Source organism: Camelus dromedarius, unplaced genomic scaffold (assembly GCF_036321535.1).
Source record: "Camelus dromedarius isolate mCamDro1 unplaced genomic scaffold, mCamDro1.pat HAP1_SCAFFOLD_114, whole genome shotgun sequence".
Classification (NCBI taxonomy): Eukaryota; Metazoa; Chordata; class Mammalia; order Artiodactyla; family Camelidae; genus Camelus; species Camelus dromedarius.
This window is the reverse complement of record NW_026989787.1, coordinates 3,784,941-3,929,119: the sequence shown is the minus strand read 5'-3', so window position 1 is coordinate 3,929,119 and position 144,179 is coordinate 3,784,941.

Genomic DNA, 144,179 nt, shown 5'->3' with positions numbered 1-144,179 from the left:
CTACGGCGACTTTTACTGTTCACTTCACTAACTGACTTATAAGAGTTACCTATACTGTCTAGAAAACCTGAGGCCTAATATATATTCAAGTTCAGTCAAAGAATCCCCTCACTTACCACACTCCCTTCACCACAAAAAGACGTACCCCAGAATTTTCTGAATCTAGGGGAACGTCATCATTTCTTTGTGTGAGTAATTTATTTAATTTCTATATATTATACTCGAGAGTATTTGACCATTGAGGATTTCAGTGTTGTGCACAGAGTGTGAAGTTGTAGGAAAACTTGTTCTAGGAGGGGCTTGCTCTTCTCCTATTGGCTTCATTGCAGCTCAAGTTCTGATCCTCTGAGATGGATGCCTGACTGGATGGGAGGGAATGTCAAGTGCTTGATAGGTATTCCCAACACCAGGTAAATGATTACCAGGACTTCATGCACTGTGGTCTGTGTGATTTTTGAATGCCCCTTGGGATGTGTGGATTCTCACCACCTCTTTGAAGACCATGGGCGGTTTTATCAAATCTGACATCTCTTCTCTTTTAGACGTCAGGAATATTGGGCCACTTCTTGGATGACAGGATAGAGTACATTCTTCAAGTTCACATTGACCCTCCACAGGTTTCTGCTAGGATCAGCCAGGCTGAACATGTCTCATCAATGTCTTCTGAGCCTGGTATTCTGTAAAGAAGTCTCCATGCCACTATTCTCCATTGTAGCAGAACAAGTCTCATCAATGTGTTCGCATCTCCCCTCAATCTGTGCAGCCAGCTTTTCTGCAGGCTTCTCTTCGTGTCTCCCATAAAGTTGACTTCTACATTACTGAGCAAGTCTGAATGTTCCTCGGAGCCTCACCAGTATGCTGATGACGGGCAGATCTTCCACTGTCTGACTTTCCAGTTCCTAGAAACTGACCTGTGATCTAAGCTCATTGGGCAGGAACATTATCTCGAACTTAAAGAGCTCCCCATACAATAGACCTAAGCCAAGCTCCACGGAGGGTGTCAGCCCCTACATGACTCTGATCCACCCACAGAGCTCTGCCGAGTTACCTTGGATCCAGCAGCCACAACAAGCCTTTTGGAAAACAGCAAATTTCCACCTGGTATCCAACCGGTAACTGTCATCCACAAAGGTTGCAACATCTTTTCAGTGTTGGGGGAGGGACTGCATCAGACGAGAGTTTCCTAAGTTAAAAATGATTCTCTCCATTAGCATCTCATGGTCCTTTTTTTCGACCCTCTTTCCTTTAGTTCAGTTGTCTATACAAATTCAGATGGAAGTGTGTATATTTTATGTTTATATTTCCAAACGTCTTTTATCTTTCTAACATTTAACAGTTCACAAAGGCCCAACTATAGAAATCTAATGTTAGTGTAATAGACATTCACCCAGAATACATATCCGTCTGTTACATTTCTGCTGAAACTCCTACACTCTCAAGACATGGATCCATTTGTTTCATTGGGGATGAAATCCCTTGAAATGAAACCCATCCCTATGTACACATTACTGTCTGACTATTTTGCTCTTATTAGATTTTTGTAGAACTACTTGTCTTTGTTATGGGCGTATGCCATTTATTCTCCATGTAGGGATGGATATCACATTCATTCTTTCCGTTAGGTTAGTGTCAATATATATAAAAGAATATGAATCTATTTTATACATAATAGGCATTTGGGTTTGGTCAAAATATGCTCTAATGAATGAACATTTTTCAATCTTTTTGCTCGCATCTGTTTTCTGAATACATGTGTGTTGAGTACATGCAAGGAGCAATAACAGTTCGGTGCATGCTGAATGATGCTTGACAACCCTTTGAGTATTTTCTTTTGAATTATCATGGTTCCGTTGCATATATGTCAGCCAAATGTACTCTTTGGTTTTTGTTTGATATTTTGATTGTTTGCTTGTTGTTTGTTTTGCAAACACATTAGTCCATGCATCTCTCCATTTGCATTAAACAGAGAGTCACATAAGATGATTCTGTTAGTATAGTGCTGAAATTCACCTATGTTTTCCTGCTTCCCTCTCCCAACTTTAGGGATTTTTTTGTCCTGCTTGCCTTCTACTTGTTTACTCTCTACAACTCATGGCTCTTCATGCATTTCCATTGATGTTTTTTTTATTTCAATTTCATGTTGCTAATTTAATCTTCAGGGTAGAATTCTCAATCTTTGTTAAAGGATATGTTTTGAACTGTTGAATTTTATTCAGTTTTGCCAGTCTGTGAAATTGTCCACATGTGCCATTATCAGATATGGCGTTCTTGTGGCATAGGCTACTCTAGAATGAATCTTTTTCTCATTCAGGTTCCGATGTATGTCCTGGAACTCCTTCCTGTCCTGCAATATTTATATCAAGTTATCAGCTGAAACACTTCCGGAGTTTCTGTTGTGACTACTTTTCTATTCAGGGTAGAATTCTCAGTCTTTCTTTTAGGATAAGTTTTTAAATGCTGAATTCTTTTACATTTGCCGATCTGTGAAATTGCCAAGCTCTGTCGTTAATGGTAATGGCTGTCTTGAGGCATAGGCTACCGTATAATGCAGCTTTGTCTCATTCATGATTTGGTCTTTGTCTTGGAAATGCTTCCTGTACTGTGATATTTCTGTCTAGGTATCAGCTGCAACACCTGTGGGGGTTCTGTTGTCACTGAGTTGCTGTACTCTTCGTGCATCGAAAATTACAGAGTTGATCATGGACTTTGATGATTTGAATGAAAAGAAAGCTGCTTGTAAGCCTATTGGGATTCCAAATTATTTGGATGCTGTTTGCTCCTGTTTTCGTATAGGAGATTGTTTGTTGGCTTTCAGCAAATTTCAGTCTGATTTTTCTCCAAATACCTATACAGGGTTTCATTTTTATATCGATGTTTTCCCTATGGGGCTCTTATGATTTCTAGTCTTTCATGCTTTGTCTTACCCCAGGTTTCAACAGCAATACTGCATTGGTTTTCACTTGTTTTTCTATGTCATCTTCTCATACAGGGATTTCATTTCCCTTGTGTTCACGGATATTCACGAGTCCCTCTGCATTATCTAGTCTGCTTAGGGCTGAATTTTGCCCTGCTATTATCTCATACATTGAGTATTCTGATTTTATTTGGCTCGTCTCAATGATTCTCTTCCCCATTTCTGGTATTGTGCCTTTTGTGGTTCTGAGACACTGGTTTATTTCAGTGTTTCTCTCACCTCGGTTTTCAATACATGCTCTGATAATGTTTCATAATCTAGTTGTTTGAAAGCTTTTTCTTGGACCTTCAAACTCTTTGAAACAGAAAATGGTACTTCCTGTTTATTATACTATACTTCTTTATCTCTACTGGTCTAGTACTATCAGGTAACTAATGTAGATTTGTAGGGCTTAATAAAGTGAAAATTTTAGTCTCTTTGGTGTAGGCAATTCCATGATATTTCTGTGAGGACAAATTTTCCTGCACATTGATTCCATGTCGATTTCCTGTGTGTGTTGTCCTGTATATCTCTAAATGCTGGTGTTGCCTTTGATGTGATCAACGCACCATACCCTCATCGTTTAGAACAATCTCATTTTTATTACACTTATGTCACATTTCTGAAAGTTAAGAGGACCCTACCCCTTGTGGAAACGGAGCATCTAAATATATTCAGCTTTGCAGGCTGTTGTATGTCATTTTGAAGTGTATTCAAAAGGGCACATTGACAGTGCCCTTGTCCTTTCTACTTCCATAAGAAAGTTCCAATCTTACCAGTTCTTCCCAGAGCTTCTCTATCCACAGAAAAACCTGTGGAAACATATCTTTGGATGCCATGCATCAGGGCCTGCTGCCATTATTGCTCACACTGCCTAGGTGTCCGCAGGGCTCTGCAATGTCAAGGCCATCCAAAATTTAGCATCTGCTTTTGGGGGATAACGCTGAAGGAAATGCTTCATCTTCTCACGCTGCGGACCTAGACAAATGCTCTTTGTTCTCTCATCCTTGTGGCTTGGGACCACGAAAGGAAACCCAGCTGTGCCGCATCCTCTGCCTCATACCAAACCCTAATCCCAGTCCAGGCTATGACTTTAGCTGATCCAAAGGTTTGGAAACAGATATCAATCCCAAGGCCCCCTGGATTCCTCAGACCAGATGCATGATTTCTCTGATTTAGCCACCACGTGCTCTTTTGGCAAAATGCCAAATTGGTCCCTGGTCCTGCAGATGCAGTGCATGTGGCCATGGGACATTTCGACAAAGTCAACTTTGTACACTGGAGTGGTAGCTTTCACTTTGAGGTTCAAGTTCATTTTTCTCTCTTTTTAGGGCCAAACTCAATCCACAGCACACTCCAGATCGGTGAGACAAAGCATGTGTCAAAATCCATAGTCCTATACTTCATTTTACGCAGCCACTGCTAGCTCAAATTAGGCTGCTCGTTTCTTGGCCTCAGAATCAATTTTGGGGACAATTTGTGCTGATTTATTTCAGTTCTGTCAACTTAGCATCTGCTGTGCACTCTTCTAACACTCAGCGCATCGCTTTGAATCCCATGTGTCCGGTCCTCTTAAGAGTGTGCGTCCAATTGAAACAGACTTTCACCTTTGCTGCTCCATTACCAGAGGTCATCTACTGCACTGATTTCCATTCTCTACTTTGCTTCACTTCCGTCCACTTTATCTAAGGCATCATACTGTCTTTGGAATTAAGGGACCACTCTTTGGCAAGTTTCATTAACCAAGGTCTTGGTGAGTGAAATTTTAATATTCTGTGTAATTGGGAGCGAGTTAGTGTACGATGCACTGTTACACTGCCACCTTGGCATCAATAAATCAACACTTTCCATATATAACTCGCCGAAAAGGGATTCATTTTTATCTCTTTTTTCTATAGAGTCATGATGTTATGTGTTTGTCCAAAGACTCCATTTTTGTCATTCTGTTGATACCTCAGTTGCAGACTTTCAATAGTGTAATACAATTGATTTACATATTTTGGGATTTATATGAAAATGAAGTTAGTTTTTGAAACATACTAAATCTACTTACAATCCACACTTGTCAAATTCAGGTACCATTTTGTCAGCTCTAAGGAAAATCTGGAGAGGTAAAATGCAAAATACCACTCGAAAATGATGAAGGGAACAGGTAAACTCTTTAATTTTGATGCCTCCAACACCAACTGGAACCATGAAATTAACATTGTAAGCATGAAATTACCCCCAAACTTGGTTTCCCTTGTGCATATGGTGCACTTTCCACTGAATGACTCATACTGGCAAATGTTGTCATTTCAAGCAATAACATTCCTCTCCAGGAAATCACAAGGAATCTAAAGCAAGACATTTATATGTAGGCTTGGTACAAAAAGGAAGTAGGGGCACTAGAGCAATGAGAAACCTGCTGCAGCTTTGCTAGTCTATTGAGAACCAGGTGCTATTTTATAAACCATAAGAACGCTTTAACTTCCGATTATGTTGGGTAAAGAAGTTTAACACAACGAAGTCTGCACCCACATGACATAGAGCACCCTGGCTTGAATGATAGGAAAAGACTGTCCATATAAAAAAAAAAAATGTCCTTACATGTCTACGGCGACTTTTACTGTTCACTTCACTAACTGACTTATAAGAGTTACCTATACTGTCTAGAAAACCTGAGGCCTAATATATATTCAAGTTCAGTCAAAGAATCCCCTCACTTACCACACTCCCTTCACCACAAAAAGACGTACCCCAGAATTTTCTGAATCTAGGGGAACGTCATCATTTCTTTGTGTGAGTAATTTATTTAATTTCTATATATTATACTCGAGAGTATTTGACCATTGAGGATTTCAGTGTTGTGCACAGAGTGTGAAGTTGTAGGAAAACTTGTTCTAGGAGGGGCTTGCTCTTCTCCTATTGGCTTCATTGCAGCTCAAGTTCTGATCCTCTGAGATGGATGCCTGACTGGATGGGAGGGAATGTCAAGTGCTTGATAGGTATTCCCAACACCAGGTAAATGATTACCAGGACTTCATGCACTGTGGTCTGTGTGATTTTTGAATGCCCCTTGGGATGTGTGGATTCTCACCACCTCTTTGAAGACCATGGGCGGTTTTATCAAATCTGACATCTCTTCTCTTTTAGACGTCAGGAATATTGGGCCACTTCTTGGATGACAGGATAGAGTACATTCTTCAAGTTCACATTGACCCTCCACAGGTTTCTGCTAGGATCAGCCAGGCTGAACATGTCTCATCAATGTCTTCTGAGCCTGGTATTCTGTAAAGAAGTCTCCATGCCACTATTCTCCATTGTAGCAGAACAAGTCTCATCAATGTGTTCGCATCTCCCCTCAATCTGTGCAGCCAGCTTTTCTGCAGGCTTCTCTTCGTGTCTCCCATAAAGTTGACTTCTACATTACTGAGCAAGTCTGAATGTTCCTCGGAGCCTCACCAGTATGCTGATGACGGGCAGATCTTCCACTGTCTGACTTTCCAGTTCCTAGAAACTGACCTGTGATCTAAGCTCATTGGGCAGGAACATTATCTCGAACTTAAAGAGCTCCCCATACAATAGACCTAAGCCAAGCTCCACGGAGGGTGTCAGCCCCTACATGACTCTGATCCACCCACAGAGCTCTGCCGAGTTACCTTGGATCCAGCAGCCACAACAAGCCTTTTGGAAAACAGCAAATTTCCACCTGGTATCCAACCGGTAACTGTCATCCACAAAGGTTGCAACATCTTTTCAGTGTTGGGGGAGGGACTGCATCAGACGAGAGTTTCCTAAGTTAAAAATGATTCTCTCCATTAGCATCTCATGGTCCTTTTTTTCGACCCTCTTTCCTTTAGTTCAGTTGTCTATACAAATTCAGATGGAAGTGTGTATATTTTATGTTTATATTTCCAAACGTCTTTTATCTTTCTAACATTTAACAGTTCACAAAGGCCCAACTATAGAAATCTAATGTTAGTGTAATAGACATTCACCCAGAATACATATCCGTCTGTTACATTTCTGCTGAAACTCCTACACTCTCAAGACATGGATCCATTTGTTTCATTGGGGATGAAATCCCTTGAAATGAAACCCATCCCTATGTACACATTACTGTCTGACTATTTTGCTCTTATTAGATTTTTGTAGAACTACTTGTCTTTGTTATGGGCGTATGCCATTTATTCTCCATGTAGGGATGGATATCACATTCATTCTTTCCGTTAGGTTAGTGTCAATATATATAAAAGAATATGAATCTATTTTATACATAATAGGCATTTGGGTTTGGTCAAAATATGCTCTAATGAATGAACATTTTTCAATCTTTTTGCTCGCATCTGTTTTCTGAATACATGTGTGTTGAGTACATGCAAGGAGCAATAACAGTTCGGTGCATGCTGAATGATGCTTGACAACCCTTTGAGTATTTTCTTTTGAATTATCATGGTTCCGTTGCATATATGTCAGCCAAATGTACTCTTTGGTTTTTGTTTGATATTTTGATTGTTTGCTTGTTGTTTGTTTTGCAAACACATTAGTCCATGCATCTCTCCATTTGCATTAAACAGAGAGTCACATAAGATGATTCTGTTAGTATAGTGCTGAAATTCACCTATGTTTTCCTGCTTCCCTCTCCCAACTTTAGGGATTTTTTTGTCCTGCTTGCCTTCTACTTGTTTACTCTCTACAACTCATGGCTCTTCATGCATTTCCATTGATGTTTTTTTTATTTCAATTTCATGTTGCTAATTTAATCTTCAGGGTAGAATTCTCAATCTTTGTTAAAGGATATGTTTTGAACTGTTGAATTTTATTCAGTTTTGCCAGTCTGTGAAATTGTCCACATGTGCCATTATCAGATATGGCGTTCTTGTGGCATAGGCTACTCTAGAATGAATCTTTTTCTCATTCAGGTTCCGATGTATGTCCTGGAACTCCTTCCTGTCCTGCAATATTTATATCAAGTTATCAGCTGAAACACTTCCGGAGTTTCTGTTGTGACTACTTTTCTATTCAGGGTAGAATTCTCAGTCTTTCTTTTAGGATAAGTTTTTAAATGCTGAATTCTTTTACATTTGCCGATCTGTGAAATTGCCAAGCTCTGTCGTTAATGGTAATGGCTGTCTTGAGGCATAGGCTACCGTATAATGCAGCTTTGTCTCATTCATGATTTGGTCTTTGTCTTGGAAATGCTTCCTGTACTGTGATATTTCTGTCTAGGTATCAGCTGCAACACCTGTGGGGGTTCTGTTGTCACTGAGTTGCTGTACTCTTCGTGCATCGAAAATTACAGAGTTGATCATGGACTTTGATGATTTGAATGAAAAGAAAGCTGCTTGTAAGCCTATTGGGATTCCAAATTATTTGGATGCTGTTTGCTCCTGTTTTCGTATAGGAGATTGTTTGTTGGCTTTCAGCAAATTTCAGTCTGATTTTTCTCCAAATACCTATACAGGGTTTCATTTTTATATCGATGTTTTCCCTATGGGGCTCTTATGATTTCTAGTCTTTCATGCTTTGTCTTACCCCAGGTTTCAACAGCAATACTGCATTGGTTTTCACTTGTTTTTCTATGTCATCTTCTCATACAGGGATTTCATTTCCCTTGTGTTCACGGATATTCACGAGTCCCTCTGCATTATCTAGTCTGCTTAGGGCTGAATTTTGCCCTGCTATTATCTCATACATTGAGTATTCTGATTTTATTTGGCTCGTCTCAATGATTCTCTTCCCCATTTCTGGTATTGTGCCTTTTGTGGTTCTGAGACACTGGTTTATTTCAGTGTTTCTCTCACCTCGGTTTTCAATACATGCTCTGATAATGTTTCATAATCTAGTTGTTTGAAAGCTTTTTCTTGGACCTTCAAACTCTTTGAAACAGAAAATGGTACTTCCTGTTTATTATACTATACTTCTTTATCTCTACTGGTCTAGTACTATCAGGTAACTAATGTAGATTTGTAGGGCTTAATAAAGTGAAAATTTTAGTCTCTTTGGTGTAGGCAATTCCATGATATTTCTGTGAGGACAAATTTTCCTGCACATTGATTTCATGTCGATTTCCTGTGTGTGTTGTCCTGTATATCTCTAAATGCTGGTGTTGCCTTTGATGTGATCAACGCACCATACCCTCATCGTTTAGAACAATCTCATTTTTATTACACTTATGTCACATTTCTGAAAGTTAAGAGGACCCTACCCCTTGTGGAAACGGAGCATCTAAATATATTCAGCTTTGCAGGCTGTTGTATGTCATTTTGAAGTGTATTCAAAAGGGCACATTGACAGTGCCCTTGTCCTTTCTACTTCCATAAGAAAGTTCCAATCTTACCAGTTCTTCCCAGAGCTTCTCTATCCACAGAAAAACCTGTGGAAACATATCTTTGGATGCCATGCATCAGGGCCTGCTGCCATTATTGCTCACACTGCCTAGGTGTCCGCAGGGCTCTGCAATGTCAAGGCCATCCAAAATTTAGCATCTGCTTTTGGGGGATAACGCTGAAGGAAATGCTTCATCTTCTCACGCTGCGGACCTAGACAAATGCTCTTTGTTCTCTCATCCTTGTGGCTTGGGACCACGAAAGGAAACCCAGCTGTGCCGCATCCTCTGCCTCATACCAAACCCTAATCCCAGTCCAGGCTATGACTTTAGCTGATCCAAAGGTTTGGAAACAGATATCAATCCCAAGGCCCCCTGGATTCCTCAGACCAGATACATGATTTCTCTGATTTAGCCACCACGTGCTCTTTTGGCAAAATGCCAAATTGGTCCCTGGTCCTGCAGATGCAGTGCATGTGGCCATGGGACATTTCGACAAAGTCAACTTTGTACACTGGAGTGGTAGCTTTCACTTTGAGGTTCAAGTTCATTTTTCTCTCTTTTTAGGGCCAAACTCAATCCACAGCACACTCCAGATCGGTGAGACAAAGCATGTGTCAAAATCCATAGTCCTATACTTCATTTTACGCAGCCACTGCTAGCTCAAATTAGGCTGCTCGTTTCTTGGCCTCAGAATCAATTTTGGGGACAATTTGTGCTGATTTATTTCAGTTCTGTCAACTTAGCATCTGCTGTGCACTCTTCTAACACTCAGCGCATCGCTTTGAATCCCATGTGTCCGGTCCTCTTAAGAGTGTGCGTCCAATTGAAACAGACTTTCACCTTTGCTGCTCCATTACCAGAGGTCATCTACTGCACTGATTTCCATTCTCTACTTTGCTTCACTTCCGTCCACTTTATCTAAGGCATCATACTGTCTTTGGAATTAAGGGACCACTCTTTGGCAAGTCTCCTGAACCACGGGCTTGGTGAGTGGATGTTTAAAATTCTGTGTAATTGGGAGCGAGTTAGCGTATGATGCACTGGTACACTGCCACCTGGGCATCAATAAATCAACACTTTCCATATAAAACTCGCCGTAATGGGATTCTTGTTTATCTCTTTTTTCTATGCATTCATGATGTTATGTGTTTGTCCGAAGACTCCATTTTTGTCATTGATTTGATACCTCAGTTGCAGCCTTTCAATAGTGTAATACAATTGATTTACATATTTTGGGATTTATATGAAAATGAAGTTAGTTTTTAAAACATACTAAATCTAATTCCAATCCACACTTGTCAAATTCAGGTACCATTTTGTCAGCTCTAAGGGAAAACTAGACAGATAAAATGTAAAATACCACTCGAAAATGATGAAGGGGACAGGTAAACTCTTTAATTTTGATGCCTCCAACACCAAAAGGAACCATGAAATAATTATTGTAAGCATGAAATTACCCCCACACTAGGTTTCCCTTGTGCATGTGGTGCCCTTTCCACCCAATGAAACATACTGACCAATGTTGTCATTTCAAGCAGTAACATTTCTTTCCAGGAAAACACAAGGAATCTGAAACAAGATATTTATATGTAGGCTTGGTTCACAAAGGAACTAGGGGCATTAGAGCAATGAGAAACCTGCTGCAGCTTTGCTAGTCTATTGAGAACCAGGTGCTCTTCTATCAACCATGAGAACGCTTAAACTTCCGATCATGTTGGGTAAAGCAGTTTAACACAACCAAGTCTGCACCCACATGACATACAGCACCCGGGCTTGAATGAAGGGAAAAGACAGTCCACATAAAAATAAAATGTCCTTACATGTCTATGGCGACTTTTACTGTTCACTTCACAAACTGACTTATAATAGTTATCTATACTGTCTAGAAAACCAGAGGCCTAATACATATTCAAGTTCAGTCAAAGAATCCCCTCACTTACCACACTCCCTTCAGCCCAAAGAAGACGTAACCCCAGAATTTGCTGAATCTAGGGGAACGTCATCATTTTTTGTGTGAGCTATTTACTAAAATTCTATCTATTATAGTGGAGAGTATTTGACCATTGAGGATTTCAGTGTTGTGCACAGAGTGTGAAGTTGTAGGAAAACTGGTTCTAGGATGGGCTTGCTCTTCTCCTATTGGCTTCATTGCAGCTCAATTTCTGATCCTCTGAAATGGATGTCTGACTGAATGGGAGGGAAGGGCAAGTGATTGATAGGTATTCCCAACCCTGTGTAAATGCATACAAGGAATTCATGCCCTGTGGTCTGTGTGATTTTTAAATGCCCCTTGGGACGTGTGGATTCTCACGACCTCTTTCAAGACCATGGGTGGTTTTATCAACTCTGACATCTCTTCTCTTTTAGACGTCAGGAATATTGGGCCACTTCTTGGAGCAGAGAATAGAGTACCTTCTTCAAGTTCACGTTGACCCTCCACAGGTTTCTGCTAAGATCAAACAGGCTCAACATGTCTCATGAATATCTTCTGAGCCTGGTATTCTGTAAAGAAGTCTCCATGCCACTATTCTCCATTGTAGCAGAACAAGTCTCATCAATGTGTTCGCATCTCCCCTCAATCTGTGCAGCCAGCTTTTCTGCAGGCTTCTCTTCGTGTCTCCCATAAAGTTGACTTCTACATTACTGAGCAAGTCTGAAAGTTCCTCGGAGCCTCACCAGTATGCTGATGACAGGCAGATCTTCCACTGTCTGACTTTTCAGTTCCTAGAAACTGACCTGTGATCTAAGCTCATTGGGCAGCAACATTACCTCGAACTTAAAGAGCTCCCCATACAATAGACCTAAGCCAAGCTCCACGGAGGGTGTCAGCCCCTACATGACTCTGATCCACCCACAGAGGTCTGCCGAGTTACCTTGGATCCAGCAGCCACAACAAGCCTCGTGGAACACACTACCATTCCACCTGGAATCCAACCGGTAACTGCCATCCACAAAGGTTGCAGCAACTTTACAGTGTTGGGGGAGGGACTGCATCAGACGTGAGTTTCCTAAGTTAAAAGTGATTCTCACCATTAGCATCTCATGGTCCTTTTTTTCGACCCTCTTTTCTTTAGTTCAGAACTCTATACACAATAAAGAGGGAAGTGTGTGCAAGTTATGTTTATTTTTCCACAAGTCTTTAACCTTTCTAACATTTAACAGTTCACAAAGACCGCACTATAGAAATCTAATGTTTGTGTAATAGCCATTCACCCAGAATACATATCCGTCTGTTGCTTTTCTGCTGAAACTCCCACACTCTCAAGACATGGATCCATTTGTTTCATGGGGGCTGAAAATCCTAGAAATGAAGCCCATCCCAATGTACGCATTACTGTCTGCCTTTTTTGCTCTTAGTACAGTTTTGTAGAACTACTTGTCTTTGTTATGGGTGTATGCCATTTATTCTCCATGTAGGGCTGAATATCACATTCATTCTTTCTGTTGGAATTAGACTCAATCTATATAAAGGAATATGAATCTATTTTATACAAAATAGGCATTTGGGTTTGGTCAGGATATGCTCTTATGAGTGAACATTTTTCAATCTTTTTGCTCGCATCTGTTTTCTGAATACATGTGTGTTGAGTACATGCAAGGAGCAATACTGGGTCAGTGCGTGCTGAATGATACTTGACACCCCTTTGAGTATTTTCTTTTGAATTATCATGGTTCCTTTGCACATATGTCAGCCAAATGTACTCTTTGGTTTTTGTTTGATATTTTGATTGTTTGCTTGTTGTTTGTTTTGCAAACACATTTGTCCATGCATCTCTCCATTTGCATTAAACAGAGAGTCACATAAGATGATTCTGTTAGTATAGTGCTGAAATTCACCTATGTTTTCCTGCTTCCCTCTCCCAAATTTAGGGATTTGTTGTCCTCCTTGCCTTCAACTTGTTTACTCTCTAAACTCATGGCTCTTCATGCATTTCCATTGATGTGTTTCTTATTTCCATTTCATGTTGCTACTTTTCTCTTCAGTGTATAATTCTCAATCTTTGTTTAAAGATAAGTTTGAACTGTTGAATTCTATTAAGTTTTGCCAGTCTGTGAAATTGTCCACATGTGCCATTATCAGATATGGCGTTCTTGTGGCATAGGCTACTCTAGAATGAATCATTTTCTCATTCAGGTTCCGATGTATGTCCTGGAACTCCTTCTTGTCCTGCAATATTTATATCAAGTTATCAGCTGAAACACTTCCGGAGTTTCTGTTGTGACTACTTTTCTATTCAGGGTAGAATTCTCAGTCTTTCTTTTAGGATAAGTTTTTAAATGCTGAATTCTTTTACACTTTGCCGATCTGTGAAATTGCCAAGCTCTGTCGTTAATGGTAATGGCTGTCTTGAGGCATAGGCTACCGTATAATGCAGCTTTGTCTCATTCATGATTTGGTCTTTGTCTTGGAAATGCTTCCTGTACTGTGATATTTCTGTCTAGGTATCAGCTGCAACACCTGTGGGGGTTCTGTTGTCACTGAGTTGCTGTACTCTTCGTGCATCGAAAATTACAGAGTTGATCATGGACTTTGATGATTTGAATGAAAAGAAAGCTGCTTGTAAGCCTATTGGGATTCCAAATTATTTGGATGCTGTTTGCTCCTGTTTTCGTATAGGAGATTGTTTGTTGGCTTTCAGCAAATTTCAGTCTGATTTTTCTCCAAATACCTATACAGGGTTTCATTTTTATATCGATGTTTTCCCTATGGGGCTCTTATGATTTCTAGTCTTTCATGCTTTGTCTTACCCCAGGTTTCAACAGCAATACTGCATTGGTTTTCTCTTGTTTTTCTATGTCATCTTCTCATACAGGGATTTCATTTCCCTTGTGTTCACGGATATTCACGAGTCCCTCTGCATTATCTAGTCTGCTTAGGGCTGAATTTTGCCCTGCTATTATCTCATACATTGAGTATTCTGATTTTATTTGGCTCGTCTCAATGATTCTCTTCCCCATTTCTGGTATTGTGCCTTTTGTGGTTCTGAGACACTGGTTTATTTCAGTGTTTCTATCACCTCGGTTTTCAATACATGCTCAGATAATGTTTCATAATCTAGTTGTTTGAAAGATTTTTCTTGGACCTTCAAACTCTTTGAAACAGAAAATGGTACTTCCTGTTTCTTATACTATACTTCTTTATCTCTACTTGTCTAGTAATATCAGGTATCATTTGTAGAATTGTAGGGCTTGATAAAGTGAAAATTTTAGTCTCTTTGGTGTAGGCAATTCCATGATATTTCTGTGAGGACAAATTTTCCTGCACATTGATTCCATGTCGATTTCCTGTGTGTGTTGTCCTGTATATCTCTAAATGCTGGTGTTGCCTTTGATGTGATCAACGCACCATACCCTCATCGTTTAGAACAATCTCATTTTTATTACACTTATGTCACATTTCTGAAAGTTAAGAGGACCCTACCCCTTGTGGAAACGGAGCATCTAAATATATTCAGCTTTGCAGGCTGTTGTATGTCATTTTGAAGTGTATTCAAAAGGGCACATTGACAGTGCCCTTGTCCTTTCTACTTCCATAAGAAAGTTCCAATCTTACCAGTTCTTCCCAGAGCTTCTCTATCCACAGAAAAACCTGTGGAAACATATCTTTGGATGCCATGCATCAGGGCCTGCTGCCATTATTGCTCACACTGCCTAGGTGTCCGCAGGGCTCTGCAATGTCAAGGCCATCCAAAATTTAGCATCTGCTTTTGGGGGATAACGCTGAAGGAAATGCTTCATCTTCTCACGCTGCGGACCTAGACAAATGCTCTTTGTTCTCTCATCCTTGTGGCTTGGGACCACGAAAGGAAACCCAGCTGTGCCGCATCCTCTGCCTCATACCAAACCCTAATCCCAGTCCAGGCTATGACTTTAGCTGATCCAAAGGTTTGGAAACAGATATCAATCCCAAGGCCCCCTGGATTCCTCAGACCAGATGCATGATTTCTCTGATTTAGCCACCACGTGCTCTTTTGGCAAAATGCCAAATTGGTCCCTGGTCCTGCAGATGCAGTGCATGTGGCCATGTGACATTTCGACAAAGTCAACTTTGTACACTGGAGTGGTAGCTTTCACTTTGAGGTTCAAGTTCATTTTTCTCTCTTTTTAGGGCCAAACTCAATCCACAGCACACTCCAGATCGGTGAGACAAAGCATGTGTCAAAATCCATAGTCCTATACTTCATTTTACGCAGCCACTGCTAGCTCAAATTAGGCTGCTCGTTTCTTGGCCTCAGAATCAATTTTGGGGACAATTTGTGCTGATTTATTTCAGTTCTGTCAACTTAGCATCTGCTGTGCACTCTTCTAACACTCAGCGCATCGCTTTGAATCCCATGTGTCCGGTCCTCTTAAGAGTGTGCGTCCAATTGAAACAGACTTTCACCTTTGCTGCTCCATTACCAGAGGTCATCTACTGCACTGATTTCCATTCTCTACTTTGCTTCACTTCCGTCCATTTTATCTAAGGCATCATACTGTCTTTGGAATTAAGGGACCACTCTTTGGCAAGTCTCCTGAACCAAGGGCTTGGTGAGTGGATGTTTAAAATTCTGTGTAATTGGGAGCGAGTTAGCGTATGATGCACTGGTACACTGCCACCTGGGCATCAATAAATCAACACTTTCCATATAAAACTCGCCGAAATGGGATTCTTGTTTATCTCTTTATTCTATGCATTCATGATGTTATGTGTTTGTCCGAAGACTCCATTTTTGTCATTGATTTGATACCTCAGTTGCAGCCTTTCAATAGTTTAATACAATTGATTTACATATTTTGGGATTTATATGAAAATGAAGTTAGTTTTTGAAACATACTAAATCTAATTCCAATCCACACTTGTCAAATTCAGGTACCATTTTGTCAGCTCTAAGGGAAAACTAGACAGATAAAATGTAAAATACCACTCGAAAATGATGAAGGGGACAGGTAAACTCTTTAATTTTGATGCCTCCAAAACGAACAGGAATCATGAAATAATTATTGTAAGTATGAAATTACCCCCACACTAGGTTTCCCTTGTGCATGTGGTGCCCTTTCCACCCAATGAAACATACTGACCAATGTTGTCATTTCAAGCAGTAACATTTCTCTCCAGGAAAACACAAGGTGTCTGAAACAAGATATTTATATGTAGGCTTGGTTCACAAAGGAACTAGGGGCATTAGAGCAATGAGAAACCTGCTGCAGCTTTGCTAGTCTATTGAGAACCAGGTGCTCTTCTATCAACAATGAGAACGCTTAAACGTCCGATCATGTTGGGTAAAGCAGTTTAACACAACCAAGTCTGCACCCACATGACATACAGCACCCGGGCTTGAATGAAGGGAAAAGACAGTCCACATAAAAATAAAATGTCCTTACATGTCTATGGCGACTTTTACTGTTCACTTCACAAACTGACTTATAATAGTTATCTATACTGTCTAGAAAACCAGAGGCCTAATACATATTCAAGTTCAGTCAAAGAATCCCCTCACTTACCACACTCCCTTCAGCCCAAAGAAGGCGTAACCCCAGAATTTGCTGAATCTAGGGGAACGTCATCATTTTTTGTGTGAGCTATTTACTAAAATTCTATCTATTATAGTGGAGAGTATTTGACCATTGAGGATTTCAGTGTTGTGCACAGAGTGTGAAGTTGTAGGAAAACTGGTTCTAGGATGGGCTTGCTCTTCTCCTATTGGCTTCATTGCAGCTCAATTTCTGATCCTCTGAAATGGATGTCTGACTGAATGGGAGGGAAGGGCAAGTGATTGATAGGTATTCCCAACCCTGTGTAAATGCATACAAGGAATTCATGCCCTGTGGTCTGTGTGATTATTAAATGCCCCTTGGGACGTGTGGATTCTCACGACCTCTTTCAAGACCATGGGTGGTTTTATCAACTCTGACATCTCTTCTCTTTTAGACGTCAGGAATATTGGGCCACTTCTTGGAGCAGAGAATAGAGTACCTTCTTCAAATTCACGTTGACCCTCCACAGATTTCTGCTAAGATCAACCAGGCTCAACATGTCTCAGGAATATCTTCTGAGCCTGGTATTCTGTAAAGAAGTCTCCATGCCACTATTCTCCATTGTAGCAGAACAAGTCTCATCAATGTGTTCGCATCTCCCCTCAATCTGTGCAGCCAGCTTTTCTGCAGGCTTCTCTTCGTGTCTCCCATAAAGTTGACTTCTACATTACTGAGCAAGTCTGAAAGTTCCTCGGAGCCTCACCAGTATGCTGATGACAGGCAGATCTTCCACTGTCTGACTTTTCAGTTCCTAGAAACTGACCTGTGATCTAAGCTCATTGGGCAGCAACATTACCTCGAACTTAAAGAGCTCCCCATACAATAGACCTAAGCCAAGCTCCACGGAGGGTGTCAGCCCCTACATGACTCTGATCCACCCACAGAGGTCTGCCGAGTTACCTTGGATCCAGCAGCCACAACAAGCCTCGTGGAACACACTACCATTCCACCTGGAATCCAACCGGTAACTGCCATCCACAAAGGTTGCAGCAACTTTACAGTGTTGGGGGAGGGACTGCATCAGACGTGAGTTTCCTAAGTTAAAAGTGATTCTCACCATTAGCATCTCATGGTCCTTTTTTTCGACCCTCTTTTCTTTAGTTCAGATCTCTATACACAATACAGAGGGAAGTGTGTGCAAGTTATGTTTATTTTTCCACAAGTCTTTAACCTTTCTAACATTTAACAGTTCACAAAGACCGCACTATAGAAATCTAATGTTTGTGTAATAGCCATTCACCCAGAATACATATCCGTCTGTTGCTTTTCTGCTGAAACACCCACACTCTCAAGACATGGATCCATTTGTTTCATGGGGGCTGAAAATCCTAGAAATGAAGCCCATCCCAATGTACGCATTACTGTCTGCCTTTTTTGCTCTTAGTACAGTTTTGTAGAACTACTTGTCTTTGTTATGGGTGTATGCCATTTATTCTCCATGTAGGGCTGAATATCACATTCATTCTTTCTGTTGGAATTAGACTCAATCTATATAAAGGAATATGAATCTATTTTATACAAAATAGGCATTTGGGTTTGGTCAGGATATGCTCTTATGAATGAACATTTTTCAACCTTTTTGCTCGCATCTGTTTTCTGAATACATGTGTGTTGAGTACATGCAAGGAGCAATACTGGGTCAGTGCGTGCTGAATGATACTTGACACCCCTTTGAGTATTTTCTTTTGAATTATCATGGTTCCTTTGCACATATGTCAGCCAAATGTACTCTTTGGTTTTTGTTTGATATTTTGATTGTTTGCTTGTTGTTTGTTTTGCAAACACATTTGTCCATGCATCTCTCCATTTGCATTAAACAGAGAGTCACATAAGATGATTCTGTTAGTATAGTGCTGAAATTCACCTATGTTTTCCTGCTTCCCTCTCCCAAATTTAGGGATTTGTTGTCCTCCTTGCCTTCGACTTGTTTACTCTCTAAACTCATGGCTCTTCATGCATTTCCATTGATGTGTTTCTTATTTCCATTTCATGTTGCTACTTTTCTCTTCAGTGTATAATTCTCAATCTTTGTTTAAAGATAAGTTTGAACTGTTGAATTCTATTAAGTTTTGCCAGTCTGTGAAATTGTCCACATGTGCCATTATCAGATATGGCGTTCTTGTGGCATAGGCTACTCTAGAATGAATCATTTTCTCATTCAGGTTCCGATGTATGTCCTGGAACTCCTTCTTGTCCTGCAATATTTATATCAAGTTATCAGCTGAAACACTTCCGGATTTTCTGTTGTGACTACTTTTCTATTCAGGGTAGAATTCTCAGTCTTTCTTTTAGGATAAGTTTTTAAATGCTGAATTCTTTTACACTTTGCCGATCTGTGAAATTGCCAAGCTCTGTCGTTAATGGTAATGGCTGTCTTGAGGCATAGGCTACCGTATAATGCAGCTTTGTCTCATTCATGATTTGGTCTTTGTCTTGGAAATGCTTCCTGTACTGTGATATTTCTGTCTAGGTATCAGCTGCAACACCTGTGGGGGTTCTGTTGTCACTGAGTTGCTGTACTCTTCGTGCATCGAAAATTACAGAGTTGATCATGGACTTTGATGATTTGAATGAAAAGAAAGCTGCTTGTAAGCCTATTGGGATTCCAAATTATTTGGATGCTGTTTGCTCCTGTTTTCGTATAGGAGATTGTTTGTTGGCTTTCAGCAAATTTCAGTCTGATTTTTCTCCAAATACCTATACAGGGTTTCATTTTTATATCGATGTTTTCCCTATGGGGCTCTTATGATTTCTAGTCTTTCATGCTTTGTCTTACCCCAGGTTTCAACAGCAATATTGCATTGGTTTTCTCTTGTTTTTCTATGTCATCTTCTCATACAGGGATTTCATTTCCCTTGTGTTCACGGATTTTCACGAGTCCCTCTGCATTATCTAGTCTGCTTAGGGCTGAATTTTGCCCTGCTATTATCTCATACATTGAGTATTCTGATTTTATTTGGCTCGTCTCAATGATTCTCTTCCCCATTTCTGGTATTGTGCCTTTTGTGGATCTGAGACAATGGTTTATTTCAGTGTTTCTATCACCTCGGTTTTCAATACATGCTCTGATAATGTTTCATAATCTAGTTGTTTGAAAGATTTTCCTTGGACCTTCAAACTCTTTGAAACAGAAAATGGTACTTCCTGTTTCTTATACTATACTTCTTTATCTCTACTTGTCTAGTAATATCAGGTATCATTTGTAGAATTTTAGGGCTTGATAAAGTGAAAATTTTAGTCTCTTTGGTGTAGGCAATTCCATGATATTTCTGTGAGGACAAATTTTCCTGCACATTGATTCCATGTCGATTTCCTGTGTGTGTTGTCCTGTATATCTCTAAATGCTGGTGTTGCCTTTGATGTGATCAACGCACCATACCCTCATCGTTTAGAACAATCTCATTTTTATTACACTTATGTCACATTTCTGAAAGTTAAGAGGACCCTACCCCTTGTGGAAACGGAGCATCTAAATATATTCAGCTTTGCAGGCTGTTGTATGTCATTTTGAAGTGTATTCAAAAGGGCACATTGACAGTGCCCTTGTCCTTTCTACTTCCATAAGAAAGTTCCAATCTTACCAGTTCTTCCCAGAGCTTCTCTATCCACAGAAAAACCTGTGGAAACATATCTTTGGATGCCATGCATCAGGGCCTGCTGCCATTATTGCTCACACTGCCTAGGTGTCCGCAGGGCTCTGCAATGTCAAGGCCATCCAAAATTTAGCATCTGCTTTTGGGGGATAACGCTGAAGGGAATGCTTCATCTTTTCACACTGCGGACCTAGACAAATGCTCTTTGTTCTCTCATCCTTGTGGCTTGGGACCACGAAAGGAAACCCAGCTGTGCCGCATCCTCTGCCTCATACCAAACCCTAATCCCAGTCCAGGCTATGACTTTAGCTGATCCAAAGGTTTGGAAACAGATATCAATCCCAAGGCCCCCTGGATTCCTCAGACCAGATGCATGATTTCTCTGATTTAGCCACCACGTGCTCTTTTGGCAAAATGCCAAATTGGTCCCTGGTCCTGCAGATGCAGTGCATGTGGCCATGTGACATTTCGACAAAGTCAACTTTGTACACTGGAGTGGTAGCTTTCACTTTGAGGTTCAAGTTCATTTTTCTCTCTTTTTAGGGCCAAACTCAATCCACAGCACACTCCAGATCGGTGAGACAAAGCATGTGTCAAAATCCATAGTCCTATACTTCATTTTACGCAGCCACTGCTAGCTCAAATTAGGCTGCTCGTTTCTTGGCCTCAGAATCAATTTTGGGGACAATTTGTGCTGATTTATTTCAGTTCTGTCAACTTAGCATCTGCTGTGCACTCTTCTAACACTCAGCGCATCGCTTTGAATCCCATGTGTCCGGTCCTCTTAAGAGTGTGCGTCCAATTGAAACAGACTTTCACCTTTGCTGCTCCATTACCAGAGGTCATGTACTGCACTGATTTCCATTCTCTACTTTGCTTCACTTCCGTCCATTTTATCTAAGGCATCATACTGTCTTTGGAATTAAGGGACCACTCTTTGGCAAGTCTCCTGAACCAAGGGCTTGGTGAGTGGATGTTTAAAATTCTGTGTAATTGGGAGCGAGTTAGCGTATGATGCACTGGTACACTGCCACCTGGGCATCAATAAATCAACACTTTCCATATAAAACTCGCCGAAATGGGATTCTTGTTTATCTCTTTATTCTATGCATTCATGATGTTATGTGTTTGTCCGAAGACTCCATTTTTGTCATTGATTTGATACCTCAGTTGCAGCCTTTCAATAGTGTAATACAATTGATTTACATATTTTGGGATTTATATGAAAATGAAGTTAGTTTTTGAAACATACTAAATCTAATTCCAATCCACACTTGTCAAATTCAGGTACCATTTTGTCAGCTCTAAGGGAAAACTAGACAGATAAAATGTAAAATACCACTCGAAAATGATGAAGGGGACAGGTAAACTCTTTAATTTTGATGCCTCCAACACCAACAGGAATCATGAAATAATTATTGTAAGTATGAAATTACCCCCACACTAGGTTTCCCTTGTGCATGTGGTGCCCTTTCCACCCAATGACACATACTGACCAATGTTGTCATTTCAAGCAGTAACATTTCTCTCCAGGAAAACACAAGGTGTCTGAAACAAGATATTTATATGTAGGCTTGGTTCACAAAGGAACTAGGGGCATTAGAGCAATGAGAAACCTGCTGCAGCTTTGCTAGTCTATTGAGAACCAGGTGCTCTTCTATCAACAATGAGAACGCTTAAACGTCCGATCATGTTGGGTAAAGCAGTTTAACACAACCAAGTCTGCACCCACATGACATACAGCACCCGGGCTTGAATGAAGGGAAAAGACAGTCCACATAAATATAAAATGTCCTTACATGTCTATGGCGACTTTTACTGTTCACTTCACAAACTGACTTATAATAGTTATCTATACTGTCTAGAAAACCAGAGGCCTAATACATATTCAAGTTCAGTCAAAGAATCCCCTCACTTACCACACTCCCTTCAGCCCAAAGAAGGCGTAACCCCAGAATTTGCTGAATCTAGGGGAACGTCATCATTTTTTGTGTGAGCTATTTACTAAAATTCTATCTATTATAGTGGAGAGTATTTGACCATTGAGGATTTCAGTGTTGTGCACAGAGTGTGAAGTTGTAGGAAAACTGGTTCTAGGATGGGCTTGCTCTTCTCCTATTGGCTTCATTGCAGCTCAATTTCTGATCCTCTGAAATGGATGTCTGACTGAATGGGAGGGAAGGGCCAGTGATTGATAGGTATTCCCAACCCTGTGTAAATGCATACAAGGAATTCATGCCCTGTGGTCTGTGTGATTTTTAAATGCCCCTTGGGACGTGTGGATTCTCACGACCTCTTTCAAGACCATGGGTGGTTTTATCAACTCTGACATCTCTTCTCTTTTAGACGTCAGGAATATTGGGCCACTTCTTGGAGCAGAGAATAGAGTACCTTCTTCAAGTTCACGTTGACCCTCCACAGGTTTCTGCTAAGATCAAACAGGCTCAACATGTCTCATGAATATCTTCTGAGCCTGGTATTCTGTAAAGAAGTCTCCATGCCACTATTCTCCATTGTAGCAGAACAAGTCTCATCAATGTGTTCGCATCTCCCCTCAATCTGTGCAGCCAGCTTTTCTGCAGGCTTCTCTTCGTGTCTCCCATAAAGTTGACTTCTACATTACTGAGCAAGTCTGAAAGTTCCTCGGAGCCTCACCAGTATGCTGATGACAGGCAGATCTTCCACTGTCTGACTTTTCAGTTCCTAGAAACTGACCTGTGATCTAAGCTCATTGGGCAGCAACATTACCTCGAACTTAAAGAGCTCCCCATACAATAGACCTAAGCCAAGCTCCACGGAGGGTGTCAGCCCCTACATGACTCTGATCCACCCACAGAGGTCTGCCGAGTTACCTTGGATCCAGCAGCCACAACAAGCCTCGTGGAACACACTACCATACCACCTGGAATCCAACCGGTAACTGCCATCCACAAAGGTTGCAGCAACTTTACAGTGTTGGGGGAGGGACTGCATCAGACGTGAGTTTCCTAAGTTAAAAGTGATTCTCACCATTAGCATCTCATGGTCCTTTTTTTCGACCCTCTTTTCTTTAGTTCAGATCTCTATACACAATACAGAGGGAAGTGTGTGCAAGTTATGTTTATTTTTCCACAAGTCTTTAACCTTTCTAACATTTAACAGTTCACAAAGACCGCACTATAGAAATCTAATGTTTGTGTAATAGCCATTCACCCAGAATACATATCCGTCTGTTGCTTTTCTGCTGAAACACCCACACTCTCAAGACATGGATCCATTTGTTTCATGGGGGCTGAAAATCCTAGAAATGAAGCCCATCCCAATGTACGCATTACTGTCTGCCTTTTTTGCTCTTAGTACAGTTTTGTAGAACTACTTGTCTTTGTTATGGGTGTATGCCATTTATTCTCCATGTAGGGCTGAATATCACATTCATTCTTTCTGTTGGAATTAGACTCAACCTATATAAAGGAATATGAATCTATTTTATACAAAATAGGCATTTGGGTTTGGTCAGGATATGCTCTTATGAATGAACATTTTTCAATCTTTTTGCTCGCATCTGTTTTCTGAATACATGTGTGTTGAGTATATGCAAGGAGCAATACTGGGTCAGTGCGTGCTGAATGATACTTGACACCCCTTTGAGTATTTTCTTTTGAATTATCATGGTTCCTTTGCACATATGTCAGCCAAATGTACTCTTTGGTTTTTGTTTGATATTTTGATTGTTTGCTTGTTGTTTGTTTTGCAAACACATTTGTCCATGCATCTCTCCATTTGCATTAAACAGAGAGTCACATAAGATGATTCTGTTAGTATAATGCTGAAATTCACCTATGTTTTCCTGCTTCCCTCTCCCAAATTTAGGGATTTGTTGTCCTCCTTGCCTTCGACTTGTTTACTCTCTAAACTCATGGCTCTTCATGCATTTCCATTGATGTGTTTCTTATTTCCATTTCATGTTGCTACTTTTCTCTTCAGTGTATAATTCTCAATCTTTGTTTAAAGATAAGTTTGAACTGTTGAATTCTATTAAGTTTTGCCAGTCTGTGAAATTGTCCACATGTGCCATTATCAGATATGGCGTTCTTGTGGCATAGGCTACTCTAGAATGAATCATTTTCTCATTCAGGTTCCGATGTATGTCCTGGAACTCCTTCTTGTCCTGCAATATTTATATCAAGTTATCAGCTGAAACACTTCCGGAGTTTCTGTTGTGACTACTTTTCTATTCAGGGTAGAATTCTCAGTCTTTCTTTTAGGATAAGTTTTTAAATGCTGAATTCTTTTACACTTTGCCGATCTGTGAAATTGCCAAGCTCTGTCGTTAATGGTAATGGCTGTCTTGAGGCATAGGCTACCGTATAATGCAGCTTTGTCTCATTCATGATTTGGTCTTTGTCTTGGAAATGCTTCCTGTACTGTGATATTTCTGTCTAGGTATCAGCTGCAACACCTGTGGGGGTTCTGTTGTCACTGAGTTGCTGTACTCTTCGTGCATCGAAAATTACAGAGTTGATCATGGACTTTGATGATTTGAATGAAAAGAAAGCTGCTTGTAAGCCTATTGGGATTCCAAATTATTTGGATGCTGTTTGCTCCTGTTTTCGTATAGGAGATTGTTTGTTGGCTTTCAGCAAATTTCAGTCTGATTTTTCTCCAAATACCTATACAGGGTTTCATTTTTATATCGATGTTTTCCCTATGGGGCTCTTATGATTTCTAGTCTTTCATGCTTTGTCTTACCCCAGGTTTCAACAGCAATATTGCATTGGTTTTCACTTGTTTTTCTATGTCAACTTCTCATACAGGGATTTCATTTCCCTTGTGTTCACGGATATTCACGAGTCCCTCTGCATTATCTAGTCTGCTTAGGGCTGAATTTTGCCCTGCTATTATCTCATACATTGAGTATTCTGATTTTATTTGGCTCGTCTCAATGATTCTCTTCCCCATTTCTGGTATTGTGCCTTTTGTGGTTCTGAGACACTGGTTTATTTCAGTGTTTCTATCACCTCGGTTTTCAATACATGCTCTGATAATGTTTCATAATCTAGTTGTTTGAAAGATTTTTCTTGGACCTTCAAACTCTTTGAAACAGAAAATGGTACTTCCTGTTTCTTATACTATACTTCTTTATCTCTACTTGTCTAGTACTATCAGGTATCTAATGTAGAATTGTAGGGCTTGATAAAGTGAAAATTTTAGTCTCTTTGGTGTAGGCAATTCCATGATATTTCTGTGAGGACAAATTTTCCTGCACATTGATTCCATGTCGATTTCCTGTGTGTGTTGTCCTGTATATCTCTAAATGCTGGTGTTGCCTTTGATGTGATCAATGCAACATACCCTCATCGTTTAGAACAATCTCATTTTTATTACACTTATGTCATATTTCTGAAAGTTAAGAGGACCCTACCCCTTGTGGAAACGGAGCATCTAAATATATTCAGCTTTGCAGGCTGTTGTATGTCATTTTGAAGTGTATTCAAAAGGGCACATTGACAGTGCCCTTGTCCTTTCTACTTCCATAAGAAAGTTCCAATCTTACCAGTTCTTCCCAGAGCTTCTCTATCCACAGAAAAACCTGTGGAAACATATCTTTGGATGCCATGCATCAGGGCCTGCTGCCATTATTGCTCACACTGCCTAGGTGTCCGCAGGGCTCTGCAATGTCAAGGCCATCCAAAATTTAGCATCTGCTTTTGGGGGATAACGCTGAAGGAAATGCTTCATCTTCTCACGCTGCGGACCTAGACAAATGCTCTTTGTTCTCTCATCCTTGTGGCTTGGGACCACGAAAGGAAACCCAGCTGTGCCGCATCCTCTGCCTCATACCAAACCCTAATCCCAGTCCAGGCTATGACTTTAGCTGATCCAAAGGTTTGGAAACAGATATCAATCCCAAGGCCCCCTGGATTCCTCAGACCAGATGCATGATTTCTCTGATTTAGCCACCACGTGCTCTTTTGGCAAAATGCCAAATTGGTCCCTGGTCCTGCAGATGCAGTGCATGTGGCCATGTGACATTTCGACAAAGTCAACTTTGTACACTGGAGTGGTAGCTTTCACTTTGAGGTTCAAGTTCATTTTTCTCTCTTTTTAGGGCCAAACTCAATCCACAGCACACTCCAGATCGGTGAGACAAAGCATGTGTCATAATCCATAGTCCTATACTTCATTTTACGCAGCCACTGCTAGCTCAAATTAGGCTGCTCGTTTCTTGGCCTCAGAATCAATTTTGGGGACAATTTGTGCTGATTTATTTCAGTTCTGTCAACTTAGCATCTGCTGTGCACTCTTCTAACACTCAGCGCATCGCTTTGAATCCCATGTGTCCGGTCCTCTTAAGAGTGTGCGTCCAATTGAAACAGACTTTCACCTTTGCTGCTCCATTACCAGAGGTCATGTACTGCACTGATTTCCATTCTCTACTTTGCTTCACTTCCGTCCACTTTACCTAAGGCATCATACTGTCTTTGGAATTAAGGGACCACTCTTTGGCAAGTCTCCTGAACCAAGGGCTTGGTGAGTGGATGTTTAAAATTCTGTGTAATTGGGAGCGAGTTAGCGTATGATGCACTGGTACACTGCCACCTGGGCATCAATAAATCAACACTTTCCATATAAAACTCGCCGAAATGGGATTCTTGTTTATCTCTTTATTCTATGCATTCATGATGTTATGTGTTTGTCCGAAGACTCCATTTTTGTCATTGATTTGATACCTCAGTTGCAGCCTTTCAATAGTGTAATACAATTGATTTACATATTTTGGGATTTATATGAAAATGAAGTTAGTTTTTGAAACATATTAAATCTACTTACAATCCACACTTGTCAAATTCAGGTACCATTTTGTCAGCTCTAAGGGAAAACTAGACAGATAAAATGAAAAATACCACTCGAAATTGATGAAGGGGACAGGTAAACTCTTTAATTTTGATGCCTCCAACACCAACAGGAACCATGAAATAATTATTGTAAGTATGAAATTACCCCCACACTAGGTTTCCCTTGTGCATGTGGTGCCCTTTCCACCCAATGAAACATACTGACCAATGTTGTCATTTCAAGCAGTAACATTTCTTTCCAGGAAAACACAAGGAATCTGAAACAAGATATTTATATGTAGGCTTGGTTCACAAAGGAAGTAGGGGCATTAGAGCAGTGAGAAACCTGCTGCAGCTTTGCTAGTCTATTGAGAACCAGGTGCTCTTCTATCAACCATGAGAACGCTTAAACTTCCGATCATGTTGGGTAAACAGTTTAACACAACCAAGTCTGCACCCACATGACATACAGCACCCGGGCTTGAATGAATGGAAAAGACGGTCCACATAAAAATAAAATGTCCTTACATGTCTATGGCGACTTTTACTGTTCACTTCACTAACTGACTTATAACAGTTACCAATACTGGCTACAAAACCAGAGGCCTAATACATATTCAAGTTCAGTCAAAGTATCCCCTCACTTACCACACTCCCTTCACCCCAAAGAAGATGTAACCCCAGAATTTGCTGAATCTAGGGTAACGTCATCATTTTTTGTGTGAGCTATTTACTAAAATTCTATCTATTATAGTGGAGAGTATTTGACCATTGAGGATTTCAGTGTTGTGCACAGAGTGTGAAGTTGTAGGAAAACTGGTTCTAGGATGGGCTTGCTCTTCTCCTATTGGCTTCATTGCAGCTCAAGTTCTGATCCTCTGAAATGGATGCCTGACTGAATGGGAGGGAAGGGCAAGTGCTTAATAGGTATTCCCAACCCTGGGTAAATGCTTACCAGGACATCATGCCCTGTGGTCTGTGTGAATTTTATATGCCCCTTTGGACGTGTGGATTCTCATGACCTCTTTAAAGACCATGGGTGATTTTATCAACTCTGACATCTCTTCTCTTTTAGACGTCAGGAATATTGGGCCACTTCTTGGAGCAGAGAATAGAGTACCTTCTTCAAGTTCACGTTGACCCTCCACAGGTTTCTGCTAGGATCAGCCAGGCTCAACATGTCTCATGAATGTCTTCTGAGCCTGGTATTCTGTAAAGAAGTCTCCATGCCACTATTCTCTATTGTAGCAGAACAAGTCTCATCAATGTGTTCGCATCTCCCCTCAATCTGTGCAGCCAGCTTTTCTGCAGGCTTCTCTTCGTGTCTCCCATAAAGTTGACTTCTACATTACTGAGCAAGTCTGAAAGTTTCTCGGAGCCTCACCAGTATGCTGGTGACAGGCAGATCTTCCACTGTCTGTCTTTTCATTTCCTAGAAACTGACCTGTGATCTAAGCTCATTGGGCAGCTACATTATCTCGAACTTAAAGAGCTCCCCATACAATAGACCTAAGCCAAGCTCCACAGAGGGTGTCAGCCCCTACATGACTCTGATCCACCCACAGAGGTCTGCCGAGTTACCTTGGATCCAGCAGCCACAACAAGCCTCGTGGAACACACAAGCATTCCACCTGGAATCCAACCGGTAACTGCCATCCACAAAGGTTGCAGCATCTTTTCAGTGTTGGGGGAGGGACTGCATCAGACGAGAGTTTCCTAAGTTAAAAGTGATTCTCTCCATTAGCATCTCATGGTCCTTTTTTTCAACCCTCTTTTCTTTAGTTCAGATCTCTATACACAATACAGTGTGAAGTGTGTGCATGTTATGTTTAGTTTTCCACAAGTCTTTAACCTTTCTAACATTTAACAGTTCACAAAGACCGCAGTATAGAAATCTAATGTTTGTGTAATAGCCATTCACCCAGAATACATATCCGTCTGTTGCTTTTCTGCTAAAAGACAAACACTCTCAAGACATGGATCCATTTGTTTCATGGGGGCTGAGAATCCTAGAAATGAAGCCCATCCCAATGTACGCATTACTGTCTGTCTTTATTGCTCTTAGTAAAATTTTGTAGAACTAATTGTCTTTGTTAAGAGCGTATGCCATTTAATTTCCATGTAGGGATAAATATCACATTCATTCTTTCTGTTGGAATTAGACTCAATCTATATAAAGGAATATGAATCGATTTTATACAAAATAGGCATTTGGTTTTGGTCACGATATGCTCTTATGAATGAACATTTTTAAATCTTTTTGCTCGCATCTGTTTTTTGAATACAAGTGTGTTGATTACATGCAAGCAGCTATACTGTGCAAGCTGAATGATACTTGACACCCCTTTGAGTATTTTCTTTTGAATTATCATGGTTCCTTTGCATATATATCAGCCAACAGTACTGTTTGGTGTTTGTTTGTTTGTTTGATATTTTGATTGTTTGCTTTTGTTTGTTTTTGAAACACATTAGGCCATGCATCTCTCCATTTTCTTTAAACAGAGATTCGTATAAATTTTTCAGTTAGTATAGTGCTGAAAATCTCCTATGTTTTCCTTCTTCCCTCTCCCATCTTTAGGGTTTTTATGTCCTGCTTTACTTCTTCTTGTTTATTCTCTGCAACTCATGACTCTTCTTGCCTTTCCAATGACGTTTTTCTTATTTCTATTTCATCTTGCTACTTTACTATTCAGGGTAGAATTCTAAATATTTCTTTTAGGGTTAGTTTTGAACTGCTGAATTCTTTTAAATTTTGCTGATCTGGGAAATTGCCTAGTTCTGCTGTTTTTAAAGATGGCGGTCTTGTGGCTTATGCTGCTCTAAATTGCAGCTTTTTCTCATTCAGGTTTTGGACTATTTACTGGCTCTCTTTCCTTTCCTGCAATAGTCCTGTCAAAATATCAGCTGAAACCCATCTGTAGATTCTGTTGTGACTAAGTTGCTTTCCTCTAGGTTCATTTAAAATATCTGGGTCGATCATGAACTTTAATTATTTGAATGATATAACAGCTTCTTGTATGTCTATTTGTATTCCAGATAATTTAGATGCTGTTTGCTTCTGGTTTCTTATAGATGATTGTTTCTTGGCTTTTAGTAATTTTCTGACTGGTTTTTCTACAAATTAATTTCCAGAATTTTTTTTTTTTATATATCTTGCTTTACACTCTGGGACTCTTATGAGTCGTAGTCTTTCATGCTTTGTCTTACCCCAGGGTTCAACAGCAATATTTGCATTGGTTTTCACTTGCTTTTCTATGTCATCTTCTAATAGATGTATTTCTGTTCCCCTGTGTTCACAGTCATTCACGAGCCCCTCTGCATTATTTAGTCTGCTTAGGACTGACTTTAGCCCTGCTATTATCTAATCCATTGAGTTTTCTGATTTTATTTGGCTCCTCTTTAGAGGTTCTCCTCCCCTTTTCTGTATTCTTCCTTTTGTGATTCTGAGACACTGTTGTTCTTCAGTATTTCCCTCACCTCCGTTTTCAATAATTGCTCTGGTAGTGTTTCACAGTCTAGATGTTTGAAAGCTTTTTTGGGGGCCTTCAATTTCTTTTTAACTGAAAATGGTACTTCCTGTTTATTTTACTATACTTCTTTATCTCTACTTGTCAAGTACTGTCAGGTATCTAAGTAGACTTCTAGGGCTTTGTTAAGTGAAAATTTCAGTCTCTTGGTTGTACGCAATTCCATGATATTTCTTTGAGGACAATTTTTCCTAGACTTTGATGCCATGTAGTTTTCCTTGTGTAATATCTGGTATATATATAATTGCTGGTGATGCCTTTGTTGTGATGAACACACCATACTCTCATCGTTCAGTATAACCTCATTTTTATTATGCTTACATCACTGTTCTGAAAGTCTACAGGATCCTTGCTCTAGTGGAAACGTAGCATCTAAATGTTTTCAGCTCTGCAGGCTGTTGTATGTCATTTTTGAGTGTTTCCAAAACAGCATCGTGTCAGTGCACTTGTCCTTTCTATTTCCATAGGAATGTCCCAATGTTAACAATTCTTCCCAGAGCTTCTCTCTCTGCAGATAAACCTGTGGAAACATATCTAAGGATGTCATGCATCAGGGCCTTCTGCCATTATCACGCAGCCCCACCTAGTTTTCCTCGGTGCCGTATAATGTCATGCCATTCAAAATGTGGTTTCTGCTTTTGGGAGATAATGGTGAAGGAAATGCTTCATCTTCTCACACTGTGGAATAGACCACTATTCTTTGTTCACTCATCCTTGTGGCTTTGGACCATGAAGGGAACCACAGAGCTGTCCCGCATCCTCTGCCTCATACCAAACTCTAATCCCAGACCAGGCTATGAATGTAGCTGATCCTAAGGCTTTTGAAACTGATTTCATCCCCAAGGCCCCCTGGATATCTCAGACAAGATGCATGATTTCTCTGATTGATCCCCACATGTGCTCTATTGGCAAATTGCCAAATTGGTCCCTGGGCCTGCAGATGCAGTGGATGTGGCCATGGGATATTTCAAAAAACTCAACTTTGCCCGCCAGTGTGGTTGCATTCTTATTGGGGTCTAAGGTCAGTTTCCTCTCTTGATAGGGCCAACCACCATCCAAAACACACTCCAGATCGCTGACACTCAGTGTGTGCCATGATCCATAGACCAATATCTCATTTTCCTCAGCCACTGCTAGCTCAAATTTGGCAGCTCAGATCTTGGTCTCAGAATCAATTGGGATAATTTGTGCTGTTTCTTTCAGTTCTGTCAGCCAAACATGTGCTGTGCACTCTACTAACACTTAGCGCATCCCTTTCAACCCCATGTGTGCTGTCAACTTCAGATTGTGCATCCAAGTAAAACAGAGTTTCACCTTTGCTGCTCCATCATGAGTTCAGGTCCTGCACTGATTTTTCTTCTCTACTTTCCCTTCTCCTCCTTCCAGGTTTTCTGAGGCCTCATTCTGTCTTTGGTTGTTAGAGACCACTCTTCAGCATTTGGCCTGGACCATGGGCTGGGTGAGTGGATGCTTATATTGCTGTGTTCATTGGGAGCGAGTGAGCATAAGTTGCACTGGTACTCTGCCAACTGGGCTTTGATAAATCGACACATTCCATATATATCTCACAAAAATTTGATTCTTGTTTGTCTCTTTGTTTTATACTGCCCTGGTGGGAGGGATTGCCCGAAGACACCAGCTTTCATATTGTGTTGATTCCTCAGTTGCAGTCTTTCAAAAGCTTAATAGAATTTATTTACATATTTTGGGATTTATATGAAAATGAAGTTAGGTTTTGAAACATACTAAATCTACTTACAAGCCAGACTTGTCAAATTCAGGTACAATTTTTTCAGCCCTAAGGGAAAAATAGACAGATAGAATGTAATATAGCAGTCTAAAATGATGAAGGGGACAGGTCAACTTTTTACTGTTGATGCCCCCAACACCAACAGGAACAATGAAATATGTATTGGAACCATGAATTAACACCCACCCTGGGTTTCCCTTGAGAATGTGGTGCCCTTTCTCCCCAGTGATACATAAAGGCAATTGTTGCCATTTCAAGGGGTAACATTTCTCTCAAGGAAATCTCAAGGAAATAAAAACAGCATATTTAAATGTAGGCTTGGTGCCAAAAGCAACTAGAGACATATCTATGAGAAAACTACTGAAGATTTTCTAGGCTACTGAGAATCATGTGCTCTTCTATCAACAATGAGAACACATAATCTTCCAATCATGTTGGGTAAAGCAACTTAACCCAACCATGTCTGCACACCCCATGATATACTGCACCCGGGGCTTCAGTCAAGGGAAAAGTCGGTCCACATAACATGTGTCTTTACATGTTTATGGCGACTTATACTGATATCTTCACAAACTGCCTTACAATAGTTACCTATAATGTCTTAAAAAACTGAGGCCTAATATATAAGTTCAGTCAAATATTCCCCTCATTTACCACACTCCCTTCACACCAAAGAAGACATAACCCCAGCATTTGCTAAATCTAGGGGAAGGTCATCATTTCTTTGTGTGAGCTAAGTATTCCATTCCTGTCTATTTTAGTCGAGACTATTTGACCCTAGAAGATTTCACTGTTGTGCACAGACTGTGAAGGAGGAGGAACTCTGATTCTAGTAGGGGCTTGCCCTTTTCCTACTTCTTTCGTTGCAGCTCAGGTGCTGATCATTTGAAATGGATGCCTGAGTGGAGGGGAGGGAAGAGCAAGTGCTTGATAGATAGGCCCAAACCTGGGAAAAGGCTTACCAGGCCTTGGTGCATTGTGGTCTGAATGGTTTGTAAATGCCCCTTGGGACGTGTGGATTCTCATGACTTCTTCCAAGAACATGAGTGGTTTGAACATCTCTGCCATCTCTTCTGTTTTATACATCAGGAATCTTGGACCCGTTCTTGCAGCAGTGAATTGAGTACCTTCCTCAAGTGCATGTTGACCCTCCACAGGTTTCTTACATTATCAGCAACGCTCAATATGTCTCATGAAAGCCTTTCAAGCCTGGTATTATCTACAGAAGTCTCCATGTCAGTATTCTCCATTGTAGCAGAACAACTCTTATCAGTGTATTCGCATCTCACCTCAGTCTGTGCAGCCAGCTTTTCTGCTGGCTTCTCTTCATGTCTTACATAAAGTCGACTTCTACAGGACGGGGCAGTCCTGAAATTACCTCAGAGCCTCAACAGTAAGCTGATGACTGGCAGATCTCCCACTGTCTGCCCTTTCAGGTATGGAAACTGACCCATGAACTCAGGCCATGGTCAGAAGCAGTATCTCTAACTTACACAGCTTCCCGTACAGGAGACCTAAGCCAAGCTCCACAGAGGTCGGCAGCCCCTCCATGACACTGATCCACCCACAGAGCTCTGCCCAGTTACCTTGGCTCCACCAGCCACAACAAGCCTCTTGGAACACACCAACATTCCACCTGGAATCCAACCGGTAACTGCCATCCCCAATGTTGGCTGCATCTTGTCAGTGTTGGGGAAGGGGCTGCATCAGTCGAGAGGTTCCTAAGGTTAATGTGATTCTCTCCATTAGTGTCTGATTGTCCTTTTTTTCCTTCCCTCTTTCCTTTTGTACAGATCTCTATACAAATTACAAACGGAGGGTTATGAGTCCATGTTAGTTTTATGGTTTCTCACTTCTTTAATCTTTCTAACAGTTAACAGTACACAGAGACCCACTATAGTAATCTTATGTTTGTGTAATATCCATTCACCCAGAATACATATCCGTCTTTTGCTTTTCTGCTGAAACACCCACACTCTCAGAACATGGATCCATTTGTTTCATGGTGGCTGAATTTCCTAGATATGAGGCTAATCCCAGTGTACACTTTACTTCCTGTCTCTTTTGCTCTTAGTACAGTTTTCTAGAGCTATTTGTCTTTGTTATACGTGTATGCCATGTATTCTCTACGTAGGTTTGAATAAGACATTCATTCATCCTTTTGGAAGACCCGTAAGCCTATATCAAGGACTATGAAACCATTTTATTTAAAGTAAGCATTTGGGTTAAGTCACTCTGTGCTTTTATGAATCAATATTTATGAATATTAAGGCACGCATCTGTTTTCTGATTACAAGTGTGTTGAGTACATGCAAGCAGCGATACTGTGTTGATGCGTGCTTAATGATCCTTGACATCACTTTCAGTGTTTTATTTTGAATTATCATGGTTCCTTTGGATATATGTCAGCCAATCGTACTCTTTGGTGTTTGTTTTTTTGTTTGATTGTTTGTTTGTTTCTTTACTTTCTTTTTCCTTTGATTCATCATTTGTGTAAAGAAATGCAAGTGATTTTTAACATTAATTTTTAACCTGCTAACTTGCTAAATTCTTCAATCAGCTCTAGTCGTTTTGTGTGGAACTTTTATGGTTTTCTATATATAGTATCATGTCATCTGCATATAGTGACACTTTTACCTCTTCTTTTCCAATTTAGACCCCTTTTACTTCTCTTTCTTGCCTGATTGCTGTGGCCAGGGTTTCCAAGACTATGTTGAATTGGAGTGGTGTTATTGGGCATCCTTGTCCTGTCCCAGATTTTAGTGGGAAGGTTTTGAGTTTTTCACTGTTGAGTGCTATGCTGGCTGTAGGTTTGTCATATATAGCTTTTATGATGTTGAAATATTTTCCCTTAATACCCACTTTGGTGAGAATTTTTATCATAAATTGGTTTTGAATTTTATCAAAATCTTTTCTCCATCTATTGAGGTGATCATATGGTTTTTGTCCTTTCTCTTGTTGATGTGAAGTATTACATTGATTTATTTGCATATGTTGAACCATCCTTGTGTCCCTGGGATGAACCCCTCTTGAGCATGTTGTATAATCTTTTTTATGTGCTGTTGGAGTCTATTTGCTAGTATTTTGGTAAGGACATTTTCATCTGTGTTCATCAGTGATATTGGTCTGTAATTCTCTTTTTTGTTGGTGTCTTTGCCTGCTTTTGTTATAAGAGTGATGGTGGCTTCATAGAATGAGTTTGGGAATATTCCTTCTTTTCAAACTTCTGGAAGAGTTTGAGAAGGACTTGTATGAGTTCTTTGTATGTGTGGTAGAATTCCCTGGTGAAGCTGTCCAGTCATGGACTTTTATTTGTAGGGAGGTTTTTTTATTGTTAATTCGATTTCATTCCTTGTGATCGGTTTGTTCAAGTGGTCAGTTTTTTCTTGATTCAGTCTTGGTGGACTGTATGTTTCCAGAAACTTGTCCATCTCCTCTAGGTTATCCATTATTTTCCATGTAGTTTTTCATGATATTCTCATATGATATTCTGTATTTCTTTGTTATTTGTTGTAATTTCTCCATTTTCCTTTCTTATTTTGCTTATTTGTGCTCTCTCTTTTTTCTTCTTTGTGAGTTTGGCCAGAGGTTTGTCGATTTTATTTACTCTTTCAAAAAACTAGCTTTTGGTTTGACTGATTATTCTCTTTATTTTTTTTTAATCTCTAATTTATTTATTTCCTCCCTGATCTTTATTATTTCCTTCCTTCTGCTGAATTTTGGGTGTTTTTGCTCTTCTGTTCCTAGTTCTTTTAGCTGGTGGGTTACATTGTTTGATATTGTTCTTCTTTTTTGAGGAAGGCCTGTATCACCCTAAACTTTCCTCTTAGCACTGCTTTTGCTGCATCCCATAAGTTTTGTGTGTTTGTGTTTTCATTTTCATTTGTCTCAAGGTATTCTTTAATTTCAACTTTGATTTCATCATTGACCCATTGGTTTTTTAATAGCATGTTGTTTAATCTCTATGCTTTCCTTTTTTTCTCCTTTGTTTCTCTGTAGTTGATTTCTAGTTTCAATGGCATTATGGTCAGTAAAGATGCTTGAGATAATTTCTATCTTCTTAAAATTGTTGAGGCTTCTTTTGTGACCAAGTGCATGATCAATCCTAGAAAATGTTCCACGCACACTTGAAAAGAATGTATATCCTATTTTGGGGGGTTGTAATGTTCTGAAAATATCCACTAAATCTAATTTTTCTATTGTATCATTTAATTTCTCTGTTGCCTTATTTATTTTCTGTCTGGAAGATCTACCTAGTGATCTTAATGTGTTGTTAAAATTTCTGACAATGATTGTATTCCCATCAATTTCCCCCTTTATCTCTGTTAGTAGTTGTTTTATGTACTTAGGTGCTCATGTTGGGTGCATATATATTAATGATTGTAATATACTCATCTTTTATTGCTCCTTTAATCATTATAAAATGTCTTTATTTATCTTTCTTTATGACCCTTGTTTTAAAGTCTATTTTGACTGAAATCAGTACTGTTACACCTGCTTTTCTGACATTTCCATTTGCATGGAATATCCTTTTCCCTCCATTCACTCTCAATCTATATGTGTCCTTCTTCCTAAAGTGTGTCTCTTGTATGCAGTGTACAGAAGTTTCCTGCTTTATTATCCAGTCTGCCACTCTGTCTTTTGACTGGAGCATTTAGTCCATTAACATTTACAGTAATTAATGATAGATGAGTGTTTATTGCTATTTTGAACTTATTTTTGCAGTTGATTTGGTATTTCTTCTTTGTTCCTTTCTTCATCCTTTTGTGGTATGGTAATTTTCCTTTGGATTATCTTGGATTGTATTTAGTTTTTGTGACTCACTTGTAAGTTTTTGGCTTGTGGTTTCACTTTTTTTAAGTCTGTTAACCAATTACTGTAACTGTGTGTACTAAACAGATAGTAATGTAATGTCAAACCCATCCTACCGAGAACAAAACATTAAAAAAAAAAAAAGAAAGAAAAAAATATTCTATATTTTCTTGTTTCCCTCTCCCACTCAATGGTTTAGATGTCTTCTTTTACCATTTCATGGTTATTCTATTTGTAATTCATGGTAGTTATCACCTTTCCATTTATGAGTTCTCATTTCTGTAGCATCCTGCTTCTTTTCTATTTAGAGTAGACCTTTCAATATTTCTTTTAGCAAGGCTTTAGTGTTGCTAAAGTCTTTTAGTTTTTGCTTCTCTGTGAAATTCTTTATCTCCCCTTCTATTCTAAAGGATAGCCTTGCTGGAGAAAGTATCCTTGGCTGCTTTTTTTTTTTTTTTTCATTCTGGACTTTGAATATATCTTGCCACTCCCTTCTGGCCTGTAGTGTTTCTGTAGAGAAATCAGCTGAGAGTCTTCTCTTGTAACTCACTCTTTTTTTTCTCTTGCTGCCTTTAGGATCATTTCTTTATCCTTCAGTCTGCCCATCTTGATTATGATATGTCTTGGTGTGGTTCTCTTTGGGCTCTTCCTGTTTGGGAACCTCTGAGCCTCCTGTACTTGGGTGTCTGATTCCTTCTTTAGGTTTGGGAAGTTTTAAGTCATGATTTCTTTAAATACCTTTCCCATCCCCTTTGTTTTTTCTTCCCCTTCTGGAACCCATATTATGCATAGATTGGCATGCTTTATATTATCCCATAGGTTCCTTATATTGTTTTCATTTTTATTTGTTTATCTCTCATCTGTTCTGATTGGGTGCTTTCTGTTGTCCTGTCTTCTAGGTCACTTATTCGTTCCTCTGCATTATCTAGCCTGCTTTGTATAGGCTTTAGGTGAGATCTCACTTCAGCCAATGAATTTACCAATTCTACTTGGCTCTTCTTTATAGCTTCTATTTTGTTTTTGGCATATTTTATGTCTCTAAACACTATCTCTTTTAGTTCCTTCAGTAATTTGATACTTCTTTTTTGAAATCTTGATGTAGTAGGCCATCAATGCCTATTTTATTGACCGTAATTTCAGGGGATTTCTCTTGCTCTTTTAATTGGGAGTGCTTCCTCTGCTTCTTCATGCTGCTCATATCTCTCTGGCACTGTGGCTTAAGGAGTATCAGTTATCTATTGTGGTCCTTAAAGGATGTTTATTTATTTATCTATCTAAAGCCTATGTGGGAATAAAACTTAAAAACGAGAGAGAGAGAGAATTTTAAAAGAATGGAGGAAAAGAAGGTTTGAAAACAGTGTATCATAAATAATAGAAGAGCAAGTTGAAGCAGAATAGGAATCGAGTTGAGATGTCTTTTAATAATGTTAATAAAAAGAAGAAAAAATCAAAACACAATATTTGAAACATGTGAATAATAATAACAGATCAAAACCAAGAGAATTAAAAATGAAATGAGAACTGTAAACATATAGAAATGTTTAAAAAGTAAAGGTTAAAAAGGTAATAGAAAATAAAACAGATATAAAAAGATTTAAAAAACAAAGATGTGTTCTCCTAAAGACTGCGCTCTTAATGGTTTTATTGAGAGGTCTTTGTGTCTTTGCCCTGTTTCACGAACTCAGCTTGCTCTGTTGATACCCTCGTCTGTGCTGCTCACAGTGTCTGTCGGCAAGAAGATCGCGCCCCTCCAGCACTGGATCAGATGCTGCTCTCCTTTGTGGTGAGCGGGTGGGTCACTCCCCCTCCAGATGCCGCAGTCAGTGCTGTGCCACTTGCTCCATAGGTGGGCTCAGCTTCAAGAATAACAACTTTATGGAGATATAATTCACATGCCATAAAATGCAACCTTTGAAAGTGTGCATTAGGGTTTTAAGTACATTTCAGTGTTGTGTAGCCATCACCCCCAAAAGGAAGCAGTACCCTTTTGTAAGTCACTCCCTAACCTTCCTTTCTCTTAGCCCCCAGCAGCCACCACTCTACTTTCTGCCTCTATGGATTTGCCTGTTCTGTGCATTTCATATAAGTAGAACCATACAGTATGCTGCCTTTTTTGATTGTTGTCTTTCATTTAGTGTGACGTTGTCAAGGCTCATCCATGGTGTAGCATATATAAGTACCCAAATTCCTTTTTGTGTTCAAATAATTTGCCATTTTTATAAATACACCACATTGCTTATCCATCCATCTGTTGATGATGAATAATTCTGCTGTAAATGCTCATGGACAAGTTTTTGTGTGAACACATATTTTCAGTTCTCTTGAGGATATATCAAAAAATGGAATTGCTGGGATGTATTCTACTTTTAACATTTTGAGGAATTGCTAAAGTAGTTTTTAAAGTGACTGCACCATTTTATATTTCCAGTAGTAATGTATGAGGAGTCCAGTTTCTCCACATCCTCATCAACACTTTTTATTACCGGGTTTATACATACATATTTATATATCATTTATCATATATCATATATATTTGTCACCCTAGTTGGTATGAAGTGGCATGACATTGTGCTTTTGATTTCTGTTTCCCTAATGCCTACTGATGTTGAACATCTTTTTATGTGCTTATTTCCCATTCGATTGTCTTCTTTGGAGAAACATCTATTCAAATTCTTTGCCCATTTTAATTGTATTTGTCTTTGTATTGTCACGTTTTAAGTCTTTGTCTATTCTGGATAAATGTCCCTTATCATATTGGAAATATTTTCACCCATTCTGTGGATTGTCTTCTTACTTTCTTGATGAAGTCCTTTGAAGCACAGAAGTTTTTAATTTTACAGAAGTCCAGTTTACTTGATTTTTTTTCTTTTGTTGTTTGTGCTTTTGGTGTCATATCTTAGAAGTATTTGTAATCCAATGTCCTGAAGATTTTCTCATTGTTCATTTTGTAAAAGTTTTATAGTATCATTTCTGTGATTTATTTTGAGTTAATTTTCATAAATGGTGTTAAGATAAAAGTTCAGTTTTCTTTCTTTCCAGGTGTATGTTCAGGTGTCCCAGCATCATTTTTGTAAAGATTATTTTTCCCCATTGGATTGTCATGGCACCTTTGTCAAAAATTAACTGGCTACGTGTAAGAGTTTGTTTATGGACTCTCAGTTCTTTTCTCTCAATCTATTTGTCTGTCCTTTATGCAAGTACCACACTGTATGGATTACAGTTTTTTAGTGAGTTTTGAATGTGGAAAATTCAAAACTTTGTTCTTTTTCAAGATTTTTTTGACCATTCTGGGTATCTTGCATTTCCATATTAGTTTTAGGATCAGCTTGTTCATTTCTGCCAAAAAGCCAGAGTTGCATTGAATCTATAGGTCATTTTGAGGACAATTGCCATCCTAACAATAAGGCTTCTGATCCATGAACACAGAAGAGCTTTCCATTAATTTTAGGTCATTTTTAACTTCTATCAGTAGTATTTTAGTTTTCAATATACAAGTTTCAGTCATTTTTCTCTATTCCACATATTTTTCTTAATATTCCTAAGTATTTTATTCTTTTGGATGCTATTGTAAATGAAAATGTTTCCTTCATTTTATTTTTAGATTATTCACTGCTGTTGTATAGAAATATGATTACTTTTTTATATATTGATTTGTGTCTTACAATTTTGGTCAGACTGGGTTATTAATTCTAATAAGTTTTTTTTTCTTTTCTCTCTCTCTCTTTTTCTTTGTGGATTCCTTGGGATTTCAATATATAATATCATGTCATGAGGAATCGAAATAGTTTTATTTCTTTCTTTCTAATCTAGAGGCTTTATTTTCTTTGTCTGGCTGCTTTGACTAGAACCTCTAGTACAATGTTGATTTTGGGAGGAAATAATTCAGTCTTTCACCATTATGTATGATCTTTGCTCCAGGATTTTCATAGATGTTGTCTGTCAATTTTAGGAAGTTCTCTTCTATTCCTAGTTTTTATCCATTATTCTAATAATATGGCATATTACATGAATTGACTTTTGTACGTTGAACTGCCTTTGCATACCTGGATACATCCCACTTAATTGTGGCCTATTTTATATGTTACTGGATTGGATTTGCTTGTATTCTGTTGAGGATTTTTGCCTTTATATTCATAAGAGACAGTATTTAGTTTCTTGTGATGCCTTTGTCTGGTTTTGGTATCAGTGTGATACTAGTCTCATTGAATGAATTGGGAAGTGTGCCCACCACTTTTTTTTAGACGAGTTTGTGAAGCATTGTTTATTTTTCTTTTTGTTTGTTTATTTGTTTGTTTTTTCTTTAAGTAGTTGATGGAATTAACCAGCAAAGCCATAGGGGCCTAGCATTTCCTTGTGGGAATGTTTTGGATTACTCTTTCAGTCACTACTTATTGTAGGATTATTTGAGTTTTCTATTTCTCCTTGAATTAGCTTCAGTCATTTATTTCCTTCTAGGAATTTATCCATTTCATCTAGATTATCTCATTTATTGGCTATATAATTATTCATGGTATTCCCTTATATTCCTTGTTATATTTGTAAGGGCAGTAGTGACATCCTTCCTTTCATTTCTTTTTAGTAATTTGAATCTTCTCTATTTTTTTCTTCAGTACTAGTTAAACTTTGTCAATTTTGCTGATCTTTTCAAAGAACCAACTTTTCTTCTTGTTGGTTATTCTCTGTTGTTCATCAATTCTCTATTCCATTTATTTCTGCCTTTAGTATTTTCATTAGAATGTTTAATTCATTTACATTAATGTAATTTCTTATCAGGTTGAAGTTACCTCTGCTATCTGCTTTCTATATGTCTTTTTTTTCCCCATTCCTCTATTACTACATATTTTTGGTAAAAGGAGGCATTTTCCAGTGTGCCATTTTAATTTGTTGTTTTATCTTTTTCTTCTCCTTCTCCTCCTCCTACTCCTCCTCCTTCTCCTCCATTGCCCTGGAGATTATAATTAACATCTTGTTTTAAAGCAATCTAGTTCACATGAATGCCAACTTAATTTCAATAGTACACAAAAACTTGGCTTTGGTATCAATCTTTTCCTTCCCCCTCCTCATGCTGTCACTGTCATACAAATTACACATTTATGCATTTATAAGCCCATCTACACAGTTTCATAAGTATTGTTTTATGCAGTTGTCTTTTACATCAAATAGAAGAAAACACTTACATGTAATACTATATTTATACTGTTTTATTTTTTTTTTTACTCATGTAGTTACCTCTACTAGTGCTCTTTATTTTTCAGGTGAGTGTCCTTTCATTTACACCTGCTGGACTATCCTTAGTATTTCTTGTAGGGCAGGCCTGCAAGCAATGAATTCTTTCAGATTTTGTTTTTGTAGGAGGGTCTTAATGTCTCCTTTAATTTTTTTGAAGAATCACTTTGCTGGCTATAAAATACTTGGTGACAGTCTTTTCCTTTTATCACTTTGACAATACCATCCCACTGCCTTCTGGTCTCCATGGTTTTTGATGAGAAATCAACTGTCTTACTGAGGAGCCTTTGTATATGTTGAGCCACTTTTCTCTTTCTGCTGTCAAGGTTCTTTGTTTTTGTCTTTTGACACACTGAGTCTGATGTGCCTATTTTTGATGTCTCTATGTTTATACCACGTGGAAGTTGTTGAGCTGCTGGGATGTACATATTAATGTTTTCATCAAATTTGGGAAGTTTACAGCCATTATTCTTTATATAAACTTTCTAAACCTTTTTTTCTCTCCTTCCATCTAGTGCTCTCATTATGTGTTTATTGGTATTGTTGATGGTGTCCCACCTATCTCTGACACAGTGTTCTTTTTTTTTAATTCCTTTTTCTTTCTGCTCCACAGACTGGATAATCTCAGTAGTTTTAAATTAACTGACTTTTTCTTCAACAAGTTCATATCTACAAAGAAATGTCTTATTGAATTTTTCATTTTAGTCATTATATTTGTATCTCTAGAATTTCTAGTTGGTTTTTAATATAAATTTTACCTATTGATATTCTCTGTACAATGAGATGTTCACATAATTTAATTCTTTAGGCATGGTTTCTGTTAGCTCTTTGAATATATGTGTAATTGCTTATTTATGTCTTTGTCTGGTAAGTCCAGTGTCTGGGTTTCCTCAGGGAGTTTCTATTGACTACTTTTTCCCCTGTGTTATGGCCAAATTTTTCTGTTTCTTTGTACATCTTGTAATTTTCTGTTGAAAACTGGACATTTAAAATATTACAATGTGGCAGATCTGAAAGCCAGATTTTCCTCATCTCCAGGGTTTATCGTTGCTTCCATTGTCATTGCTGCTGCAGCTATTTATTTAGTTACTTTTCTGAACAAATTCTGTAAAATCTGTTTTGTTTATCATGCATGGCCATGAGATCAGTGTGTGTGCAGAAAGCCTAGTTGTCATCACTGTAATAATGATTGGACAGTGATTTCTTTCAATGCCTGGAGACAATAGTTTGAGCTGTTGCCAGGTGGCTGTGTGTCTACATGCTTAGGGATGCCCTCAGCACCAGCAGGCAGTCTGCAGCTCTTCCAAAGCCTTTAGTTCTTGCTTATGCAGAACCTCAATTTCAGCCAGAGTTGAAGGTTTAAGATTTTCTCAGATCTTTCCTTGCCATGTGCCACACATGTGTACGGCATTCTACAATTCTCAGAATTTTTTTGGAGATTTTTAACAGTACCTCCACCCCCAGAATACCTCATTACACAATTTTGCCTTCTAAGTTTCCTAGTCAACATCTAGTTAGCCTCTACTGGTACCACTGCCTCAGGCAGTTGTAATGTTAAATACTCACTGCTGATTGTTTTCCACACACACTCTGGGGACAGGCTGTTTGCACAGCATGAGTTTGAGATAGGTCAAATAGTGACAGCTCTCTGGGGACGGATTTTTTGGGTAACTTCAAATCACTTCTGCCCCTACATTGATTGTGAGACTGTTGCTTTTAAAGGCCACCATTTAGGTGAGGATACGGGGATGGGGGTAGATCAAGTTACAATGCCACAAAACTCACTATCTTTATGGAGATTTAGCTGGTTTTTTCCCTCAAATAAACACTCCCTGGACTGCTGGAAGCCTTTGTTTAATTTCCAGAGTTCTGCAGAGGTTAATTTTGACAAATTTTGCCATTGTCATTGCTTCATAGAGGAGTAAGATTTCCAAGATTTTTACTCAGATATTCTAGAAGTGTATCCCATGTGCATTTGTTTTTAACTGAATTACTTGCAAGAATAACTAATTCTACAGCTCCAGCCCCATTCACATAAGAGTCCTTCTGCATGGCTTCTCCTACAGGGAGCAGTGTGCAATCTGTTGTCAGTTTATTTTTTTCTTATTAAAGTGTAGAGTTTTTAAAATATGCTCATGAATAGCCTTTTGTCATTTTTACATGATAAAAAACTTCCACTATTCTGTGGCTATTTTTTTCCGTCTCTTTCCGTTGCTTTAATGAAGTTCTCACTTTTAAGGATTTTCAGTATAGCAATATGTGGATGCTGATCACATGGGTGAGACATTTAACTACTGTCTAAACCTCAGTCTTTGCTCTGATTCACTGTCTAGAACATCTGAACACATCTACTAAACCCCATACACCAATGGATGCTGAGAGCCCTAATTAAAAAAATGCTTTTTAAGTAAAGCAAAAAATATTAACTTTGACACTAGAAAAGACAAATCTCAAATTTCCTAGCTGATCTTGCTTTCTGTGATCATTAGCTACATCATGTTTATAGAGCTGACAGTTATATTGAGCTACTGATTTTATTTCATTGGATTTTAGAATGCAGAACACATTTCAGGCCCACTTATAGCACCATATGTGTATCTTTAAGGATATGTACATATGATGATATCTTTATTTAAGTACCTTATTTTATTTTAAGTACCTACTGCTGTGAACCACATTAATGAAAGCTTGGAACTGCAGAACTGAAATTTTTCATAACACTATCATCCTGTAGCATCTCTTTTGCAATTAGATGTTGTGTGGTAGAGAATTTTTCTGCTCCCTAGAAATGATCAATGTTGAAGGGGGAAAAAAAACCCTCCTCTAATAAATATCATCCAAATCACACACTTATCTGAAGAATGGCCACCATTTTAGTCCACACCAATCCATCTACTCATACTGACTCAGATTCCTCAACACAGACAATCCACCACTGAAGTCAGGGTCCTCAGCACACGTTCTATCCCCTCCCTATTCCTTGTTCTTTCTGACCTACTTTTGTCCAACGTGTCCTGCCAGGCCATTTGCAGCCTGACTGCAGTTTTTAATTTTTACCTTTGCGTTCCAGGCTGCGCCTAGTGACTTCCAGAGAAACGCCAAACACCTGGCTCATCAGGAGGGGTGGGGAGGATTTCAGGAAGCTGTTACCCTAACTCACTTGCAGATCAGTGAGTGGCTGTTGTGACCATTACTTCTATATCTCTGCCATGCCGGCAGCATCCACCCCAGCAAAATAATGTAGCTCCTCCAACCACCTCTGCCTCTATTCATCTGGGTTTCTGCTTTTAGTGACACTCAGATGCTGCTGATGGGCATTATATATATATATATTTTTTAATTGAAGTATAGTCAGTTACAATGTGTCAATTTCTAACATACAGCACAATGTTCCAGTCATTCATATACACATATATATGTATGAATTCCTTTTCATATTCTTTTTCATTAAAGTTATTACAAGATATTAAATATAGTTCCTTGTGCTATACAGAAGAAATTTAGTTTTTTTAGCTACTTTTATATATAGTAGTTGATATTTTCAAATCTCAATCTCTGATGGGCATTTTTAAAGCCACATCTGGAACTCTTGCTGCAGAAGAGTCTGAGAAATATATTTTAAACCTCATAGCCTTTTGGTTAGGAATTTGGAATAAAGACAGGGCTGGCTTACCTAACTTGTCTGCCTTTGTGAGTAAAGAGGTCTGGAGTTTCAAGGCCCAATTAAATATCACAGCCCTTCAGTAGCAAGCTCTTAAAGCAACCAAAATGCTCCCATCTACCAGAGCATGACATGCCCTTAGACACTGCTGAACATAACCACCAATGCTGTCTAAGTCATCGTCTTCACCTGGTACACACTTTCTTTAGATGTCTAACATCCTGATTAACAGGGCAAGCTGGTTTGGATTCCCAAGGTCACAGGCAGACTTCTGCCTGACTTTGGTATATGTATGTTCATTGAAGAGTCCTCTCTCAGATCAGCTAGAGCTGTCTAGTGTGTGGTTTGCCAGAGAATGTGGGTGCAGTGCTCCCCACCAGAATCCTACCAGTTGTTTTACTGCAGGAAGAGAGAGAGCAAAAGAGACAGAACAGGAATTTCTTGTCCAACCTCAAAGTCACCCCCACCCAGGGCTTTTGCTCTGGGACAAAAAGAAGTACAAGTCAGCAGTGATGTGGTCCCAGTGTACTCCAAAATGGTGTGGTTGTACTGGGCTATCTTTGTCTTTCATGGACCCTGCAAAGTTCTCGGCTTTGTGAAATGGGGAACTAAGGAACTCCAACCCATGCCTGTAACTCCCAGGGTTTGCACCCTTATGGGTTTTGAGGATTTGCTGGCAACTCATTCTTTTGCACCAGGTCATTTCTTGGTTACATGGCAGTCCTGTGACTTCCTTATCAGAAGTGCTCCTTAAGTTCGGGATTTAGTGAAAGATACCATTTTACCCTGTAAGTTCATGTTCAGGGAGGAGGAGGAAGACAGCACAGATCAGAATAGCTGTTTTGCTTTTTTTTGTTATTGTTTTCATAAGCCGTCTCCTGTTGTCGAATAGACACTGAGCAAATGAATGACTGTTACACTCCCATTTGAAGGATGAGGAAAATGACATTCATGGAGAGGAGGAAAATTTCCTGAGGTTCCAAAGACAAAAAGGGATGAGCACAGAATAAGATCCCTGCAAATTTCTTGGCTGTCATCAGCCTTTAAGTCAGTGACAGAGTGCCGTGTGTAGTAGTAAATTCGTAGCATGCTTTTAGAAGGGTGTAGATGTTCTTGTTTTTGTTGATACAATCACCCTGTGTTGTCTGGGACACTGAAAAAGGTAATTGGGTTAGAAAATTATGGTTTCTCATCCTTGGTCCTTCCTCACCCTTACAGATATGGACCCTTCATCTGTAGCAGGAATAAGACAGCCCCAGCCTTACCATCTCATGAGATCAGTACTCATTCATTTCATTCCTGCCCACCAGTAGGTGGTAAAGCACAGCATGATTTTCATGTCCTGCTTCACTGATTCTTGTGAAATTAGGTGTTTGAATATAGAAACTCATGAAAGGAAGCTGCTTTTTTTTAATATAAAGTGCAGTAATTTTCTTAGCAGAGAAGGAAATTGAGGATTTTCTTCATTGAAAATCAATGGAGATTTCAAGAGCATCTGTATTTTTGATGTGTAGATGAAAATGACAAAATCTAGAGGGATTACAGAAACACAAGGAAGATACCAAAAGTGTCTTTAAAGAGCTTTTCTAAGACTGGGATTATAAAGAGACTGTTAGTTGACAGAGACCCTCTTCTCACCCATAGTCCCTCTCCTTAGGTTGGAAAGGGCCAGCGTTTCCCCTGTGTGCAGTCCTGGTGCTTCAAGTGATTTGTGGGGTAGGGCGGTGCACATGGTGCTTCCTTCAGTTTGTCCATCCTAAGTAACCCCTAGCAGTCAAGGTGTGAGTGTGTTGCAACCTCATGAACCAGCTGCCATGCTCTCTGGGGTGTGTGCTCATCTAAGCTCATCCAGGCTCAGGTGGTGGCAGAGTTGAGAGTGGTGGCAAGAGGTCAGCCATGAGTAGCCGGGAGCAACTGGAGTCAGCTGGGACCCAAGAGGCTAGGAGTTGCAGGTGGAATTCCCAGGACTTCCCACAGCTCATTCAATCAGTTAATACTTCTCCAGCACCTGTGATATGCTTGTGCTTCCATTGTGAACAGAACCAAATCCCTGTCCTCATGAAGGTGAAATTCTAGTGGACATGAGAATGATACATGCAGAAGCAGATCCAGGTCAGGACACATGAGTGCTGTCTATTTTGGAGTGCACAATGTGAGATCCTTTGGGAAGGAATGTATGATACAGGAAAATGGGGGGGAGAGGATGGCCGTATCCCAGGTCTTATTTGGATCCCTGTGATGCACCTTGCCATGTGTGGGTCCTTGGTTTGCACAGGAACAAATTCAAGAGAGACACAGTTCAGTAAAAGTAGATATATTCAGAGAGATATATACTCTATAGACAGTCTGGGCTGTTTCAGAAGGCAAGAGAAAGGCCATGAAGCATGGGAGTTGGGTGCTCCAGTTTAAAGTAAATGTAGATACACACTCCACAGACAGAGTGTGGGCTGTCTCCCTCAGCAGAGAGAGCAGCCACGAGGTGTGGGGTTAGTTTTTATGCACTCAGTATCTTCATATGCTAATAAGTGGGAGGAATATTCCAACCGCTTTGGAGAAGGTGTTAGGATTCCCAGAAATTGGGCCACCACTGACCTTTTGACCTTTTATGGTCAGCCTTGAACCTGTCCTGGCACCTGTGGGAGTGCCATTTAGCATCCTGCTGTATTTCGGTGAGTGTGTTTTGAAGCTCAAAATCTAGTGGGAGTTGACTTTTCCACCGTCTTGGTGCTAATGGCTGTGGCATTCTTTTAATGGCTCTGCCCAGCCCCCTTCCCTTCTGTCTCATGAAGGATCTCTGGACTGATTGCACAATTGCAGAGCAGGGGACAGAGTGGAAATAATTTCATAAGTAGAAGGTGAAGGCAGCATTGGCAGTAGAATTCTCAAGTCAATTATAAAGTAAGGGTCTTCTTTTTGCTGGGGGTATCTTGTGTCACATTAGGGAGATGTGAGCCTTGGGGACATCAGTGTGTCGGTGGCTCACTGTGTATACTGTTTTGCTTCTTACATGGCCTGAGGGCAGTTGTCTTATAGGTGACACATTCACTCAAGCAGGGGTCTCTTTGGGGATTTTCTGCATGTGAGGCTAACATGGGTCACATTGGGAGAAGGACCAGCCAGTCACAGCTTGGTCCACAGTCACCTAGTGCCCTCAAGGCTTTCATCCCGTGGATGTGTCACCTCCCCCTGGATGGGGACAAGGGCACAAGTGGTGGGGCAACTTCTCAGTGGTGGAGGCATTGCTCTCCAGACACAACACTCAACAGCATGGACCCCTGGTTTTGGCCACAGTCTTGGCTGGATGAGGCTTTTGGGTAGCTGATCTCATGAGATGTGGGTGCCATGCTTCCATTCTCACCAAGAGCTCTACTTTTGAAGGTTCTGGTCAGAAAGCCACAAATACTCCCTAGCCCATAAACAAAGAACAGTCTCTTTCACTCAGGGAAGGGCACATAGAAGGAGAACAGATCATCCAAAGAGCAGGAGAGGCCAAATCAGTCCTGCCATCAGGGGTCTGACAGACAAGCCAGCTCAGTTCCTCTTACTAGTTGTTTACTTGGAGGATCTCGGATATTTGGGTGACCTGCAGGTGTCAAGAAATAGTACACGAGGGCTTTGTAGATTTTCTGGTCCAGTGTTAACTCACCCCATTGTAGCTGTCGTGCAAGGAAACAAAACTTGGTGGACAACAGGCCATGGCATCTGCTCTCTGGTGGAGCCAGGAGATTACAATGTTAAGTACAACTGTGGGGGCATCATTTCTATGTTGAGAGGCCAGATGGCCTTACATATCTCTCATGCTGGATTTCTAAGTTGCAGAGGGAAACTAGATTCCATCCAGCTCTCCAGCCAAAGAGGAGACCAGAATTGGCCTCCCCCACAAACTGTGAGCTCTTTGCCTCCACTGACAGCAGCATCTATAGCAAAAATCTGGGCTGACACCAGCGTTTCCGTGTAAACATCCGAGTAGCAACAGCAATGGCCTTGTGAGGATTGGTGTGCCCAAGGAAGCAGTGTGTGGGATGGAGGGAGGAGTGCCGAGATCAGACACCAGGCCAGCAGGCAGGCAGTGACGACATCTGTGCAGTGCAGGTGCCATGGAACTGAGCCAAAGGGAGGCGGGTTTTGGAGCAGGGAGCCTGGGCAGTGATGTGTTGTTCATAAGAAGATCCTGGGCTCTGGATCCAAGAAGTCATTGGCTTGATTCCTGACCCCAACCCTCATCTTGGGCAAGTGTTTGAAGCTTTCTGTGCCTCTGTTTCTTGGTGTCCCAAATGGGGACAATAGTAGCAATTACCTCTGAGAGTCAGGAGGGCATTTATAGATGTCATTTCATTACTCTCACAGCAGCCCACAAGCACGGTTCTAGGTCCCCCATTTTACACGTGGCAGATGGGTAGCTTTTTAATCAGTAATCACGCAGTTAAGAATGGTCAGAGCCGGCATTTGAATTTGATCCCTGTGTCCAGATTATTTCTATTCTCACTCTGTATTACTGGAAATCTAGTAAAGTCGGAACAAACACTGCTGGGAAGTGGGTGCTTGAAATATGTTTGTCGTCTTCGCCATTGGGAAGTGTTGAGTTCATGTTCCTCACAGCCCGTCCGAGGCACCCTGTGTCTCTGGCTGCCCCTGGTGGGGTCTGCAGGGACCTGGGCAGCTTCTCCTTGATCTCTACCCCAAGGTTCTCTGCTCTCTACAGGTTGAGTCTCAACCCTGACTGCCCAGTAGGGCTAATGTCTAAAAACAAAAAAAGGTGGGGAGGGTACAGCTCAGTGGTAGAGCCCATGCTTAGCATGCAAGAGGTCCTGGGTTCAATTCCCTGTACCTCCATTAAAATAAATAAATCTAACTACCTCCCAAAAAAGGAAACACGTATTTAAAAAACAATAAACAGTACAAAGTCCCCACTCCAGGCTGGGGAACACTATTTTTTAAAGGCTCCCAGATGCTTCCCATGTGCAGGAGGGTGAGAGCTACCCCGCCACACCTCTTCTCTTGAGCTTGTCCACTCACACCCATTATCCTCTTGAAACAGGAAAACTACTTGGCTCAGCCTAGAACTTTCTCCTGATTTCTAGACTTTGATTTGCCTACTGGACATCTCTCCTGGAGCCCACAGGCACCCACCCAGAACTGAATCAGTTGTCTCCTCTCATGGCTTGCCCCTCTTCCTGCCCTTCTTATTTCAGGGTATGGCACTATAATTTAAGACACTGCCAAAGCAAGAAAGCTGCCCGGCATCTTTGACCTCTTCCATCACACCTGTGGCCAATCCGTCCAACTGCTTAAATGTTTTCTTCTCTCTCCTCCTGGCGGGGCCTCAGCAGGCCTTCACATGAACCTGCGAATAGGTCCCCCTGCCTCTATCTTGTCTCTTTCTTGATCACTTTGCATGTCTCCTCTACTTTGGAGGCACACATAGTCCTTTGTGATGTGCACCTGTGATCTCTCCACCTGGTTGCCTCACCTGCTTCCCACACCCTGTGCTCACTTCTAGACTATTTGGAGTTCCTGGAAGGGACCTGGCTCTCTTTGGCCTCCCACCTTTGCATGTGCAGCTCCCCAGGGAGAAATTGCCTTAACATTATACCTTCACCTGATCACTTCTAGGGCATCTCAGAACTCACCACAGTGGTTCCCTCCTCTGGGAAAGCCTTGGCTACAGTTCTGGCTCTCTGCCCTGAGCACCCTCTGCTGACTCTTATCCAAGCCCTCTTAACACGCCTCCTCAGCCTTCATTTCATGATGACTTCTGTGCACCTAGGAGCTCCCGGAAGCAGGGACTGTGTCTCTTTTCTCTTTATTCTCAGGGCATGGTAGAGACTCAGGTATAATGGTGGAGGGAACAGTGGTTATTCTGAAATTTCTCTGTAGTTGGGGCCTAGGGGTAACAGTCTGGTTGGAAGAAGGGCTTAGGTGATTTACCCTGAAGCCACATTTTCAATTAACATTTCATGTTGTTTTTGTCTACTATTTGAAGTGTTGAGTCTTAAAACAGAATGACGATTTCTAAAAATTACTTTACCGAAGATTGAGGAAAATGGCAGTTTTCCATATTTAAGAATATTATTTAAATTTTGTGTGACTGGGGTTGTGGAATAGAAATGCAGGGGCTACTAAAGCATTCTCATCCCCTTCCCTACCCTCAGGTCCTTCGGACAGAAGAGACAGAGGGAAGTGAGGAGAAGACTTGGAGGGTGGACCATGCACTGCTTTTAAATTATGACAGTTACTTTTGCTTTTTTTAACTTTCTTTTGTAATGGAGGTACTGGGGTTTGAACCCAGGACCTTGTACATGCTTAGCACGTGCTCTACCACTGAGCTATACCCACCCTTCCCCCCGATATTTGTGTTTTTAGTGGGCATAATGTGCTTGTAGCAGGTTCTTTAGCATCAGACACAGTCACCTGCCTCTGACCATCACATTAATACCTTTCCCCTGAGCTAGAGAGCTAGATATTCTGTTTTCACAAGTTCAATAAATTATCTACATTTTCCTTTTTCTTAAAAGAAAGGCATTAACTCATGTTTCTCTTTAGTATCGCCTATAAATAAAATGTGATTTTATTATCATTTACCAAAGTGTTAAATGTAATAAATATTAAGTACAGATTTCTGAAGCATCAGTCTTCACTGAAGATCCACATTCTGCTGTTCTCTCTCTGTGTTAGTCACCATACTTCTGGAGTTCTGGAAGCGGCGCCAGGCAGAACTTGAGTACAAATGGGACAGGGTTGAGCAGGAAGAACAAGTCTGGTCAGAATAGGAGGTGTGGTGTCCCCACTTGGGGATAGATGAGATTACCCAGGAAAAGCAGGCGCTGATTAGATGCACTTTAGTCTGTTTACTTTTGGAGTTGTCCGCCTTGGCTGCATGTTGGAATCACCAGGGGACCTTAAAAAATGTTGGTGCTTGCATTCCATCACTGCAAACTCCGATGGTACTTAGTGGCCTGGGGTGCATTCTGGCATAGGGAAGTTTTTAAAGCTCCTCTGGTTATTCTAATGTGCAGCCAAGGTGAAGGAGCACTGCCTGGAATGGTGGACACAGAAGAGAAGTGTGGTCCTTCCTTCATAATAACAGTAAAAAGGGGGAAAAAGAAAAGGCTGGTAATTGTATAAGAAAAGAGGCATTGAATTGTATCCTTTCATAACACCAATAAAAAAAATGCAAAATATAAATTAGCTGCTATGACATAGATGTAGAAAGAAAGACACATTGGTTTTTATAGTTGACTCCCATTTTTTCACATGTGCCTTCATTATTGTGGCCTCCTTTTCATCATAGACTAGGTGCCCTTTTGCTTGAACTAAGTCCTGGTCACTGCTCCCCCTTCTTTTTGGGATGTGCACAAAGCAGCGTGGCTCTCATCCTAAAGTCAGAGAAAGGGTAGAAGAAGCAGGGAAACATTTGTTGAGGTGCCATCAGTGTTTGTGCACTGAGCTAGGCATTTATATAATTGGAAACGTAAATTTATTGCTGCCACTCCTGCTGCAAAATTAAAAAAAATAAAACTATATATCTTTGTATCAACCTTCCAGAGCTATGAAATGATGATTTTTTGAGTCATTTGTATTATTGCTTCTTTCCATCAGCTGAGATAATTTAGAGCTGATGGTACTTGCAGTCAGCAGCAGCAGGACAGCAGGTTGTGAGCATGAATAACTCTTGGAAATAAAATGCTTTTACTAGGAGCATCTGAAAATGTCTCCAACTATAGATTTTATAAATTGAATCACAGATCTACAGAACGTTGGCACTGAAAAGGTCTGGAGGGAGCAGGTCAAACTCCTCTTTTTATAAATGGAAAAAAATGAGGTTCAGCTACCAATAGAAAGTGACATTTGCCTTTTAAAATGTAATAAGCTTCTAATAATCCCCATTATGAATAGGTCCCATTGTTTACAACTGAAGATGGCGGTCAAAGCCTATGTTTGTGAAAGACTGTAAATTCAGAGATGAAAGATGAAACTTAGACAAAATTAGATGTTCATAATGTTTTTGAGTCCTGAAAAACAAAAACGTATCATATTGGCAGAATACAAAAAATACTGAAGAAAAGTTTTTTGGTCATTTAAACTGCCAATTTTAAATTTAAAATTGCCAACTAATAAGTTTAAATTTTCATTGGAACATGCTTGTTGAAAAATTGAAGATGAAGATTCATTTCACTTTATCATTCTTAATTATTTAAAAAAATTTTTAATTTTTTTTTAGTTTTTTAATTGAAGGGTTTTATATTAATTGCGAATGCATGCTCCATTTTTTAGAGAGGCCAGCATTGTGGTAGTGAGATCTTGGGAATGAAGTTGCCTAAATTCATATTTGAGCACAGCAGCTTGCTTCCTGAGTGATCTTGGACAACTTAACTTCTCTGTGCCATAGTTTCCTATAAAATAAGAATAGGAGAGTTCCTCATGACTGTGGTAAGGACGGGTCGAATTAATGTACAGAATCTATTTGGAAGACTTCCTGGCACAGAGGAGGGGCCATGTACTTAGTTACAGGTATTATTATACTCCTGCTGCTTTTATAATCCAGGTAAACCTTGAGTCTTACTGATATCATCTCTAAAAACCATCTAAATATAAACTCTAAAATGGAAACTCTAAAACTTCATAGTTGTAGCTAATTAACACACAAAGCCCAACCAAGAAACACACAGTGGAGACCAGTTAGCTGCAGACACCTGTGAAACTTTCTGTCCTGCATGGACTCTAATCTGTCACTTCCGTCAATTCTGAAATCTAAGGCAAGCTCAGGAATAGAGCTTTACAGCTTGGCCTCGTCAGGTACCCAGACCCCTAAGCTCAGACCATGGCAGGGAAACAGTTTGCTGTTCACATGTGCATTTTCAAAAAATAATATTAAATTGAACACTGTACGTATTTTGTTGTGTGTTTGACATCATTAACAGAAAAGAAAAGAAAAGAAAAAAAAAAGGAAAAAAACCCATGCAGTTAAAAAATAAGGAGGCTATGTCTGAAAATTATTTTTTTTTTTAAATTATGCTTAGGATTTAGTGACCAGTTAGGAGAAAAATCATTTCATTGGTGTAATCCCTTGATTGACTAAACATTTTTTTAATTAGGAAGAAGAGCGTGTTCCTTTTACCACCTGGGGAAAGTGTATACATATAACCCTTTGTGCAAGTGCTCTTTTTCTGGGTAAGAATCTGCCACAGACTTCTTAAAATCTAATGTGAAATGCTGAGGAAACTGAAAGTCAAGATGGGGAATATATAGTCTCATAGAGAAAACTGTTTCCAGAGAACACCTCAGCCAATGCAGGGCTCCAATCTGGAGGTTCCAGAGTCTCTTCTGCTCACAGTGCTTCCCCCAGTTCTTTTCAACTCATTTGTTCAAATCAGATCAGTGCTTTAGGATTCTCCAGGTTCTGATTAAGAGACCAGATGGAGGCATTAAGAATTCTAAAATTTTCCAAGAGTAACAACCAAGGTAAAATGTCTAAGAATAGCCTAACAAAAGGATAGTAGGAACTGTCAAAAAAAATTAAATAAATAAAAACTACTGAAAGACATAAAAGAAGCTTTAATCACATGATTCTAGATTAAAAGATCATATCTCCAAAATATCAGAAGTTATAAAATTGATTTGTGGTTTATTGTGAATAAAATCTTATTACTAATATAATAATTAATAAGACAATAAGAGTTTTACTAGCTCAAGAATAGCCAGATTAGAAAATAGGACAGGAAGTCCAGATATGGTTTCTGATATCAATAATAATTTAATATATGAGATGGAAGGCATTACAAATCAGGGAGATAAATAAAGGTTATTCAATAAATGGAACATATGATAGCTACTTGAGGGGAAAAGAAAAGATTGAAATAAAACAGTGAACCATATATTGTGAGAAATTCCAGAAATATTTAAAAAAGTAACACAATTAGAAAAAAAACTAGAAATAAATTTGAATATACAACCTCTAGATGAGCAGTAAGTTTCAGAGGAAAATATATAAAGATTTCCATGCATCAGAAGCATCCTAATTTTAAACAAAACACCAGAGGATGTTATTTGTTTACAAATCCGACAAGGGGCTAATTCCTTCAATACACAGAGAGTTCAGATCACTTCAAACGTAACACCAAAAAATCTCAGGAGCGTAGAAGGCAGAGAACATGAACACATATTCACAAAGGAAAAAATAGATGTCACACTCCAATAGTAATTCAGTCAGTGCACATCAGAATGAAATAGTTTTCCACCTCTCAAGTGACACAGCTCTGTTTATGGGGATGAAGAGCCAGTGATCACCAATCCCATGCCTAGGCTACTGGATAGTTTTTGTGAAGTATGGTTGATTTACAATGCTGTGTTATTTTCCGGTTTACTCCTCCAGCCTTCTTAGAGAGCAGTCTGGCAGTTCATATCAAGAGTCAAAAATATTCATATGCTTTAATCCACTAATTCAGCTTTGAAAAACTTTAATAAGGAAGTATTTTAAAATGGCAGGGAAACGTCAATATGGATGAAAGTCACAGACATACTTTTATATGTATATATATATATAAAATCTCAGCCAAAATATTCTTCCAACACTTCACATAGTAGAATATTTTGCAGTCATGAAAAAGTGTGTCCATGAATATATTTTATGACATGTCAAAGTGTTATGCTTATGATAGGCTTGAGAATAAAATTAATATATAAAATGATTTTTAATATACAAACAATGCACAGATCTGAAGGAATTATGTCTATAGGTAGAAGCATTTTTCTTATTTTATTTTTTATTCATTTTCAGAGTTGTATTCTTTTGATTGTAGGTGACAAAATCAATCTCCAATGTGTTTAAACAACAACCAAAAAATGGGGATGCATGGGATTTATTGGTTCCTGTAAATGAAAACCTCAGGTCTGAGGTCTGGCTTCAGTCAAGGAGAGATACTGTAGCCCAGATGATATCAAGGGCTTCTTTTGTCCTGTCTTCATTCTGTGTCCAAGGATGTCTCAGCATGCTGCTTCTAGGCACTCAGCATCACAGATCACACATCCATCCAAGCCAAGAGAGGTCTCTTTTGGCAGCTTCCTCTCTTGATAGAGGAAGCTCATCATTCACATGGGCACCAGCACGTATCTCCTCACATAACAGTGACTTTTACTGTGTTATTTGCCAATTCTCAAATCATGTGTGAGACCAATAGAATGAGGGGTATTATTTGTCTTAAACCAACTGAGATCTACCTCTGGTGCTTCAGAAAGATTGTGTCAATCAATCTTAAATCACAGGACTAAAGATAGAAGGGAAGTTATTTATCCTAAAGCAAAATCTGGGTCCTCTTCTAAGACTTGGGACAGCTCCAGGACAGCAGTTCTGTCCACTACTGAGTACTTTCAAATTTTCATTAATGAGCAAATATTAAAGTTATGATCAGAAAAGATGATAAGTAAGAAGAAACTTGAGGAAGGAGAATGGAAAGCTTTCCTGTTTCTTAAGAAATATTGAACCCATTAAGTTCTTGGAAGAAAAATGGAAATGTGTCAAGTTTGTATAAGTTCTGAAATGAATTAGAATTGATTTCACAGTCCATGTAGGAGGCAGTGCTATACGGTTAGTGTGTCTTTGGGCTCTTTGAGTATTTCAGTTCTTTCACTTAATAGTTGTTTCATTTGGGGCAAATTGCATCATCTCCACGTGGATCTGTTTCCTCATCTGTAAAAGAGATATAATATTACCTTTCCCACAGGGTGGTTGTGAGGATTTAGAAAAATAGATCTGTGCTGAAGCAATAGTAAGCATTTAAAGAATTTAACTATTTTGATTACTTAATACATAATTAAAAAATTTATTATGCAGACTTTTTAAAAATGCATACTATTTAAATGGCCTATATGTGTTGTACAAGAGAGGAAAGCTTAATATACCTTCTATAATACATTTTTCTCAGCCTTAACTAATTTTCACATTTAATCACACACACACACCAAAATGTTATTCCTTTCACAAGCATGAAGCCTTAACTGTGAAGAAAAGGATAATGAAAGAGAGTAGAGGAGGAAATAAAATGCTTTCTCTACAAACTGATGGCTTAAAAACTAAGGAAAAAAACACCTTTTTAAGGCTTTGGTCACCATATTCATAGCTAATAATTAGGTACAGTTTTTCACATGCCTGTGATTAATGTTCTAATTGTTTTCACAATTAGTAAATCATTGACTCATCACAATAAGCCTATAAAATGCTATTATTATCCCCCATTATATGGGTGAGGAGATTGAAGCCCCTAGAGGTTAAGAAATTTGCACAAGGCCCCACAGCTAGCATCAGAGCTGGGATCCAGATGCAGGAGTGTGGCTCCAGGAGGGGCTTGTAAACACTCCCTCTGCTCTCTCCTGCAGGTGCAAGCCAGCCTCCCGCTATTACTGTAAATAACATGATGTGGTTTACTTAGTCTTGAAATTCACATTCTTTGGAGCTTTCTCTCTGGGGAAGCCATCAGGAGCAGCCAGGGACACTGAGACATGCTTCTGGACTATGACCAAGAAGATAGATGGAAGGAAAACAGTTTAAAAATGGGATCTTTAATGTGCATTCTTCAGTGGCCAGAAAAAAACCTGCCTAGTGAGGAACTGAAACCCTATCAGCTACGTGCAAATTATGCTTCACACCCCCGTTGCCCTTGGGTCCACACAGTCAGAACTACAATGGATCAGGGACATGAATCTTGTGCAAATGCAGGGAGTATGAATACCTGCCATTTTAAAATCTCAAGGAGTATGAAAAGCATGTGAAGCTTTCATCAACAGAGATCTGCTGTCCCTTCCAGTGTTTCCCTCAGGACATGTCCACAGCTTCACTGGTCCTATTCAGAATGAAGACGACAGCTAGCACCTGCTGGCCCCTGAATCAGTGATAGGTTCTCCCTTTAAAGGAAGCATATCCCCTTCACGGGTTACAACTAGTTCATAACCTAAGTAATTCTATAGATGTAGAAGGGATATTTTCATTGGTTCTGCTATCACAGACTTGTCTCCAAAAGAACATGTCAACAGTTACTCCATTTTCACCCATTTAAAGACATACTTAACAGGCTTCCTTCTTTGTGCAGTTTAGGTTTACAGAAAAATTCACAGAAAGTGGAGTTCTCATATATTCCCTATGCCCTGCACACAGCTGCTCCTGCTGTCAGCATGTTACATTAGTGGATGCACTCATTCTTTTTGACATCCTTCATTCCTCCTACCCTAAAGATTAACGTGCCTGATATTCACGTCTCTTGTGGCATTTATGTGTGATTTACATCACTTCTCACGTTTATGTGAGGTTTAGAGCACATGCATGTTGTCTGTTTAAGCGTGGGTTAGGGCAAGTTTTCTGTGTAAAAATATGATCATTAGTGAGTCTCATGCTGCTGGGTTTTTGGGTTGTCAGGTCCTGTTCACCATTGCTTCAGTTATTGGGATCATTGTCTACGGACTCTCAGTGTTCATTGTATTTTCTGCAAAACTTCCCAAGAACCTGCATGGAAGAGACCCAATCCAGAAGTACCTGACTGTGCAGATGGGCCACGCCCATCACTGCTTCTCTCATCAGTTTTATCATCATTGTGACCCTGAAGGCAGTATATGAGAAAGTGGCAATCATGAGGACTGACTCTGGTAAGCTCCTACTGCAGCTGAGGTCATTTCTACACCACTTTTAGAACCAGGTCAAAACAGAAACTGTATCTTTTGGGCACTTCAATTCCAGTAGATTACAGTCTTTAGAAAACGTCAAGTGTAAACGTATTTTCTCTAGCCTATATGAGAAGTGAATTAGCTCCGGCTTTGCATTAGTTAAAGGGACAAAGCAAGCATTAGAATGTCCAAGCTCTGTGTAAAGAGGTCAGTGCTGAATAGTATTTTCAATTACATTAGATCATGTACCCTATTGTTGAAAGTAAATAGTCTCTTTATTGCAAATAATTGGAAGAGGGTCATGGTTCCAGTGGCAGATTTGCTCATGTGTTACGGAGAGGACAAGTAATCACAGTGTTATGTGTCTTTCCCCGATGCTGTTCCTGTTAGTGTAGCTCCATTCTCATCATCTATAGCTTCTATAATAAATGTTTCTTCTCTCTGGCTTTTATCTCAGCCAGCGGCTTAGCAGCCCAAGTTAAGTGCTTCCCACAAGCTGCATGTGGATGGGTCGTTCTCCCAGTGGTCTGCTCAGTAGTCATCTTCTGAAAACACTAAGACCAATTTAAATTCTAAACTAGGAGTATGACCTGTTTTATGTTCCCCAAATTCTTCTAGCAAGTTTCCCCGTGTTTTGTTTGTTTTCTTCAATAGTCCTACCTTCCTGCCGTTCAGGGAGACAAGAGAATATCATTTAGCAGGATGTTCAGAAGTAGTTTTCTATCAACTTACACCTGACAGAGGACAGTTCTTGCCCATTGGATACTGTTGTGCTTACAAATTTTAAGGAACAGCTATTTTTTTTGCCTTGTGGGATATTGTGTTCATAGTGTGAGAAACCCTTACAACAGTGTGTACACTTGGAATTAACATAGTAGCTATGTTAAGGAATTCAAAACAGCTTAAATGAAAACAGTGTGAATTGTGTATATATATATATATTTTTACCGTGTTAACTCATGTATCCGTGGCTTTGATTAGTCTCAAAGCTGTTCACAGCTTTAGAGATTTAACTTTTCTTTATTCTAGCTGCAGAGCTCCCAAGGACCAGAATGACTATGAGAACAACCTAGCCATGGAGATGTTCTTGTTCCAGTTTGTCAACTACTACTCTTCGTGTTTCTACATCACATTCATTAAGGGCAGATTTGTGACTTATCCAGGAGATCCGATGTATTGGCTGTGAAAATACAGAAATGAAGTGCTGTGAATACAGCTTTGTGTTCTGACAGTCTAACCTGGCTCATGTTTTCCTCTAGTTGCTCAAAGAAGAGTGTCTTTACTGTCTGTTCCTTAGATTTTTTAGCCATAAAATAATGACTTTATTTCATGTTATAGCTATCTAAAATTTAAATGATATTTTCTTTCTAATATTCCAGTGTGACCCAGGCGGCTGTCTCCTTGAACTGATGACACAGCTGACAATAATCATGGGAGGACAGTCAATCTCGAATAACACACAAGAGGTGTTACTTCCGTGAATACTAAGTCATGTGATCTTGGGGTGAGAACGGCCCACCCATCCAAGTCATTTTCCTGCATGCCCATCTCTAAAACAGGGGAGACTCTGCTTATTAATGTCTCCAGATAAGATGATCCATCCAACAGTGTAAACGTACCTGCTGTTTAATAATTATGCTTAAATACCTTCTTTTTATGTTTAACTTAAATCCCCAAGTGCTATAATTTCTGCTTATTAGCCCATCACTGGGGGCTGACTGATCAGAGCCCTTTGAGAGATGGCCCTTGTTGGGGCCGTGAGCTAAGATTTCCCACAACTTCCCACAACTTTCTCCTCCTTTTATACATGCATTTAAAAATCCATAACAGGAATTTGTTGAGTGCCTAGTATGTGCTAGTCACTGTATTAAGTGTTGTACATATATGTGTGTGTGCGTGTGTGTGTATAATTTAATCACCCAAACAATCCTTATTCTTATCTCCCTTTTGCAAATGAAGATCCTGTGGCTTAAAGAGGGTAAGTGATTTGCCCAAGCTCTCATTGCCAATAAGAGACCACTGTGGGACTCAGATGTAAGACCCTATCTCTCTGAATCCATGTTCTTCTAAGAACAGAGGCTCTCTTGGGGTCTAAGGCACAGGGTTACATAATGTTTTAAGAGACACTTGTCTAAAATAATAACTACAGAGGTTTTGACTTACTGTTCTCTTCCTAAAAATGAGAAAAGCAGATATTAGCTAAGGTCACACTGTCCTTTAGATTTTCACATAAGCCCAATCCCATATCAAGGTGGACAGTCCAGTGTTATCTGCAATTTCTGCACAATTCAAGGAGCTTACTGTATTCACTTTCTGTTGCTGCTGTAACAAGTATCCCCAAGCGTCATGGTAGTAGGAAGAAAAAAGAAAAAGTCTCCACTAAACAACACAAATTAAACCTCCTAGGGTTCTTGAATGCAGAAGCCTGCTGAAGTCAAGGTGTTGGCAGGGCTGTTTCTGAAGGCCCCAGGGGAACCTGTATCTTTGCCTCTTCTGGCTTCCAGAGGCCACCTGTGTCTCTTGGCCTGTGACCTATTTTCTCTCTCTCAAGGTCAGCACGGTGTGCCTCTGACTCTGATTCTGTGGTCATATCTCCTCTCCTCTCTCCCCTCTTCTGCCTCCCTCTTCCTCCTTTAATGACCTTGGCGATTACACTGGGCCCACCTCTCTCTTAGAGTTGGCTGGTTAGCAACCTTAACTGCATCTGCAACCATAGTCCCCCTTTGCCAGGGACCCTGACCTCTTCATAAGTTCTGGGGATTAGGTCATGTACAACTTTGGGGGGACCATTTTTCTGCCTACCATGCTAACATTTTTAAGATAATGTTTGGCTTTCAGTTTCTGTTCTCATGAAACTGTTGATCTCTCTTCTGTCTTGTCTTCCACACCAGCATTCTTCTCCTGGCCAACCTAACTGCAGAGCTCACACCTCTCTGTGGTGTCCCCCAAAACCACTTACACAAGCAAGCCTTACTTATGTTTGGAGCATGGAGGAGAAACTCAACTTGAATTTTGAAATAAAAAACATCCATCATTTTAAAATCTTCCATGCCACTATAAAAAATTTATTTTTTAACTTCTTTTTTAATTTTTAAACTATTTTAAATTTGTTACTTTTTTAAAACTTTACTTTTTTTCTTATCATCCTTCATTGTAAGCTCCAGAAATCTGCTATTCTGCCCACCACATCCAACTTCCCTTTCATTGTTTCTCCTCCCTTCCCTAAACCTTCCTTCTCTCTCCCTTATTACCAAGTTTCTCTCCATTCTCTTTATAGGGCAGTTAAATTATTTTTTTCTTTCTTTATTTCTGTTTTTGCAAAGTGAACACCTATGGGTGTCAGTGTGTCCTTCCACATTTCTTCACAAGGGCTTCATCTTTCAGGTTCAGTATGGATTACTGGGGCCTGTCTCTAAACAGAGGCATTTCCCTTGTCCCCCAGCTCACCACACCCCTCAAAAAAAAGATTCTGATCTTTGCTGTGAAATGAATCTTTTTTTTTCCTACTGTGCAGTGCACAACTCTTACACTGAGCCCACAGTCAGATTTTTCCAGAGGAGTAAATGTAGCTCATGTGCAAATAATACTATTTTTCTCTGTGAAAAGAAATAGATCAGATAGAGGAAATACTAAACTCAGGTTACTCAAAAGCATTTCCTTAAGGAAATAGGTTAATTATTTAACACTAAATTTTGTTGAATCTGGTTGTCAGTGAGCTATTTTAACCAATCAAGGAGAAGGATATATTTCCTAAATTGGTACTGAGAAATTCATGTGAAATGAAACTTGCTCACATGAACTAGTTTAAAGTAAAGGATGCATTATAGTATCTGTGGTCTGTTTATTCTTTCGCTTAAGTAAGCTCATTGTTGTAGGTTCCGGTGAGCTGAACTTTGCCTCCATGTATTTCTACTATGGGCTAAAATATTTAGGGAATATGTTTTGAATTATAATTCCTTTGTTTGAAAACCAGGAATGCTGAGTGGTAGCCAAGTTCGAGGGTGGCTTCTGTTTTCCTCACTGCCTCTTCTCTTTGTATAAGATGCCAGTTTCCTTCTTATTTTTTCATATTAAATCCTAACATACCAAATATATATCAGTAATTCTTGCTATGCCAAAACTACACCCATCCTCAAAAATACATAGGAAGGGAAAAGAAAACTTATCAAAGTTAGTGAACTATTTTCATGCTATTTAAATATGTCCAAAGGAACATAATGAAATGAAATAACTTAACTGCCTACACCCCCCAATTCCATGTGGGGCTCTTGAGTAGGATTCTGGGAGCAAATGAAGAAGGACAGTGAAGCCATGATCCAGGCTCCCTCTGGGGTCTCCCCAGCACTTGGATCGGCACCTGGTATATAGTAGGTCTCAGTCTGACCCAGCTGAGTGAGTGAGTGACTCACAAGCATCGAATGCATAATATCAGTGAATTAACAGCATTATTTGTAGGACTCAGAGAATAAGCTGAGAGACCTGTGGCCTTCCCAGCCTCACATACTATTTTGATATTGGGATCATTTCTGGGAATGTTTTTCTGTACTTGACAAAAGGCTAGTATGACTCCAGGGTTAAGCAACTTGCCCTGGAGTAATTTTAGGATAAAATATTAAGAAAACTAGTTAAATGCCCAAAATGGCATAGCATTCTCCTTTGATGTTTAGATAATGTATGGCTGTAATTTTCTTACTTTATGTTTTCTACATTTTCCACCGTGGGTATGCACTACTATATAATAAGAAAATCTCTCTTCTCCAGATATGATTTGGTTAGAGAAAGAGGCAGAGACAAATAATATGAGAATCTTAAATACATGTGTCTGTAATTCACTCTTTAAAATCAGGAACAGGAAACTCAGGAATGAAATAGATTCAGAGAATCAAAGATACTTGTATTCAAGATTAGCAAGTGGGAGTGTCCTCAACAGAAATGGTGATTATCTATAATGCAGAGATTAAATGTGATAATGAAGGTACAAAGACAACATGAAGTAGAAAGTACCAAGTGGCAAGCACTGAGTAAAGGGCAATTTACTATGATTATGCTAATCTGTGGTCAATTCCCAAGCAAATGATTGTGTAACCCCTGCTAGAGGGAGAAAGCTTCCAGCCTTGGCCAGAGAGGGGGGAGGATCCAGTGCCTGTATTTTTTAAAATGTCTACAGGTGTTTCGCATGTGCAAATTGATATTCCTGCACAAGAACCATAACCCAACAGAAAACCCATAAGACTGAAGACAATGATGGGTAAACGACCGCCCAAGATTTTCTGCAACAGATGAGTGGTTCCACTCAGGAAGACTGAGAAAGAGGGTCAGAGCCTTAGCTAAGGACAAGCAAGTCGGGACTTCTAATATGACCTAATACCATCAGCGGGGGAGAGCATTTCAGCACAAGAATGTATTGCCAGATGAGTTAGCATGGAAGTTTCATCCTGGATCCAAACCGTGATGGATTTAGGTCCTGGAGAGTAAAAGCCCTGTTTCCGTGGGACATGGACCGGATTTCACAAGAGGCTGAGACAGGAAGTATGAGGCAGAGAAAAATTCCCCCAAGAGACTCCCGAGTCTGGGTGCCAGGAAGGGTGATGGACGAGCACGGTCCCAGTGCCACCCACACCGCAGGGCTCCAAGTGGCTGTGGAGCTGCATATTCCTGGCCGAACCTCAGACCTGACTGCAGCACTCTGGGCTGCATCCTGGGGAGCAACTTCAGCAGCAGGCTGTCCCCATCATTCTCGTAGGTGATGCAGAGACCCCCACCCCTGTGGCCATGGTGTCCCCAAGCCAAGGGTCTAAGTGACTTCAGCCTTATTTACAGGTGGCCACAGCCAGTTAGCCTGTGCTGCTCAAAAGGAAGATCCCACATTTTGATGTGTTAGGGGGGTTGCTAATACCTGGCCTGCTCTGAATCGTTTCGTCCTGACAGCAACCTGTGAGTGGAAATTTCATCTCCCAGTTTTATTTCAACTTTTTTTGTTGAAAGTATAGTTGGTTTACAATATTGTGTTAATTCTTGGTGTACAGCATAGTGATTCAGTTATACATACATATATATATATATTCTTTGTCATATTCTTTTTCAGTATCGGCTATTAAAATTTTTGAATGTAGTTCCCGGTGCTATACAGTATGACCTTGATGTTTGATGCAAAAATTACTAAACAAGGTATTTGCAGACTAAACCAAGCCTTGTATATGACAGAGTTGAGTTTATCTCAGGATTTAAATGTGGTTTTGATCTCCAGGATCTCTTTATCTACTTATCATAAGTAAAGAGCCTGTCGACCACTTCTCAGAAAAATGTTTTAAAATCTTAAGATTTAGAGAATAAAGAAGGAAGATAATTATACTGAAAAGCAGATATCAAAATATAGAAATGGACATTTGTGATACAGTAATATCTGAATTATTGGAAGAACGTGTTGAATAAGAGGATCCAGTGGTGGGTCTACTAACCGCAACTTTCTGCCATAGCAGTGAGTGTAAATCATCTTCTGAGATCTGTAACAATTGCATTTTGAATGTAAATAAAGTTAAATAACAAATAAGCCATGAAGTGTGAATTCAGATTCAGGGGTATCTCGAGTCCATATCCCCACCACTTTCCAGAGCTCCCTGCTCTTCCCCTAATGTCATTGAAAGCAGTGGGGAAAGTTTGTGAAGCGAAGGGCATGTTCCATTGCAAAGAAATCTCATAGCAAACTTGGAATCATGGCCAGGGAAAGGTTAATGCTGAGATCAGAGGCAGTGGGAAACCTAGCAGGGGCAGCTCTTTACAAGTCACATCACATACTCTGTGTGTGTCCGTGTGTGTGTGCATATAGACGTGTGTGCATGTACGGTGTATACACCTGACTTTCGTGTGAAGCTGCCTCTCTGTCCAAATTTGAAATCCATCCAAACGTGCAGTGCAGTCAGCCGAAGCTTTGCCAGACGCTAAGATGTCTGTTGTTGCTCTGTCTCTTCTCCTGAACTCCATGAGTAAGCCACGTGCCAGCTGTTGCTTTCAGGGACAGCAGCTCTGTAGGCTACAGGCCCATGCCTTGTTTCACTGCCAACCCCGATTTCATTTCAGGACAAATTGCTATTTGAAATAGGGGGAAGCATTCAGTTGGCCCACAAGCCTCTGAGTGAGGAAAAAAGGTAACCTTAGAGACAGCTCTGAGGGACAGCATCCAGGAGGGGGCAGAGCACTGTGCGGTAAGTCGAGGCTGTGTTTCTTTTAAGCTCTGCACTGACTTTGAGGCGGCATGTCACTTCTCTTACCCTTGATTTATTCTGTTTAAATTAGGGCCTTGGACCTGTTTGATCCAAAGTTAGAGTAACACTTTTCTGCTCGGTGACCCTCCATGGCTCTCCAATTCCTACAGAGGGAAAAATGCCCACATCCTCACTGTGGTCTCTTAGGCTCCACCACCAAAACCACCACTGATTTCCTGTTTGCTCTGGCCCACACCAGTCTCCATGCTGTGTGTCCAGCGTGAGGGACCTCCAGGCCCGTGATCACTGTTCTCTCTGCCCACCGCTTTGCCTCATTCTTTGCCTTATTCAAAGGTCATTGCACCACCCCCAATCCTCCCTACCACAAATTCCTCGTCCTCTTAATTTTCCTCCACAGCACTTATCACCAGCTCACAGACCCTGTCTTTCTTTCTTTTACTTATTTTCTCTGATGATTTTCAGACTGGAAAGGCCATGGTGGATAATAGCAGAGAAATGGGGGAAAAAAGACAAATGAGGGAAGGTATCTTCTAAAAGCTAAAATGCCCACCTGAAAAGGAGGTAGGAGATAAATTAGCAGTCATTACAGTTTTGGTAAACACAGATACATAGTCAGGACTAGTTTTCACAATGTTTGGGGGTAGGGTGGCAGCAATAAAAAGAAATTTATCCTGAAAACAAGAAATTAAATTCTTGGGAAGGTGATGTGTTCAGCTTGAACTGTCAGTAATACTTTTATGACCTTGGTCTGATAATATCCTGCTTTATAATTTGATCTGTTTGGCATCTGGGTCATGAATCTAATGGTGCCGCAGTTTCGGAAGCAGAACAGACCACCCCACGATGGGAACGGTACTGCCATCTGCAGCCCATGGGCAAACTGGGGTTATTTTATGAATACCTTGAAATGAGTAAGTCATCAGTGGAGACTTCGGTGCTGTCAGTTATACTAGAGTATGTTTTGGGTCTCAGAAGCATTGGTTACTGAGCCAAACAATGACCATCATACCGAAACGGAGCCCGCTTTTCTCCATTAGATGCAATTATGCAGTCAGGCTTTCAAATAGGGTGGCTCTGTGTATCTTTGTCAATATTTATGTTGTACAAAGCTGAAGATTTACTGCCAAGGAATGAAATGGAATATTCATGTAGCCCATGTGGCACAACTGTTGGCTGATATCCTTCTAAACAGAGTCATGTGAGCCCGCCAGCCTGTGCAGAAAACCTGCAAGAGCATCTTGCGTCATGGCAGCAAGGTTCACAGGGTCACCCCTTCCACATCTCACACCTGCCTTTCACATTGTTCCTTTTCACATTCTTCTCACCGATGGTTTCTGCCTGGTTCCTTGAGTGACCTCATGGCACATCACTGGCTTGAATTCAGGATGAACTTGCTGATCTCAAATATTGGTTAAGCACAGATCCCCTCCTTCTCCAATGTCTTTGTCCATTTCTGTACATTTGCTTGGGCTCTGTTTCTCTTTGGTTGAGCTTGGTTTTGAGATCTCAGTTGCCTTTAAATGGTTGTATCTTAAAATATATTTCCATAGGAAACGTCATCTTTTCTATTATGCATGGGACACTTTTATCTACTAGAAAGCTGATGATGTGCACGTTTTCTATCTGAGCCCTTTGAGCTCACCACTGCCTTGAATTAGTTTTTTTTTAAGCTTAGGAGACAGAAAAGGATTTTGGCCAATAGGTTTGCATTTATGCATGAGGGTTCATGTCTGCAAAGGCACCCCTTTGTGCTTCCGGTTTATAAGTCTAGAGATAGAGGAAGGGATTTTTTTTCCTAAATCACATTCTATATATAAAATAATTGCTTTTAAAAATATACATTATACATGGAAAAGATTCTGGTTCCCTCAGTGAGTGAAAGGTCATCTTGTGGCATCTTCAGTCAGTGATGCTTTGTGGCCTGGGATCTGATTTGAGTTACATTTTTGTTTTTGCTGTCTTTCATGACCTGGTTCCATTAAAGGTGCAGCTGCAGTCCCTGGTGTAGAAGTTATGTTCGTTTATTTTGCTTATTTTCAAAAGGACTATAAGACAATGACCTGTTATTCCAAAATGAGTCATAATTATAAATATTTCTTATTGGAGCTATTATCAGCATTAAAAATAACAACAACATTCTGGGGGCAGCATAGCATTTATTATTTTAACACACACAGAAAAAGCCTTGGAAAAAATTTATTGTTCTAGTTAAGTCAAATAAAGGGAATTGAAAGGAAAAATTGTAGGCTTTCAGGAGAAATTGATAGGACTTTTAGAACTTTATAGTCTCATTAAAATACCAATTAAATAATTCAGCCTCACCCTACCCTGCAAAACAGGATGGAGTAACATCAATTATAGAGAGATTTTTCAGATATATTAGTTTTCCTATTATCTAAATAATCCCTAATGAATTAGAAAATTCAATCCATTTCTGAGAGTAGGCAGTCTGTTATTCTGTATTCAACGCTGGAATGAAACCTACTTTTTGTTCTTTTGGTTCATGGGAGATAGAATTTCCAATTGCCTTTTGAATTATTTTTGTTCCTCTAAAATAAATTGCCTTTGGTGATGATCTCCTGACCTCAGTTTCCTCCTCCCAGTTTTCCCCATGATCATTAATGACACCCCACCTGCCTTTTTAGTTATACCTCTTAGCTGCTGAAGGGGAACAGCTTCTGAGAGATGATCCTGGAGCCCTCAACCCGTGCTTCATTAGGCTTCACAGCCAGACACCAACCCTATTCTCCTTCGCCTGAAGTACCTTTCTATGCTTTTCTGCCTGGAAGGATTCTTGCCAATCCTTGGCAGGAACCCCTCCACTTTTTAGTGATTTTCTGCTCTCCTCTCTAGGCATGAATTGCACTTGATTCTTCTCTTGATGGTGTGTGATTGTGTCCGTGTCCATTGTGCTCCTTGGCTGGACTGATCCTGTTGGAGGCAGTAGTAAGGCTTTGCATCTTCCTGTCCATGTCCAGAGCACCACAGCCTGGACCTTGGTTCTCATATGTGTTTAAGTGACTTGAGCTTGGAGTTTCAACACACTCATGTACAACTCTTAGATGAGTTGGTGGTAACATTGCCCTCAAGGCCCCCACAAGATTCTATATGGTATATGTTTTTTCTGAGTGAAATTTCTCTTTTAGTTGTTTTAGTGAATTCCCTACCATTCTTTGAGATTATTAGAGTAACCATGAGTTGTTAACCACAATAGCTCTCCCCCCACCAGCAAATGATCCTGCTGTCTGAGAACTCCGACATGGGACATAAGAGAAATAATCTATCATTCTTAAAATCTGGAAGCCATAAGATACCTTTTTGTACTTAGAGCACCCACAACACAAACACCAGTCTGTCAAGAATTTGGTGATGCCTTCCCAGAGGGCAGGTGCCATTAGTGAAATGCAGTGAATGATGAAGTGAGACCTCTTTGTCTCTGTTACTGCCTCTTCCACCTGTGCTGTGTTAACTTGATCTTCCCTTCATATAATATGTTCTCCTTTTAATTTACTACAGTTAATATCAGTTGTTCTGCAACATCTCCTTGCACCTGCTCCCTTCATTCCCCCTCTCTCCAGTGCTATCCCATCCACACCTCTTCTGCGCTCTCCAGGACCAGGCCTGTCTCCCGCACGCCCTCACCTCTGCTCTGTCTGCCCACCACCTGCACTGAGATTTCCTTGTCTCTGCAGAATGAACTTTCCAAAATGGCAGCTGAGTAACTGGGGGGATTGTAGACCGCTCATCTCTTTACTCACTCATTCATTTATCCACCCAACAAACATTGAGCACCTGCTATGCCAAAAACTGTATCAACTGCTGGGGAGACCAAGACAGGTAAGACTTGGTGTCTGCACTCCCCAGGCCAGGTGAGGCATGGCGAGTAGTTGATGGATTACTAAGCAGGTGAACGCAAATTGGACTTCCTAGAGCTGGAGATATTTGAACTGAATTTTGAAAGATGAATGGAAGTTAGTTCTCTAACATGTGGTAGAGAAAGTGGACACTTCATGCAGAGAGGTGGAGACATGTAAGAGTACACGGGCATGAAGCCGCTTGGCCAGACTGAAGAACAATTAGGGCTAGAACAAAGTATCCACAGGTGGAAATATAAGGTACACAACGCCTCTGTCATGATGAGTATACCTTATGTATCCTTAAAGAAACAGGTATAAATTGGAATATTTGTAAGCAAGAGAATTGCATAATGTTTATGTTAGAGAAGATCTGGTTATTCTGGCAGCAGAATGGAAGATACTATTTTGGGGGGAGGCCCATATTTGGGGGAAATGATACTTCAGGGGGCCACCCCAGGTAACCCTGACAACAAGTGGCACACACGTGCAGAGAGGCAGGCCCTGGGCAGAGTGATAGTGACATGGGCGGCAGAAGTGGTAACTGCTGTAGAGGTGACTGCATGGCGGCGGGGCACAGGGTTGCTGAGATGAATTTCCAGCAACCCATCCGGAGAGTGGATCTGCAGGAGGAGTGTAAGGGGAGGAGATGGTTTCTAGGAGATGGTTCTGTGTGTGGCATTTTGAGTGTGAATTGTCTATGGGACATCTGAGGGGTGATGTCCGTTGTTAAGCTGGATTCACAAGTCAGGAGCTCAGGGGAGCTGTGGGTGAGTCCATCGTCATGATTCAGTCTTGCCAGGCAGAGGATTGAAGACGAGGCCCTGGGGAAAATGGCCATGTACATGGCAAATGGAAGAAGAGAAATCCACCAAGAGAAAGAAGAATAGCAGAGCAGTTGGGAGAAAACTTGTTGAAGCAACACAGGGAAGACTGTAACCTGGCTTAAGAGGGATTTGAACACTGACTGAAAGAAGCATAGTGAGAAAGGTGGGTGTGTGGGGCAAAAAAGCAAGAGCTAAAGCCCACCTTTAATTGCCAAGACTGGGGAAATGGAGGAGGAGAACTATACTTATGTAGCCTTTAAAAAACTGATCTGTGTATATCTGCCTGGGTTTTTAATTTTATTTAAGTAAAACAAAAATCAAGGGGAAAGAACATTCCACAGAGAGGAAAATATTTGTCCACAGCAAAATCTACCTGGTAATCAAATAAACAGTTACTGGAAACGCCCACTGGTTTGGAACTCACAGCCACCGACAGTGCAACTCCTTCTCAGTGCCGTGGTGAGGGCCGTGGGGGATGCAGGGCTCTGAGCCCTGGAGGAGTTATCAGCGCATGTACTTCCCCAAGAAACTGGAATTTAAAGGGAAGAATAAAGTGTATAAAGCATCAGAGAGCAATACAGGGCCATGAAAGAAGGTTAGGTGAGGGTTAGTTTTGTTTTACAGTGGGCTTTTCTGGCCTTGCTGTGTTGCTAGGCCTTTGTTGTTGTTGGTCTTTGTTCCAAAAGCTTTTTAGAAAGTTCTTCTCGCTTGAATATCTGAACAGATTAAATCATGTTGGGTTTTTTTTTCTGGTGTTCTAGTTTTTAATTAAAAAAAGCTATCTGGAATTTATTTTAATGTCAAAAGTGAGGAAACTCTACCAGGACTTCCAATGATTTAGCTAATTAATCCAGTAGTTGAATCCACTGATTTGAAGTGTCAGTTGTATAATATTACTGAAATCTCATAAATATCCACATCTGTTCTTGAAATGTATTCTATTTCATTCATAATCTCAGTGCACTATTTCTAAACTCTTTCCATGACCATAGATTAATACCTCCTAGAGTTGGTCCTACTTTATCCTTTTCCAGAATGTCCCTAATATTACCAATTCAACCGTCCCTCCTCATTATTTTAATTGTATATTTGTGTATTCTTCTGGAAGAACTTTAGGATCACCTTTCAGCTTTTTTTCTTAAATCCATTTGGGATTATTAACTAAATTTGCATTCAGATTCTAAATTTATTTTGGAGAAAAAGTGTGCTATGTCACCCAAATTTGAGACTACCCAATGAAGAGTATGGTGCATTCTACTGTTCATTCAACCATCTTTATTTTTCTTTCTTTTTTTAACTCATTTATCAGAACCATCTTAACATTTTTCACTAATATATTTCTAAATAGTCTGTGCCTTTGTTTTCATTATAAATGATTTCTGGGATTTAAACTGGGTTGATTTCTAATAAAGTCTTAATTTCTAGCTTCTCTTGAATGACAAGGAGATCTGACAGTGTGGGGCCCACTTTCCAATATGGTGATTGTGAGCAGTGCATTTCATTAGGATATCCACTTGCCAATTTGCCAGTAAGTGCACCCACTCCACACATTTCTGTTAGTTACCTGACCCCTGTAGGCAGATGAGTTCATGTAGGGTTAGGTGGGTTATGGACACAGATACTGACATCACTGCTGCCACTCTGCTGACTTTGTGGCATCACTAACTCTGGTTCTTGCCTCTCTGACCTCCCTGAATATGACAGCTCTTTCTGGGCTATGGAGCTGCTGTATCTTTCCAACACTGTCTGCTTTTCTGCAACACAAACCTGCCTCTCAGGTCAGAAGCAAATGTCAGCTCCTCCTACCCATCCACCCCATCCATGGTCTTGCCGTTCCTGGCACGAGAAGTCCCTATCCCTTGACTGAGCAGTAACCCTAAAGGGACCATAAATTTGCCTCTCATCCACTGTCTTAGTTACATACCTGTGCTAGTTTACTTTAAAGGTCTGCCAGTTAGGAGGGGAGGGTCTAAAAGTCTTTTAGATCTCTGGCCTTATCATTTCTAACTGCTCCCCCACCCCATGGAACAGCTTACCACAGGTCTCTGCTGCCCCATCTGTGACAATGCCATGTAAATTACAGAAAAAGAGAAAAGAACTTCCAAGCCACCACCATAATTTTCACTTCCTGTGACCACACAGACCATAGAAATATCAATATAAAAATTCCTGAAGAAGGATATTATGCTTATGAAGACACTTTAATTGCATACCTTTCTGTGACTTGTAAAAACTTCATAGACTATCTGGATGTGCTGCACTCACCTTCCCAGACTCAAGGGAGCTTGCTCACTTGCCTATTCGCAGCATATTTCCTCCAACTTTCTCTATGCATAGCTTTCCCAAAGGTACATTTCATATTTCTATTTAAATTGTTAGATACTTCCACAATATTCTTTTTTTAATCCTCAATTACAAATCATCTTCCAAGATTGTATTATTTCAACACTGAGAATGAATAATATGCTTCAAGATTCCCAAGTTTATTATCAGCAAATAACTATGGTTGGTTAAAGATTTTTAAGTATGTTATTCCTATTAAGGGTATATATGTGAAAGAAACAGGTTGTAATTAGTCGTCTTCCAGATATTTAATATTTGTCTTTTGTTTGGTTTCTTTCACTATTGAAAAATATTATTTCCATGACCGTCTTTTCTCTTTGGGATTTTGTTCACCATATGCCTCCCTCTCTTTACAGGAGTAAAGGAATATATGTTGCCTTCCATCCATCCACCACTCCATGATGTGTGTCCATTCCTTCAACAGTTATTCAACTTGGATTCACCACCTTATTTGTGGCCTCTTTTCCACTGGCCCCTCTGTTAGTTCTGGGGAACAATATATTGAAAATCAGAGTGGACACGTGGAAACTTGACTACCCAGTTGAGATGCATGGTGCAAGAAAAAGCCCAGGACATTGGATCGTGGCTGCCCATCATGCAAGGAACAGCAATTCTGGCTGTGGTGGACCAATGTGAGTAAAAAGGCTTCACACGGTGAAGACCTTGAAAAGTCCAAAAATGCATTAGCGGTCCTTCCTAAGGAATCCAGTGTTGGGTATTGTTTAATATGAGAGGGAGATGCTAACACTATCATCGTTAAAAATAACATAGTTGTTGTAACTATAATTATTATTTTTAATATATTTTCTTTATAATTATTATTTGTGACTTACAAGGGCTCTTACAGAGGCAGTTGTTAAGAAGTGGGACCATTATACTGTTGCTGGAGTGTTAATTCAGTAGAAGCATGATAATAATATTAATAAGTACTCACTCTTTTGATCCTAACATGAATATAAAGGTTACCCAGCAGTGCTTGTATAATGGAGATACAAATCTATCTGTTTAAGAGTTTGTAGAACCTAAAATAAGAGCAGTCATTCCACCGTATTTTACTATATAGTCCAGACTATCAGTTTAAAGTGGGAACTACCTGATGAGGCCATATAAACACTTTGTGCATCCCCAAACATTCATTACCTTCCTGGTCCCCTGGGGCAGAGGTCCTTCCAGGGGGTGGTCACATATCTCCTCCCCACCCCACTCTTGGCCTTTACTACACACTGTTGTTCATTAGCTAAGCATCCTCATGCCCTGAATGTGTCTGAGCTGTGAGGGAACAGAACTCAGCTGTTTACAATCTGTATTGACTATGACCAGTCTGAAGAATCTCTCTCCTTCCCTGCCTCCACTCCCACAGGGCAACTGGGGGCTCACAACCACAGATTCCCATGCCAGCCCATCAGGGAACGTCCTTCCCTAGAAATACCCTTACAACCAGGGCTGTTTCCTCCCTTACTACACTGCCAAATTCACTCCCAGATTACAGTCCCCAACAAAAGGCTGTTGCAGTTTGAATTTCTTTATCAAGTCACACTGGCCCTGAGTCCCTGGCATTTTCCCATGAGCATTCATAGAAACAGAACAGGGCCTGGCAGTGGCTCTGGGCCAGGTTCCTGGGTTAGGGGACTTGCTGGGCACTTCAGGTTTTAGAGTCTGGCCCGAGCTCAGCTCCCAGCATGGCAGATTCCCATCTGCATGATTTCGGGCCAGGCTTCAACTGTTCACAGATTCATTTTATCATCTGTAAACAGAATAATTCCCTGCCGCATATTTTAAGACTGTTATGTACCACAAAGAGTGCTTAGGGAATTCAGTGAGTCAATGCATGGAAGTCACACAACCTGGTCCTCAGGGAATGTTAGTTATCTTCATTATGCACCATCGATAAAATTGGCTGCACAGACTTGGCCAGGTATCAAAGCTACAGGCACAAGAATTTGACAATGTGTCACTGTCTGGATCATAGTCACAATTTTACACATTATAACAAGATTCCTGGGACCACTTAACTGTCAGTCCACCTGACTCCCCACCCCAAGAACACTCAATTTATCTGATTTGCTTGCTACCCCTACTTTTTGGAGAAAGTTGGCAAATCACACACAGACAATGACTGCTAGTTTATGTCCATTTCCATTCACTCAAATTGCCCCATTTTCAGTATCCACTGTGCTGCAAAACATAGACTAATGTTCAGAAATATGACAGCGAGTACTTTCCAGTTCCACATTCAGAGAAGTATGAATCTGTCATGTTTAATATGTCATATGACACTAAGCAAGGCAGGAAAGCGGGCTCCTGTGCTTTAAGAAAATTTTTAGCAATGACTTTTAAAATTAAAAGTGTTTTTGTTTGACCTTCAGCTAACCAGAAAATTCAATTGACTCCTATTACCCATTACTCAGGTGTCCTGGTTTGATTGTATTAGGCACTTTTTCCTCATCACCCTAGCATGGTTTTGCTCCATCAACACAGATGGTTTGTCTCCAAGGCTGCTCCATGTGCATGGGCGTGTTTGTGTACTCACGTGCACCCACTGATTGGTGCCACTGATCCATATCCAGTAGTTGTTCTGCCTTATAACTCAGGCATTGCTTTATTATACCCTAGAAAACTGCTTTAAGATCATTGATTGTACTATAGACCATCCTCTTGCCCACATTAGGAAATGACATCTTCCAAGACACAGGTCCTGTGTGCTTGTATATATGTATAAGTAAGAATTAAACATGTATGTCATCCCCTCACATATTTAATTTGTGCCTTCCCAATCAAATGTGCATAGTAAAGGCTAACTTCCCATAACAGTAGAACTTTAAGGAAGTAAGAAGAAGAAATTAGCCACCAGGGAGAAGACAGGGCATCAAGCAGGAGTTTGGTATCAAATAATTTATTCTAAAGCTGCTCTGGCTCAATAAATATGTGAAATTGACATTATTGTATCATGCTAGAGCATCTGATATTGAAAGCTGATTTTAATTTATTTTGATATAAGTGGAAAATTGTGTTGGAACAGCATGGGAAATGAAGCACACTGCATCTATCTGTACTCCCGCAGTGTATTTCAGAGCTGCTCAGTTTTGAGGAAAAGTATCTTTTCAGGAGACAATAGAATTGTTTTCCTTGTTGGAATTTTTGTAGCTTCCAGAAGCACATCTGCAGGTGATTATGTAAAAGTCTAGAGTTGAATTAAATAACAGGAAATTTTAGCCTATTGAAATCTAGGAGAAGTGAAATATTTTTGCTTACCACCACCACCAACACCATCACCACCACCACCACAACCACCAGGCAAGCACGTGTACACCCAGAGAGATTTCACATCAGAGGAAATGACAAAGCTGGTTCTGTTATCGAGGACAAACTTGTTCTGCTCACTGCCCAACAGTGATAAATAAATAAATCAGTAGATGAAGTTTTGGGGCAAGTAATAGTAACTTTATTCAGAAAGCTGGCAGACCAAGAAGATGGGGGACTAATGTCCTGGAGAACCATCTTGCCCGTCAGAATTCAGGCTCCTTTTGAACTAAAAAGGAGAGGGGATGTGGTTGATTGTGCAAACTTCTTGCTGCAGGCATTCTTTGTTTTTGTCGCCATCCATGTGGTTCAGGCTATGGTGTCCCTGTAATCCTCCAACAAAACAATGGTTATTCTCTATTTTGCAACTAGCCATCCTTGCATAAGTGCAGAAGTGCTAACACCCTTAAAGGTCAGAGCCCCGAGAATAGGCTTTCCTGTAGGTTCTAGGCTAAAGGCAACGTTGTTTTACAAAAGATGCAGAGCCAGCAAGATTAAGCCTGGAAAACAGGGCACAGTGCTTCAAAGTAAAGGAACAGATCCAATATGGCGTCAGATTTGTTCTCCTCTATTACAGTTCTAGTTGGGGGAAATTTTGCAATAGAAAATCCCCTTAGTTTTTTTTCTTGCTTTGCCTAAGATCTTGTTTGTTGGCTTGTGATCTCACGGTGTCTAAACCGTATGTTAAGATGAATACTATTAAAATCATATGATGCAGAAAACATATCTGTTCTGCTTCAAAAAATGACCGAAACATTTAGCTTTGTTTATTCCCATAGAATTTGGATTGTATCTATTCTCGACTTTCTTCTTCCTTCAAACCAGTTTTTTACTGGAGGGTTTAAAGCCCAAATTAAAGAATTTTGGAGAAAACTCATGTAATTCATAAAAGCTTTACATCCGAATTTAAGATTGACCCATATTTATACTTTTAATCAAGGAACACATTAAATTTTGTTAGTTGATCACTTATGATGTTCTTAACTTTGTCCATGTAATCTTTTGGAAGTTGAGAGGCTTAGACACTTGATCTAACAAAACAGGTATCATTGCTTGACTCTGTGAATGGAAGAATCACAGTATAGTTTCCTGCTAGTGTATTTTATTAAAAATAATAAAGAATTCTTGCTATCTAATAAAACAACAGACAGAAGCAATACTGAGTGTTTAAAATAAATCAGATTGTGGGTTCAATTATCTAAACAAGTGAAGATAGTATAGGGAAAAATTATGAATTTGAAGGAAAATATATTTTATGCAATTAATATTCTATTTTTAAGAAACAAATGATAAAAAAATCAAATTTTTAATCATTTATCTACAAAGGAGTTATATAAAGCCAACTTATCTTCATAAGTGTTACATATACAAAAGGGCTATCTAAATCTACATTATTAAAGAATAAATTATAACAAATTGATCTCCAAGGTTGATTGATTTTCATGATATTTCTAATTTTTTATAATATAACTTTCATATAACATTTCCAAGTAGCTCTTGAGTTATCCACAGTACCCTAGTCTACAGTTATTCTTACTGTGCTTAAAAAATGTTATAGGCAAGGATCAAGCCCTTGCTTTTGAAATGCCACTGGACTTCTGGATATTCCCTTAAGTTAAAGACCAAAAGCAAATTAACTATTCTACTTTAAAGCAGTTGCTCAAAGATTTTAAGACATTCACTATCTATATTCAGTTTACAGGAAAGAATTAACTTTTCTGAATCTTAAAAAAAAATCTACTGCTGAAATTGAAATTCTGGCTTGTCTGTTGACCATAAATAAAAAGGCTCTAAATTAAAGCTCCCTTTACTGTTTTCTTCCCAGCATAGGCCATGATCATCACTTTCACACCAGACACGATCTCCTGTCTGGTGTATTGCTGGTCATTCTTTGTACCACCATAGGGGGACCACCTGCATGACACCATGGAGGGACAAAACAACAACACCCTCTGCTGGTTCAGCATCATGGACTTCAAAGCAGAAGCAAGGAAAATCCATACATTATGCTTAGTAACCATACTTCATGCAGGTAAGTTCTGTTTACAGGTGTTTAAAAACGCATTTCATCTTTTGTAAGACTTTTATTGTAATATAATTCTGTTTGATATCACAGTTGCAAGAGGGTTTTTTTTTCTAGTTTTCTTTTCAGATAAACTTTAAAAAGGAAAAGATATAAAAGTTAATACAGACTAGGGTTAGAAACTTCAAACCAAACCATAAAGCAACATTTTAAAATGAGAGTTTCAAGTGAGTACAGGGAGATGGATCCAGGAGAAAACTCTTTTTTTTTCTCTATTTTATATTTTAGTGCTTTATTTTGTATTAAAAAAGTTTCTTTTTTTTTTCTTTTTCTCTTTTTAAATTTTTTTTTACTGAGTAATAGTCATTTTATAGTGTTGTGTCAAATTCCAGTTTAGAACACAAGTTTCAGTTATACATGAACATACATATATTCATTGTCACTTTTTTTCACTGTGCAGGAGAAAACTCTCATATGTTAGAAATGAAGAAACTCTTAAGAGTTCCAAAAAGTAAGATGATTCAATTATTATGAGAAATGTGTTATTTAAGCACACCCTGATGATCCTGAATGATGACAAACTAGCACAGTCACTTAACAAAGCAACACAAAGACAAACAATGTAACCTGGTAACCACTAGTTTATCCTCTATAAGTCTGTTTCTTTTGTTATATTCACTAGTTTATAATTTGTTGTATTTTTTAGATTCCACGTATAAGTGATATCATACAGTATTTGTCTTTGTCTGCCTCATTTCACCAAGCATAATACCCTGCAAGTCCATCCATGTTGTTGTAAATGGCAAATTTTCATTTTTTATGGCTGATTAGTATTCCATTGTATGTATGTGTGTGTGTATATATGTATCTATATATATACACCAAGGATCAAATGGTAGTTCCATTTTTAGCTTTTTGAGGAACCTCCATACTGTTTTCTACAATGGCTACACCAATTTACATTCTCACCAACAGCATATGAGGGATTACTTTTCTCCATATCCCTGCCAACATTTGTTATTTGGGTTCTTTTAGATGACCATTCTGACAGGTGAAAGGTGATGCCTCATTGTGGGTTTGATTTGCATTTCTCTGATTATTAGTGGTGGTGAGCATCTTTTCATGTGCTTGTTGGCCATCTGTATGTCTTATTTGGCAAAATGTCTATTCAGGTCTCCTGCCTATTTTTCAATTGAGTTGTTATACAAATATAATTTATAATGATATATGTAACAAACATAAATGCTCCTAAATATATGAAGCAAACATTGACAAAATTGCAGGGAGAATTAGACAGCTCTACAATAATAGTAGGAGACATCAATAACACACTTTCAATAATAGGTAGAACAACAAGACAGAAGGTCAATAAGGAAATAGGTGGCTTGAACAACATTATAGATCAGTTGAATCTAAGAGATATATATATAGAAAACTTCACTTCACAAAACAACAAAACACATTGTTCACTAATACATATGGAATATTCTCCAGGTTACACTATAAGTCAGGCCACAAAAATGTCTCAATAAATTTAAAAAGATTGAAACCATACAAATAATCTTTTAAATCAAAATGGAATGAAACTAGATATCAGTAGCAGAAAAAAACTGGGAAGATCCACTAATGTGAGGAATTAACACCCTTAAAAAACCCATGGGTCAGACAAGGAACCATAAGAAAATTTAGGAAAACTGAGTCAAATGAAAATGAAAACTTAGCATACAGAACTTAGGGATTCTGCAAAAGTAGTACTAAGAAGGAAATTTATACCAGCAAATGCTTATATTAAAAAAAGAACAATTCCCAAATCAACAATTTACAACTTAAAAACTAAAAAAGAACAAACTAAATGCAAAACTAGTGGCAGAAATTTAATAATAAAGATTCAAGCAGAGATACTCAAAATGAGAATAGAAAAGCTACAGAGAAAAATCAATAAAACCAAGAGTTGCTTTATTGAAAACATAAACAAAATTGACAAACTTTTTGCTAGGTTGACTATGGAAAAAGGAAACAGACTCAAATAACTAAAATCATAAATGAAAGAAGGGATATTACAATAAATTTTACAGAAGTAAAAAGTATTATAAAAGCATTATGAAAAATTGTACACCAAAAATTTGGATATCTCAGATGAAATGGACAAATTTCTAGAATCACAAAACCTACCAAGACTGAACCATAAAGAAATAGAAAATCTAAACATCCAAAACTAGTTAGGAGATTGAATCAATCATCAAAAAACTTCCAACAAATAAAAGCTCAGGGCCAGAAGACTTCTCTTGTGAAGTCTACCAAACATTTACAGAGGAATTAACACTAGTTCTCCCCCAAACTCTTCCAAAAATTTGAAGAGGAGGGAGCATTTCCAGACTCATTTTATGCTGTCAGCATTACACTGATACCAAATCCTGACAAGGACACTATAAAAATTGCAGACCAATATCCCTGATGAAAATTCTCAAGAAAATATCAGCAGACAATTTAACAGCACGTTTGTAAGTATTATACACTGTGACCAAGTGGAATTTATTCCTGGAATGCAAGAATGGTTCAACATACAAATATTAATCAATTTAATATACCACAGTAGCAGAATAAAGATGAAGGGAACCCATGATCATCTCAATTTATGCAGAAAGAGCATTTGACAAAATTTAACACCTTTTAATTATGTAAACCCTTAACAAACTAGGAATAAAAGATAACTACCTCAACATAATAAATGATACATATGAAATCCCACAGCTAATATACTCAATGGTGAGGCTGAGGGCTTTCCCTCTAAGAAGGCTTAATAAAGAGACTAAATTCTTCACAAGGAAATTCACAAAATACCATTAAATAGAATAATATTCAAGATTCTCTATATCTTCTTTATAGACCAAAAATAAAAAACAAACCCCAAAGCAAAAAACTTACACCAGGAACATAATGATAAGAGTCCCTGGTTGAGGACAGCAATGAACAGGAGACTACAGTAGACAGGCGACTAGATTGTATAGTAGGAAATATTTAGAACCATTACATAAAATTTATATTAGTCAATAGAAACATAAGTCAGTGGAACAGAATAGAAAACCCAGAAATAGCCCCCACCCAAGAACAGGAAACTGATTTTTGACAAAGATACAAAAAGCAACTTTTGAAAAGTCTTTTCAACCAAAGGTACTGGGACAATTGGATATGCATAGAAAAAAATGAACCTTGACCTAAGTTTTACACCTTATGTAAAAATAACTCAAAATGAATCATAGAACTTCATGTAAAACATAAATATATCTAGAAACACATACTTTGATTTCTCAGCATGTTTCCTAGAGAAAGTTTCAAATTAAGGCAGTTTGTGCTGGAAAGTTGATTTGGAGTGATTGCTCCCCTTATGTACATAGGTAAGCCTGTCATCCTAACAAAGAAAGTCTGTTTCCAACAAGGTAGTTGAAGGACAGCTTCCAACACATTCAGATCCCAGATTGGAACATGTGGAGAAGCGTTCATTCAGCTAGCCAGAATAGGCATGGTATATCTAGAAACAATTACCCTGAAATAAAAATCAAGTTCTGTAGAGATGGTTTGAGGCTAAAGGAGGTTTGAGCTGGAAAACCGAGTTAGATAGAGTGCCTCTCATTATGTATTTAGGAAGGCCTGTCAACATAACACAAAAAAATTTTGTTCCCAACATGGTAGGTGAATAACAGCTTGCACACACATTTGGATCAAAAAATGGAACATGTGGGAAAGCCTTCATTCAGCTAGACTGAAAGTGAAGGGTACAAGTATAAACAATGTGAATTCTCAGCAAGTTTCCAAGAGCTGGTTTCAAGGGAGAGGAAGTTTGTGCTGATAAACCAAGATGGAGTGAGTGTCTCCCCTTATATATATAGGTAGGCCAGTGTCACTAACCCATAAACTAGGTGTTACCAACAGGGTAGTTGAAGGACGGCTTCCACAGACAATCAGATCCCAGAATGGAACATGTGTAGAACCGATCATTCATCTAGCACAAAGGACAAGGGTACATCTAGAAACACTTACCCTGATTTCTCAGCATGTTTCCTAAAGACAGTTTCAAGGTAATGGCAGTTTGTGCTTGAAAACCGTGTTGGAGCGAGTGACTCCACTTTTATATACAGGTAGGCCAGTGCACCTAACCCAGAAACTCTGTGTTCTCAACAAGGTAGGTGAAGGACAGCTTCCACACACATTAGGATCCCATAATGGAACATATGCAGGAGCATTCTGTAATCTAGCAGAAAGGGCAAAAGTACATTGAGAACACTTGCCTTGATTTCTCAGCATGTTTCCTAGAGCAGGTTCCAAGGAAAAGGCAGTATGCCCTGGAAAACAGAGCTGGAATATGTCCTGCCATATATATATATATATAGGCTTGTGTCCACAACCTAGGAACAGTGTGTTCCAAACAAGGTAGTTGAAGGAAGGTTTCTAGACACATTCAGATCCCAGAGTGGAACATATGCTGAAGAGTTTATTCATCTAGCACAAAGGGCAAGGATATATCTAGAAACAATTATCCTGATTTCTTAGCATGTTTCCTAGTGATGGTTCCAATGTAAAGGCAGTTTGTGCTCAAAAACCATGTTGGAGCAAGTGAATCTGCTTATATATATATAGGCAGGCAAGTGCCCCTAACCCAGAAACTCTGTGTTCCCAACAAGGTTGTTGAAGGATGGCTTCCACACACATTTGGATACCAGAATGGAACACGTGGAAACGTTCATTCATCTAGTACAAAGGACAAGGGTACATCTACAAACACTTACCCTGAATTCTCATCATGTTTCCTCAAGCCGTTTCAAGGTAAAGACAGATTGCTCTGGAAAACTAAGTTGGAGCATGTGCCTCCCATTATATATAAAGGTAGGACAGACCCCCTAACCCAGAAACTCTGTTTTCCCAACATGGTAGTTACATGACAGCATCCACACACATTGGGATGTCGGAATGCAACATGTTGAGATGTGTTCATTTATCTAGCACAAAGGACAAGGGTTCATCTAGAAACACATACCCTGGGTTCTCTGCATGTTTCCTCCAGCCGATTTCAAAGTAAAGGCTGTTTGCTTTGGATAACAGTTGGAGAGAGTGCCTTCCTTATATGTACAGGTGGGCCAGTGCCACTAACCGAGAAACTTTGTGTTCATAAAAATGTAGTTGAAGGAAGGCTTCCACACACAGATGAATCTCAGAATGTTACATGTGAAGAAGCGTTCATTCACGTAGCACAAAAGAAAAGGGTACATCTAGAAGCAATTACCCTCATTTCTCAGCATGTTTCCTGAAGCTGGTTTCAAAGTAAAGCCAGTTTGCTCTGTAAAGCCGAGTTGGAGCAAGTGACTCCCCTTTTATATATAGGCAGGCCAGTGCCACTAACCGAGAAATTCTGTGCTCAGGACAAGGTATGTGAATGAAGGATTCGACACACATTTGGATACCAGAATGAATCATGTAGGGAAGCGTTCATTCACCGAGCACAAAAGGCAAGATTACATCTAGAAACACTTACCCTTTCTCATCATGTTCCTTGAGCTGGTTTCAAGGTAAAGGCAGTTTGTGCTGGAATACCGAGTTGGAGTGTGTTCTTCACTTATATATAAAGTTTGGCTAGTTCCACTAACCCAGAAACTATTTTCACAAAAGTGTAGGTGAAAGACTGCTTCTACACACTTTCAGATCCCAGAATGGAACAAGTGGAGAAGCGTTCATTCTTGCAGCAGAAAGGGCGTGGACATATCTAGAAACACCCTGAATTCTCAACATGGTTCCTAGAGAGGGTTTCAAAGTAAACGCAATTTTGCTGGAAAACTAAGTTGGAGAGAGTCACTCCCCTTTTTACATACAGAGGTAGGCCAGTGCCTCTAAACCAGAAACTCTGTGTTCTGAACAAGGTAGGTGAAAGTTGCCTTACACACACACATTCGGATGCTAGGATGGAACATGTGGAGAAGCTTTCTTTCAGCTAGCACAAAGGGCAAATGTACATCTAGAAACAAGTACCTTGACTTCTCAGCATGCTTCCTAGAGTGGGTTTCAAGGTAAAGGCAGTTTGCTCTGGAAAACCAAGTTAGAGTGAGTGCCTCCCCTTCTATAAATAGGTAGGCCAATGCAACTAACCGAAAAACACTGCATTCAGAATAAAGTAGGTGAAAGGCTGTTTCCAAACACAGTCTGATCCCAGAACTAAAGATGTGCAAAAGTGTTCATTCATCAAGCAGAAAGTGCAAGAGTACCTCTAGAAACACCTACCCTGATTTTTCAGCATGATTTCTAGGGATGGTTTCAAGGTAAACACAGTTTGTGCTGGAAAACCGAGTTGGAGTGATTCACTCCACTTTTATTACAGGTAGACCATTACTCCTAACCCAGAAACCCTTTTTTCCCAACAAGGTAGGTGAAGGGAGGCTTACACATACATTTGGATCCCAGAATGTGACAAGTGGAGAAGCATTCATTGAGCTAGCACAAAGGGCAAGAGTACTTCTGAAAATACTAACCATGATTTCTCAGCATATTTCCTAGAGCAGGTTTCAAGGTAAAGGCTTTTGCACTGGAAAACCAAGTTGGAGCGATTGTCTCCCCTTACATATATAGGTAGGCCAGTGTCACTAACCGAAAAACTGTGAGCTACAAACAACACAGGTGAAGAATGACTTCCACACACATTTGGATCCCAAAATGGAACTTTAGGTGAATCGTTCATTCATCTAGCACAAAGGGAAATGGTACATCTAGAAAGAGTTACCCTGATTTCTCAGCATGCTTTCTACAGTCAGTTTCAAGGTACAGGCAGTTTGCAATGGAAAACTGAGTTGGAATAAGTACCTCCCACAATATACATAGGTTGGCCAGTGCCGCTAACCTAGAACCTCTGTGTTCCCAACAAGCAAGGTAAAGGACAGCTTCCACACACATTCAGTTCCCAGAATGGAACATGTGGAAAAGCATTCATTCATCTAGCACAAAGGGCAAGTGTACATCTGGAAACACTTACCCTCATTTCTAAGCATGTTGCCTAGAGTAGGTTTCAAGGTAAAGGCAGTTTGCACTGGAAAACTGAGTTGGAGTATGTGCCTCCCCTAATATATATAGGGAAGCCAGTGCCCATAAACCAGAAACTCTGTGTTTGGATCAAGGTATGTGAATCACGGTTTCTGCACACATTAGGATCACAGAAGCATTCTTTCATTCTAGTAGAGTGGGCAATGTTACACGTGGAAATACTTTGCCTGATTTCTCAGCATGTTTCATCAAGCCAGTTTCAAGGTAGAGGTTGTTTGCGCTGGAAAATTGAGTTGGAGTGAGTGCCTCCTCATATATATAAGTAGCCTAGTGCCCTTAATACAGAAACTCCGTGTTCTCAACAAGGTATGTGAGGAGGGCTTGCACACACATTCGAATATCAGAATGGAAAATGTGGAGAAACATTCATTTATCTAGCACAGAGAGCAAGTGTACATCTAGAAACAATTACCCTGAATTCTCAGCATGTTTCCTATAGTCAGTTTCAAGGTAAAGGCAGTTTGTGCTAATAAATGACTTGGAGTGAGGCTCTCCCCTAATATATATAGGTAGGCCAGTGACTCTAACCCAGTAACTCTGTGTTCACAACAAGGTTTGTGAAGATTGGCTTACGGACACATTCGGATCCCAGAATGGAACATGACGAGAAGCATTCTCTAACGTAGCTCAAAATGGAAAGATATATCTTGAAATACATACCCTGCTTCTCGGAATGGTTCCTTGAGCTGGTTTCAATATAAAGGCATTTTGTGCTGGTAAGTCGAGTTGGATCGAAAGCCTTCCCTTATATATACAGTTTGGCCAGTGCCCCTATCCCAGAAACTCCATGTTAACAACAAGGTAGGTGAAGGACTGCTTCCACACAGATTAGAAACTCAAAATGGAACATGTGAAGAAGCGTTCATTCATCTAGCACAAGGGGCAGGTGTACATCTAGAAACCCTTATCCTGATTGCTCAGCATGTTTCCTGGAGCAGGTTTCAAGAGAAAGGCAATTTGTGCTGGAAAACCGAGTTGGAGAGAGTGCATACTCATAGGTATGTAAGTAGAGATTTTCCCCAACCACAGACAGTCTGTGTTCCCAACAAGCTAGGTGAAGGATGGCTTCCAAACACATTCGGATCCTAGAATGGATCATGTGAAGAGGTGTTCATTTGTCTAGCATACAGGGCATAGGTATAACTAGAAACACTTACTATGATTTGTCAGCATGTTGCCTAGTGACATTTCCAAGGGAAAGGCAGTTTGTGCGGAAAACAGAGAAGGAATGAGTGACTCCAAACAGGTATGTAAGTAGTGTAGTTCCCCTAACACAGAAACTCAGTGTTCCCAACAAGCAAGTCATAGATGGCATTCACACACATTCAGATTCCAGAGTGGAGCATGTGGAGATGCGTTCATTCATCTATCGTACAGGTAATGGTTATATCTAGAAACACATACTCTGATTTCTCAATATGTTTCATTGAGCCAATATCAAAGGAATGTCCATTTGTGCTGGAAAACTGACTTCGGTCCAGTGCCTGCCCACATATATGTAAATGGCGTTGCTCACCTTACCCAGAAACTCTGGGTTCCCAACAGGCTAGTTGAAGGATTGCTTCAAAATATGTTGGGAAATAACATTGGATTATGTGGGTATGAGTTAATTCAACTAGCATACATGGCATGGGTATATCTAGAAACACTTATCTGATTTCTCAGCATCTTTCCTAGAGCCGTTTTCAAGGGAAAGGCAATTTGCACAGGAAAACCGAGTTGGAATATGTGCCTTCATATAGATTTGTAAGAAGTGTAAATCCCTGAACACAGAAATCTGTGTTCCCAACAATCCAGATGAAGGACGTCTTCCACAAACATTCAGATCCCAAAATGAACCATGTGGAGATGCCTTCATTCATCCAGCATACAGGGCATGAGTCCATGTAGAAACACTCTCTGAATTCTCAGCGTTTATCCTAAAGCCGGTATTAATGGAAAGACAGTTTGCGCTGAAAAAACGAGTTGCAGCGTGTGCCTACCCATAAATATATAAGTAGTGTAATTCCCCTAAGACAGAAACTCCATGTCCCCAACAAGCTAGGTGAAGGATGGCTTCCACGTACTTTCGGATCCCAGAGTGGAGTATGTGGAGAGACACTCCTTCATCTAGCATACAGGGCATGAATATGTCTAGAAACACTTACTCTGATATCTCTGCAAGTTTCATACAGCCAGTTTCAAGCAAAATTTATTTTGTGCTGGAAAACACAGTTGGAGCCAGTTCCTTCCCATAGATATGTAGGTAGATTACATCCACTAGAACAGAAACTGTGATCCCAGCAATCTAGGTGAAGGATGGCTTCCACACACATTCTGATCCCAGAATGTAGTATGTGGAGAGGCGTTCATTCATCTAGCATACAGGGCATGGGTACATCTAGAAACACTCAGCATGTTCCCTAGAGCTGGCTTCAGGGGAAATGCAGTTTGCACTGGAAAACTGAGTTGTAGCGGGTGCCTCCACATAGGTATGTAAGTAGCACAGTTCCCCTAATACAGAATCTCTGTGTTACCAACAAGCTAGGTGAAGGACAGCTTCCAAATACATAGGGATCTAAGAATGGAATATGTGGGGAGGCATTCATTCAACTAGCATACATCACATGGATATATCTAGAAACACTCTCATTTCTCAGCATATTTCATAGAGCCGTTTTCAAGGGAAAGGTGGTTTGCAATGGAAAACTGAGTGGAGCGAGTGCCTTTCCATACTAATATAAGTAGTGTAGATATTCTAACCAATAAACTATATGTTACCAACAATCTAGGTAAAGAACTACTACCACACACTTGAATCCTAGAATGGAGCATATGGAAAGGCATTCATTCATCTATCATACAGGGTATGAGTACATCTAGAAACACTTACTCTGATTTCTCAGCATGTTTCTTAGAGCCAGTTTCAAGGGAAAGATAGTTTGCACTGGAAAACCGAGTTGGAGTGAGTGCTTCCCATAGATATGTAAGTAGCATAGTTTCCCTAAGCCAGAAACTCTGTGTTCCCAACAAGCAAGGTGAAGGATGACTTCCAAATATATAGGGATCTAAGAATGAAGTATGTGGGGAGGCGTTTATTCAACTAGCATACATCACATGGGTATATCTAGAAACACTTACTCTCATTTCTCAGCATCCTTCATAGAGCCGTTTTCAAGGGAAAGGCAGTTTGCGATGGAAAACTGAGTGGAGGGTGTGCCTCTCCATAGGGATGTAAGTAGTGGAGTTCCCCTAAGATAGAAACTCTGTATTGCAAACAAGCTAGGTGAAGGATGGCTTCCACGCACGTTCAGATCCCAGAATGGAGCATGTGGAAAGGCATTCATTTATGTAGCATTCAAAGTATGAATATATCTAGAAACACTCTGATTTACCAGCATGATTCCTAAACCCGATTTCAAAGGAAAGGCATTTTGCACTGGAAAACTGATGTGGAGCCAGTGCCTCCCCATATGTATGAATATAGCTGAGTTCTCAAAACACAGAAATTCTGTGTTCCCAACAAGCTCAGTGAAGGAAGTCTTCCACAGCCATAAAGATCCCTGAATGGAGCACGGCAAGATCAATTCATTCATCTAGCCTACAGGTCATGGGGACATGTAGGAACACTTACTCTGACCGTTCATCATGTTTTCTAAAACAGGTTTCAAGGGAAAGGCTGTTTGCATTGGAAAACCTGGTTGGATCAAGTGCATGCCCATAGGTATATAAGTAGCCTAGTTCCCATAACACAGAATGTATATGTTCATAACAAGCTAGGTGAAGGACAGCTTCCACACACATTCGGATCCCAAAATGGAGCATGTGGAGAAGCGTTCATTCATCTAGTATACAGGGCATGGGTACATCTAGAAACACTGATTTCTCAGCATGTTTCCAAGAGCCGGTTTCAAAGGAAAGGAAGTTTGCCCTGGAAAAGGGAGTTGGAGTAATTTTCTCCCCATTGATATGTAAGCAGAGTAGATCCCCTAACACAGGAACTTAGAGTTCTCAATAAATTAGATGAAGAACAGCTGCCACACATATTCAGATCCCAGAATGGAGCATGTAGAGAGGCGTTCATTCATCTATCATATATTTAATTGTTATATCTAGAAAAACATACTCTGATAACTCAAGATGCTTCTTAGGGCTGATGTCAAAGTAAAGGCCGTTTGCCCTGGAAAACTGAGTTCGAACGAGTTCCTGCCCACAGATATGTAAGTGGCGTTGTTACCCTAACAAAGAAACTCTGTGTTCCCAACAAGTTAGGTGAAGGATTGTTTCCAAACATATTGCAATCTAAGAATAGAGGATGTGGGGAGGCATTCATTCAAATAGCATACATGGCATGGTTATATATAGAAACACTTACTCTGATTTCTATGCATCTGTCCTAGAGCCGGTTCGAAGGGAAAGACACTTTGTGCTGGAAAACCGAGTTGAAGCAACTGCCTCCCTATAGGTATGTAAGTAGTGTAGTACCCCTAACACAGAAACTCTGTGTTACCAACAAGTTAGGTGAAGGATGGCTTCCACACACATTCAGATCGCAGAAGAGAGCATGTGGAGAGACCTTCATTCATCTAGGATACAGGGCATGGGTACAAGTAGGAACAATTACCTTGAAATCTCAGCATGTTTCCTTGTGCTGGTTTAAAAGAAAGTCAGTTTGCACTGGGAAAAAGAGTTGGGTGGTGCCTACACAATGGTATGTAAGTAGCGTAGTTCCCCTAACCCAGAATCTATGTTTTCCCAACAAGCTAGGTGAAGGATGGCTTCTTCAACTACTCGGACACCATAATGGAGCATGTGGAGAGGTGTTCATTCATCCAGTGTATAGGGAATGTGTACATCTAGAAACACTTACTATGACTTCTCAGCATGTTCCCTAGTGTCAATTTAAAAGGAAAAGCATTTTGTGCTGGAACACCAAGTTGGGGCGAGTGAATACCCATAGGTATGCAAGTAGTGTAGATCCCCTAGCCCAGAAACTCTGTGTTACCAACAATCTAGGTGGAGGACAGCATCCACACACATTCAGATCCCACAGTGGAGCATGTGGAGATGTGTTCTTACATCTAGCATACAGGGCATGGGCACATCCAGAAATCCTTACTCTGATTTCTCAGCATGTTTCCTGGAGCCAGTTTCAAGGGAAAGGCAATTTTCATTGGAAAACCAAGCTGGAGTGAGTGCATGCCCATAGGTGTGTAGGTAGCATAGATGCCCTAGCCCAGTAACTCTGTGTTCCCAACAAGCTAGGTGAAAGATGGTGTCCACACACTTTCAGATCCCAGAATGGAGCATGTGGACAGGCGTTCATTAATCTAACCTACAGGAAATGGTTATCTCTAAAACACATACTCTGATTTCTCAGCATATTTCCTAGAGCCGTTTTCAAGTTTAAGACAGTTTGTGCAGGAATACTGAGTTAGAGTGAGTGCCTCCCTATATATATATGTAAGTAGTTCAGTCCCCTAACACAGAAACTCTGTTCCCTACAAGACAGGTGAAGAATGGCTTCTACACACATTCGGATTGCAGAAAGAAACATGCAGAGAGGCATTCACTCATTAAGCATACATTTCTTGGGTATATCTAGAAACATATACACTGATTTCTCCGCATGTTTCCTAGTGCCTTTCTTAAAGGACAGGCAGTTTGCCCTGGAAAACTTGGATCGAGCAAGTGCTTCCCCATAGATATTTAGGTGGCATTTTTCCTGTAACACAGAAAATCTTTGTTCTCAAAAAGCTAGGTGAACTATGGCTTCCAAACACATTTGGGTCCCATTACGGAGCATGTGGAAATGCGTTCTTACATCTAGCATACAGGGCACGAGTATTTCTAGAAACAATTACTCTGATTTCTCCGCATGTTTCCTAGGCCCGATTTCCAAGAAAGGAGTTTTATCCTGGAAAACAGACTTGGTGTCAGTGCCTCATCATTGATAGGAATTTAGCTTAGTTCTCCTAACAAAGAAACTCTGAGTGCCAAACAAGCTAGGTGAAGGAGGTCTTCCACATTCATACACATCCCAGAATGGAGCATGGGGAGAGCCATTGAATCATCTAGCATAAACAGCATGGGTACATGTAGAATCACTTACAATGAATTTTCAGTATGTTTTCTAGAACATGTTATAAGGGAAAGGCACTTTGGCTGTAAAACTGAGATTGGTCAGTGCATGCCTATAGATATATAAGTAGCATAGTTTTCATAACCGGAATCTCCATGTTGCCAACAAGCTAAGAGAAGGATGGCTTCCACAAACATGCAGATTCTAAAATGAAGCATGTGGAGAGGCATTGTTTCATCTAGCTTACAGATGCATATAGATGCAGCAAAGCCTCTCTACTTCTTCCATTCTCAGATCTGAATGTGTGTGGAAGCCTTTCTTCAAATACTTGTTGGGAACACAGTTTCTCCTTCAGGGATATAACACTACTTCCATATCTATTGGGAGGCACTCTCTCCAACTCGGTTTTCTAATGCAAAATGCATTTCCTTGCAAACTGGCTCTTGGTAACATGTGGAGAAATCAAAGTAAGTGTTGTGAGATGTACCCAGCCCCTGATGCTAGATGCAGCAACGCCTCTATCCTTGTTCCATTCTCAGATCTGAATGTGTGAGGAAGCCATCCTTGACCTTCCTTGTTGGGAACACAGAGTTTCTGTTTGCGGGGAAGTACACTACTTCCATGTGTATTGGGAGATACAAGCTCTAACTGCTTTTACAGCAGAAACTGCCTTTTCTTGCAAACCAGCTCTATGAAACATGCTGAGAGATCACAGTCAGTGTTTCTAGATGTCCCCCAGCCCTTAATTCTAGATGCAGCAATGCCACTCTCCCTGTTCCATTCTCAGATATGAATGTGTGTTGCAGCTGTCCTTCAACTAGCTTGTTGGGAACACAGACTTACTGTTTGAGAGGAAACATGCTAATTACATATCTATTGGGAGGCTTTCACTCCAACTCGGCTTTCCATTGCAAACTGCCTTATGTTGCCAACATGTTCTAGGAAAAATTTTGAGAGATCACAGTCATTCTTACTTGGTGTCCCCCAGCCCTTAATGCTAGATGCAACAACCCCTCTGTCCTTGTTCCATTCTCAAATCTGAATGTGTATGGAAGCAGCCCTTCACCTACCTTGTTGGGAACATAGACATTCTGCTTGAGGTGAACTGCACTATTTACATATATATGGGGAGGCACTCGCTCCAACTCGGTTTTCCAGTGAAAACTGTCTTTCCTTGTAAACTGGCACTAGGAAACATGCTGAGAAATGACAGTCATTCTTCCTACATGTCCCACAGCCCTTGATGCTTGATGCAGCAATTCCTCTCTCCTTGTTCCATTCTCAGATCTGAATGTGTATGGAAGCCATCCTTCATTTACCTTGTTGAGAACACAGAGTTTCTGCTTAAGGGGAACTATGCGACTTACATATCTCTTGGTAGGCACTCGCTCATACTCAGCTTTCCCATGCAAGTGGCCTTTCCTTGCAAAGGGGATCTAGGAAGCATGCTGATATATCTGAGTCAATGTTTCTAGATGTCCCCCAATACTTGATATAGATGCAGCAACACCTCTCGCCTTGTTCCATTCTCAGATCTGAATGTGTTGGAAGCCTTCCTTCACCTTCCTTGTTGGGAACACAGATTTTCAGTTTGCAGGAAACTATGTGACTTACATAGCTATTCAAAGGGACTCACTCCTTCCTGGTTTTCCAGCGCCAAATACTTTCCTTGCAATCCAGATCCAGGATACATGCTGAGAGTCAAAGTCAGTGTTTCTTGCTGTCCTCCAGCCCTTGATGTTAAATGCAGAAACACCTCTCTCCTTGTTCCATTCTCAGGTTAGAGTGTGTGAGGAAGCCTTCCTTCAGCTACCTTGTAGGGAACAAAAGTTTCTGCTTGAGGGAAAATATGTGACTTAAATATCTATGGGGAAGCCATCACTGGAAATCGATTTTCAGTCCAAACTACCTTTCCTTGTAAACTGGCTCTAAGAAACATGCTGATATATCAGAGTCAGTGTTTCTACATGTCCCGCAGCCCTCGATGCTAGATGCAGCAACGCCTCTCTCATTGTTCCATTCTCAGATCTTAATGTGTGAGGAAGCCGTCCTTGACCTTCCTTGTTGAGAACACAAAGTTTCTGCTTGACACTACTACCATATTGATTGGGAGAGACTTGCTCCAACTGGCTTTCCATTGGAAATTACTTTTTCTTGCAAACCGGCTCCAGGAAACATGCTGAGAAATCACAGTCAGTGTTTCTATATGTTCCCCACCACATGATGCTAGATGCAGTAATGCCTGTCTCCTTGTTCGGGTCTCAGATTTGAATGTAAGTGGAAGCCGTCTTCACTAACTTGTCGGGAACACTGAGTTTCTGCTTGAGGGGAACTATGTGACTTACATATCTAGGGGGAGGCCCTCATTCCAACTCTCTTTTCCAGTGGAAACTGCCTTTCCTTGCAAAACGACTCTAGGAAACATGCTGGTATATCAAAGACAGTGTTTCTAGAAGTTCCCCAGCCTTGATGCTCGATGCAGCAAAACCTCTCTCCTTGTTCCATTCTCAGATCTGAATGTGTGTGGAAGCACTCCATCAAATAAATTGTTGGAACACAGAGTTTCTGCTTGAGGGGAACTATGTGACTTAAATCTCTATGGGCAAGCCCTTGCTGCAACTTGATTTTCCAGTGCAAAGAACCTTTCCTTGCAAACCAGCTCTAAGAAACATGCTGAGAGATCACAGTAAGTGTTTCTAGATGTCCTGCAACCCTCGATGCTAGATGTAGCATACCTCTATTCTTATTCAATTTTCAGATCTAAATGTGTTTGGAAGCCATCCTACAAATACCTTGTTGGGAATACAGACATTCTGCTTGAGGTGAACTATACTACTTACATATCAATTGGGAGGCACTCGCTCCTACTCAGTTTTACCACGCAAACAGCCTTTCCCTGCAAACCGACTCTACGAAACATTCTGAGATAACACAGTCAGTGTTTTTAGATGTCCCCAGGCATTGATGCTATATGCAGCAACACCACGTGCCTTATTAGATTCTCAGATCAGAATGTGTGTGGAAGCAATCTTTCACTTCTTTGTGGCTAGCACTGAGTTTCTTCTTGAGGGGAGCAATGCTATTTATATCTCTATGGGGAGGAGATCACTCCAACATTCTTTTCCAGTGTGAAATGCCCTTCCTTGCAAACTGGCTCTAGGAAACATGCTGAGAAATCACAGACTGTATTTCTACATGTCCCCCAGCCCATGATGCTAGATGCAACAACGCCACTCTCCTTGTTCCATCTCAGATCTCAATGTGTGTGGAAGCTTTCCTTCACCTACCTTGTTGGGAACACTTAGTTTCTGCTTCAGGGGAACTACACGACTTACATTTCTAGGGGTAGGCCCTCGCTCCAACATGCTTTTCCCATGGAAACTGCCTTTCCTTGCAAACCGGCTCTATGAAACATGCTGAGAGGTCGCAGTCAGTGTTTTTAGATGTTCCCCAGCCCTTGATGCTAGATGCAGCAATGCTACTCTCCCTGTTCCATTCTCAGATATGAATGTGTGTTGAAGCTGTTATTCAACTACCTTGTTGGGAGCAGTGAGTGTCTGCTTGAAGGGAACTAGGCTACTTACATATCTATGGAGAGGCAATCACTCCAAATCGTTTTTCCAGTGGAAACTGCCTTTCCTTCCAAACCAGCTCTAGTAAACATGATGAGAAATCAGTGAGTGTTTCCAGATGTCCCGCAGCCCTTGATGCTGGGTGGAGAAACACCTCTCTCCTATTTTTATTTCTCAGATCAGAATGTGTGTTGAAGCAGTCCTTCACCTACCTTCTTGGGAACACAGAGCTTCTGCTTGAGGGGAACTACGCTAGTTACATATCCATGAGGAGGCCGTCACTCCAACTCGGTTTTCCAGTGCAAACTGCCTTTCCTTACAATCTGGCTCTAGGAAACATGCTGAGAAATCACAGTATGTGTGTCCAGATATTCCCCAGCCATTGATACTACATGCAGCAACGCCTCTCTTCTTGTTCCATTCTCAGATCTGAATATGTGTGGAAATCGTCCTTATCCTACCTTGTTGGGAACACATAACTTATGCTTGAGGGGAACAAAGCAACTTACATTTCTACGGGAAGCAGCTACTCCTACTCATTTTCCCAGCACAAGCTGCCTTTCCTTGCAAAGTGACTCTAGGAAACATCTGAGAAATCACAGTCAGTGTTTATAGATGATGCCCAGCCCTTGATGCTAGGTGCAGCAATGCCTCTGTTCTTGTCCCATTCTCAGATCTGTATGTGTGTGGAAGCCATCCTTCACCTACCTTGTTTGGAAAACCGAGTTTTTGATGAGGGGGTACTATGTTACTTACATATCTATGGGGAGGCACTCCAGCTCGGCTTTCCAGTGCACACTGACTTTACTTGGAAACCGGCTGAAGGAAACATTTTATTAAATCAGTGTCATTGTTTCTACTTGTAGCCAGGTCCTTTATGCTGGATGAATATGCCATTCTCCACATGCTCATATCTGAGATCTCAATGTGTGTGGAAGCTGTCCTTCAGGTTGTTTATTGTTAACACAGTGTTCCTGGGTTAACTGAATTATGCTACATAAATATCTGTGAGTAGGCACTTGCTGGTACTAAATTTTCCAGCACAAACTGCCTTTCCCTGCAAACCGACTCTAGGAAACATGAGGGATCAGAGTAAGTATTACTAGATGTACACATGCCCTTTATGATAGAAGAAAGAACGACTCTCCACATGCTCCATTTTGGCATCTGAATATGTGTGGAAGCCGTCCTTCAACTAATTTGTTGGGAACATAGGTGTTCTGAGTTACGGGAATTACGCTACTTACCTATCTATTGGGAGGCACTCGCTCCAACTAGGTTTTCTAATGCAAATGGCCTATCCCTTGAAACAGCTCTAGGAAATATGCTGAGAAAACAGACTAAGTGTTTCTATATATACCCATGCCTTTTATGCTAGATGAAAGAAGGGCATTCCAAATGCTCCATTCTGGGATCCAAATGAGTGTGGAAGCCTTCCTTCATATAGCTTGTTGGGAACAGAGTTGATCGGTGTTCTGGGAACTGCACAACTTAAATATCTATGGGGAGGCATTTACTTCAACTCATATATCCAGAGCAAACAGCCATTCCCTTTAAAAAGGCTCTAGGAAACATGCTGAGAAATCACAGTAAGTTTTTCTAGATGTAACCATGCTCTTTATGCTAGATGAAATAGCGCCTCTCCACATGCTCCATTTGGGATCTGAATGTGTGTGGAAGCTGCTCTCAAAAGTTTGTAGGTCACACAGGTGTTCTGTGTTAAAGGAGTTATGCTACTTACCTATTTATGGGGAGTGACTTACTCCAACTAGTTTTTCCTGCACAAGCTTCCTTTCCCTTGAAAACGTCCCTAGGAAACATGCTGAGAAATCAGAGTACGTGTTTCTAGATATACCCATGCTCTTTATGCTAGATGAGAGAATGGCTATCCCCATGCTCCATTCTGGAATCCTAATGTGTGTGGAAGTCGTCCTTCATCCAGCTTTTTGGGAATACCAGGATTTATGTTAGGGGAAGTATTCTAATTAATTATCTATGGGGAGGCACTAGCTCCAATACTGTTTTCCATCGCAAACTGCCTTTCTGTTGAAACCGACTCTTGGAAACATGGTGAAATATCAGAGAATTTGTTTCTAGATGTACCCAAGCTCTTTATAGTAGATGAAAGAATGCCTCTCCACATTCTCCATTCTGTGATCTAAATCTGCGTGGATGTCCTGCTAAATTAGTTTGTTTGGAACACATGTGTTTTGTTTTATGGGAACTACACTACTTACCTATGAGGAGTCACTTGCTCCAAGATGTTTTTCCAGGCAAACTGCCTTTCCCGTGGAACCAACTGTAGAAAAGATGCTGAGAAATAAGTGTAAGTATTTCTAGATGTAACCATGCCCTTTATGCTAGATGAAAGAAAGCCTCTCCATTTGCTCCATACTGGGATCCGAATGTGTGTGGAAGCCGCCCTTCAACTAGCTTGTTGGAAACATAGGTGTTCTGTGTTAGGGGAACTAAGCTACTTACATTTCTATTGGGAGACACTCGCTCGAACTCGGTTTTGAATTGCAAACTGCCTTTCCCTTGAGACCGGCTGTGAGAAACATGCTGAGAAATCAGAGTAAGTGTTCATAGATATACCCATGACCTTTATGCTAGATGAAAGAATGCTTCTCCACAGCTCCATTCTGGGATATGAATATGTGTGGAAGCCTTACTTCAAATATTTTGTTGGGAACACAGTGTTTTGAAGTTTGCCAAACTACGCTACTTACATATGTATGGCGTGGCAATCACTCCAACTCGGTTTTGAAGTGCAAACTGCCTTTCCTTTAAAACTGGTTCTAGGAAACAGGCTGAGAATTCAGAGTGTTTATAGCTGTACAGATGCCCTTTGTGCTAGATGAAAGAATGACAGTCCACGAGTTCCATATTTGGTTCGGAATATGGGTGCAAGCCATCCTTCACATAGCTTGTTCTTAACACATAGCTTCTGTGTTAAAGTAACTACATTACATTTATACATATGGGGATGCAGGAGCTCCAACTATGTTTTCCAGCACAAACTGCTGTTCCATTGAACCCGGCTCTAGGAAACATGCTGAGAAATCTGAGTATTTGTGTTAGATGTACCCAAGCCCTTTGTGCAAGATGAATGAACACTTCTCCACAAGTTCTATTCTGGGATCCAAATGTGGGTGTAAGGCCTCCTTCACCTAGCTTGTTATGAAGACAGAGTTCCTGCGTTGTGGGAACTACTCTACTTACAAACCTATATAGAGGCGCTTGCTCCAACTCTGTTTTCCAGGCAAACTGCCTTTCCCTAGAAACCTGTTCTAGGAAACATGCTGAGAAATCAAAGTGTATCTAGATGTATACATTCCCTTTCTGTTAGATGAATTAACACCTCACCACATGTTCCATTCTGGAATATGAATGTCTGTGGAAACCGTCCATCAACTATCTGGCTGGGAACACAGAGATTCTGAGTTAGGGGAACTACACAAGTTACATACGTATGGGGAGGCAATAGCTCCAACTCGGTTTTCCAGGGAAAACAGCCTTTCCCTTGAAACCGGCTCCAGAAAACATGCTGAGAATTCAGAGTAACTGTTTCTAAATGTACACATGCCTTTCAACTAGATGAATGAACGCTTCTCCACATGTTCCATTCTGGGAACCGAATGTTGGGAAGACTTCCTTAATCTAGCTTGGTGGAAAACCATAGTTACTGTATTAAAGGAACAATGTTACTTAGAGACCAATTGGGAGGCACTCACTCCTACACAGTTTTCCGGATCAAAATTCCTTTCCCTTGAAACCAGCTCAAGGAAACATGCTGGGTAATCAGAGTAAAGGTTTTTAAATCTAATCATGCCCTTTATGCTACATGAATGAACGCCTCTCCACATGTTCCTATCTGGGATCCGAGTGTGTGTGGAAGCTGTCCTTCACTTAGCTTGTTGGGAACACATATTTTCTGTGTTAGTGAAGCTTTACAACTTACAAGCATATGGGGAATCACACATTCCAACTTGCTTTTCCAGAGTAAACTGCCTTTCCTTTTAACCCGGCTCTGGGAAACACGCTGAGAAATCAGGGTAATTGTTTCTAGACGTACCCATGCCCATTGAGCTAGACGAAGGAACTCTTCTCCACACGTTCCATTCTGTTATCTGAATATGTGTGGAAGATATCTTTAACCAAGTTTGATGGGAACACATTGTTTCTGTGTTGGAGGAACTCGCTACCTACAGACTGATGGGAGGCACTCGCTCCAAAACTGTTTTCCTGCACAAACTACCTTTGTCTTGAAACAGGCCCTATGAAACATGCTAAGAATTCAGAGTCATTGTTTCTAAATGTACCAATCCTCTAAATGCTAGATGAACTTAATGCCTCTCTACATGTTTCATTCTGAGATCCAAATGTGTATGTAAGCTATTCTTCAACTAGTTTGTTGGGAACACAGAGTTTCTGTGTTAGGGGAATACTCTATTTACAAATCCATATGGAGGCACTCAGTCCAACTCGGTTTTCCAGTGCTATCTTCTTTCCCTTGAAACTGCTTCTAGGAAACATGTGGAGAATTAAGACTAACTGTATCTTTAGATACCTATGCCCTTTATGCTAGAAGAAAGAACGAATCTCCACATGCTCCATTCTGGGATCCTAATGTGTGTGAAAGCCATCCTTCATCTAGCTTGCTTTGAACACAGGGTTTCTGTGGCATGAGAACTACACTACTTACATATCCATGGGGAGGCACTTGCTTCTAATCAGTTTTCTGGAGCAAACTGCCTTTCCTTTGAAACCGGCTGTAGGAAACATGCTGAGAAATCAGAAAATTTATTGCTAGATGTACCCATACTCTTTATGCTAAATGAAAGAACTCCTCTCCACATGCTTCATTGTGGGATCTGAATGTGTGTGGAAGTCGGCCTTAAACTAGCTTGTTTGGAACACAGGAATTCTGTGTTAGGGGAACTATGCAACTTATCTATCTTTCGGGAGGCAATCGCTCCAAATTGGATTTCCAGTGCAAAGTGACTTTCCGTTGAAACCAACTCTAGGAAACATGCTGAGAAAGCAGAGTAAGTGTTCATATAAGACATCCTTCCCCTAGCTAGTGGGTAACACAGGGTTTTGATGTTAGCAGAACAATGCTACTTACATATCTTTGGGGAAGCACTGTCTCCAGCTCGGTTTTCCAGCACAAACTGCCTGTCCCTTGAAACCGCCTCTAGGAAACATGCTGAGAAAACAGAGTAAGTGTTTCTAGATGTACCCATGCCCTTTATGTTAGGTGAAAGAACACCTCCCTACATGCTCCACTCTGGGATCCGAATGTGTCTGGAAGTCTTCATTCAAATAGCTTGTTGGGAACACAGGTGTTCTGTGTTAGAGGAACTATGCAACTGACCTAACTGGAGGCACTCGCTTCAAATCTGTTTTTCAGTGCGAACTGCCTTTCTCTTAAAATTGGCTCTAGGAAACATGCTGAGTTATCAGGTAAGTGTTTCTAGATGTACCTATGCCCTTTATGCTAGATGAAAGAGTGCCTCTCCACATGCTCCATATAGGGATCCGAATGTGTGTGGAAGCCGTCCTTCAAATAATTTGTTGGGAGAAGATGGTTTCTGGGTTAGCCAAAGTAATCTACATACGTATCTATGGGGTGGCAGCGGCTCCAAGTCTGTTTAACAGTTCAAACTGCCTTTACCTTGAAACCGGCTCTAGGAAACATGTTAAGAAAAGAGAGTAAGTTTTTGTTGATGTAACCTTACCTTTTACGCTAAATGAAAGAACTCCTCTCCACATGCTCCATTCTGGGATGTGAATGTGTGGATGGTGTCCTTCACCTAGCTTTAATGAATCACAGTGTTTCTGTGTTAGGAGAACTACACTACTTACATATCTATGAGGAGGCAATTGCTCCAACTCTGTTTTCCAGCAAAAACTCCTTTCCTTTGATATCAGATCTAGCAAACATGCTGAGAAATCAGAGTAAGTGTTTTTTAGATGTACCAATGCCGATTCTGCTAGAAGAAAGAATGTATCTCCAAATGCTCCATTCTGGGATCCGAATGTGTGTGAAGCCGTCCTTCAACTAGCTTGTTGGTAACACATTGTTACTGTGTTAGAGGAACAACACTACTTACATATCTATTGGTAGTCACAGGTTCCAACTCGGTTTTCCAGTGCAAACAGACTTTCCCTTTAAACCGGCTCTAGGCAACATGCTTAGAAATCTGAGTAAGTGTTTCTAGATGTAAAATTTCCATTTCTGGTAAATGAAAGAATGCCTTTCCACATACTCCATTCTGGGAAGTGAATGTGTGAGAAAGCCATCCTTTACCGAGCTTGATGGGAACACTGGATTTCTGTGTTAAGGGAAGTATGCTACCTACATATCTAAGGGGAGACACTCGCTCTAACACAATTTTTACAGGGCAAAGCTCCTTGCCCTTGAAACCAGCTCTAGGAACATGCTGAGAAATCAGAATAATTGTTTCTAGATATACCAATGCAGGGACAGGGATGTTCCTCAGCCTTCCCTGAGCCCACCTGTGGAGCACCGACCCAGGCGGAGAGCACAGCAGCAGAAAGCAGCAAAGCGACTGGCACCAGGAGAAGGATGGTGGCCCCTGACTTTTAGGCAGGAACGCAGCCCCTGACCACAGTGCTGGGAGGGGCAGTGACCCACCCTTCTACCTGACCAGTCTGCAAAATCTGACTGTGGCATCGGGAGGGGCAGTGACCTGCCCACCCATAGCAAAGGAGAGCTGCACCTGACTCAGTGTTGGGAGGAGGCACAATCTGCTTGCTGACAGGCACTGGGAGCAGCACAGACAAGGGTGCCAATGGAGGGCCTCTGGAAACAGCAAGCTGAGCTTCCAAAACAGGATAAAGACAGAAAGATCTCACATCAAAAGCACACAGTCTACAGGAGAACACTGAGCCCCTCCTTTTTTGTTTTTTTAAAACTGTTTTACCTGTTATATTTTCTATCACCCTTTTAATTTTTACTTCTTAATTCATTTTTATTTCTCTTGGCTTTGATGTCCTGTTATTGATTACACACAGGTTTCAGATACATCTTTCCACTTTTCTCCTTTTTTAAAGGTTTTTAAATGACATCTCAACCTGATTACTATTCTGCTTCAACTTCCTGTTCTATCATTCATTATACACTCTTTTCAAACCTTTTTTCTTCATTCTTTTAAAATTCTTTCTCTCTTTTTTTCTAAGTCTTATTCCTACATAGGCATTAGATAGATAAACTCCTTAAGGACCACAGTAGATAACTGATAGTCCATAAAACACAGTGCCAGAGAGGCATGAGCATGATGAAGAAGCAGAGAAAGCATCCCCAATTAAAATACCAAGAGAAATAAACTGAAAGAAAATCAATGAAATAGACATTGATAGACTAATAGATCAACATTTCAAAAAAGGAGTGATCAAAATATTGAGGGAACTAAAAGAGATAGTGTTTAGAGAAATAAAATATGCCAAAAATGAAATTGAAGCTATAAAGAAGAGCCAAGTAGAATTGATAAACTCATTGACTTAGATGAGGAGTGATCTAATGGCTGAGCAAACCAGACTAGAAAATGCAGAGGAACAAATTAGTGACCTAGAAGACAGGAAAATAGAAAGCACCCAATGGGAAGAGCTACAAGATAAACAAATTAAAATAAATGAAAATGACATAAGGGATCTATGGGATAATATAAAGCATCCCAATCTTCCGATAATAGGGGTCCCAGAAGGGGGAGAAAGATCAAAGGGGATTGAAAAGGTTTTTGAAGAAATCATGACTGAAAACTTCCCAAACGTAAAGAAGGAATCAGATATCCAAGTATAGGAAGCTCAGAGGGTCCCAAACAGGAAGAACCCAAAAAGACCCACACCAACACATATCATAATCATGATGGCCAGAGTCAAGGATAAAGAAATGATCCTAAAGTCAGCAAGAGAAAAGCAAAGAGGGAGTTACAAGGGAACCGCCATAAGACTTTCAGCTGATTTCTCTACACAAACACTACAGGCCAGAAGGGAGTGGCAAAATATATTCAAAGCCCTGAATGAAAAAAAGATGCAGCCTAGTATACTTTATCCAGCAAGGCTATCCTTTAGGATAGAAGGAGAGACAAAGAATTTCACAGACAAGAAAAAACTACAGAGATTAGCAACACTAAGCCCATGCTAAAAGAAATATTGAAAGTTCTACTCTAAATAGAAAAGAAGCAGAATGCTACATAAATGAGAAACTCACAACTGGAAAGGTGATAACTCATGAATTACAAATAAAATAAACACAAAATTATAAAAGAAGGCATATAAATAATTGAGAGTGGGAGAGGGAGGCCGGAAAATAAAGAATTATTTTTTTAATTTCTTGTTCTCAGTAGAATGAGTTTGAGATCATGTTACTATCAGTTTAATAAAAACAGTTATAGTAATGGGTAAATAGACTTAAAAAAAAGGGTAACCACGAGCCAAAAACGTACAAGGGAGTCACTAAAACTAAATAAAATTCATGATAATACAAAGGAAAATTACCAAACCACAAAAGGAAGAAGAAAGGAACAAAGAGGAAATACCAAATCAACTGCAAAGATAAGTTCAAAATGGCAATAAACACTCATCTGTCATTAATTACTGTAAATGTTAATGGACTAATGCTCCAGTCTAAAGACACTGAGTGGCAGACTGGATAATAAAGCAAGAACCTTCAATATACTGCATACAAGAGACCCACTTCAGGGAGAAGGACACATATAGATTGAGAGTGAAAGGATGGAAAAGGATAATCCATGCAAATGGAAAAGCCAAAAAAGCAGGTGTTGCAGTACTGATTTCAGACAAAATAGACATTAAAACAAAGGCCATAAAGAAGGATGTTTTATAATGATTAAAGGAGTGATACAAGATGAGGATATTACACTCATTAATATATATGCACCCAATATAGGAGCACCTAAGTACATAAAACCATTACTAACAGAGATAAAGGGGGATATTGATGGGAATACAATCATAGTTGGAGATTTTAACACCACATTAACATCACTAGACAGATCTTCCAGAGGGAAATTAAATAATGCAACAGAGAAATTAAATAATACAATAGAAAAATTAAATTTGGTGGATATTTTCAGAGAATTACACTCCCCAAAAATAGGATATACATTCTTTTCAAGTGCACATGGAACATTTTCCAGGATTGATCATGTACTTGGGCAGAAAAGAAACCTCAACAATTTGAAGAAGACAGTAATTATCTCAAGCATCTTTACTGACAACAATGCCATGAAACTAGAAATCAACAACAGAGAAACAAAGAAGAAGAAAAGGAAAGCTTGGAGATTAAAAAAAATGTTATTAAAAAAAAACAATGGGTCAATGAGGAAGTGAAAGCTGAAATTAAAAAATACCTTGAGACAAATGACAATGAAAGCATAACCACACAAAATTTATGGGACACAGCAAAGGCAGTGCTAAGAGGGAAGTTTATAGCGATACAGCCCTTCCTCTAAAAAGAAGAAAAACCTCAAATAAACAATTTAACCCACCAGCTGAATGAACTAGAAAAAGAACACCAAAAAACCCCAAAAGGCAGCAGAAGGAAGGAAATTATAAAGATTAGGGAGGAAATAAAGAAAATAAAGATTAACAAGACCATAGGTAAAATCAACCAAACCAAAATCTGGTTGTTTGAAAAAGTAAATAAAATTGACAAAACTCTGGCCAAACTCACAAAGAAGAAAAAAGAGAGAGCACAAATTAGCCAAAAAAAGAAAAGAAATGGAGAAATTGCAACAAATAAAATAGAAATACAGAATATCATTTGAGAATATTATGAAAAACTATATATAACCAAACTGGATAACCTAGAGGAGATGGACAAGTTTCTGGAAACATGCTGTCCACCAAGACTGAATCAATAAAAACTGACCACTTGAACAAACTGATAACTAGAAATGAAATCTAATTTGCAATAAGAAACCTCCCTATAAATAAAAATCCAGGACCGGATGGCTTCAATGGGGAATTGTACAAAGCATGCAAAGAAGAACCGATACCAGTCCTTCTCAAACTCTTCCAGAAGATTGAAAAGTAAGGAATGCTCCCAAACTCATTCTATAAAGCCACCATCATCCTGATACCACAACCAGGCTAAGACACTACCAAAAAAGAAAATTATAGGCCAATATCACTGATGAACATAGATGCCAAAATCCTCATCAAAATATTAGCAAATAGAATCTAACAACACATAAAAAAGATTATACTTCATGACCAAGTGGCGTTCATCCCAGGGACACAAGGGTGGTTCAACATATGCAAATCAATCAATGTAATACATCACATCAACAAGAGAAAAGACAAAAACCACATGATCATCTTAATAGATGCAGAAAAAGTATTTGATAAAATTCAACACCCATTAATGATAAAAACTGTTCACCAAATTATGTATAGAAGGAACATATCTCAACATATAAAAGCTATATATGACAAACCTACAGCCACAATAGTACTCAATGGTGAAAAACTCAAAAGCTTCCCACTAAAATCTGGGACAAGGATGCCCACTATCACCACTCCTATTCAACATAGTCTTGGAAGTCCTAGCCACAGCAATCAGACGAGAGAAATAAAAGGGATCCAAATTGGAAAAGAAGAGATAAAAGTGTCACTATATGCCAACAACAAGTTTCTATATATAGAAAACCCTAAAAGGTACACACAAAAACTACTAGAGCTGATCAAAGAATTCAGCAAGGTAGCAGGTTACAAGATTAACGTTCAAATATCTGTTGCATTTCTTTACACTGATTATGAATCATCAGAGAAAAAACGTAAGGAAACAATCCTCTTTAAAATAGCACCCAAAGTAATAAAATAACAAGGAACAAATCTAACCAAGGACGTTAACGAATTATACACAGAAAACTATGAACCAATGATGAAGGATGTTTCCATGTCTTGACTATTGTAGGTAATGCTGCTATGAACATTGGGGTGCAGGTATCACCTACAGCCTAAATGTCCATTAACAAATAACTGGATAAAGAAGAAGTGGTACATATAAACAATGGAATACTACTCAGCAATAAAAGCTGACAACATAATGCCATTTGCAGCAACATGGATGATAGTGGAGAATGTCATTAAAGTGAAGTAAGCCAGAAAGAGAAAGAAAAATACCATATGAGATTGCTCATCTGTGGAATCTAAAAAAACAAAACAAAACAAACAAAAAAAACCCAAAAAACAAAAAAAACAAATCATAAATACAAACGGAAGTAGACTCATAGACATAGAATACAAACTTGTGGTTGTCAAGGGGGCAGGGTTTGGGAAGAAATAGACTGGGATTTCAGAGTTTTAGAATACATAAAAAAGATTACACTGTACAGCACAGGGAAATATATACAAGATCTTATGGTAGCTCACAGAGAAAAAAATGTGACAATCAATATATATATATGTTCATGTATAACTGAAAAAATTGTGCTCTACACTGGAAATTGACACAACATTGTAAAATGATTATAAATCAATAAAAAATTTAAAAAAATCATTGATGAAGGAAATTAAAGAAGACTTTAAAAATTGGAAAGATATCCCATGCTCTTGGATTGGAAGAATCAATATTGTTAAAATGGTCACACTGCAGAAGACAATTGACATATTTAATAAAATCCCTATCAAATTACCCAGGACATATTTCACAGAACTAGAATAAATCATAATAAAATTTATATGGAACCATCAAAGACCTAGAATTACCAAAGAATTAGTGAAGAGAAAGAAAGAGGCTGGAGGAATCATTCTCCAAGACTTCAGACAATACTATAGAGCTACAGTCATTAACACAGCATGGTATTGTTAATAAAACAGACATATAGACCAATGGAACAGAAAAGAGAGCCCAGAAATGAACCCACAAACTTTTGGTCAACTAATCTTTGATGAAGGAGGCAAGAATATACAATGGAATAAAGACAGACTCTTCAGCAAATGGTATTGGGAAAACTGGACAGCAGCATGTAAAACAATGAAGTTAGAACACTCCCTTACAACATACACAAAAATAAACTCAAAATGTATCAAAGACTTAAATATAAGACAAGATACAATAAGAGGGAAACATAGGCAAAACATTATCTGACATACATATCAAAACTTTTCTCCTAGTAGAAATAAAAGCAAGAATAAATAAATGGGACCTAATGAAACTTACAAGCTTCTGCACAGCAAAAGAAACCATAAGTAAAATAAAAAGACAACCTATGGAATGGGAGAAAAAATTTGCAAATGAAATCGATAAAGGCTTGATCTCCAGAATATATAAGCAACACATATGACTCAATAAGAAAAAAATAAACGACACAATCCAAAAATGGGCAGAAGATCTAAACAAGCAATTCTCCAAGGAAGACATATAAATGATCAATAGACACATGAAAAAATGTTCAATATCACTAATTATCAGAAAAATGCAAATCAAAACTACAATGAGGTATCACCTCACACCAGTCAGAATGGCCATCGTTCAATAGTCCACAAATGACAAATGCTGGAGAGGCTGTGGAGAAAAGGGAACTCTCCTACACTGCTAGTGGGAATGCAGTTTGTTGCAGCCACTGTGGAAAACAGTATGGAGATTCCTCAAAAGTCTAGGAATAGACTTACCATATGATCCAGGAATCCCACTCCTGGGCATATATCCAGAAGGACCCCTACTTCAGGATGACACATGCACCCCAATGTTCATAGCAGCTTTACAATAGCCAAGACATGGTAACAGCCTAAATGTCCAACAGATGACTGGATAAAGAAGAAGTGGTATATTTATACAATGGAATAATATTCAGCCATAAAACCCGACAATATAATGCCATTTGCAGCAACATGGATGTTCCTGGAGAATGTCATTCTAAGTGAAGTAAGCCAGAAAGAGAAAAAAAATGCCATAAGAGATCACTCATATGTGGAATCAAAAAAAAAAAAAAAGCATAAATACAAAACAGAAACTGACTCATAGACATAGAATACAAACTTGTGGCTACCAAGGGGACGGGGGGTGGGAAGAGATAGATTGGGATTTCAAAATTGTAGAATAGTTAAACAAGATTATACTGTATAGCACAGGGAAATATATACAAGAACTTATGGTAGCTCACAGAGAGAAAAATGTGAAATATATGTTCATGTATAACTGAAAAATTGTGCTCTAAATAGGAAATTGACACAACATTGTAAAATGACTATAAATCAATAAAAACTTTAAAAAATAAATCTCGGAACTGAATGTGTGTGGAAGCCATCCATCACCTACCTTTTTGCGAACACTGAGTTTCATTGATTTGGACAGAGTCGTACCTATGTATATATATGGGGAGGCACTCTCTCCAACTCGATTTTCCATCACAAACGGCCTTTACCTTGAAACCGGCTCTAGGAAACGTGGTGAGAACTCAGGGTAAGTGATTCTATATTTACCCTTGCCCATTACGCTAGCTGAATGTATGCTTCTCCACATGTTCCATTCTGGGATCCAGGCCCTAACCTTGAACTCTGACCCTCACCATGAACACTTCTCCTATCCCTAAACCCTGGCACTGAACCTGCCCCAGCCCCAGCCCCAACCCTAAACTTGCCCCAACCCCAACCAGAAACTTGTCCCTGACCCCTAACCTGAACACGAGCCTCACTATCATCCTGATCCTCTCCCTCATCCTCTCCCTCAACCTCACCCTCTCCCTCATACTAAACACGAACATGTACCCTAACCATCACCTGAGCCCGCATCCTACTTACCCGTGCCCTAAACTTGTACCCTGACCCCTAGCCCTATACCCAGCACTACCCATGAAATTGACCCTGACACTGACCCTAGACCAGACTCTGCCCCAAGCCCTAACCCTGGCCCTGGCTCTAGTCCTAACCCTAGTCCTAACACTAGCCCTATCCATAGCCGTGACCCAGAAGCTCTGACCCCATCTGCTGACCCTGACCATAAACCCTGTACCTGAACATGACCCTGACTGACATTGACACTGAACCTGTCCCTGAAACTTGTCCCCACACCAAAAACACTGACCTTAACACTGACCACTGACTCCTATCCAGATACTAATGCTGACCCCTGAACTTGACCCTGACCCAGACTCTGACCTAGACCCAGAAGCTGAACAGGACCTTACCTTAACCCTACCGTTAACACTAACCCTAACCTTACCTTAACCCTACCCAAACCCTAACCCTAAACCCTAACCTGAAACCAAGCCTTTACCCTAACCCTAGCCATAGACAGAGCCCTAGCCCTAACCCTGACCCTGAACCAAAACACTGACCCTGAACCTGAACCCTGACTCTAAGCTTGAATGCTGACCATAAGCCTGAACCCTGACCCTAACCTTAACCCTAACCTGATTCCAACCCCAGACCCAACCCCGAATCGAACCCCAACCCAAGCCTGAAAGAAAACCCGAACACTAAAACCCTGACTCTGACCCTAGACCCTAAACCCTAGACCCTGACCTAGACCATGACCCAGACCTTGACCTTTGCCCTGACCCTAGGCCATAATGCCTAACCCTGCTCTTACCCATAGACCCAACCACAGCCCATAAACATGACATAAACATCCAATACTTCCACAGGCCCCTGTTCCCTAGCACTGACCCCTAACACACTTCGCCTAACCCTTACCACTGAATATTTTACTTTCACCCTGTCTCTACCCCTCATCCCTTAATCCTATTTCCCTGTAATAACCTAAGACTATCTTGATGGAATAAAATCCCACAGAAACATCACAAAAACAATCAACTTGCCTATTAAATTCGATTCCTCCACTTACTTAAGTACTACTTACCTTAATTTAACCACACAATAAAAAGATTATGCACCTTAAGCAAATGTCTCCACAGAAGATTTTATAATTTTTTAACATTTTAAACCAAACAATGTCTTAAATTTTAACATAAAACTAAATGGTATAATAAACAACAATATTACAGCAGGAGAAATTACATAATCTGATTCAAATGATCATAAGAAACGTTAAAAAACTCCACTCTTACTTCATGGAATAAACACTCGAAAATAGGGGTAGAAACAAATTATCTTAGTATGATACACAGCATTATAAGAAACAGTAAATAAAAATCTGGAATAAAGCCCAGAGGTTTCCTTTCAACCCTTTTATTCACTATTTTCCTGGAACTTCCACAAAAAGCCAGGGTGAAAGACAGTAAGAATATCAACAAATAAAATTGTTACACTAAAAACAAATCTATTCACCAATCAGATGACATCATATGTATATATATAAGTCTTGAAATCATGAACAATTCACTGAGTAGCTTAACTTTTAAGCTATAAGCGACTCAAATACTTCAGCAAGTATACAATACAAATTGTCAATGTATCAGAATTTCTTTCTTGTACACACTAACAATGAATAATATCAAGAATAATTTAACAGAATTTTATTTTACATAATATCAATATTACTAGAATACTTAAGAATCAACTTTATCAAGGTGTAAGACTAGTAAATTGAAATGGAAAAGACATTACCAAAAGAAATAAAATAAAACCTTATAAAAAGAAGACATCCCATGTTGATAACAAAACTAAACATGGAAGGAGTGCCCAAAGCGATCTAGAGAGAAATAGACTGAAGCCAGTTTACTAGAAGATTTATCTGCTGACTGAAACTTCCTGTAGTGGAAGCCCACCAATCTACTAAGTATTTTCCTTAATTTAAGTGTTTGATTGGCTTCAATTGATGTAGTACAAACTCTTGTAATCCATATTTTCAGAAAGGAAATTGTACTTCCTTAAACATTTGAAAACTGTTTGTGTGTATAACCTGAATCCATACTTAAGCACTGATACAGTTGATATTAAGGGCAGTAATCCTGTGACTGTTAGGATTAGTAATAATCAGAGTGTTGTTTTCTATGTTTAAAATCTCATTTTTTTCATAATTTATTGTTAAAAATATAGGTAGTGCTATGGAAGATTTTAGCCAGAAGTACAAATATATGTTGAATAATGCTGCAAGGAATATTAATGTTTGTAGATTGATATTAATGAATTTTGTTATATCTTGAGTTATTACTCATTTGAGGAAAAACCCTTATACTGGTGGCAGACCACATTAGACAATATGATGATGGGGATAAAAATTATGATCAGAAGAGTTTTATTTTATGTGTGTGATAATGATACTGTTGCAGTCCATGCACAGGGCATAAATAGTAAGTTGACAGTGTTTTTGATACAAATTAGTGCATTTAGGGTTGTCATGATTGGCTTACACATTGTAATAGCTTTTATTCATCTTATATGGACAGTTGATGAGCAGGCTATAAATTTTGTAGTGAGTTTTGTTAGTCTGTCTCTGCTTCTGATGATACTTCATAATACAGCTTTGAAGAATAGTATGTTTAGTGGGCAGTGAGATTTGGTGTAACACATAGGGGTGTACATCTGTCACATTAATAAGATTGGCTCTATTGTATGATATATGCCCTGTATAAATTCAATCACTCAGAAAAGAAATGGGAGAAGTTCAATTTTATGTCTAGGGCTATTGTTAAAATGGTGGATGCTCTTAGATTAAAGAATTTTGTACTTGTTCATTGACTGGAGTATACTAGATTAATAATAATATCCAATATAAATAGTATTGATGTGGTGTTTATTGTTAGAAAAGACTTGTTGGATGCTTCTATAACTTGTGCATTTAATTTTCTTTTAGAATGGAAATACTAGTACCATGTGAGCTTTTTATTAAAATAATGATTCCTGAGATAATGGTCAGCAGAGTGACAGTAAAAATAGGGTTTACTAGTATACTAAAGATATAAAACAATACTCTTAGTGTATGTGCCTGATAGTTTATTTAACAGACTATATTCACCATAGAATGTGGCATAATGTGGTAGCATGAACATTTTAAAATTCTTAGGGGTAGGATCAATTCCTATGATTCTAGGAGCTGATTAAACCTCTTTTATTTACTATTTTAAAAGAGCTCTTTTGGGGGAGGATATAGCTCAGTGGTAGAGTGTATGTATAGATGATGATGATGATGATAATAATAATAATAATAATAATATTAAATTAAATATTTTAAATAACAATAATAATGATGATAATAATAATAATAATAATAATAATAATAATAATAATAATAATAATAATAATAATAATAATAAATTTAAACATGCATAAATAAACCTACTTACTTCCCCCCTAAAAGCAAAGCAAAACAAACAAACAAAAACTCTTTGGTCAGACATACTTCTTATGTTTGTAGTGGGATGCCTGATGCACTGACAGGTACTGAAACATATACATAGAGCTAGTCTTTGTGTTAATTTTTTTCATAAATAAGGGATGTATAAAAAAGTAATCTAAAAAGAGAACATAAATCCAAAACAGAAATAGATTCATAGACATAGAATACAAACTTTGTGGTTGCCAAGGGGGAGAGAGGTGGGAAGGGATAAACTGGGAGTTCAAAATTTGTAGATACTGACAGGCATATGCAGAATAGATAAACAAGATTGTACTGTATAGCACAGGGAAATATATACAAGATCTTGTGGTAGCTCACAGGGAAAATAATGTAACATTGTATATATATATATATATATATATGTTCATGTATAACTGAAAAATTATGCTCTACAGTGGAATTAGACACAACATTGGAAAATGACTATAACTCAATAAAAATGTTAAAAAGTAAGAGATGTATAAGATGATCATCTAAAAATTGTGTGTAGGATATTCAAATTCATAGAAAGGATATTGTTAGGATGCATGTTTGAATAATAACACTGGCTGTATGTAATTTGGCTGTATCTAATTCTGTTATCCAGGGATTTTGAAATGCCTTTAAAAATAGAATAATTTTGAAACCATTTATTATAGTGATACTGACGTATTCAGCTCTAAATATCAGAGAAAATAGACCTGCTACATATTCTACATGGAAGGTATATACAAGTTTTGATTCTCCTGTTAAATCAAAATGGGGTTCTGTTGATTTCTGCTACAGTAGAGGTAAATATAAAAAAATATGGCTAGGGGTTGGGAGGGGAAAATTAATCATAGTTATTCTTGTTTAATAAATGAGAGTATAAATGATTCATTTATCAGTGGGGATAATAAACCAATAATTGCTAGTTTACATTATTTGAGATTGTGCTCTTGCCCATAAAGCTCTGATTAGTGTGTATTTTTAATATTATACTCATCCAGATCAGAGCATGGAATAAGAAGCTAGGCTTCATACAGCCAGTATAAGAAGTGTGCCTAAGTTTACATCAGTGGATAGTGGATAAGTTATGTTAAGAGGAACTGCTAATGTGAAAGCCATGGTTAAGGCCAGCATTGGTGCAATAATATACATAAATTGATGACATTTGTGTCTCTCTAAATTTCCAGAACCTAGGAATTCCCTTTAATTAATGTGAAAAGTGACACAGTGAGCAAACCTGTAATACTTAGTAAAAGAATGTAGATTGTAAATCTGTTCTTAGGAAGAGGACTTAACCTTAAGGAAATAAAGATTTATGTTTGAAGCAATTGTGTTCTGCTACTGCAGCAAACCATGTTCTACACTAGGGTATATATAAATTATTAAAATTTTACTGTATCACCAATTAAATTGATGGTGCTTTTATAAAGTGACCCTTAATTCTTTTGCCCTCTCATACTGGGACAAGTGTATAATAGATACAAACTTACTGGGATCATTCCAGTCTGAACTCATATCTCACAGAACTTTAATCATTAAATGAAACATTTTCAGCAGTTACAACACTGGGATCTTCTGATCCAATTCTGAGGGTATAAAACCTATTGCTGAAATGAATTCTAAATTTGAATTGAGCTATTGTTCTTAGAGTACATTATTATGTTAATCAATGTATTGGATCAATACATGCTACAGCATTTTGAAAAGCTGGTCTAAATTTTAATCACTTGGAGCTTGTTATATTCATTGGGGCCACCACAACCATAATTATTAACCCATTAAAAGCTATGCTATCCCTTAAGATTCAGTTATTTATTTTATAGATTAAACACATAAAGCACCAAAGGAACTTCTCATTTTATATGGCTCCCACCTCTTATTGGGAAGGTCAATTTCACTGATGAAAAGAGATAGTAAAAACCTTGTGCCATTCTCCCAGCTGCTTATTTAGAAAACAAGTGATTATGCTACATTTTCAGTGTCAGGAAACCATGGCCATTAAATATGTCCTTTGTTAGGCAGTGCCTCTAAGATTAGAAGTGCTAGAGGTAACCTTCCTGGTAAACATGCAGGACATGTGATTACAAAGTTCCTTTTCCTTTACAAAGTCATTCCTTAAATGCAAACCTGTGTTGGACTAACAGATTTTAAAAATAATTAAGTATTGGTTAGGGTTTATTTTGCTGTTAACCATCAGTAAGTGATTCATCCTGATATAAGCTTATGCAAGGATAAATATTTCTTGCTACCAATATGAATAGCATTGCTTTTACTAACTAATAGATTAGTCCAGTATTAAATTATGAGGTTTATTATTTTGCTATTGATATTGAGATGAATGTGTTCTTAACCTTGAATACTTTCTTAATTGGTGGCTGCTTTTAAGCAAACTACAGCATTGTTTATGCTTATTCTCTAGAGAAGCTTATATCCTGCATCTACAAACCTGTACCTTTTAAAATTACAATAAATTGTATTAACAGTTTTGTTTTTAATTAATAATTAAAATTGAACTAAAATTCTTTTCTGAACAACCTGCTATCATCAGACTTGTTGGGCTTATTACCTCTACTCATAAATCTTCTATTATACCATATAGATGAATTTGTTCCAGTAAACTGTTCATAAATACATCATCTGGTTTCAAGGTATTTAACTTATTTCATCTTTCCCTAATGGTACTTTATACTACTAGATTTAATTTTCTATCTTCAATATATTAAGTGGTAAACAAATCTCTAATTTACTTATGATAGTTGAATATGGTAGGAAGCCTGGGCTGGCTTTAGTTCAAATTTTTCATGAAGTAAGGAATCTACTGGGTGTAAACCAGGTGCTTTTCTTTCAACTACACTTTAATGCATCAAAGCACACTCTATGGTGTGCTCACCTTGTCATGAATCACCTCCTCATTAATGACTTGTACTTGCTAATGGGCTATAAAAAGTTATCACTATTTGAGTAGGGTGATGGGATGAGTGTGCCTGCTTCGTGTCCTGATTGTATTTGTCACACTTCTTAATTTACAACTATGTTCTCCTTTGGTATTTCTTAACCATTTTGTATATATTATTTTGTACTCAAGTTTTCCCTTGACTTGCCATCCAATAGTTTACACTTAGACCTGACATTTTTATATCTGATCATTATGATTATGACTGCTCCTTTTGCGGGTATACTGAAGATGCTGTTACAGAGACAAACCACCAAAAAAGAAAAAACTGAAAAAATAAATGAGTTTAGAAAAGTTGTATGATAAAATATCAATACAGAAAAATCAATTATTAAAATATACACAATATCACTAATTATCAGAGAAATGCAAACCAAAACTACAATGAGGTATCACCTCACACCAGTCAGAATGGCCATCATCTGAAAATCCACAAATGACAAATGCTGGAGAGGCTGTGGAGAAATGGAACTCTCCTACACTGTTGGTGGGAATGCAGCTTGGTGCAGCCACTGTGGAAAACAGTATGGAGATTCCTCAAAAGACTAGGAATAGACTTATCATATGACCCAGGAATCCCACTCCTGGGCCTCTGTCCAGAAGGAACCCTACTTCAAAAAGACACTTGTGTCCCAATGTTTATAGCAGCAATATTTACAGAAGCCAAGACATGGAAACAGCCTAAAGTCCATCAACAGATGACTGGATAAATAAGAAGTGGTATAATTATACAATTGAATACTATTCAGCCATTTAAATTGACAACATAACGTCATTTGCGCAACATGGATGCTCCCGGAGAATGTCATTCTAAGTGGAGTAAGCCAGAAGGAGAAAGAAAAATACCATATGAGATCACTTATATGTGGAACCTAAAACAAACAAACAAACAAGCAAACAGCATAAATACAAATCAGAAATAGACACATAGACATAGAATACAATCTTGTGGTTGCCAAGGGGGCAGACGGTGGGAAGGGACAGACTGGGATTTCAAAATTGTAGAATAGATAAACAACATTATACTGTATAGCACAGGGAAATAAATACAAGATCTTATGGTAGCTCACAGAGAGAAAAATTTGACAATGAGTATATATATATATGTTCATGTGTAACTGAAAAATTGTGCTCTTCACTGGAATTTGACACATTGTAAAATGACTATAAAGCAATAAAAAATGTTAAAAAAAGAAAAATGAGTTGACTTTCTATATGCTAATAAGTTCCAGAAAGATAAATTACTAAAATAAACTTATTTCACAATTGTACCAAAAAATAACCAAAATGCCTAGAAATAAATTATAAAGGATGTGAAATGCCTGCACATGGAAACTTATAAAACAGTGATAAAGAAATTGATACAGAACACACATCCACAAAATTTGTGCTCATACATTAGAAGAACATTGGTATAACATTCATGAAGCCAAAGCAGTGTACACATTAATTGCAAACTCTTTCAAATTCAAATAGCTTTTTTTTCATGGCACAAAAACCAAGAAATCCTAGCGTTTGTGTAGAACAAAGAACCCGGAATAACCTAAAAGATCCTAAGAAAGGAGAAAACAGCTGGAGGCATCTTTCTCACTGACTTCACAGAATATGATGAAGCTACAGTCACCTAAGCAGTGTGGTACTGGCACAAAAACAGGCACATGAACCAGAGTGATAGAATAGAGAGCACAGGAATAAACCCAGTTTATGTTGTCAGTTAATTCACAACAAAAGAGCTAAGGACACACAATGGGGAAAGACATTATCCTCAATAAATGGTGCCAAGAACACCGGAAACCATATCCCCCCAAAATGACACGAGACACTGTCAACATCACACACAAAATTAAGAGTAAACTCCACAAGTTCCCATATAAACCCCCTTCTCTGCTGGATCCTCTGAAAATGGAAACCCTTGGCTGTAACCACTTGGAGAAAGCTTCTGCCCTCTTTTTCCACATCTTTTACTCTCATGATGTTGCCTCCTGTTGGTTCCTGAAGAAGTCTGGCTCCTGCCTGTGTGTACTTACCTGAGCGTTGTCCTGAAGTTGAAACCACGACGGGTCCTGAAGAGGCCCAACCTCCACTAGCTCCACAAGGAGCCAAGCCCCTCAGTGAGAAACGTGCACCTCAAGGGTCAGAGAGTGGGCATGGAGCCACCTTCTGACCAGCTGGGAACTGCAGGTGCAACCACTCAGTGTTTACCAAGTGTACTCTAAATTGTCCATACAATTATAAAAATGCACATCTATAAATATTCTAAAGGAAAACATGTAAGAAAATCTACATAACCTTGTCTAAGTGATGAACTTTTTAAAAAAAATCCCCAAATCTATCCACAAAAGTAAAATTTGTATCATGGAATTAAAAAAAAATAAAAATTTAAACATTGTTTATGATCTTATTCAGAAAACCTAAAGACAAACCACACACTGAGAAAAATAAATCTACACAACACATAACTGATTAAGGATTTGGACATAATTACATCAAAAATTTTATAACAAACAACCCAAATAAAAACTGGCAAAGATCTTAACAAACACCTTTCCAAAGAAAATCATATACCATTAAGGAATTACAAACTAAAATGATGATATAGAAATGCACACTTATTAGAACCACTAAACTCCAAAGAATTGACATTACCTGTGATTTATAGAGAATGAAGAAAAACAGGAACTCTCCCTCACTGCTGGAGGAATCCATGTGTTGCTACTTTGAAAGACAGTTTGGCAGTTTTTTCCAAAGCTAGTCAAAGTTCACCTGAGGACCCAACAGTGTGTCTTTAGTATTTAGACAACTGCTTTGAAAGTGTCCAAACAAAACCTAGCCTGCAATTATGCACAACAACTCTACTCATAACGCCTAAAATCTTTATAATATGAGGATATCCTTCCATGCATGAATCCATGTGAAGGATGGCAAATTACACTATAACATAGATCCCTTTAGCTTGAAGATTAAAATGGACAGATTTCTTAAAAAAGAACCATGAGGTTCTCTGAAACCCAAGTCAATTTTGCCTTTTTGAGGCAATTTTTTATTTATAATGGAAATCTCCATTTGAAAGGTTGTGTCCCCCTCTGTGCCAGGAATAGAAAAATGACTAAATCTCAAACAACAACAACAACAACAACAACAACAACAACAACAACAACAACAAAACACTGTTATTAATGGAGAAGGCTAAGATTTAAATTTGTACAATGAACATACCCTTCGTTTCTTTTGGTTTTAGATGAAGATGGTATTTCAAGTGATGTCTTGGGCCATTTCAGGGAATTACTCAATTTTCTTGGTATCTCCCATGCTTAAAGGAGGTACTCATGTTACTAAGTTTGTTTATACAATTATCTATAGACAGCTAATACCACAAAAGTGTGTACTTATAATGATTTAAATGTTATGATTTAAAATGATTTAAGTGTCATATTATGTATTTTTAATCACAATCAAAATAATCAGGAATGTAGTACTGATACAATGCATGATAGTAATACACACTAAAAAGATCCCTAGTGAAAAAAGCCATAAAGAAAAGTTCTTCCAGATTAAGTGATTATCGTGTATGCTTTAAATCCATCAAGGTTGTAAAAAGGAGAGAATCTCAGTAACAATTCTAGAAAAAGAAAAAAAAAAGAAAACAAGCAGTTAGACCTACTGGTGAAAGTTGAAGTGAGCCTACGGATTAAATAATAATGTGGAAAGCATATCACTTCCTCAATTGCACATTATATGGTGGTTCTTCAGGAGAGTGTCCCTACTTTGGGGAAAGCAGACTACAGTATTTGGTGCAAAGTGCCAACTATGAGGACTTTTTATCATTACACAATTTATTGGAAAGTCCAATATTTTCAAAGCAACCATATCAATACCATGGCAGAAAAGTGGATAAGACAGATATCAAACGTTGATATAGAGGCCAATACTTATCCAGACCAAGGTCATCTAAAGTTGTGATGATAATTGCCCTTGTAGAAAACCACTTGCTATTAAGAGGTACTGTGGGAGGAGTATACAAGTAGCCATCAAGGATAAACAGTATCTAAACATCCTTATTGTCTTGCATCAGAGGTGCAGATGTACTGTCATTCTGTCTAAGCATCATCCATGTGAGTTCCTGCCTGGGTCCCCAAGCCATGCATCCACATGTCTATGCAAGTAACTGTCTCACTCCCAACAACATAGCACTGCCAGTAGCTCCTAGACCAGACAAAGAGAAACAGAAAGTGATGGGATATAGTCAGTGGTAGTGGTTTGGAAGAGGCTGGTTTGGCCGTGTGTCATCTTCCTAGGTTTGCAGGCCTCTGTGAGTGAGCGAGGAAGCCTGATATCTGGGTACATGTCAAGGTGACCTCAGCTGGGCTGAGAGTGTGGGGCATTGGTGAAGGTTATAACAGACTTTTCAGGGGTACTTCTGCCTACACTTGTGCAACATGGTCTGTTCATCCCCAGCACAGATTAGAGAACAACACAGTTCCCACGGGTGCTGCACAAGGCCAAACCTAAGGTGTAATGGCTTACTGACCCTGCCATCATGTGGTAACTCAAAACCATCATCCATCCAGTAATGTGTGAACTTTCCCTGAGAAAAGTGCTTTACAGAATTCAATATAAATTCAATGTAGATTTTATAGAAATTCAATTATAGTGAAGTAGAAATCCACATATACAAATATATCCCATGCATGCAATAATAATTTTGCCATCATATGTTTCCTAACATAAACAGCTATAATGTAGTTTCTTTAAAGGTGAATTGAAATGAAGAGAGAAGTAGTAAGATCTTAAGCTCCTATAGAGAGACAATTTCACAGCAAAAGATATTTGGATGTATGTGGCTTATTTGGGAAGTGATGACAGGAATCCAGAGAGGTGTAAATGGCAAAAAGGGACAGTAAGACAGGGAAAATGGAAAAGTCAAGAAAGGCGAGTTATGGGACTGGTTCCCCTTCTGGGAAATGAGGTCAATCCCAAAATGGATATTCTGAAGAACTACAAAGAATGCACTTCAGAAGTATCCCTTTGAAGGGCAATGTGGAGATTTATCCAACAACTCACATTTCCCATTGATTGAGAGTTTTTGTAGATGTCTTTAACACCCCTAAACTTTCAGGCTGTGCTTGTGCAAAATGAGCTGCCTTTCACAGTTTAAAGAAAATCCTGAGACAGAATAGATGAAAGGCACTCGAGGCAGGACATAGACGTAAGCTTACTGGTACCAGGAATGCTCTGCTACAGTACATTTGAGAAAAGAGGCAAGAGGATGATCAATGAGAATTGGAAATAACTGAAGCCTAAGAATTGGGAAATAGAGTGACCAAATCTGAATAATACTTTCAGACAAAGCCTTGTACTGAAAATAATTTAAGCTTCTGGATTAAGGAAATGTATCTTTTCAAAAGCAATAAAAATGTTAAACTAGTACTGAATGACATCATTAGGCCAAATTTCAAGGGAAAGTGGGAACTCAGTGAGGTAAGTGGAGCATGGAAGCTGTTGTCAAACAAAGGAATGTGCCATCAATTTTGAAGGTGTGAGATAAGGGGACAGAGTTCAAAGCCAGAGCTCACCCAAAGAGTCTATGAGGATGCATTGTACTTGATGACCATAGTTAATAATACTGTATCATATATTTGAAAGTTGCTAAGAGAGTAGATATTAAATGTTCTCATCATAGGAAAAAATATATATAGCTATTTGTGGCAATAGATGTTAACTAGACTTATTGTGATCATTTGTATCAAATACATAAATATGATACATATATATATAATTTATCTATTTCAAATCCATGATTTTGTGTACCTGAAATTAATATAATATTATATGCCAGTTATATCTCAATTTAAAAATAATGTAAAAATGCATGAACTAAAATATCAAAGGTGAAAAGAAGAAAAATAAAGGTAAATGACTTAGGTTTTAATAACATGATATTAACCAATTATGAGAAATAAAAGCAATATAAAATGGGATGTATAATTCTATATTCTTGCCTCTCAAGAACACTGAAGATTAATGCAATGACAACACAGTTCCATTCAACACAAAATGTGATGAAGCTTCAATGGCAAAGTGTTTTTATTAATGAAGAAATATGTTTTGCTTGAACATTAAAAATTCCAAGCTTGAAATTCCCATAGTAGAGCCCTAGTAAAGAATTCTTGCTGCAGTTTGAGGGGCTTAAACTTTCACTTCAAAAAATAACTTAAGATCGGAATACTCCCTAAACTATATGAGGCAAATGAATAACTGTGCATTGTTTGTTTTTTTTCAGCTTAAAGGGAATAGATGCTATCTCATCTCTCCTGAAAATTATCCATTATTTCACACCTCCTGGAGTGGTTAATTAGAATTCCAGCATTATTTGATAATAAAACTAGAATGGGTTTTATTATACATAAAACTATATGTTATATTAGAAAATATAATAACAGTAAAATATATATTAATCACTTATTGTATTCCTGGAACTGTGCTAAACTTGCTCAATGTTAATTAATTAAATGTGATAACTATACACCTTGTGTGATTCTCAATGTGATTGTGCTATTTGTCAATTCATTGACTTCCCAACTCCAAGTCTACTCTTTATTCTCTATTCTGAAAACATAGAGCTTAACTCCTCAAGTATTTTTCCTTGGCAAAATGGCAACGTTCAGCTTTGTCAGTAGAAGGTGTTAAGAGGACAGACATGGTCTAGTGGAGACCTCCTTTAGATATTGAAAGAATAAACTAGTTATTCTTAACATTTTCTGTACATAAACATCAACAGGGATGCTCTTAAAAATGCTCACACTTGACCTTTGGAACATCACCAGAGTGTCTGATTTAACAGAGCTGGACTTGGAGCTAAGCATGAGTGTTTTTTTAACGCCTCCTCCCCAAGTGATTTTAATTGCAAGCCAAGGATGAAAACAACTGGAGTACACCTACAAAGAAAGTGTGAACTTGAAGGGAATCTGCCTTCCCTCACTCCCAATGCATTATATTCAATGTTGATTTGATACAGTATGGAAAGGAGAGAGAAGAGTAGCAAAAAAAGATTCATGACTATCATATTTATTTTGCAGCCAGGGGTTTGTTTTTAAGTGTATGTTTTGTTATTATTCAAATATGGTGAGGCCAACAGATAAGGAGATGATTGTCATGGAAAAGATGGTTTGCTATTCACAGCTCCCAAGAGGAGAGGGCATGCCATGACAATGTGGGGCAACACGAGAAAGTACCAGGGTCAGTAAGGAGCAGAGTGAGCAAGGTGAAACCTGGGCAAGAGCTTTATTGTGGCTGCTGCTGGAAGGGGAAAGGGAAGGGGTGAAGCAAAGTAGTCAGGTTAAGATTGGTTAGTTTGAATAATTTCAGCAGGCTGTATGGTATGGGGGTGTCCATAGTTGACTGATATCTGATCCTCAGGTGATTAGAGCAGTTGGATAGTGGCCCAGAGTGTGAAGGCTGATAGAGGAGGTGGGTGGAATATAGCCTATTGATTGGTTGGTTTTTTACAAAAGGCACACTTGCAAGGGAGTCCTTTACTATTTCTAAGAATTGGCTAACCCCAGATTGATCAGTCTCTTCAGGGACTGCAAAGTCCCAAGATGCCAAACCATTAAATACAGAAGCTAGTAAATATAGTTACTACAGGGTTGCATCTCTTGGATGGTCCAGGAACTCAAGCCAAAATTTTGGTTTAGGATGACTATGGACTGGTAATATCCACAGGCACCTTAAAAAATTAAATATGAATCCTTCACAATGGAAGATAATTTTACCCTATTCATCTTACAATTCCAACAAGAAATTTTAAAAGAAATTAAATAACAATAACAATTTAAAAATTGCCAAGCTCAAACGGAAACAATGAGCAAACACCCCTCCAAAAAAAAAAAAAGAATAAAGTGACTAAAAAAATTTAAATGTTGAAAATTATTGAATACAGATTACAAACTCATAAGCTTTCTCTGTTTAAACAAATAAAAGACAAACTTTAAAATATTTGCAAGTAATAGAAAATTATATATTGACAGCAAATTTCAAAAGGAATGGAAAAGTCTTTAAATGAAAAATGGATTAGCTGAAATTAAAAACCCAAAATATATTATTAAAAGCAGATTAGAGACATCTGACTAAAGAACTGCTGTTCTGGGAGACAAATCAGAATACAATATCCTGAGTGCAGCACAGAAGAGGAAGTAGGAGGAGAAGGAGAAGAAGATATGGAAGAGAAGTGAGGCATCTTAGAGGATAAGGCAAGAAAATCTTAACTATAAGAAATGTGTGTTCCAGAACCAAATTGAGATTAATGCAGAAGAAGTTTTAAAGAACTATCAACAACCAGAAAGAAATTAACAAAATGGCAATAATTGCATACCTATCAATAATTACTCTAAATGTAGATGGACTAAAGTCTCCAAACAGAAGACATAGAGTGACTGAACATATGAAAAACAAGATCGATATATATGTTGCCTACAAAAGCCTCACTTTGGATCAAGATACACACTGACTGAAAGTGAAGGAATGGCAAAATATATCCTATGCAAGGGGAGACAAAAAGAAAGCTGGGGTAGCAATACTTACATCAGACAAAATAGATTTAAAACAGAGACTGTAAAAAGAGACAAAGAAGAGCATTACATAATGATAAAGGGATCAATTTAAAAAGAGGATATAACAATTTTATGGGGGAAAGGTATAGTTCAAGTGGTAGAGTTCTTGCTTAGCATGCATGAGGTCCTGGGTTCAATCCCCAGTAGCTCCTCTAAAAATAGACAAACCCAATTACCTTTCCCCCAAGATTAAATAATTAAATCATACAATAATATATAAAATATTTTTTAAAAGAGTACACAAGACTTGTAAATATCTATGCATCCAACATAGGAGTACCGAAATACACAAAGCAAATATTAACAGACACAAAGGGAGACAGTAAGATAATAATAGTAATGACAAAAATACAATAATATTTGAGGACTTTAACACCTCACTTACATCAATGGCTAGATCACAGAAAAGCAGAAAGGAAACAATGTCCTTCAACAGTACTTTAGACCAGATGAACATAATAGATAAACACAGAACATTCCACCCAGAAGCAGCAGATACATATTCCTTTCAAAGACACATAAAGTGTTATAAAAGATTGATCACATGTGAGGCCACAAAACAAAACTCAATAAATTTAAGAAGAGTGAAATTATATTAAGCATCTTTTCTGACCAAAACGGTATAAAATTAGAAATCAATTATAATAAGAAAACTGGAAAAAAAAAGCCACAAACACATGGAGGCTAAAGATCAAGGTTCTAAAAAAGTAAATGAGTCAACAAAGAAATAAAAGAGGAAATTAAAAAATACCTTGAAACAAATTAAAAAAGAAATAGAGCATTCGAAAATCTGTAGGACACAGCAAAAATCATTCTAAGACAAAAATTTATAGTTATAAAGTCCTATCTTGGGAAACAAGAAAGCAAATAAACAATCTAACCTTACACCAAAGAAAACTAAAGCAAACAAACAAATAAACAAAGAAAGCCCAAAGTGAGTAGAAGGAAGGAAATACTAGAACAGTATGAGGGGAGGAGGAGAGAGAGAGAAGGGACAGAAAGTTTATTAGAAAGAAATAATGGTTGAAATCTTCCCAAATTTATGGAGGGAAATAAATATCCATATTCATACAGCATAATCCAAAGGGAATGGTTTTAAACTCGACACTGAGACACAATATAAGCAATTGTCAAATCAAAGATGAAGACAGACTTTAAAAAGAGTCATTAAAAAAATAACTTGTCACATACAAGAGAACCCATAACTATGAGAGAATTTCCTTTTTTAACGTTTTTATTAATTTATAATCACTTTACAATGTTGTGTCAAATTCTAGTGTAGAGCATAATTTTTCAGTTATACATGAACATATATAAATTCATTGTCACATATATTTTTCTGTGAGCTACCATAAGACCTTGTATTTCTTTCTCCATGCTATACAGTATAATCTTGTTTATCAGTTCTACAATTTTGAAATCCCAGTCTATCCCTTCCCAACCTCCACCCCGTTGGCAACCACAAGCTTGTATTCTATATCTAAAAGTCTATTTCTGTTTTGTATTTATGCTTTTTTTTTTTTGTTTTGTTTTTATGCTTTTTTTTTTGTTTTGTTTTTATTTTTAGATTCCACATATGAGCGAACTCATATGGTATTTTTCTTTCTCTTTCTAGCTTACTTCACTTAGAATGACATTCTCCAGGAACATCCATGTTGCTGCAAATGGCGTTATGTTGTTGGGTTTTAAGGCTGAATAGTATTCCATTGTAAAACTATGCCACTTCTTCTTTATCCAGTCATCTGTTGATGGACATTTAGGCTGTTTCCTTGTCTTGGCTATTGTAAATAGTGCTGCTATGAACATTGGGGTGAAGGTGTCATCCTGAAGTAGGTCTCCTTCTCTATATATGCCCAGGAGTGGGATTCCTGGGTCATATATTAAGTCTGTTCCTAGTCTTTTGAGAAATCTCCATACTGTTTTCCACAGTGGCTGCACGAAACTGCATTCCCACCAGCAGTGAAGGAGGGTTCCCTTTTCTCGACAGCCTCTCCAGCACTTGTCATTTGTGGATTTTTAAGTTATGGCCATTCTGACTGATGTGAGGTGAAACCTCATTGTAGTTTTGATTTGCATTTCTCTGATAATTAGTGATATTGAGCATTTTTTCATCTGCCTATTGCTCATTTGTATGTCTTCCTTGGAGAATTGCTTGTTTAGCTCTTCTGCCCATTTTTGGATTGGGTTTTTTCTTTTATTAAGTCATATGAGCTGCTTATATATTCTGGAGATCAAGCCTTTGTCAGTTTCATTTGCAGAAATTTTCTCCCATTCCATAGGTTGTCTTTTTGTTTTACTTATGGTTTCCTCTGCTGTGCAGAAGCTTGAAAGTTTCATTAGGTCCCATTTATTTATTCTTGCTTTTACTTCTATTGCTTGGGTAGACTCTTCTAGGAGAACATTCTTGAGATGTATGTCAGATAATATTTTGCCTATATTTTCTTCCAGGAGGTTTATTGTATCTTGTCTTATGTTTAAGTCTTTGATCCATTTTGAATTTATTTTTGTGTATGGTGTAAGGGAGTGTTCTAGCTTCATTGCTTTACATGTTCTGTCCAGTTTCCTCCATACCATTTGCTGAAGAGACTGTCTTTATTCCATTGTACACTCTTGCCTCCTTTGTTGAAGATGAGTTGACCAAAAGTTTGTGGGTTCACTCATACCAGTCATTCTCAAACTCTTCCAGAAGACTGAACAGGAGGGAATACTCCCAAACTCATTCTATGAAGCCATCATCATCCTGATACCAAAACCAGGCAAAGACACTACCAAAAAAGAAAATTATATACCAGTATCACTGATGAACATATATGCCAAAGTCCTCACCAAAATATTAGCAAATAGAATCCAACAACACATAAAAAATATTATACATCATGACCAAGTGGTGTTCATGCCAGGGACACAAGGATGGTTCAACATATGCAAATCAATCAATGTAATACATCACATCAACAAGAGAAAGGACAAAAACCACATGCTCATCTCAATAGATGTGGAAAAAGCATTTGATAAAATTCAACACCCATTTGTGATAAAAATTCTTACCAAAGTGGATATAGATGGAACATATCTCAACATAATAAAAGCTATATATGACAAACTTGCAGCCAGCATAGTACTCAATGGTGAAAAACTCAGCAGCTTCCCACTAAAATCTGGGAGAAGACAAGGATGCCCAATATCACCACTCATATTCAACATCGTCTTGGAAGTCCTAGACACAGCAATCAAGCAAGAGAGAGAAAAGGGATCCAAATTGGAAGAGAAGAGGTAAAAGTGTCACTATATGCAACGACATGTTACTATATATAGAAGACCCTAAAAGGTCCACACAAAAACTACTAGATCTGTTTAAAGAATTCAGCAAGGTAGCAGGTCACAAGGTTAATGTTCAAAAATCAGTTGCATTCCTTTACACTAATGATGAATCAACAGAAAAAGAAAGTAAAGAAACAATCCCCTTTAAAATAGCACCCAAAATAATAAAATACCTAGGAATAAATCTAACCAAGGAGGTGAAAGAATTATACAGAAAACTATAAAACACTGCTGAAGGAAATTAAAGAAGACTTTAAAAAATGGAAAGATATCCCATGTTCTTGGATTGGAAGAATCAATATTGTTAAAATGGTCACACTACCCAAGGCAGTGTACAGATTTCATGCAATCCCTATCAAATTACCCAGGACATATTTCAGAGAACTAGAACAAATCATTATAAAATTATATGGAACCATCAAAGACCTAGAATTACCAAAGCATTACTGAAGAGAAAGAAAGAGGCTGGAGAAATAACTCTCCCAGACTTCAGACAATACTACAGAGCTACAGTCATCAAGACAGCATTGTATTGGTACAAAAACAGACATATGGACCAATGGAACAGGATAGTGAGCCCAGAAATGAGAGAATTTCTCAGCATAAATCTTATAGTCTAGAAAGGAGTAGAATGATATACTCAAAATGCTTATAGAAGAAAAACTGTAAAATAAGACTACTATATCCCACAAAATTGGTATTCAAAAGTGAAGGAGAGATAAAGACATTCTCAGACAAACAAAAGCTGAAGGAGTTCATCACCAAGAAATATTAAAGGGAGTTATTCAAGTTGAAAAGAAAAGACATTAAATAGCAACAGGAAAGTATACCAAAGTATAAAACTCACTGATAAATATAAATATATAAACAAATATGGAATATTGTACACTGTGATAGTAGTGTGTAAATCACAGCTTATTTTGGTATAAGAGTTAAAAGACAAAAGTGTTAAAAATAAACAATATAAAAAGTTATGAATGGATGCACAATATAAAAATATGTAAAATGTGACAACAAATATAAAGTTGGAGAAGTAAAAGAGTAGAGTATTTGTATGTGATTGAAGTCAAGTTATTGTCAGTTTAAAAAGAGACATAACTCTAAGCTATTTTATGCAAGCCTCATGGTAACCACATGACATGAAAATACCAACAGAGAAGACAGAAGAAAAAGAGAAAACAATCAAAAAGTAACAAAAATCAACAAAACACAAAGGAAGACAGTAAGAAATGAAAAGAGGATCAAAGAACTATAAGATAGACAAAGCTATAAACAGTTAATGTCCAGCAACAAATGAGTAGATTAAAAAAATGTGGTCTAATCATACAATGGAATATTACTCGGCTTTAAAAAGGTAAGGAATTCCCACCATTTAACACAACATGAATGAAACCGGAAGACGTTATATAAGCGAATTAATTTGGTCACAGAGGACAAATACTGCATGATTCTACTTACATGAAGTGCCTAAATATTGTCAAAGTCATAGATGTAGTGAATAAAATGCTGGTTGCCAGGAGCTATGAAGAGGATGAAAGGGAGATTGGTTGCTCATTAGGTTGTCAGTTGCACAAGATGTGTATGTTCCAGAGAGCTGCAGTATGGTACTATGCCTACAGTTAACAATACTGCACTACACACTTAAAAACTTGTTAAGATATATAAAATAGATAAACAAGTTTATACTGTATAACACAGGAAAATATATTCAGTATCTTGTAGTAACATATAAAGAAAAAGATGAAAATGAATATATGTATGTGTTTATGACTGAAACATTATTCTGTGTATCAGAAATGGATGCAACATTGTAAATTGAATAAACTTTAATAAAAATTAAATTTAAAAGTGTGTGTGTATGTGTATACATATTATATATATATAAATATATATAATATATATATATAGCAGTTTGGCCCACTAAAATGTTTTTGAAGCAACAGTACTGCAGAAATAATGAATAAATGCAACACCCAGATTTTTGTTTTCAAATTTTTGTTCACTTAAAAAAATGTAGCAAACAATGTTCCTTAGAGAAATCACAGATTGATTGCAGGTGTAGGGGAAAAACACAACATGTGGCTATGATATAGTTTGGTGCCAGAAAACAAAAGTACACTCAAAGATTAGTGAGGTCATATCAAATAGGTCATATCAAATATGCCAAATGGACATATCATGGGCAAGTTTGGGATAATTTTAATATCCAAAAGACTCATGACTATAAGTGATTATATTCACATAACCTAAGCCGGTATCCAGATATAACTTCAGTAATAGGAAACATAGGGAAAGAAAAACAATATAAAAGACACCATGAGAAAATAAACAGGTGGGATATTCTATATGAAAACTAGTTTCTTTTAAAATTCAATGCTGTTTTTAAAATGAATAACACATTAAAAACACAAAATGATACTTCTAGGTTTATATAAACAGATATAACAAATAAATATAGGACATGATACTTGGTTTGACCCTGATTCAAAGATATAAATAAATGATACAGCTAAAAAGGTATGTTAGACGCAATTGGGGAAATTCAAATATTGGCTATCAGGTTATATTAGAGAATTATAAATTACCATTCTTTCCCAGTTACACTAATAACAAATGTTTATTTAGGAAAAGATACTTATTCTTGGGAGATGCATGCTGAAATACTTAGGGGTATTGTGAATTGTCATGAAACAAGTTTTAAGTGGTTCATCGAAAAAAGTATGTAGAGAGAGAAAGTAAACGTGACAAAATATTAACAAATTTTAAATCTTAATGGAAGGTATATGGGTGTTCATTGCACTATCTTTTCCACTTTTCTGTATGTTTAAAATGTATCAATTTAATGTTTGGAGAGAGAAAAGAACTGTCCAAGTGTAGAAAGGCATTCTTGCAATGCTGTTAAAAATATTATAACTCAGGGTACAATCTAAATGCACTGCAAAAATAAATCACTTTAACACATTTAGTACAGATGGTCCAGCCACAGAATGAATTCAGCCAATCAGTGAACAGTTACCACCCAGGCAAGTTCTTGGCATCAATACTACCCTAAGCCCTGAGGACAGAGTGATAAAGAAAATACAGAAGGCTTCTGCTCTCAGGGGAGAGCCAAAAACAAGCCAACAAATAAATGAACAAATTCATTACCGATAGGACTGGTGCATGGCATGAAGGAAATAATAAATGACAGAGGAGTTTCCCTAGATTGAGGGAGAGGGAAGGTTACATTGGGGTGGCAGTATTGGAGCTGAGGCTTGAGTGACAACAAGGAGCTGCCACGGGGGACACCTCTTAAATCTTCCCATCCTCACAAGTGATAGCAGAGTGTAAAGGCACTGATGTGAGCATGAGGACGGCTACACAGGTGAAAAAGATGAGCATGGCTGAGGAACATGTTTGCAATTATGGTGCTGTGTGAGAAGAGGGGTCTAGAACATCTTCTCTAATAGGATACAACTCTTCAAAGATACATGTACACACAGGATGATACAATGCAAACCACCAACAGCTTGTCACTGTGTTGACATCACAAGAGACCTTTCTCTTTCTCTCACTATCTGTTTTTCCCAAAGTACAAATGAACATGTGACTTTTATATAGATATAGATATAGATATAGATATAGATATAGATATAGATATAGATATAGACATAGATATAGGTATAGATATTTTAAATGCTTAGCACCCTCCTGGAGGGAAAAAAAACAGCAGAAATAGCTCAGTAACTCCCTGGCACCCTGAATGAAGTTCAATCTGGACACTTGAGAAGGACCATTCTGATCCCACCTAGTCACAATCCAGGAGCTCTTTGCAGGGAACAGCTTCATACATTTGTGAAATGCTTTGCTTTCTTCCTTGACTCTAAACCTTGGGACTAGGACAGAAAATAGGGGAAACTTCTCATAAGCTACCAACAACAGAAGACTAGCTGAGCCTAAACAAACAAAAAAACAAACAAAGCAATTAATTAATTTTTTAAAATTTTTTATTGATTTATAATCATTTTACAATGTTGTGTCAAATTTCAGTGTTCAGCACAATTTTTCAGTCATACATGGACATACACACACTCATTGTCACATTTTTTTCTCTGTGAGCTACCATAACATTTTGTGTATATTACCCTGTGCTATACAGTATAATCTTGTTTATCTATTGTACAATTTTGAAATCCCAGTCTATCACTTCCCACCCTCGGCCTCCCTGGTTAATCTTTTTGAAGTGTGGCTATGACTGATTCAGCATCCTGGTTACTGTCACGGAGGAAAGCAACCTACCAGTTGCTCGTTAGTGGGAGCCTGATGATTGGCTGCTCAGCCACAGATATCCACAAGAGGGCAGCAGAGGAGTTTGCTTGCTCAAACACAATCCCATATGCCCTATCCTCCAGGGCCTCCATTCTTCCCTCTTCACCCTCTCTTTTAGTTCCCCCCTCAAAATGATCTCCTGCTTTTCAGCTTACTGTGGAGAATAAATCTGTTGGATCTCCACCTTCTGGAGACAATGCTCAAACCACTCATGCCACCTACTCCCAACCATAAACAAACTGAGAAAGTAGCATTTAAACCTTTGTCTTCAATTAAATTGCATGGCGAGTGATTTCCCCAAGTCCCAAAAGGAAAGAGGGAAACTATGCAAAAAGTCAAGAAGCCTTGGCTGCTTACTCTCTGAGATTCCCCCAACTTATATCAACTTATCCACTTATTTGTGGTGATACTTTTCTTTGGTTTCAGAAAGCTAAATGGACCACTATCTTGGAAGACCTGGAGGGGTCTCAAATTACTGCTGAGATCAGTCAGAAAGTAAGAGTTAGAGAAAAAGGGTTAGAAGCCATTCCAAGTTTTATCTTGTTAAAATCGTTTGGTCCTGTGTTCAAAATTGTAAACAACTGAAGGATGAAATGTGGCAAATTAACACCAGCAATTAGAAACTATTTGGAAAGAGCAGTCAAGGCTTGAACTGAATTACTAAAGTAGCCTTTGCTCTAGCCACAGCTTTCTGAATGATATAAGACTTGAGTTTCATGACAGAAAAAAAGTCTACTGTTAAAATGCTGAGGTGCCTTAATTTCAGACATCAGCTCAGCATTGTGAGGGTAACATTTCTAAAAGATAGAAAATTCACTATCAAATCACATGGCTTTACAATTAAAACAATTGCAAAAATCTGAACAAAGACAGCACCCCATAATATGGGCTTCCATTGAACAGAATACTTGCTGGCATTACAAAGAAAATTTCACTGGATTTTGGACTGTCTAGACTCCAAATAGAAAGAAAAGCCCCCAAAACACACAAGAGGAATACTAACTTAGCTCTGAGGAAGCAAGCATTCTTTGACCACAGTTCCCACTAAATTCACAGGGTGAGGTTACCCTTGTGAGTTGAAGGGCACCCTACCACATTTCTCTTTAATTTTGGAGTGACATATTTCACTTTTAACACTGCTTCCTTTTCTGGCACCTTCTTCAAAGTCACCAAACTGCCAGTGGTGGGTTTTGATAATTTCCCTCATAGTTTGCCACCCAGCCCCTCAGTATATCTATAAGATCCCTTCTGTGTCAGCCCAATTTTCCTCTTAGAACAACTACTCCAATAACTTCATGGAATGGGGTATTATACTTCATTGTGATACTGCAGGACTCCTTTCACAGGTCTCCTATTCATTTCTTTCACTTTTGTTACCTCTAATGACTTTACCTGACTTCCTTAAGCTTCTCTGTCCTCTTCAACCTAGTACCAATCTTACTGTGGACTTAAGTCAATTAGTGGACAGGAATTTTCTTCTTTCTAGACAAGGAATTTAACTGAAATTGGGCATGTATGAGGTGGAGAACCCCATAATAGAATGCTATGGTAAGTAGAAGTAGTTCTGTCCATGCCCCCCCAAGATCCCCCAATATAATATAACACAAGAGAAACTTGATGGGTGCTAATAGTTCAAGAATTATTAGATAAGGTACTCCTGGTTCCTACTTGTATCCCATGCAACACTTTCATTCTGGCTGTTTAAAAGCCAAATGGAAAGGATACTGGCTATTCCAAGACTGGAGATGCTAACATGTTCCCCTTCAAATCTAATAGAACTCTATCCTGAGGTCTATTTAAATGTTCCCATAACTATATACTTCAACCCTCAATCCACCCTTATCAGAATTTCCCCTTCCCACTCTAGCCCTTAAACTCTCTATAATCACTCAGCTTTAGGCTTCTTTTGCCCTTCTGTGGATTTTTGGAAATGTAGGGACCCTAAAATTGACTACCACATGTGGAAAAGACTAATTGAAAACAGAGTGGATATTTTACCAACTCAAATGAATTTGAAAAATACCCAGATAGCTGCTTGGTGTCTTCCTATTCCCCATTCCAAAATTGAGTTTACAGTCACCTTGACACTTATCCAGATGTCAGGCTTCCTCCCACACTCACAGAGGCCTGCAGACCTGGGCAGATGTCACACACCAAACCAGCCTCTTCCTCACTACCACTGAGTGTATTCCATCACGTTTTGTTTCTCTTTGGCTGATCTAGGAGTTACTGGCAGTGCTATGTTGTTGGGAGTGAGACAGTTACTGGCATAGATGTGTGGATGCATGGCTTGGGGACCAGGCAGGAACCCATGTGGATGATGCATAGACACATGGACAGTACACAGATTCCTTTTCTGCATCTCTGCTCCAAGACAATGAGGATAGTTAGACACTGTTTAACCCAAATGGCACTAGAAGCAGACACTCAGCCTGAGATACTGGACTTGGACCATTTTACTTGGCTTGTAAGACAATGATCCATATATGAGCTGATGACAACCCCTGGTATATCGTAGCACCACATTTACTTAAACCAGGATGACTTCCCATTGTCCACCTTTGTAAACAATGTCTTACTGGAACATAGTTATGCCCATTTGTTTACCTATTGCATGGATGCTTTCACTGAATAGTTGTGACAGAGACCCTATATCTCAAAAAGCCTAAAATATTTACTATCTGGCCTTTTATGAAGAAGTTCCCATAGACACGGAGAATGCTGAGGAAGGTGGAGAAGAGGAGGAATGAGAAGTACTCCCTATACCCTCACAGTCTGGCTTCCTTGGACATCTCCCTGTTGCACTTCTCATCTTTCCCTTATACGCTGCTCCATTTTCTTTCTCACAAATGTGTGCACCCAGTCACTTTCTTATCTGACCAAATACATCCCTTTGGAACTGGTCCAATTGGCTAAATTCCTGTGGAAAGAGGGTATCTATGTTAGGAGAGGGTCCATGTGTTAGGGAAGTACAGGCATGCTGAGCAAAATGCCAATAGTTAGCATCTCCAGATAATACAATGCAGGGCTGTTCATTTCCATCTTTAATCTTTATTTTCTAATTATGATAAAAGATTTTCATTTAGCTAAACATATATATTAAGGAAAAGATGTAAAATGTTAAAAGCCCTTTACTAACAAAAATACCCAGGAACCCCCGCCAAGAGGAAAATGCTTGAAATATACTTGTTGTATACAGCCTTGCTTACATTTGTGCCATGGATTTTCTATTTTTCTTGTTTGCTAAGGAAACTTAAGCCGCCTTTGGCAACTTTACACGGGGGGAGAGATGTATCAAGAAGGGGGGCTATGAAGGCCTTCCAGTGCAGGGAAGCCCACAGAAAGCGGTGGCATGTGTTAAGATGTGACTATTAAATAGCGTTTTCTAATCTCCTCTCACCATGAACTACACACCCATATTCGAAATGTAATCAGTGGATCTAGCATGACTCTTCTAACTGAAAAAAAACATGAATTACTTTTGCTTTCAGCTTCAGTTTTATTACCATCATACTAGATGGACCAAGAAAAGATGAACCTCCTCGCTCTTTTTTAGCTTTCATGAAGGAGAGTCAGACTGGTAGGAGGAGCTAGTGAGCAAGGTGTGAGAGGCACTGAGAACCGTTCTTTTATCCCCAGTGTGTGGAGCAGGTATGTCCTTGTCTTTTACATGCAGTGCAAAATTGATGTCTTTTCTGTTTTTATTGCAATAGAGTCGATTTACAATGCTGTGTTAGTTTCTTCTGTACAACACAGTGATTGATATATATATATTCTTTCTCATTATAGGTTATTACAAGATGCTGAATATAGTTCAATAGGACTTTGTTGCTTATCTATTCTGTATGTAGTAGTTAGCAAGATTGATTTCAGATTCAAAGTGACACCTGAGGAAGGGCAAGTGGCCTGCTGTCTGGCATGCAGGGGTCTGTGGCTGGCTTTAGTTCAAAGGAAGCTCAGCTTCTCTGTATGGACCAGTAGCAGCTGCAAAGTGACAGCCAGACACACTGTGTCCCCCTCGATGTGCTTCTCCTTGAGAGAGTCCTCCTGGGGGCCTGCCTGTCTTGCTCTGTCAAGCTCTGTGGGCTGGCGTTAGAATTCAGAGAATAAGACAGTCCCTGGCAAGGAGGTTATAGGGAACTGTCATCTATAGAGATTGTTTCTTTTTAATGTTTCTATTAGTCAATTTAAGAAAGCTCACAGTGAGAGCTCTGTAAATCTCTATGTAGAGATAAATTTAGTCCCCTCACCCCTGATCTTTATTTCTTAAACATTACGATCACATCAAAACTATCTTTCTCTTTCTGTCTCTCTGGCTCCCTCTTCCTCCCTCTTATTCTCTCTCTTCCCCTGTCCCCCAACCCCCGCCCCCGCATTTGTGGGTTTGTTTTTCATAAGAACATTGGAATCATTTGTAGCATATTTTGTACATACACAACCTAGGTTTAACAATCCCTCTGGGTGATTTTTTTTCTGTAGATCACATTTTGAAAACCAACCTGGAACAGGATTGAATAGCTGCAGTTTGTTAATTTGATGTTAAAAATTATGTGACTTATTCACAGCTAAGAAATCACAGTTCTGTTTCTTTAAAACATTTTTTATTGAGTTATAGTCATTTTACAATGTTGTGTCAAATTCCACTGTCAAGCACAATTTTTCAATTATATATGAACATACATACATTCATTGTCACACATTTCACTGTGAGGTAACACAAGATCTTGTATATATTTCCCTGTGCTATACAGTATAATCTTGTTTATATATTCTGCATATGCCAGTCAGAATCTACAAGTTTTGAACTCCCAGTCTGTCCCTCCCCCCGCCCTGCCCCCTTGGCAACCACAAGTTTGTGTTCTATGTCTATGAGTCAGTTTCTGTTTTGTATTTATATTCATTTTAAAAATTTTTGAGATTCCACATATGAGAGATCTCATATGGTATTTTTCTTTCTCTTTCTGGCTTACTTCACTTAGAATGACATTCTCCAGGAGCATCGATATTGCTGCAAATGGCGTTATGTTGTCAGTTTTTATGGCTGAATAGTATTCCATTGTACAAACATACCACTTCTTCTTCATCAAGTCATCTGTTGATGGACATTTAGGCTGTTGACATCTCTTGGCTATTGTAAATAGTGCTGCTATGAACATTGGGGTGCAGATGTCTTTTTGAAGTAGAGTTCCTTCTTGATATATGCCCAGGAGTGGGATCACTGGGTCATATGTTATGTCTATTCCTAGTCTTTTGAGGAATCTCCATACTGTTTTCCACTGTGGCTGCACCTAACTGCATTCTCACCAGCAGTGTAAGAGGGTTCCCTTTTCTCCACAGCCTCTCCATCATTTGTCATTTGTGGACATTTGAATGATGGCCATTCTGGCTGTTGTGAGGTGATACCTCACTGTAGTTTTGATTTGCATTTCTCTGATAATTAGTGATCTTGAGCATTTTTTCTTGTTCCTATTGATCATTTGTATGTCTTCCTTGGAGAATTGCTTGTTTAGATCTTCTGCCCATTTTTGAATTGGGCTGTTGGTTTTTTCTTATTATGTAGTATGAGCTACTTATATATTCTGGAGATCAAGCCTTTGTTGGTTTCATCATTTGCAAAAATTTTTTCCCATTCCTTATATTTTTGTTTTGTTTTACTTATGGTTTCCTTTGCTGTGCAGAAGCTTGTAAGCTTAGTTAGGTCCTATTTGTTTATTCTTGCTTTTATTTATACTGCTTGTGTAGACTGCCCTAGGAGAACATTTTTGAGCTGTATGTCAGATAATGTTTTACCTATGTTTTCTTCTAGGAGGTTTATTGTATCTTGTGTTATGTTTAAACATTTGATCCATTTTGAGTTTATTTTTGTGTATGGTGTAAGGGAATGTTCTAACTTCATTGATTTACATGCTGCTGCCCAGTTTTCCCAAAATCATTTGCTGAATAGACTATCTTTATTCCATTGTATATTCTTGCCTCCTTTGTCGAAGTTTAGTTGACCAAAAGATTGTGAGTTCATTTATGGGCTTTCTATTCTATTCCACAGACCTGGTTTTTATAAAGTTGTTTCTCTCACATTTTCCTGCAGCTTCCTTTAAGTTTTCCATTTAAAGAGGGGGACTGGACAACTCTGGTCATTATAATGTAGCTGTTAGAGGATCCTGTTTTACCTTTGTATTCTTTTCTCCCACAATGAAGAATCAGAAAAAAGGAGATGGTACAGGAGCAGTGTTTGAATTTTCTTGCTGCTTTGCTCTGAAAAAAAAAAAAATTATAGACCTTGTTTCTTAGTAAACTGAAGTTTGCAGATTGTGTTCAAATATGAAACCCAATTTGTTTAGTGCAATTATTGTGGATAAATCTCCATCTAATTCAGTAAGCATGCACTGAAATCCCTTTTTGTGCTGCATTCTATGCTCATATATAAGCTTTTACTTATCTGATTTTATTATCAAAACATCCTCCAGACTGCACTTACCATTTTTTTCATATTATCCCTATAATTATTCTTAAAAACTTAGGTTTAGCTAGGTGAGGCTTCTTGTTTAAGGCCACACAATTAGTAACTGATAAAGCTGGTATTTTTTAAAAATATGTTTTATAGTATTTGAGGCATCTTGAATACTTGACCTATAAATATGGAACTGAATAGTTGAGACATTTGAATATAATATCATGTTTATATAGTCTGATTATGAAATATGCATAGATATTATAGGGAACTTTTATTATAATGCCAATCAGAAATATGCCAGAAGAACCATGGTATAATTTTGTTTTTAGTACTTAATTTTTAAAATCAAATTTGCCTTGGAAAACAATTACAAGGGAATCTCATAACCTTTTCACCTAGATTTACCCACTGGTGGCATTTTCCTAGATTTGCTTCCTCTCTCTAAATATATGTATATGTCTCTCAATATAATATAAAACAATATTTGCATTTTCATTCTTATTTTCATTTATGGGATTAAGTTGCAAAAATCCTGACCCTTCTTAACTAAGTACCTTGGCCTAAATCTCTCAAGATTCAGGACATCCTCCTGAAACAGAAGAAGAGTGGCAAGTGGGAGAAGGAGCAAATGTGTGGGAACATTGACCTAAAGTGTGCAGTCTCCTTCTCAAAAAGGGGAGGCAGGAGGGTGGGAAAAATCTTCAGTAGTTTACCTATGAGGATGATGTTACCTGTGCGTTTTTCCATACATAGACTTCATTATGTTCAGGTAGTTTATTTTTATTCTTAATTGTATTTTGTTTAGTTTTCACATATTTGTAGACTTTGCAGTTTTATTCCATCTATTAATTTCCAGTTTCATTTCATTGGGTTCAGAAAAAATACTTTGTATGAGTTTAATCTTTTAAAATTTGTTGACTTGTTTTGTGGTCTAAAATATGGTCTATCCTTGGAAATATTCCATGCCCATCTGGGAAAACGTGTTTTCTCTTGTTGTTGGATGAGATTGTTCTGTATATGTCTGATAGGTTCAATTAATTTATAGTGTTATTCAAGTACTCTGTTTTATCTACCTATTATTGCAAGTAAGGTATTAAACTATTGTATTATTCTTAAGTGATCTGTTGCTCAATATTGTCAATGTTTATTTCACATATTTTGGAACTCTGAGGTTCAGGTATACATATTTAGAATTGTTTATCTTCTAGATAAACTTGACTCTTTTAACATAATGTCCTTCTTTGTCTCTTTTAACAGTGCTTGAAATAACTTTTTTATCTCATATAGATATAACCACAACAGTACTCTTTTTGTTGTTATTTGAATAGAAAATCTTCCTGGGGTGTACAGTAAGGTGGTAGTTGCTCAGGCTGACCTGTCTCCAACCTGTCTGGTGGCAAACCAGCACCCATTCACTCCTTCTAGTCTAGGCTTCTCCAGGCTTTCTATCTGTTTCAGTCTTTCTCCAAGTAGCCAAGGGGATTTGTCTCCTCTGTGCAGGACCCCAGGCTTGGGATGCCATGTCTGTGGATTGACCTACTCACTCCTCAGGGTTAGGGTCTATTTGCTCAGTCTTCCTTTTCCTCTTAGTCCTTCCCTAGGTGCACAGGTCCCAACCTGAAGTTTTTACTCCTCCCTAATTATGTGGAAATATCTCTTGAAATCTTGTTTGTATAGGAGTTCTGCCAGTTTTCAGTCACTTTTCTGTGAGAAGTTATTATCCCTCATCTTGACCCCCCTCCTCTGGAAACAGTATTCTTGATTGGTAGGTTCCCCCCTACCCCATCACTCAGTTTTTAGCAATTTAAACATATCATTCCACTGCCTTCTGGCCTACAAATATTTTGTTGATAAATTGACTGACAATCTTATTGGATGTGATGAGTTACTGCTTTTTGTCACTTTCAAGATACTCCCTTTGTCTTTTGACAGTTTGATTATAATATGCCTCAGCATTGGTCTCTGATAATTTATCCTACTGGAGTTTGTTGAATATCTTGCATTTGTAGATTTATATATTTCATTGAATTGGGAATTTTTTAGCCATTATTTCCTCAAATAATCTCTCTGCCCTGCCTCTCCCTTCTGCTTTAGGGACTTTCATAATGTATATACCTGTCTATGTGACAGTATTCCATAATTTTGTTAGGCTGTATTCACTTTAACAAAATTATTTGTTCCTTCTGCTCCTGAGACTTGATAATTTCAAATGTCCTGTCTTCAAGTTTGCTGATTCTTTTTGCCTGTGCAAGTCTAATCCCCTTTATATGTATTCAAATGCTCTTCCCCTGAGCTTTACCACCAAGTCTAATTCCCTGTAGAAAATGTGTAAATTCATTCATTGTATTTTCCAGCCTCAGAATTTCAGTTTGGTTCCTTTTTTAATTATTTTTATCTCCTTGTTCATTTTCTAATTTTGTTCATATATTGTTTTTCTGATTTTTTTTAGTTATTTTTCTGAGTTTTCCTTTAGCTTTTTAAGCATATTTTTAAAAAGTTATTTTAAAGTCTTTGCCTAAAACATCTAATGCACATGTTTCCTCAGGGTTTTTTTTTTTTTTTTTACCACTTTATATTCTTCCTTTGGAAGGGCCATATTTTCATTTATTTTGTATGCCTTGTGATTTTTGTTGTTGTTGTTGAAAAATTGGATATTTATTTATCTATTTATTTATTTTAAATGAAGGTACTCAGTATTTAACCCAGGATCTTGGACATGTTAAGTACATGCTCTACTACTGAGTTATTACCCTCCCACCCCCTGAAAATTGAGCATTTATGAAAGCAGTCACCTTTCCCATTCTTTGCATACTGCCTTTTGACAAGGGAGTCTTTTCCTAAGCTGGCTCTTGATTTTGAAACTTGGGATTAAGCTTAAGAGGAATTGTAAAGTCTTTTTAGGCTTTTTTGAGCATGCATTTTCCCTGGGCCTGTGTTTTGCTTTTTCAGTTTTTCCATATATGTGCTCCTTTTAAGTATATTAATTTCCCAAAGGATGTCTCCTTTGAACTTTTGATTGTCTATTGTGTGTCTCCACCCTGAAAAGAAAAAGAAAAATTCAGTTTCTCTTCTCAACTTTCTATTCTCTATACTTATTTCTGGTCACCACATACGTGAGCATTTTTTCACAATAAGCAATTCTGACCCTAACTTCCAAGAGTTACTTTATACCCTACAGATTAAGGGCTCAGTCCCACAAGACCTCTCCTCAGTTCAGATGCAATTACAAATCCAGGTTGTCACCTGTGCTTCTGACTAACTGGCTGTACATTGGAGTTTCCCATCTCTTCCCCAGGTTCAATGATTTGCTAGGATGGCTTAAGAACTCAGGAAGGATAATTTGCTTACTAGATTACTGGTTTATTTTAAAAAAGGATACAGCCTATAAACAGCAAAATAGGAGATGCAAAGGGAAAGATATCAAGAAAAGCATGTGGAGCTTCCATGACCCCTTTGGATGTGCCACCTTCTAACAACATCCACATATTCATCAAGCCAGAAACTCTCTGAACCATTTCAGTTAGGTTTTATTTATTTTTTTAATGGAGGACTTCTTAGGTAGATATGGTTGAGTAAACTATTGTTCATTGGTGATTAACTCAACTTTCAACACTTCTCTGCTCCCCAGTGGTTGGAGCATCAGGCTAAATGTTGCAACTTTCTAATAACATTGATTCCTCTAGCAAACAACTCCATTGTAGTGATCTAGGGGCTTTACAAAATCACCTCATTAACATAAACTCAGTTGTTGTTGAAAGGTGCTTGTTATAAATAACAAAAGACTCTCCTTTCATCTTTATCAATCTGGAGCTCTTTTAGGAATTGAGGACAAAAGACCAAAAGTTACAAGAAAAATAATTTCATCTCTCTCATCACAAAGGGTTTTAAGAGCTATATACCAGGAATAAGGACAATGATCAAATTTCTATTTCTTATTATACATCTCAATATCACACACCCATAATATCTTGTCATAGGTGTCTGCAGGTCATTCTCCCTGCAGCTTTCCCAAGCAATGCCCACTGCTTCTCCCTGCCTAAGATCCAAATAAGGGAAAAGATAACAGTCCTTCAGGCAGCCCATGAGATGTCAGAACAGTGTAAATGCAGTCTGCTCTGCTCTGTTTATTTTGAAAAAGGGAATTGGAAACTCAACTGATGCATTAGATAGTCTATTTTATATATTCACTGGTAACCTATTGCTCTAGGCATCTGTGGAACTGTCTCTCCACATTTTTCCTTGAGAAATACCTGCTGCTTCTTTCCACCTGATATCCAAGTTTTACCACCACCTACCCCTCTGCCACCCTTCCCTGAGTTTCATGTGAGGTGAAACAGAGACCTGAAGAGGCAGCCCTGAGAGGTTAGAACATTATAAATTTCCCTCTCTCTGAATCAGGGGAGGGAATTGGGAAATGATTTGCCACTTCCTTAAAGACCTTACCACAATGGGGACCGAGGGCAACAGAAAAACCACAGAATTTCCTACCATTTTGAATGAGGCTGTTAGTTGATTTGGTATTTGGTTGGTTGCTTTGGACCTTTGACTGTTTCATGGAACTACTGTAAGGTTATTCTAGCCAGTATTTTGGTTGTTGTTTATATCTCCTTGGGGAAACAAGAGCTTAGAGTTTGCTAGTCTGTCATTTTGCTCAAGTATGTAGATTTTCAATCCTTTCTCAATGACATTCACTCAGCCTTTGTGAGAACCACTTACCTCATTTCCAAAGTAGTTATATTAATTTCTAACTTTCAGTCTCTTGTGAATATCAGTTTAGCTGGATATGTAATTTATTATCAAAGGGCTTGGTATATTGTAGGCCTTCATTGCATCATAACAATAACTTTAATTATATTATTATTTTGAAATAACAGTTTGGAGAGTGATATTATATTATTTCACTACCAATACCATGAGAGACTTGAGGGAATGATGGGGGAAAACCTCTACAGTATGCTAATTCTAGGTTACATTTTGTCTAATGGAAAGCACAGAACTCTTACTTACCATATCCTAAGTTGATAGATGCTTTGTATAAGTCTGAGTTAGAGAATGACTTTATAATCTGATTTCCACTAAGAAGCTCTTCTAGGTTGGCAGGTTGCCATGGCATCCAGACCCAAAATGATGAACCCCATTTGTCTGCTGGAAAGTGTCAAGGTGCTGTCAGTGAACC